Source organism: Melanostigma gelatinosum (genome assembly GCF_949748355.1).
Source record: "Melanostigma gelatinosum genome assembly, chromosome: 3".
In the NCBI taxonomy this organism is placed as follows: domain Eukaryota; kingdom Metazoa; phylum Chordata; class Actinopteri; order Perciformes; family Zoarcidae; genus Melanostigma; species Melanostigma gelatinosum.
This window is the reverse complement of record NC_136636.1, coordinates 7,280,956-7,425,134: the sequence shown is the minus strand read 5'-3', so window position 1 is coordinate 7,425,134 and position 144,179 is coordinate 7,280,956. Positions and strand designations below refer to the sequence as shown.

Here is a 144,179-nt window from a genome sequence, read left to right as displayed (position 1 = left end):
AGGAAATTAAGAAGTGTCATAAGTAGCTGCGCTCAGGATGGAGGCACTAATAATAAATCACATCACCTACAATTAAGAATAAACTGGTTGCTCAAGTTTGGCTGATTATTTGGTAATTAATTGGTCTACTTTGCTGATCATTTTCCGATATAACTGGAATATAATTTGACATGATGCTAATGCTACATGGTGTTAAGACCTTGAAAACAAGCGGTGTCTTTGCCTGCTTGTGATTAAAGTTGAGCCGTGGTCTGATAAGGTGGGACTTCTTTTTAATGAGAGTTCTGAGGAATCCCTTTGCATGGGCATGTGAAAAAGAGAGAGAGAGAGCGAGAGAGAGAGAGAGAGAGAGCGCGAGAGGCCTTATGGCAGGCATGTCCAAAGTCCGGCCCGCGGGCCAATCACGGCCCGAGGTCAGATTTTATACGGCCCGCGCCTTCTGTCTTAAAATGCATTATTTATGGCCCGCCAGCACAGTCAAAACGGAATGAATAAATCATACAAATTCAACATGCAATTCCTATTTTTACCTCATTATATTTATAGCATATTTTTTTAGTTACTTTATTTTTCAAGTTACTTTGTAAAAAAAGTTACTTTTTTAGTTACTTTGTAAAAAAGTTACTTTTTTAGTTACTTTGTAAAAAAAGTTACTTTTTAGTTTCTTTGTAAAAAAGTTACTTTTTTAGTTACTATATTCTCAAAGTTACTTTTTTAGTTACTATATTCTCAAAGTTACTTTTTTAGTTACTTTGTTAAAAAAGTTACTTTTTTAGTTACTTTGTAAAACAAGTTACTTTTTTAGTTACTTTGTAAAACAAGTTACTTTTTTAGTTACTTTGTAAAAAAAGTTACTTTTTTAGTTACATTGTAAAAAAAGTTACTTTTTTAGTTACTTTGGAAAAAAAGTTACTTTTTTAGTTACTTTGGAAAAAAAGTTACTTTTTTAGTTACTTTGGAAAAAAGTTACTTTTTTAGTTACTTTGGAAAAAAAGTTACTTTTTTAGTTACTTTGGAAAAAAAGTTACTTTTTTAGTTACTTTGGAAAAAAAGTTACTTTTTTAGTTACTTTGGAAAAAAAGTTACTTTTTTAGTTACTTTGGAAAAAAAGTTACTTTTTTAGTTACTTTGGAAAAAAGTTACTTTTTTAGTTACTTTGGAAAAAAAGTTACTTTTTTAGTTACTTTTTGAAGATACTCAACTGTATCAACTGTTACAAAAGTACTCCAGGCTATGACACAAATGTGAGACCTCAGAGCCCTGAAGGTATGCTGTAGATGGCGACTCAGCATAACAATGTCTGCTGGGCCTGTATGACCTCGTTCATCAAGCTGACGCTCGGCTCCCTTTCTGCTCCGCTCTGGTTGGATTCACAAGGAGAACGCAAGAAGGGCAAAAGGAGAGAGAGACAGAGACGAGAGGGGCGGGATAAGGAAGAAGAGAGGGAGAGAGGAACAGTGGCATGTGAAGAGAAACAGGACCACGAGTGCTGAAGTGGGGAAGACAAGAAGAAGATGTTAAAAGGGAAGAAAAAACACAAATGACAAGCAGAAAAGTGTGAGTGAGATCACAAACAGAGAACAAGGAGGTGAGATAATGAAAGATAAACTGTGACAAAGTGAAGATAAGAGAGGGGGGCCAGCGCGGCATCGCTACAGTAACAGCCAGTAAACCCCAGCAGCAGCATGGACATCAATTACGTTGAATGCAAGTGTGTTTAAAAATCTGTGACATGATTTAGCTGTAAAGAAGTGCAACTTGTCCCAACACACTGGCATGGCTTCCATCAAGCCTTTACTTGAACTAATACCTGCTGCCTTGTTCCCAGACACACCACACTGTCATCACTGTAAAAACTAAAAGCTGATATACAACAGCAGACCTTCACCGAATCGGTTTACGGGGCACGCAAGTCAATTTACGCATTTACACTCACCCAACATGTGAAATCAGTTGTGTAACGTCCTCGGAGGGTGAGGTGCTTTCTGACTAAAATAACCCTCATGAGACATACAACCTAGAAGCGAAAGTGTGCATTACAAAGTGATGGAGTGGAGTTTAAAAGACGTGGGCATTTACTAGGCAAGGTTGGTCTTACAAAAGACCCCAACAAGTTGCATTGTGGGAAATGTAGTATATTTCTGGTAGTTTTCTTTCCCATAGTAGTGATTCTAGATCATGCTGTTCTTGTAAATAACCTTTTGAGTTGTTAGGATACTAGAAGGCTAAGACGGTAAAAACTTACAGGACTACCTGCTAACATTTCACTTTTGTCACTGAACTTATTGGCATGTAGATACTATCACTTTATTGACGTGTTATACTGTGACTTTTTTTACGACTGACTTTCTAGAATTTATTTTCGACGTACTTAGGCGGCTTAAGTGGAGAGCAGGGTCGTCCTTCAATCAGACTTTTTTAACTTTACATATATAAAGGTTCATATCGTATGAATTTTTATGTTTCTTATGACACACTATTACCTTTTTATGACATAACTTGTTAACTATAAATTTTAAGATCTCCTAAATTATGACTTTATGACAGACCATACAATTATGTTTTGCATGATTTGTTTTTACATACTATACTTTTTATGACACTATCCTACGACTTTTTATGATCTATACATTACATCATCTTAAAGCACAGCAAAGTGGACGGTTATTTTGACATGCCTATTATGTCCCCAAACTCAACGGAATAAAACACAAGAGGACTGGGTATCCGGGATCAAAAGACTGAATCTCATTGACATGACAGGTAAAAGTGCAGAATGTCGAATAAGGTCCGAATGTATTTCAATAAAAAAGCAACACAAAAACACTTAACTCAAGTCTGTAAACTATAAGATTACACCCTGGGTGAGGACGATAAGATAATGACACCTTCATGTTTTTCTCTCCAGGTCAAAGTGATGTTTATAAATGACACAAATTCCAAAGTAGTTGATGTAATCACAAACATGGAGCGACACAGCTGGGAAACGCCGCTGGTTGAGCAGTTTTTTCGAACAGAAAATATAATTTTTAAAACCTGAGTAACAGGGCTTCAGGGCTCCTACACCAAACTCTTAGTGGAACGTACGCAAGTGTGTGTTAGCCGGGGGAACAGCCAGCACCCCTGGCAGGAGGCAGTGTTTTGGCTTGATAAATGTCTGCCCTGCCCCTCCCCCCTCTCTCTGCTCCCCTCCTGTACAGGATCAACACACACTGCCTTGATAACAGGTACATGCACACACACACATAACTGAACCCCATCACCCTACAGGGTTTTCACAGCATCATCACAGCAGCATCTGCCTGTCAGTTTCGTTAAGAGTACAGTGACATTGCAATAACATTACATAGTGTAAACACAGATCACTCAAGGGGTGGCATTGTGAACCGTGGACAGCAGGAAGCTCCCTTTGACTCGCTTCAATTAAACAATCAAAGAAGACGTCAAGAGGCATCTTTAAGTACAAAGTCTTTATTTCGATTTTTTTTTTGGTATGGCTTCTTTGAAGGGACTGTAAAAGACATCTTTAGTGAAAATAATAAAAATGCAACGATGCAACCGGACAAGGACTGTACTGTGGTTGTCGTGCACCAGGGCGAATCCACGGATATGGTGACTGAAAACAAAATGATACGACACCTGTGGCTCTGCAGGTGTGCCTCTGCGGGTTAAATGACATCAGTGCCACAACTATAGTCATCGCAACAAAAACAATATGCCATTTTAACTTAGTACCTCATATAAATACCTACATATAAATATTGTAAATGTACTTGATGACTGAAAACATTTCAAATTGCTGTACATGAATGTCCTTTGAGAGCAACAATCTCAGTGAGAAAGAGGAGGAAAAGAAATACACCGGTGTCTGAGCTCAGTGTCAGCTACCTTGAAACAACGATACACAGCCCTCCTGGTCCCCACCGCCCACATACTGCATGTGATTATTATCTACATCCATTTGAAAATATCAAGACCCAAGTAAGCCAGATTAATGTGACCGACTGCTGAAATGCCAGTTACAAAAGGGCTCTATGTACTTGGTTCTGTGGTGGGGGGGGAATCGCTAGAAAAAAAACAGGAGATTCTAAAAGAAGTTTCTCTTTTATTAAGGCCTCTTTTTAATGAATAAGAATATATCATCAAAAAAAAAAAAAGTGTAGTCCAGACATCACAGTCTCAAAACAATGGAGCCCCCACTGTCCTATATACTTTCCGTTTTGTCCTTGAGGTGAAATTTCTCACCGTCCTCCTGTGATGTGGAGAGTTTGTTCGCGGTGCAGACAGTGCTTTACCTCACTGTGGACGGCACCAGGTTGGGATCACACGGCCGAGAGGCTCGCCGTATATATATGCCTCCCCAAATCACCACCCGATATCTTACTGTTCCCCGAGTGTCCTAAAGCAGCAGCGGTGCCCTTCGTATCCGCCCCAGGTACTCTGGAGACGGGAGGAAAGAGGTGCGACATGTCCCAGGTGTCTCTCCACTCATCCATATGCACCACGGACACGCATCTGATTGAGCCATAAACATTATAACATTGATAATAAAAGGCATACAAACAAATATCGACAATTACATTAATACAATAATAAAGGACGATAAAAATAATAATAATAAAATGAAGTGTCGGCTTCTGGAAGTGACCACATATTTTATGCCGTTTAGCTTCCCAACCTGAACCTCGAGAGTCCTCCAACCCCTCCCAACCCCTTCCAACCCCTTTAACCAATGAGCAAACGGCTCATTCTGATCCTATAGTGCAATAGACCCACCCTTTTTCCTGAAAGCCTCTGCTGACGATAGCTGGGGTCACCCTTTCAGGCGTTTTGCCATCCTCTGTCCAAAAAGGTCTGCGTCCACTACTCCCTCCTCCTCCTCCTCCTCCTCCTCCTCCTCCTCCTCCTCCTCCTCCTCCTCCTCCTTCACCACCTCCACCTATAGGGCTCCTTCTGCTCCGCTTCCTTCACAGGCTCACTGCATACGGTCCGGCTGGATGTGCTGCTGCGGGGCGTAGTGTAGGAAGGCCTGGGCCGGGCTTGCGGCGGAGGAGAGGACGGTGGCCGCGGCTGTTGCTGCGGCGGCCGGACCGGTGGTGGCTGTGGGGCTGGTGGCGTAGCTGTAGCCAAGGAAGCTAGCCGGGGAGCTGGCGTACGGGTACTGCTGCTCGAAGGCCGCCTGGGCGTACTGGGAGTAGGCTGCGCTGTAGTCCATGTAGTGGCTGCTGCTGACGGCGGAGGAAACCTGAGAGGGCAGCACCAGGCTGGGCTGCACATATGCTTGTGGGTAGACGTATGGCTGGGCCAACCTAGACAGACACAAAGACCGGGGGGGGGGGGGGGGGGGGGGGTGTTAGACAGGGGGGTGCTGAAGCGCCAGAGAAAGAGAAATCTCAGGGCCTGGCTTCCATTGTTTACATTACTCCCAGAGGGCAAGCATGTTCGGGAATATAAACTCTCTGTTGGCGTTCTGAACTTAGCGAGTTCTCACACAGATATCCGCCGTTATTAAAGACGAACTAGACGAGAGGCAGACGGGGTTAGGAGGCGAAGGTGACTCAACCCTCCGCCCGTGTCAGTTAGAATAACCTACAAAACCGGTTAGGTTGGGCCTCCTGGGCTAGATGGGAGGGGTGGGGGTGAATGACAGAGTCAGCCGTTACTGGCAGCTTTTCAAGCTCAGGCACCAACAGAGTGTTTTAACAGCTGCTGATCTTCACTCGCCACACACACACACACACACACACACACAAAAGGGAAGTACATGACGGCTGTGCAGAAGTTGCAGACTCCCAGTTCTCACTTGAGGGTACATCTCGTGATCACAGGCGACGATGCTAGCTGAGGGAGGTAGAGGTGGCGAGGGAGCTCATCAGGGGCCAGCTTTCAAATGTAGCTGATTACAGCGGCTGGGTTTGGGGGACTGTGCCATCTCTCCTGCTTTGCCACTTTAACCGTGAAGGAAAGGCAAGGGGAGACTGGTAGAGGAGTCTATTTTTAAGTCAGGACTTGAAGTATCTCTCCTTGCTTTGCCGTCTACAGGGAGGGATGGTTGTGGCAGTGAGAAGCTCACCCTCCATTTAAAGGGTGATGTAACAGACTCTTTTTGGAGAGCCTTTATCTTTGGTAATCTTTGGTCTTTAAGGGAAATACATCCACAGACAAACACCACGAGACAAAGACAAGATGGTCACAACAAATGTCAGACGCCGCCTCTCAGTGCTGATGAAAATCTTCCCTTCATGGACCGTATTTAAATTTCGGTCTTAGCTTTTTCTTTCCCTAAAGATTTAATCCAGGAGAAGTGGATCAGTAATGAGAGGCAGCCGCGAAGTCGACACAGCAAAAGACGGAAGCATGCATGGATAGGGATGTCATCACGCTCTCCTACACCCACACACACACCCTCTCCAACTCCCCCCTCGTCTCTTCCACCCACCCACACCAGTTACAACTGCAAACCCCCAAACCATGCCATAATAGGGAAAGAGTCACACCACAATCAGCAAAAACCTCTTCAATTCATATCACACAGAAGAGAAAAGATAAAGTGACACTCCAATCCATCACAGCACACCGCACTGCACTCTCAAGCCATCACTGGCACCTTGGAGAGGCTGGCTGGCTGAGGGAGGAAGGAAGGGGGGGAAGCGTGGGGGGAGGGGGGCGGGCAGACATGTCCTCAAAACCCCTCCTCGAGACTAGTCCTGCACTGTGGGCATCTTCTGATCATCTGCTGGTGCACTGGTCAGCTGGCAGCAGAGCAGCCATGGCAGAAGGTTGGACAGGAGGATGGCAGTGATTATTGTCAGAAATAACATTAAGATCTATTGCATCATTGAGTCAATATAAAAGATGTATATTCATGAAAAATGAAGGAGAATCCCACCTATGATATGACATTGCAAACACAGAAACAGAGAGATGCTGATGACAGCGTTAGCTAAAAGAAACGTGGAGTTTTTCCACCATGAGGTCATTTCTAAGGGGAAAGAAATGACATAAAACCAGAGAACAGCAGCATGGAACAAATAAGCAAATTAAGTTAACCTCGACCCACGAGCGCAATCTACACTCTGCCCTCACAGTGCTATTGAGCAACGCACAAAGAGGCATTCACTGTCACACACAGAGATGGTCACACATGAATGCTGTGGGGCATGCCTGCTTCCACTCGCATCGTGTAGTAAAATGAGCCCGCCTTCTCCGCGCTGCGTCTCCACAGGCTGTTTTTGCCTTGACCAAGGCTTAAAAACCAAGTGACCGTGTTTAGGTTAAGTGGAATAGTAAACAATGTAACTAATGTACGCCTGAAGAGAGTTAAGGAGAGCCAAAGCCCTCCTGTAGTATATCTGTGGTGTGCCCAGAGAGACGGAGATGTAATTTGTTTTTTTAGCTGCTATCAAAAAGAGAAGAGAGGGACGGGGACCAGGGCCAGTTGGGGACAGCAGTGAGCTCCCGCGGGGCCACTGAGATACCAGATGCCAAGTGGATTGTGGGGAAGTTGCAGGGGGAATGTGGATGACAGCCAGAAGACCAGAGGTCAGCGGGCTTTGTGCCGACTGCCAGTCTGTGTGTGTTTGAGATAGTGTCACTCAGGCGGACGGAAACACTAGAGCGAGAGAGAGACGCTCGAAACGTTACAGATACAGGCCGAAGTGATCATCATCATCATCATCATCATGGAGGCACCATGATGGGCTGATGTGAAAAGCCTGGGTGATATCACACCGAGCAGCTAAATATTTCTACACGATAAGACAAAACGACCTTCAGCGCATGACTCACTGCAACACAAAGTGTGAAAGCAAACAGGACTGGACTGGGTGTGGGGGGGGGGATTAAACAACACCTCACAGGACTTGTAAGGCGACTTGATGTTCCTTCCTCGCCTCTTTTGTTTCAGAGGATTGTGAACGCAACAGGAGGAAATAATGGTGTTTTGTTTGGCACCTGGAGAGGTTAGTTTCCTAGGGAGCACACTGCCTCATTAAACATTACCCCCAGATACCACCCTCCCCTCTTTAAACCCCCTCCTCCTCCACAGTCTCAGAGGTGTCAGTTTTCAGCGTCTGTATCCGACACACTGCTAGTCGCAGCACTTCGATTGGATAAATCAAAGTAAAAAAAACCAGTGTTTTAAAGTAATAAAAATAAAGGGAAACATGATGCGCCGTGGGAAAGCGTAGATAAATGGGACGGCGTGGAGGAGGTGATGCATGAGAGGAGATGAATTTGCGAGCACACTGACAATTCCTCCCCTCCCCATCAAAACTATGTTCCCGACCTCGGTGACCCCCTCTGGCCCGCACAGTCCACGGCATCTGCTGACCGACCGACCGCACACACACACACACACACACACACACACGCAACACTCCGGTACTGTTCAAAATCCTGCTTCAGACCATGTCCTCACACCATATGTTGTCAAGGGGTTTTGGGGGGGGGGTAGAAGAGAGGCAGAAGAGAGGCAGAAAGAAAAGCCACTTGTGCCCTCTTGCATCTTAGGGAGGCCTGCGTCTGTCACCCGCCGCACATAGGAAACTCAGAGGCAGGCGGACAGGTGCTCCGTGCGCCTCTCTAGGGGTGGTGGTCATGGGAGATTAAGGGGGTGTAGCAGGCTGAAACACGAGCCAGCACCTGTCTGGCAAATGCCTCAAAGCAGCACTGTGCTCCACATTTCAAACCCTCAGGGTTTCTGTGCCGTCCGTGCTCACTATGGTAGCTGGAGCACAGACGTTGGAGGGACTTTCCAGTGTCGCCCTATGGTCTTGGAACATGATGGGACATGTCCCTAGTGGACTTTGGGATTAATCATTCAGGTATTACAGAGGCGGATATGGCAAATATTAATTTCTTGTCTTTTTGGGGTTCATCAACCTTAAAAAAAAAACACCAAATGTTTCTTGTTTCGTGGACTTCCGTGGAGCTCTTAAGCACTCTGGAGTCAAAAACTGGATGGGGCTGCACTACCGATTATTTCATTATTCATCAATCTGCCCGTTGTGGTTTTTATTTGTCATGTAATTCATGAAATGTCAGACTCAATTAAAGTGCACTTAACATTTTAAAAAGAGCAAGTTGACATCCACCTTTTTTTGACCGAGCTAGAGTCACAGAATATTTGTCATTTATGCTCAAATAGTCAACCGATTATCAGTTGTTGTTGACCGTTCATTTTCTGCTCAGCTCTTTCCTGAAAACATATTTCATGCTGCAAGTACTTATTGCCTTCATTATAGATCATCTGTTGATAATTTAGTTTCCATTACTGGATTAATAATTTAGAATGTCTTAAAACAGAGGAAAAGGCCCCCGGTCAAACATATTTCTCTTCAATTTATAATGAGCAAATTGAAGGAAGCTAGAACCAACAGATGTTTCCATTTATACGTGATAAATGATCAAATTATCAACCGCTTCTTCTCAGGGCTACTTACATCTCAACGTAGAAATGTTGCCGTTTGTTTGTATGTCTATAAAGCACCACGACTCTAAATATGAACACAAAGCCAAACTTTTGTAAAGTTAACTTCTTGACTCCTCCGAGTATGTTCATCTTCCAGACAGATCTGAGGGGTTTTCGGTGTGTATAGTGTGAACAGTGGTGAGAGACGATATCTGAGGGCTGCGTGGGATGAGGAGACTCATTACATCAGTGAAATGCTCATTAGCTGCGCAGCAGACCGTGGCTCCGAGACGCTACCCAGGCTGTTTCTACAACACGGCCACTTCTAGGAAGACGCCTCAGCGACGGAGCCCACTCAGGCAGCTACACGAGCCAAGAGGACAGGAGGTCCACAAGTGAGTCACACATTCACCTCTGGAATGCTCTTCTATTACCACAGATACGTGAAACATCGCCCGGCCCTACAAAACTCAAATATGCTAATGAGCTACTTCTGGAGTTGCATGTGGACACAGAAACTGACATGTACTTTCCAGGGGCCCCGTTTGTCAAAGAGACAGTAGCCTGGTGGCGTCCCACAGAGTGCAACACAAGCGCCCACTCCCGCTCACTTACCCATACTGCCTCTGGATGAGTGCCGGGTGAATGGGCTGCACTCCGATGGATATGCCTGGAAGATAGGAGGCCGGCTGTCAGACACACACACACACACATTTGCATTTACAGAGGAGGACCAGAGAACAATACACAGAGGGCACGGAGAGACAGAGGCAGTGCCTGTTTCCAACCTACCACAAATGGAACAACAGTTACGAATGCGTAATAAGCACCAGTAAAGCATGTATGCACTGGGGAAACTGAAAAATATTTGGTATTGACAATTTAAAATATGCTGCATATGGACCGTATGGGTTGTGTTACTGGACCAAAACTGCATGAACCCGGGTACACCTGCTTGCAGCTCTCGTTTTTAAAACAATTTTTATTTGAATATAGTTTTGTTTATTTATTGTTTTGGACATTCATACCTTATGTTCTATGTGTTACGCTGCAATCACCATTGGTTGATTAGGACCATTATTTGCTGAACATTAACGCAACATATAGCATCCCACCTGTCTGTATGCTGCGGGGTTTGGCCCCCAGGTAGGCCAGGTTCACGTTGGCCTTCCTGCCGTCGATTATGGGGTTGGGGTCCTTGCAGGCTCTCTCAGCTGCCCCTCGGTCCGTCATTGTCACCTGGTGACGGAGTCAAGAGTCGTCAACAAGGTTTTAAAAAAAATAAAATGAATGTATTCATCATCTCGTGTAAGGAACGGTAGCACGGAGTCTCTAGCACGGCTGCTGATAAGTCAACTATTCAGGTAAAATAAAAACCAAGCACTCGAGATGCATAAAAAATGGACTTTGTCTGTTGGTCTTATCACAACCCCCCCTACAGGCTCTCCACTGTAGAGGAACAACAAACAAAGAACACAATGATAAGCTTTGAAAACTGCCCACAGCAGCAGTAGCCAGCCACTTGACTGCCACTCAGGCCCGGCAGACCTGCTGAAATATGGTTCTGGGAAGAGCAACAAGGAGCTTAACCAATTAGGGACACATTTATTAAGGAGATTGGTATAAGTCCACCCCTCCTCTCTCCCTCCTGGCATTAGACGAGCCCTTCTGTTTTGATTGCCACATTCTGCCAACTCGGGAGAGTTCAGTCACCTCGGTGTGCAGCGAATGTGGGCCACGCCGTGCATTGTTCGAGAGGACGTTTTTTAAAAGCAGTATGCCTCTTCATTGTGGAAGGATCCGGAACAAAGCCCACTCCAGGGCCTGTGTTGTGAACACACAGGAAGGAACAAGGCTGTGTTTACACTGTGAAGAGCCTTGCTGTGGGGAGGGGGGGGGGGGGGGGGGGGGTTCTACAAATCCACCTCTAAAGTGTGTGAAAAAAGGTGCGCCTCCCTCCACTCCTGCTGCCAGCTTCCTCTCCGACTGGAACGCGCAGAAAACGGAATGAGCAGGTTGCCTCACGCCACACAGAAAGTGTGGAGAAAGTGCTGATCAACCACGGGTATGGATGCCGTGTCCCTGGCAGCACCCTCATCTCCCCGAGCCTGTTTAACCTGAAACACTGGCCTCAACGCAAAGCCATTGGACACCGGCTAGACTCACGGGACAGCTTTCCTCTGAGTTAGGGAGCTGATGTGTAAGCACAGAGAGCAATTGTCTTACGATTCTGACTTTGGAAGATAAACATGCACACATGGCAGTTTTCCATTCCTTCTTTGGCCAGACAGTACTTTAGCGCCGATGTGTCTTTTCAAGGCTCTGGTAAATATTTGCATTTCTTGTGCTGCTGCTGTTCTGTGTGTCCAAGAGAGAATAACCATCTCTATGTGTCTGGAACAGGACGAGTAACCTATTATTGTACGTTTAAATGAGCCATCACAAGAGTCCTTGGATATTTCTCATTAATCTGACTTAAAGCAACTGCGGCCAGAGGCTCAAGTTGTGATTAATGTGGCGATAAACAGCACTTTTCCCACCGTACACAACATGAACAGAGATCAGAAGGCAGGCTCGGTTAAAGTACAGCGTAGTTTATATTTTGTTAACTAAAAAGGTATTTTAAATGGCTCGTTCTCCTAACAGACTCAAAAAAAAAAAAAAAAAAAAAAAGATAAGATCAAAGGGAAGCTTAACATACATTTGGAGAACACTAGAGAGCCAATTTGTTGTCGTAGGAATTTCTTTCCAAGCAGCCAAGATGTGATGCAAATCATGTGCTACGGCCGACTGCTCCGTTACTTGACAATGGAGGGTTAGGGTGCACAAGGTCAACCTCCCCACTGCTCCAAAATAACCATATAAAGCGAGCAGGGAGTGCAAACTGTCTCACACACACTCACACACAAAGCCATAAGCTGGGGCTGCTCAAGGGTGAGTAAGGAGGGGGGGGGGGGGGGGGGGGGACATCTGACATATGTTGAAATATAATCTTCTTAGTTGCCCATCAACTTGTGTGATCCCTCATGCCCATTAAGCTAAAATAACAGCAAGCCAGTCGAAAAAAACAAAACAGATGCGAGTATTATAATTATGCGAGTATAAGCTTCAGTGAAGGATTCCCTTTGACATGCATCTAAATGACTACATGCACCTCACAAGGATGCGTATTCATACATAATTCCCCTACGGCGGAAAGACACCAACGCGCACAAAGGCAAGTGTTGTGCAGACACCCTAAAAACACGCATGTTTTATTGACAAAAAAGCAAGTTATAAATGTGGTGCGATAGTATTGGAAGTTGTGACTGAGAGCTACGTGTCTAATGGTGGATGTCGGGTGCCATGGCTGCTGTTGTTGTTACTCACAAAGCCGTATCCTCTGGATTTACCGGTCTGCCTGTCCGTTATCACCACAGCCTCGTCAATGTCCCCGAAGGCCTCGAAGTATTTTCTCAGTGAGGCGTCGGTGGTGTGGTACGGCAGCCCACCGACGAAGATTTTGGTAAAAGTAGTGTCTTTCTGGATCGCTGAGGGATGCATGACTTCCAGAGCGCCGTTCATGAACTGATGCAGAAGCATTGGTCAGTCGTGGGAGAGAGAACACCAGAGGGACGCTGGGAAAAAAAAATGTACTAAGCGCCTAACGACGTCCCAGCATCAGTCCAACGCAACTGAGTATTTCACTGTTATTACGCTGCAGCTTCCCTCTCGTGCTGTGACCTCCGCTCCGAGTTGTAGCAACCTGATGATGACAAGTACGAGCTGCCGAGGACGCGTCGAAACTTCTTTTCTTTGCCGCTGTGAGGAAAAAGTGCCGGGAGCTTTTATATGCCATGACCGAGACCACGCCCACCGAACATCTAGACCAATCAGCGTGACCGGTGAGAGCCCCACTTGGGCAGCGGCTCCTCCCATTGGTCCGCCTTCCCCGGCGCTGAGCTGCACCTGCTTTTGTCCTTTACGACACAAAGAAAAGCCCGAACTGTACGGCAGAAAGCGCGGCTCTGCCACATGGTACACTGTACTACTGTAACGAGGAAGTAATTGCCTCGGCTTCTGACCTATTTTACCTTTTTCGAACTTAAAAAAAGCAGCCATTACAGTATGCTTTGGCTGCGACTTCACGTTATAATTGTGACATGGCGCATACACCATGAACAGGACGCAAAAATACATGAATTATGCGATGCAGTTATGAACAAAAGAACGGTGGATACCACACCACTTCAACTAAAACACCTGTTTATGCTGGGCCTGTAAGCTTCCCTTTAAAAAGTGTCCTATCATGGGAAATCACGGTTTACTTTTACAATATTCTTCGTCTTTTTTTATATCTTCTTTAAATTAGAGTCCGGAATAGTGGTACAGTACAACATGCCACGGAATATTAATTTGATTTTTCCTTAATCCCTTGTGGAGGACTTTTTTTTTTAGCCCTGACATAGCGGTGTGTCCTTTAGTTGAACTGGTTAATGTACAATATGACTACTTCATTGGACCCGTCACAACAGGCCACCTCTTATTACCCTATAATAAAAGCAAATGACGGGCACATTTAGCAAAGAAAGAAAAAAAGCACTGGAAACATGTGCACTGGAACTCAAAGCTCTTATTTTTCCAGTGCCATTGATGCTTTCAACACATCTCTACATGCTGCGTAGAAACACTGATGACCTCTTTGGACAAAAGGGCTGATCCAAAGGGTCCATGGCAACAGGACAATCCAACAGTAAAAGCTTTCTAATTGCCTGACTGTCACGAAGAAAAAAAAAAAAAACTTCTTGTAATATAGGAGCCAGCCTCACATATGCTCATGCGTGGACTCAATCAGGTAAAATAAACCTGGTACAGTGGTGTAGATGTGTGGTACTAGTGTCACCCCTTGAAAAGCTGAGAGGAGCCGGTGAACTGTGGCAGCAGCATATCTTCCCGCCCCTGGTGCCTTGGAGTTCCACTGCTAAGCACCAAGGGTCAAGTTAACAGTTAGGTGACACACTAATGACCTCAATAAAAAGGCATTTGATTCACACCGTCTCCTCTATGAACTGGTTCACTTTTCACACATGGCCTTTGTAGCGGCCAATGCTACCTCATTCATATCCTCTTGGTAAATTACCCCCATTTCCAGCCATGTATCCCCGCCAAAAGGACTTAACCTGGATGGAACCCCACTGAACTGCTTTGATCTCATTTGTCCTGCTTTCCAACCTCAGCTCTTTGACTTTTCTACAGGTGACACTGAGGGGCAAAGTGCTCCACCTGCTGGTCAATTTGGGTTAAAACAAGCAGACAGGAGGGGTCATTGTGATACAGATGTCCAAAGTTTATCATTTTTGATGTTGTAATGATTTCAATGTAAAGACACCAACATGTGTGAGAGACCTACATCATAGAGAGATTTACAGCTGAAACACCAGAGAGTGGTTAATGGGTAGGCATGCACAACACAGTTCTGTGAATCACTAACACACCCGTAAAACACCAAACACAGTAGGTTAATATTTAACCTACTCCCTCAGGGTGGAATAAACACGTTCTAATCTAATAGTATGCACTTGGTTATTTATTTTACATCCCAGTTTTAGTCACGGAGCTAAACCACAGAGTAAGATCAAATCATAAGAGAATGAAAAGTCTTTGGACAGCTGTAAAAAATAATAATGAAAAAAGAAGAGGAGCTGGACACATAATTCAATTCGAAACATCAAAATGAATACCAAACAAAGTCCTCCCTTTCTATGATGACCCCTACAACCAATTGTCACGTAGCTGTCTTCAACACCAGGTTGGGTAGGCCCCTCTGATTGGTCCATGCACAGAACGCAGCACCAAGGCATTGGTCCAGGTGTTTGCCAAAAGGAAGGAGTCGGTCTCGAGCGCACACACGCACACACACACACACACACACACACACACACACACACTTAAGCAGCAGGGCTTCCGCATTTCATCACAAGAGATGCGACTTGGCACGATGAATCTAAAAAGACAGGAGGGAGCAGTCAGTCACAAAGAACATTCTTCTTGATTTTTTGTTTATTCCTAAACACTTGTTCAGTGTGTCCCCTTTTGCACAGATTAAACAGTGTCACACTTCTGCAGACAAAAATCACTAGTGCAGTTGACTTATTGTTAATCATTGCTAGCCTGTGTTCAATGTTTCTTGAATCTTTTCACAGTTATCTCCATAATCATTAAATACCTCTGAGTCATTGAAAACACTGCCATGCCTTAGTGCTAACAAGCTAAATTCTCTAAATATTCCTGACTGTACAAGCGCAGCTTTACAGCACAAACTACAGAAGCCTTCAAAATGACCTCACTCAGGTCAGTACAGTACCATTCCCATACTAAATGGCTATTTGTAGTATTACATGGCAGTACAGACATCGGACTCATTCCCATGTTATCCATGCCAGGGATCACGGAGTGCCTTGAAGGCCCCAGTGCGAGTCAAGTGTGGCAGCCCCAATACAGTGACCGCGGTCTCCAGGTTTACAGACAGTGGCTGCGCTTCTCTCACCATTTCTTGTTCCGAGGCTTCAGCTCCTCTGCAGCGTTCCTCAAGAATATGTAGTTCTTTTTCTGGGGGTTGTAGTACTCGTGTCCCTGACGAATTCAGATACGAGCACAATATTACAAAGAGAGAAGGCCAGCATGAGGTCCATGCCACAGTTTTCTACGATTGTAGTTGAACTACAAACACCTGCTCACCACAATTGTAAATATTTGACACCTACCTTTGACCAGTCGTAACTGGAGGCGTATGCAAAGATGTTGCCGTTGCTGTTGAAGCAGCAAGCTGTAATAGGCTGGTCGAGCTGCTCCGAGGTCTTCAACTTGGTGCGGGCGTCTTTGTCCCAAAAGCTGAAGCGCCCGTCTGAGCCCACAGTAGCCAGCGTGCCATGGACAGGATGGAAGGAGATGGCATTCACCTGATGGGGGGGGGGGAATGGAAATCATGAGGTGAGACATGAGGAAACATTTAAACTAGTTTGGTTATTGTGACTGTGTTATCTGTGAAACGATACACACGGGCTCCAGCAAAATGGGTGTCAACCACATTGCATTAAAAATCAGTGGATATGACAAATGCAGATTTGTGAGGCAATCGTGCGATTATTCAAAGGCTGCAGCAACTACATATTATTGGGTGTATTTAAAAATGCAAATTACATTCATATTGATCTCAGATATTGAACACTGTGCTAAATGAAACACCATTAAACCTGTTTAATGTGACACAAGTCTCATTAATTATATTTGTTTTAAATTTTTAGGTTCGTCCGTTACAAGGTATTTATCACTATTGTCCTTAGTTCAGAATGTCTGTTGTGCAAAAAGATCTATTATAAGAATTTGCATCAAAACTGTTGACAATAAAGTCCACAACCTGGTAGAATGTGTCTATGTTCCAACAGAATGTGTTAATACAATCTCATTTAAGAGCACAAAAGACACAATCCTTTCACAATGTAAACACTGTTTTAGAAACTGTGAACAACTTACAGCGTAGATGTCCTGTGGAGTGGTTGTGTTGGTTCCATTCGACCTGTGACACTTAAAGGTGAAGTTGTCTTTGGCTCTGAATGGGATCAGGGAACACATTCATGTCATATTTTGCTTCAGGCCTTTGACAGTGATATCGGTGTCTTAACTTATTGATTGTTTTAGACACTCACGGGTTCGGAGGGTTGATATAGTGGATGGCCACTCGGCCCTCAATGCTTCCCAGTGCAAAGCCAGTGGGCTTGTTCTGCTTGTCCTTGAATATGGCGACACAGCGGTGCTGTGGGACCAGGGCAGAAATGTGCATTGGATCAAAAGATAGATCCTTTTCATTTATACCTATCTTAAGTTTGACATTATATCTAGCATCAAGTAAAATAAAGATAATCCAGCTGTACATAAAACTACCAGAGAAAGTGGCTCGATGTATACAGAGAGATGTTAGAATTAAGAAAAGACAATGAGAAACTATTTCATGGAGGAGAATAATTCACCTGATGTTTGAGAGGAGAATCTATTCTGCGAAACTCAGAGGGCTGGTTCTCCAGCTGGTACACTATCAGGCCTCTATCCGCTGTGGCAACCACAGCCATGGGATACACCTACATATAACCAGGGAGGTGAAAAAACACCACCAAAAGTCACATATTTAATTATCTACTCACCAAGTATTACAATGTTTGTCATTATCCTCATAAACCACTTACAACATCTGCACAGTAGCATCTCTCTGGCATCTGCAGAGACATCATGGGATTGGGAGAGCGGGTGTCCCAGAACTGAAGAGAAAAACTAAATTTAGATATGCCAACTATCTGATTAGCTCTGATAAGTGATTAGCATGGTTACATTGCTGTTGTACCTTCAGTGTTTTGTCCCAACTGCCGGTCATGATGCAGCTGTAGTTCGGGGCTTTTATCCAGTGGATTGCTTTGATCGGACCGTCATGCTGGGAGGAGAAACGGTGAAGAAGTGTAAGATGATTCTGCGTCATTATTATGACTACATAGTCAATTTGTTTACTCTCATCCAACCTGTGCAATCTGCATAGCTTGATTGCTGTTAAGATCCCACATCTTGGCTGTTTTGTCACAGGACGCAGTGAAGACTTTACTCCCATCCTGGTAAAAAAAAGAAACGCGCATCATAAATGATTCCACGGCCCAGCAGATAGCATCTACTCCGGGGCTTTAGCTACTTCGTATGATGAGACTTACGTCACTCCAGCATACATCCAGCACTGGACCTGTGTGCATCTGTTGGGCTTTGGGGACAGTCTGCCCATTGTCCTGAACCTCCCAGCACCGGACCTAAGGTCAGATGATACCACATATGTAGACTGTGCTTAACCATATGATACTCACTATCTGGTGCAGAAGTAGTCCTTCATGGAAGACAAGCCTGGTGAATAATATCAATTAAACCGACACCATTATTATCATTGAATAAATAACTCACATCGTTGGCCCAGGATCCTCCGATGAGGAAGTTCCCCGGCATGGTGGGGGGGCTGAACGCCAGACAGCTGATGCTGTCATCTGGAGGTGACGTCACTTCAACATCCTATAGGAACATAAACAAATAAAAACAGTTTTCAGAGAACCATCATAAGAGCATATAACATTCTGTTGTCCTGTAATCTGCTGGTTTACCTTCATGGGGTTATGGCTGTCTGTTGTTGCGGTTCCAAAGACTCCTGCCCCTGCTGCTCCAAACCCGGAGGTTGTCCCAAATAAACTCATAGTACATTAAGGTTATTCGTACTGTACGCCTGAGAGAGAAGACAGAGGCACGGTGTAATTTACACATAATAGACTGTCATCAAAATCATCAGGTAACAAGTAGCATTAGCTCACGCACACTGTATGTAGCGTTGAATCTTAAAAAGGGCGTGTAAGCAAGCACATACTGTACATTACTTTAGCTACCGACCTTTATCATAGCACTCAGTTATCAACTTAAAAGAAAAAATATAAAGGTTAGATATAAGGAAACAAACCAAAACAGTTGCCACTTGGCAAGACGATGCTAATGTTGACGCTAACTCAGTTATTGTTGCTAGCTCCAAATGCTAACGCCTACTTGTTAACGGCTAGCTTGTTAACGTGAGAACATATGGGCAGTTTGACCGTGTATGGTGTATAAAATAGCGTCTGTAACTTTAACATTTTCTATTTCAGTCATAAGAGTAATAAAACAACGTGATATTTCAACGCTAGCTACAGTTATCTAAATCAGTTGCTGTGGCAGGGTAGCTAACGTTAATGTAACGTTAGTGGATTAAGACAAACTTCCCAGTGGAACACATTGTACTATCTGCAGATAAGTCTCTCGATCACATGAATATACTCACCCCAAATGTGTTGTAGATAGATAACTGTGCCGTAACGCTGGAAATGCCCAAATAATGTGGCGCATCAAAAAATGTGGCGCTTGTTCCTCGGTATGTCGCAGTTTGATGACGTACCGGACCTGGTAAAAAAACAAACATGCAATGCCACGAGCAAAACGCTTGGGGGCAGTGCATGAAAACAAGTCACGTTGATTGAAAGTAACCAAAGTATCTGTGTGGTATAAACTGCTGATTTTTTGGTATGTATCTCGTCAAAAGCTAGTTTATCTCAGATCAGGTGGAAAAGAAGTGAAGTCCAGGTTACGATCGTTCCTAACCGATAAGCCCGAGCCCCAGTAGTTCAATGTGAACCTCATCTGCCTGCCACAAAAATGCACTCTCATAGTAGTAAAATATGTCTATGTGTACAATACTAGTGGAATGCCAACCACAATCAGAATCACATTTTTCGCCCAACTGTGCATTGTACACAGGAATTTGACTCTAAACTTGAAAGAAAGATTAATACGAGAAATATATCAAAATGTCTGTACATACAACAAATATGATTTGTGACAGTTTTCAGGTGAGTAGAGGAGTGAAATGTACAATATTGGCAACTGAAATATATTGAACTAGAAGTAGCATCAAATGGGTACTATAAAGTACCTCAACATTTTACTTATAATATTTGCACGTTTGTACTGTCCAACACTGTAACCGAGCCTGTTTTCTTTTTATTTTCAAATTTTGCCAGTTGTAATGCGTGGGATCTGGGATGATGACGTGGATATACTGTCAATTAGAGGACCAGTATGCATTAACAGTCCTTAAGCAAAACAGAATTGCACCGTCTTAAATGTTTAGGTCTACAAGTAATGTTTACAGATGTTTGTAGTGGAAAGGGAGGAATCTTGTCGTTAAAAGAGTGTATAGGGATGAGTCATAAAGTGACTTCTGCTGGGAGAAAATAAAACATCTCAAGTAGCTGTTGTATGGTGCAAGTGGAAATTTGGTTGTGTGATTTTAGTTCATATGGCTTCGTAAAAGGTCACTTTACTCTGTGGCTGTATTACACATTAACTTCCAATTGTATGTTCTGATCCAGCCACCGCTGTCTCAGTAACTCGGTAAAGCACACATCTGTATTTAGTGCAGGATTCTTGCTTTGTCATTCATTGTCCACCCCCACCCCCTGTCTATTAAAGGAGTCACAGAGTGCTTTACACATTGTTGTGTAAGTCATTGGGGCTATTGGCATGTCCCTTCATGTGCCTGTACTGCTGATCACTCAAACCCCTCAACAATTAGGGTGGGCCCGAGTTTATTGTTTGAGTTCAAAGGTGTCTGCGTTGAAGGAGGGATTAAAGGATTTTACCTCTTTACCTTTGGACTGATCATTCAGCGTTTTTTTCACGAAGTGTTAAAGTAATTCCACGTTCACAGCGTTGAGGCACTGTGACAATACATGTAAAAATTATGGAGAATGGAATTTGAAAATAATTCGATGTAGATGAACCATGGCTTCATGGCTGCAGGCCAGACGGCAAAAAAATGTCCACTTTCATCAGAGGTCAAACAATCATGTCCAAACAAAGGACGCAATGATTGGACACTTTGTTTGAAAGGTCCACACACTATCTTATTACCAAGATTGAGAAATGCACTTCATGATAGGACACTGAGCTATTGCCCCTCATTGACTCACCCCCACAAACTCTCCCAATCTTTCCAGTATTGGTTTATCCCACTTTAAACCCCTTCTGCCCCTCCCCTGAAACAGCGCCTCGATAAAATCCATTCCCAAATTCCCATCAAGAGGAGCGCACGACCAAGACAGCGTGCAACAACAGATGATGAGGGCATGCTCTTCTGAGTTGATAAAGGATAGTGTGTTTTACTCTTACTTTAGCGCATCCAAAGTATTATCCTGACTTTCGACTATAGCCGCGCGTAAAAATGGGAAAAATTGTGACAAGCGCGCTGGTGACGATAACAATCCTCCAGTCATGGGGTTACTGCGTGTCGGCCACGCAGGTCGCCTTCTCCAACTTCTCCGTGGACAACGAGGTGCGCTCCAGCTTCATCCAGCGGCGGCTGAGGAGCCAAGAGCGCAGGGAGATGCAGCGGGAGATCCTCTCCATCCTGGGGCTGCCGCATCGTCCGCGGCCGCACGTCCACACCAAATACAACGCTGCCCCGATGTTCATGCTGGACCTCTATAACACCATCTCTACAGACGCAGAGCTGCCCGGATACTCCTACTACAAGCCCGTTTTACCGACCCACGTCTCCCCCATGGTGACCCCACAGGACAGCCGCTTCCTATATGACGCAGACACGGTGATGAGTTTTGTCAATCTCGGTAAGTTTACAATCTGACTTTAAATGGACAGTGTCTTGTTTTTAATTCGAACATAACATTCTATATTTGTGTTCATATGTTTTAAAGTCTAGGCTTTACTAAACGTTACTAGAGGGACTTTGTTCACTATGACAATGTTTCATGAACATGTTTCTTATTTTTTTTAATTATAAGCTTATAAGCCGATGGGAGTATTCTTTGAAAAATGTCCAAATCAATGACTACTTATTCTGTTGTCCAGGGGTTCAAGTTTCATCCCTGTTATCTGATTGAATCAAAGATTTAAAATGCTTTCCATTTTGTTGTGAGACATTCAGCCACCAGAGTGCATTGGTTAAGTGTGTGTTTCTGACATTGTGGCTTTTAGGTCACTTTCTTTACTTGAGATCAGGCATTATGCATTCCGAGCTGTAAATGTTATGACAACATGCCTGTATCCGATTTCACCAGAATCCCTTCAAAGCTTTGGGGGGGGGCTTTAGCATAGCTATGTTTCGCTTGACCAGGAATTGGACGGGCATTTCTAAACCTCTAGGGAGTGAGAGTCAAGTCAGATCAAGATACTAACTGCATCACATGTTATTGCTGTAGTAATCCCTGTGCAGGTGCTTGTGTTGTGTGCACTGCATTCCTGTATTCCTGCGTGTTTGTTTGGAGGGCGCAAATCACACGGGTCACAGGCTAACGCAAACATTATTGAATTTATTAAAGGCAAATCCTTCCTTTGTTCCTCTTGGAGAACCTACAGCGGCTCTGATATCACTATGGTGGGGCAGCAGACGGCATGGTGCCTGTGGCTCTTATCCGGATGTGGTTACACCCAAAACCAACCTGTGTCTCCTTTATGCCCCCCTTTGACCTCAGGAGGAGGGTTATAGGTCAACCTGAACAGATGAAGTTTTCTTTTATCTGAGATACAGCCCCAAGAAACCTTCAACCCATTCTGTCTGTTTGTACCATTGAGATTGAACTGAAGCCTTTAGACTGAAGAGCCATTTAGACTTATTTTTCTGCACATAAATGTGTCGTTAATACAAAACACTTGGAGGCTTTAAAAAAAAACCAGAACAATTTGTGTCCTCAGTCATGAACTTTTAACTGACGGTCTTTAGCTAATGAGATCTGGAAACATTGTTTCTGAAAACTCATAGCAGACTTCTGTGGTTCCACATCTGAGGCAGTTGATTATAAAGAGGAAGGAGGAAAGAACGGACACAATGAGTGTGCAGTATTTCTCTCTCCAGCCCACCACGGCCTCCTCCTGTGCTGATGATTGGCAGAGTTTTTAGCTGGGGCTCCCACAAAGTGCTGCAGTGACTCTATCTTGGTGGTCCCTGGATGATCGCTTCAAGACTGAACTGGATTATGGTATTTCCCTTCCAAAGACCACAACTTCCAGTGTGAGGGAGAGCTGCTGTAGAGCTGCCCACTGCCTCTTCTCCCACTGCACCCAGGTCATCCTGCAGGTGGACAATGCATCGAATAATACTTAAGACAATTCTCATCTACTCAGTATGAAATGAATTATGGAAGAAGGAAAGGATTAAGGAAAGTTAAAGGGAAAGGTATAACCCCTCTTTTTTATTTGTTAAACTGTATTTAAGGGCTTGTGTAGTCATATTAAAGAGTCTATGCATGCACACAGTATATCGCATCACTGCACACATGTCGATACACATACGTGGCTGCATGTGTTTACTTCTGTTAGAATGCCAAACCACAGGTCATACTTCAGAAACACCAGCAGGAAGCATTCGTCTCATTGTCATGCAACATTACACAAGGCAGCTGCTATTGCACTGCACATTTGTGGTCCCTCTTTGTACATTTATTTATAAAGAAATAGATCAAATGTAGTGCAGAAGACTGACTTAACACTGAATCTTATCAGTTGTTGCAGTTCTGCTCGCTGCTCTCGTGCTCGTCGTATCGACCGTGTTCAGTATGGGCTTTTCTTGCATTGACCTCAACACAGCTGCAGTGCATGGGAAAAGGCCTGGTGACCAGAAATGTCACTGGCTTTAATGAAAATAGAAAGGGTACAAAATGCTCTACTAACAGCTGGAGGAACGGCCGTGTCGCTGGAGAACAGAAGGTGTATTGTGTTTTTGAGAGCAGGCGAGAATAAAGGTGTTTGTCCTGTTAAGCTGATCTGTAAGAAGCCTAAGGAGATCATACCAAGAGCTTCTTTTACCCCCACCAGAAAATCGCATTAACCGTCTCATTATTTATATATTGTATGTGCAAAATAATTCCTCTCTGACGAGACTCTTCAAGCCCACGTCTGTCTTTTTTAACCGTGTTCAGAGATACTTACAGTAGATTTGGTTTGTCGTCAATCAGCATACACGCTGCTACATTCTGTAGGATAGAAATGTATGCATACGTGACATATTTGTTCAGCAAAGGGCTTTTTGGTGGTTTTAATAATCCGGAAGGAAACAGCTTAAGAAATGTTGTCAAACTTGTCAGCGCATGCAGACATTCATGGATTTGAAAGGGCGAAAAATGTTCACTTGAGTAAAAGGTTTACAACTAACTTCAAGCAGTTTAAAATGAAAGCCTGAGCTTGACTGATGCATAGAACGACTAAATAATGTCTGAAGTGTATTATTATCCACAAAGGTTATATTTTAGTATTTTTGGGAGTTTTATTTGTATGCAGACGTGGTGATACATCTTTAAACCACCCATGCTGATGGGTAAAAAAACAACATTTACTATAAATTTCGCCACAGGTCAATGATAGCTTCGTGGCTGTGTGGCCCCGCAGTGTCAGGAGTAATCTGAAGTGTTGAAATGCCTCCCAGAGGGAAGTTTGCATATCTGAGGCCTGATCTCGGCAGCTAATGGTCCCTAACATAAACACACCATGTCCTTACAAGCAATTATTGCTTTCATAAAAACACCCCTCGTTCCCTTCCAGCATTTAATTGCGGTCAAACAAATGACTAGCAGGGCTCAGAATGCACTGCTCTTAACGATCAACGTGTGTGTTTCTGTGTCGTTGGAATTGTTTTCAGAAGACTGTGAGTCAGTGTGTGTGCTCTTTTGTGAAAAAAAAAGTTTCTGTTTCTCGTGTTGAGGTGCTGTGTGTTTGGTTGTCAGTGCACTGAAACAATGGTGGACCATCAGGCTGATGTCATGATGATGTCATGGCGTACGCCAGTGGGCAGGATGTGTTTAAGGTGACTAATCGCTGCTCCGCTCTGCACACCTTCACCAGAGGCCTCCACTGCTCTTTCCGAGGACAAACACATTGGCTAACGCTGTAAAAACACGATACTGGAAACGCTTGAGGAAGCTTTCGGGGTCTTTCTGACCACCGTTCCTCTGGAAAGTCTGAGAGCTGGAGAGCTTCAGCTGGCTCAGGGCGGGTCGGAAACCCCACAGTGCCATCAGCGACTGCTGCCTTACTTTATCCTCTCCCCTCACATACACAGCGATACATGGCAAAATGATCAGGGAGGTGTGGGTGGTACAGACTCTGGGAGCTAAGTCACACGTGAATTTGTGTGTCTTTCTGTACTTTATGCGAGTGCGTTTGTAAAAGCACACTGGCAGCTGCGGTTTTCCGGGCAGTGCTTTAACGGGCCTTTTCTTGTGGTCAGCACATGTGTGCAATTTAAACAGGGAGCCAAACTGAGCCCTGTGTTATTTCCCCCCCCCCCCCCACACACATATATATATTGGCACGTATGGCAGACTTTAGTGATGTTTAGATCAATCGCTTCACAGCAGGATTTTCCCTATTTCTGACCCAGTGCTTCCGAGATGTGGGCAGAGTGACACACATCAGAGCAACGTTTGATTTTGCAACAGTTTTGACAGATATGTAACCACCGACTGGCTCACCATACTAACAGTGGTTTGCCTTTCCCTCAGATGTACAAACTTTCCCATGCAGAAGTATTATTTCACTGTGTGTGTGTGTGTGTGTCAGCTGATGCGGACGACAATAAATCACTTCTTATAATGGTATCATTATCTGGTGGATTATAAATGGAGCATTTTGATAAAGCACATCAATTCAATGTTGATTAATCACCTCTATTGCTTTCCTTCTTTCTTTCTTTCCGACAGTCGATCAGGATCAGGATCTTCCGCACCAGCAACACAGAAGACAATTTCGGTTCGACCTTTCTCGTATTCCTGAGGGCCAAGTTGTCACAGCAGCAGAGTTCAGGATTGATAAAGATTTCATCCAGGAACGTTATGAGAACGAGACATTCAGAGTCAGTGTGTACCAGGTCCTGCAGGAGCCTCCAAACAGGTACGGACGCTTTCTTTACAACATTTCACAGGAATTACTGCTGCTTACCCTCGATTTGCTTTATCCTTTGTCATATGTATTAGCGTGATCTCCTCAGTAGTGTTTCGCATTGAGGCAGTCATTAAAGTACATCTTTGACTGAAGTATAAGTCGTAAAACCGCAGTGTAGAAATACTCTGTTACAAGTAAAAGTCCTGCATTTAAAACCTTACTCAAGTAGAAGTACACTAGTATTGGCATCAAAGCATACTTAAAGTACCAAAAGGAAAGACCAGGGTAATTTATTTATTGATAATATTTTGTAGTGTTTATCTGAATCAGCAAAATAACTGGAGCTGTCAGATAAATGCAGTGAGTAAAAATTACATTATTTGCCTCTGAGATGTAGTGAAGTAGAAGTAAACAGAAATACGCAAGTAAAGTACAAGTACCCGAAATTTACTTTCCACCACTAGATGTAGGATCGCTTCACTCAAATAACTTATATAGTATTTCCTCACTTACCTCTAGTCGTCCCTGCTTGTCAGGGTATTGAGGTCTGATTTCTGCCACCACAATACAAAAAAGGTGAACGTAATTACATTTGTGGCACTCTCAGTACAGGAAAGTAACATTTAAATAGTTCTACAGCTATAGCATTACTACGAGCTAAATGTCAGCAACATTCTCACAATGTCAAGGCCAACAGACGTTTAGAATGTTTACCATGTTCACCTTCTAAGCTAGGCGTGTTAGCATGCTGACGTTCGCTATTTAGCACTCGTCTTTGCAGGTATTCGGTCATAAACCAAAATATTGGACAGATAACAAAAACTGACGTTATAATTGCTGGTGAGAAAAAGTTGTTGCAATCCATTTAAGGGAGAAATCTATAATATGTTATGGCAATCCAATCCAACCGTTGAGAGATATTTCAGTCTGAACCCAAGTGTCTATTGCTAACCCTAGAGCCACGCCGCTAGCATAGCTAAAAATGTGACTTTTCAAACAGTGTCCCTGTTACCAGATAATGCCCCGAGCCCACTGTCAACAGTTTACATAGTGACTATTTCTACAGTGATGCTAAGACATGCTGCTTGTGAATATTTTAAATGTATTTTGTCAGTACTGTGAGCACCAATGTAATGAAATGATCCTCTGTTGTATTGGAGCAAATGTCTCAAAGACAGACATCTTGAAACCCAGATATAAAGCCAAACCTGCATGTTTTTAAATTTGTATTTGGGTGAATTGACCTTCAAGCATTTTTCAAATGAAGTCATCAAAGCTTGTGTCACTGGTACACATGATTATCCTCTTATGCCAGTGACGTGGTATGAATAGTGTGGTTGAGTTCAAACAAACACCTCGTGCTACTGTGTGTTTTCCTGTTCTGGCTGGTTGTTGGGCTGCTGTATGTGCACTCAGCTGTCAGCTTCGGCCGTGTCTCTCTGCATTTCCCCACAGGTTATATCTGCTGATGTTAGTGTCAGCACCGAAGCTGTTGACACAGACATTAGTGTCAATTACAGAAACACAATTATTCTCTCCAGAGCGAGTTTACTCTCACGCAGTCAGAACGGGACAGTCCTCGGGAGACATGCATTTATAACACGCAGCTCCAACCGCAAATAATACTCTCCACCCTCAAGACATCCACTCTCTTTCTCTTACACAGGTAGTCATTCCTCCATGTTTCTGTCTGTCTGAGGCTCTGTTGTGTCGTTCAGCCTGCCACCCTTTGTACTCTCGCACTGTTTTCAAACCACTTCTGAAATTGGATAACAACACGACAAATGATCCGACTGTAGAATACCTTGACCCCACACATTTCATTCTTTCTCACAAATCAAAGCAATAGGAATCATGTGGTGGCGGCAGTAGAGTCCTTCACCGGTGACAGCGGGGCTGACGGCGGTGTTAAAGGCAACACCATTGTCATTCACAGACACACAAAGGCCAATCCACACAGACGAGCAGCCGGCAGGACTACAGGCAGACGTCTGCCTGAGGGTCTGAAAATCAGTCTGCAAACACAGCCAGTGTCTGTGAAATCTGCCCTTAAGACGGCACGTATCAGTATCGGACATTCCTTCTGGGATGTGAAGAAAGTGCTGCTTTGATAATGGCTGTTGGTTGTGGGTGGATAGATGATTCAGATGAGGCTTTATGAAGGAGACTCACCCTGGATCTTTAGTTCGCTATAGACATCGTTTTGAGGCTGAAATGACAAGACACATCTTCTTTAATCTTGCACTCAAAATATTTTTAATTTGTTGCTGATTCAATTCACGACGAAAAATGTCCAGTCACAAATATAATGGACAAGTTGTCCAAGTATACTTTCTAACAATTACGGGACCACACATGTAGTTTGGCTTTTTCTAGCCGATTAAAAACTAATTTTGATGCAACTTTCATGACAGCCAACCATTTCCCGATGCATACCATGCACTTTGAGACAGCCGTTGCTTTCAATTCATTTCAGGAATGAAAATGAATTTGCAGAAACGTAAAAAGAAGCGATGGGTAACAAATCACAGCAGACATTTAGTCAAACCAAGCAAAATTTAGAATATTTACATCTGCAGCCGAACACACTCGATTACTCCAACACTCCATTGAAAACCTGGGTTTTGGCACTCAATGCTTTCAACCTTGAAATGCCTTGAATTACTCTCCTCAGTGAAGTGCAGCTCTTGCTGCTGGAGCAGCGAGAAGTGTGGGCTGCAGAGGAGGGCTGGCTGGTATTTGACCTGACCGACACCAGTAACCTCTGGCTGGTCAACCCTAAGCAGAACCTCGGCCTGCACCTGGTCCTGGAGGACAGCCACGGTCAGTCACCGCCATACATGAACTCACATGGGGAACAGCAACAATTGCACAATTACAGTCTTTGTCTGGACTGATGATTGAATGCTTTCTAATCCTGTGGGGAAAAGGACCACCACATATTGAGTAATTGTCTGTAGGGGCTTCTTACAGGGTGCAAGTTGGTCGTTTGGTGGTCATAGTAGGATGAACAAATGACTGTTTAGTTGAGACTTAGATGTGTGCGTTGTTGTCATCTTCAGTGGTTGGTTGACTTAATAATAGTTTTGTTCTCCCGGTCTCCCATCATAGGTCGGAGGAGGAACCCCAGACTGGCGGGGCTGGTGTCGGGCAGTGGACCTCAGGACAAGCAGCCCTTCATGGTTGCCTTCTTCAAAGCCAACGAGGTGCGTTTCCGCAGCGTCCGCTCTGCCCACGGCCACAGGGGGCGCCAGTCCAACCGCTCCAAACCCCAGAGGACTGTTCAAGATGCACTAAAGGCAGTGGAGGCTGCAACAGGTGCCCGAACCCTTCAAATCTCACTGTCAACTCTAGTCATGGTTTAAGTGACTCTGACAAACTGGCCGTTAATACTTGTTGTACTTTGATACTTGTGCGTACTCATACCTGCATGTTTTCCATCTCAGATAACCTTGGCATCGCCAAAGAGGGATGTAAAAAGCATGAGCTGTATGTCAGCTTCAGAGACTTGGGATGGCAGGTATAATTACAATTTTAATCGAATTTTGTCCTAAATTGTCCTAAAATGTCCTAAAGTGACAATTAACTGGCATTTACCGGTGGTTTTACTCTGAGCAGGACTGGATCATAGCACCAGAGGGGTATGCAGCGTACTACTGCGAGGGAGAATGCGCCTTCCCTCTCAACTCCTACATGAATGCCACCAATCACGCCATTGTGCAAACTCTGGTAAGTCCCAGTCAGCCCCAATGTGATGACAGGCACTTTCACTACAACCTCCACTTCCTGTGAGGATTCATTTATGCTTCGTCTGACCACAGGTGCACTTCATCAACCCGAACACGGTGCCCAAGCCCTGCTGTGCCCCCACGCAGCTCCACAGCATCTCGGTGCTCTACTTTGACGACAGCTCCAACGTCATTCTCAAGAAGTATCGCAACATGGTGGTCAGAGCGTGTGGCTGCCACTGACCTCTCGAAACCCCCCCCCCCTCCCCGTGAGTTCTGCAATTTTAGAGGGGGACGCTGAAAAAGGCGAAAGTGAAAGAACCAGAGACAAGAGATGATTGACTGGCTGGTCACCAGAGAGCTCCCGCCACAGAACGAGCTTGAAATAATCTGCCGTTCTGTTTTTTTATGAGCAGCAGCTGAGCCTCCGATGCAGTATTAACCACTACCACAAACCAAATACAACTATTGGTACCAGAGAAAGGTTGAACAAAGGCGATTCTTTCGCTTTCTCCCGAGTTCGACGACAGAAAAAGTGCACCGGAAGGACACCAAGCAATGTGGAGTTACTTCAAGGACTCAAACAAAACATTCAGTGCTGGAAACATGAAATTAAAAGGTTACTATTATCCTTAATGTGCAACTCATATCTCTCTGCATTTGAATTCAGGCACTGACCATAAGGCATCAGAATATAAAATACTGCCTGGGTGGAAATGTGCATTGAGTAACGGATTCCACAGCTTATAAAACTTTAAATCACCATCTTCCTGCTGAATTGGAACAGCAGGGTGAACTTGTGTCTGTTGAGGAAAAAATAAAAACTTCAGCTGTTGCCGAAGTGGTTGCTGAGCAGGCCACTAGGACCAGGTCAGGTGTATAACAGCCGGCAGCTCGCGGGTGTACTGCTGATGCAGAGGAGCGCAGTGAAGAACGGCAGGCGAGACTGGACGACCTGCCTGTTGGACCTAGTTTCCTGGTGCAGACAGACATCGCCAGGTCTGTGACATCTGCAAGATGCCAGCGATTCATCTTCACGAGAAGGACATCAGGGTGTGCGCCTTCGCCCCGACTGCAGCTGCTTTCTCATGACAAAAGGGAAGCTCTAATTGTATTTGGTCAGATTCAAGTTAATAAAAGGAAACGATAAAACAAGAAGCAGGTGTGTGTTTCTACCTCATGGCCTCAATGATGTTCCCTGCAGCAGCACTCAACGCACCTCTGGCTTGTAAATTAAGGTTTTGTGAGTGTTCATGGGTTTTTGACATCTGTGTGAAAATGATGCAGAAACTTTACATATATTTATTAAACAGTGAGAAAACTGTTTCACAAGGTACAGACACCATCTGTATGTACAGCACCCTGTCTGTATGTACAGCACCCTGTCTGCCCTAATTGGGACATTGCATTTGAGCCCACATGGTTTGCATTTCAACTTTGCACAATTTAATCGTTTGCCAAAATAAGTGCTCTGTACACTCAGAAGAAAATCACATTGCAGTGCTGACATATGACATTGTACGCCAATCACAGGTTTGTGCTTTTAAAGTACTTTGAATTGCACGAGCATCTCCACCGTTAACAATCGGACAGACATTTTTAAAAAAAGGAGCAAAGCAGCTATATACTGTCACAACCAGGCAAATAAAGGCATTCACACTGACATTCACTGAGAAGCTGAGCGCTTCCAACGCAGCATATTACAACACAGCCCACGCCGTTAAAAACAGATCATACGCATCTGTCACCTTAAATAGAAAATAGAGGTAGAAGCGTAAAACGTAATAGTGATGCAAAGTGATCAAAAGTGGCGTTGATTGTCTATCTATGTGAAAGCTCACTCTCAAACAGGACATTAAGGAAATGCAATAATTCGGAATGAAAGCATCATTAATGATCATAAAGAAGTCTTACGTAATCTTCAGGCAGAAAAGATCAATTTTAGATGATATGTTGAACAGTGAAAGACCTGAGGGAGTATTCGTCTTTGCTTTTCAAGGAACGTGGGCTGATCGAGTCAGAAGTGCTTGAGATGAGACGAACACTTTGAACACGCTGTAGAAGCCGAACAATATTCTTTGAACCTACCAGAGCTTTTTCAAATTCACTGCCACTGAAACAGCTTCCCAAAATAAATAAATCACACAGCGTCACATGAGACGTTGCAGGAATTGGAATGTTTAACTCAACTTATATTGTCAGTGGTTGATCCCTGACTTATCCTGACAAATATAGGTTTACCCTCTGGGGGAATCCTGAGAGTTCATCTTATCTTTCCTCTTTAGCTTTTACTCCTTCGGTACAATTGAAAAAACGACAGTCAAGCACAGAAATATGATTCGGGAGGTAGAAAGATAGCAAATACAGGCCGAGTATAGCGGAGCTTAAAAGAGATCGACATGCTTCGGGGTCCTTGAAGCATCGGCCCTCCTCACTACATGCAGTTAGTCCCTGGACCTCTCAGCTCAGGGGCAGAATAGTGTCTCCTGCGGACCACGTCTGCCTCCGTCTTCTTCTGCCGCCCTGCTGGCCGCACTGGCCCTGGGCGGTCCCGGAGTGCCGATGCCTTTCGGGACTCGCACCCTCCCTCTGACTTAATGGTTGAGGTTTTTGGCTCCAGGGTGGCTGACGGCGGAGGCTGGGAGGCTGAGACAGGGGTGAGAGCCAGGCAGATGTCTCCCACACTGAGCTGGCGGCAATGCAGGCCACAGAGACGGGCAGTCCTCTGAGGGCTGCAGGAGGACCAGCCAGCCCCTCGCACAAAGAACGGGTACTCCACATAGACGTCCACCAGCTCCTGGAGGAGGATGTTACATACGTACAGGAAGATGAGACACAGAAATGCAGCTTACACTTGTTCACCAGGGGGTGCTACTGTTTATTTTTGATGTAGGCTACTTATCTGAAGCAGTCAATGGATCCAATAGAGACCATTGATGAATGCATGTACTGTCAGTTTGGTGATAAGCTATTTTCACAGTTCACACTGATGCCCCTGAGCTATAACTGAGTGGTTCATATAATTTCACCACATGCCAAACACAAAGTTAGGCCAAGGTCCTGCAGTGATGATTAAATGTCAACATCTATTTTGGTAATTATATTTAAAAACTAAAGACAGATGAGTCACATTTCTGTTATTATTTGTGTGATATAATAATAGAACTTGTCAATTGTTATGTCTTATGACAAATGAGAAAAAATGAAGGAATCCCGGTGAAACCGGAGGCGTGGAGGTATGCATTGTCTGTCAGTCTTTTCTTGAACACTAAGACTGGGTGTCACCAATGTCAGAAATCTACACATAGTGGGTTTGAAAGTATAAAGTTGGGCGTATTCTAGATATTGTCAGCAAAACCCTAAACTGACGTGCCAGATGTTTCTTTACGCAATACTTCCGAGAAACCTCTTCCATACGCTGTGTGGGAAAGACATGGTCTCAAACGTATCGTTTGAATTTTTTCCAAAGGCTGCTCTATTTCCTGAAACGTTACAGAAACAGACGTTCGTGGTGCAGTTGGGGACTATTTTTAGCTGCGTATTATTACAAATGGTGTGTGCTGGTATTTGATGCTACCAGGACAGTGTATGCTCATTGTCACTTAGTTTGGCTAATTTATGCATTTTACTATTTTTTGGACGATGGAGCTCTATGGCGCAGAGGACTGAGAGACATCAAGTTTTGGCTCAATAGACAACACTATTTTTATTTGAAAATCTTTCCATTGTATTTACTCAGAATATTGAATACCACCAGCCTTGCCCTTTAACATGTAATAGTATGATCCGAACGCAACATTGGGTAGATCTATTAAAATAATGCATGTTAAGTGCCTGTTGTGATTTCCTTCACCTGGGACTGCTGGTCGTGGAGCAGGATGAGGAGGCGCGAGATGGAGGAGGAGGAGGAGGATGCTGAAGGGGTGATCCTCTGCACCGTGCAGCAGCTCAGGCGCAGGTCTGGACAGGCCAACGATCCCAGCAGGAAGTCCTCCGTCTGCAGGTGCTCCACCCTCCTCAGCCGGCCGTCTCTGAGCTCGATCAGAGAGCCTGCCCCGAAGTGAGGGAGCAGCCAGGGAAAAAGGTTAGGAGAGGAAGAGGAGGAAGAAGCCTGCTCAGAAGATGGGAGAGCAGAAGACCTCGAGGTGTCCTCCTTCATGGAGGTGTATTTCTTGCTTGAGCTATCGTCAGGGGAAACTCGAATGAGGGAATGTCCAGAAGCGGGATGTTTGACAGCCTTTGCTGATTTGTGCAACACATCATATTGCAGTGTGAGGTCCTCCTGTGGAGAGTGAGGTAGGCATGTGCTCAGTGACGGAGGACTTGCTTTTTCAACCCTGGGAAAATGCTCAACCTTTCTGTCTCTTCTCCTCACATATGGTCCTTTGTTCCTTCCATTGCTCTGCCTCTCGGTGTCTAAACTCTTGCCCCTTAATGTCTTGAGCTGCTCCCAGCTGTACCCTCCCCGCACCCTTTGGAAACCCTCAGTGACAAGGGAGACGGGGCTGAATCTGGAGGGGATGTGCGGATAGCCCAGGTGGAGTGCAGGTGTACCAGACAAGTGGCTGTGGTGCTGATAGTGGTGAGGAAAGGCCCATCCAGGGTGCACGGGGTTGAATTGTCTCCACTCTGCCCAGCCACGGTGATCCCTGAATGCAGAGAGGTCGTGAGGTTTGGACCTGGTGGATGGGTGAGTCTGCATCCAGGGCTGGTACAGTGCAGGAACCCGTCTCGGTACGGGCTGGAAAGGGCCAGTGTGCTTTGTCTTAATCTCACTGTGGCTCTTGTAAGGGTAGGGCGCCTTGAATGTCGCAGCATCACACTGCTGCTGCTGCTGCTGCTGCTGCGATGGCGAGCTCGGCCTTTGGTCCCTCTTTTTGAGCGGGAGTTTGTCCCTGTCTGGGACTAGAGCCGGGTTCGGTGTGAAGCTCATTGGCTCACGCTGCCTGTCACTCACACTGGCACTGCATGTCCTCCTGCAAAGGCCCGAGGAGGTGTTGTGATCATGTGACAGAGACTCCAGTCTCTTGGCAGGCGTTGCGGATATATAGGTCCAAGGTTGTCACGATCTGAAGAGTCGAAGAAGCAAATATCAGTGCACTTAATATCAGTGCACTTAATATCCTCGCGAACAAGGTGTCAAGATGTAGAAAAACATCAGGTTCTCGATTCAGACTCTCTGTTTCTGTCACTTTATCTCTCTTTGTAAAAACCTTGATTTTTTTCCCCGTCCTCTGAATGCACCACCTGGTGAACTCATTGACTGTCAATATACCCTAGAGACACAACGACAATACCAACAAAACTATGGTTACAAAGTACTGTACGGCACAGTGTGGTTGTAAAGGAACGAGCGTATGGCGAGCAATGCAAAGTAAAAAGGTTGGCGGAGTAAAGTTCGATTTTATCACACGGTTAATATCATTTAATTAAGTTTTCATGGCGACTTTTTCCCCTGGAAACAATGGAAGTGTTTGTGTTCAGGGAGTAAATAGGTGCAGGATGTTAAACGCCGTATCTTTCTCATTGGGACTGAAGTGATCGCCCACACCTCACGCTACCGAGAGCCCAGCATCCTCCTTACATGGATGCACAATAGTGAGTCAGTTCAGTTTCTCACCTTTTCAAAAACAAGCAAAGAGCAGATAGGACTGTTACAGCCCGTCAATGCAAAGCTCATCTCAATCCCCTGCATTATGTAATCATCATAGCCGAGCACCGCCGCTGAATGGACTTCTTTCACTCTGCCCGACAGGCATGTCTCTGATATGAGCTGTTTCTTTATTACGTGTGTGTGTGTGTGTGTGGGATCAGACAACAACCTCACACTGACATTCCTGTGCGAGTGCTCAGCAGTATACACACACACCTTAGATAAGTATTTGTCAGCTAAATGCATGCAGTGAAAATGTAAATTCATTCAAAGAGCCTCCAGGTGTGGGCTGCTTACCCACAATGACCGACACACACGGGTACGATCAAGATCGAGACCCAAAACGGGCCAACACTGCACCGCTGTGCGTCGTCAATCACCTTATGAGGTGATCAGCTCACCACAGGTCGCTAATCTACGGAAATGAAAGATTTACACAGCGGCGTTCATCTGCCCGAGGACGGGATTATTTGCATACAGTGACTTAGTCAGCTTGATGTTTCTATCTATGGAGCGGTAGCGCAATACAACCAAATATAACCTCCAGAGACCGCAAAGAGTCCCATCAACACGCAGTCAGAGCGAAACCAATCCACGAGTCACGACTGGCTCTCTTGGTGGACTTAAAAGACAAGAACATGCCACATAAACCAAGATAAACTGGTGCTCAGAGAAGCTTCATGTTGGAGACTTACTTACACGTTCCTCCATCCATCCATCCCTTCGTCCATGCGTCTCCCTGTGCCACTCATCTTCACAGTGCGTGTCCATCCATGTTCACAGACTCTCCCCACACACACACACACACACACCTGTCTGGCTCGTGTCCTCCTCCCAGGCTGCAGGTGGAGAGACAAAACAGCAGAATGATCACGCAACCAGACAAGCTCAACAGACTGTCTATCAGACACGCTCTCCTCCCTTTCTCTTGTCCTGCTCTCTCTCTCTCTCTCTCTTTCTTCTCTCTCTCTCTCTCTTCCCCCTCCTACTCGCCTTTACATTTTACACTCCCACTCTACTCAGTCAGTCAGTCTTGTTAACCTTTCTCAGACAGATTTGATGTCTCTCCCTCTCTTACTTCTACTTCTCTCTCTCTCTCTCTCTCATCTGAACTTGCCCACCCCGTGTTTGCCGCTGAGTAGCCCTCTCAGCCTCTCTTCCATTTGTAATCACACTCCTCTTCCTCTCTCCATATTCCACACGCTCTCTCCTTCGCTCCACAGCTCTCTGCTGTTGGGTGTATAATTAGAACATGAGGCTGCTGTGCAACTCCTCATCCGATGGTAGGCGTACGACTGCCTGATTGCTTTGGCGCTTTGCCTGGAAGAGTGAGGGCGGGAAACCTTGCTTTAGACTAAAGAGTGGACACACGCATGAGCAAAAAAAAAAAAAAAAAGAGGGAACAGACATCCTGCTATCACATCTGCAATGTGAAAATAGCCCTCACTTGTTGTGGATTCTTTCTGATGTTCTTTCTCATCTCAGCATGAAGACGAATAATGTTTCATCCTGAATGAGCGCGACACCTAACCCTGTGAATGCTTTGAAAATGGCAAGTAATTGCATTTGAGCAAAGCGTTCAATGGTCGGCATTAAGCATGAAGGTCTTTCATGGTTGTTCAGACAACATGAGCCGCTGCTTTCTATACATTTTTCCTCACTTGCTTTCTTGCTCTCCCCCTTTCATCTCACTCTAAAACACAAGAAAGAGGCCTTGGCTTTTGCTTCATGGCTGCCTGTGCAGCCCAGTTCTCAGCTATTGATTTTGCACGGCCTCAGCAGGTGAACCCCCAGTCATGAGAAAGCCCACGCATAATCTAGTTTGAGGTGGAGAGGATTTCTCACTTTGAGTCACATCATGCTTCCTCTGCCCACTCTCTCTCTCTCTCTGTATCTCTGTCTTTTTCATCCTCGGATGCACACACACACACACACACACACACACACACACACATATTACACGCATATTTAGGCTAAACCATCGTAACCACTGACATTTACAGTTTCGAGTGTGTTTTATGGATAGAAATCGCCAGTCACTCCCACCACTTCCCAACTGCTACATTACAGCCCGTATTTGAAGTTTCACTTGTCAGCGTGGCACCGACGCAGAGTGTGAGTTCCGGTAGTGAAAGTGTCGGTGCTTATGCACGCAAGCATATAAAGGTTCGTTGTTAATTTGTTGCCTTATGTGAAGATCTATGGGCCATGGTTATTGTAAAGTATTCTGTTGATCAAAGTTGTAGAGGATGAGTCACAAGTCATGTCCCTTTGTGCCGATTCGTACACACAGATTCTTACAGCATCTTTTCCGGCCTGTAACTGAGGCTCGGCATCCTGTCAAAGGCTCTCTTGAATGCCGATGCAGTGTTTTGAGGAAAAGGGCAATGATGTAACGATGCTCTGTGAAACCTCTGCATGCAAACATTGTGTAATCAGCAATGCAACGAGGAAGAGTCATCTGTTGTCCACTAGATGGTGTCTAAGACACACAGTCTATCTGTAATCTACCTCTACTCACTGTTTGGAAATGTTGTCTTAAATCTATTTTTAAAGCAGCCAAAACTTGTGTTTAGTATGTTATTGATTTATTAGAGAGTCCGTGACAGTAAATGAGGGGAATGAGCCGGACTCTTGCTGGGGACACACACCTAAAGCCTCTAGGCCACCAGAGCTTTTACTGCCAAATGTAACAGCCATGAGAAATGTGAATTTGGGCTACAACTAACAATTCATCTGCTGGTCATTTGGACTGTTGATTGAGAACAACAAGACATATACAGATACCACCTTTAGGAGTTATTTTCACAGACCAAAGGTATATTATTTATATTAATATAAAACAGAGAAACGCTGCAGGGTCAAGCTGTAACCAGAGAATGTTTGGCATTTTTGGTTAATTGTTTTAAAATTAAAACCAATGACTCGAATGCTTACATGTGAACTAAGCAGGTGCAGATTAATTTACTCAATTTACTAATTAATTAACAATTAATATTTTAGCTCTAATGTGAAATAAATAGATCGTTCTTCAAATGTTTTCTGTAGGATCTTCATCTAAAAAGACACCAAACAATTATACTATTGTGTAGAAATGTTGCTTTTAATGCTTGGATGTACGATCTATTTTGAGATTTCTTTTCAAAAGTATAGTGCGCACATTGTATCCAAACTTAACTGTAATATTAGTCCCTCATTCAGTGTGTATTATTCTGGAAGGATCAAAATGTTCTTCGTGAAGAGGAAACAAAAGCATTTGAGTTGTTCAAGGGGCGTCAGTTCCAATTATTATTAAACCAGTTAGGAAAAGTAGAAATACAATAATGAAAGGCATATTTGTTGTCTGCTCATGTAACATTTGTTGACATCATCACTTGACCCAGAAGTTGACCAAGAAGAGTGAGCTTTTAAATCCGTAACAGAAAAGGGAGAACGGGACAAGAGACAGAAGGAGAGGGAGGGAGGGGGAGGGAGAGGGAGGGAGGGGGTGTAGGAAGACAAAAATAACAAAGGCATGTGCCTGTCTCTCCTCGGTATTTTCCACTCAGTTACATAAAATCCCCTCTTCCCCTTTTATCAATCCTTTCCTCCGACTCCCTCTCGGCTCCTCCCTCCTCCCTGTCATTGGTCAGCTGGTCGGCTCCACAAACTTGTTCTCTCCTCATCCAAGTGGCTCAGAGTCCACTGAGTCAAAGAGGGGAAGCTGGGAGGCAGCACAGCGAGCATCAGTCAACCTTGGAGCAGTCCGAGTGATCGGCAGCCTCTCTCTGCTGAACTCTCACCGATCACCTCCAATTGATTATCTCCCTTCTCTACAACATGAGCTCCTCGTCAGCCAACCCTCACAGCAAACGCCTGCCCCGTGAGTCATCTTCAAAACTTCTAAACATTTAGTCAGAAACTCATCTTTTAGTTCAGGTGGATATTTTGAGATGCAGCCACAAGTTTGCTCCTTTAACACAGTTTTGATGTGCAGATGTAGAGCTACAATGAAAACCTTTCCAACTGTTCCATTTTGTGTATTACTTTTTAACGTGTCAGAAATTCTGTCGATATTACACCAAACGGTGTCAAATTAATGTCGAGAAGAGCTGGAGTTTTCTTTATTTATGATAGACACCAAATGTATTAACTGCTCCATGAGGCATACGCTGTGTGTGTGTGTGTGTGTGTGTGTTTTAGATAGAATGTAGAAGCCGGTGTGACATCTCAGTCAGTGTGCTAAATAGCTGCTGTTGTGTTGATGTTGCCTGAAGTGAATGGTCCAACAGCTGCACCCGCCAAAAATCAGACAGGAATGTTGAATCATCACCCTGAGTAATATACCAGTAATACCAAGTGAATAGGCCACATTCTCTTTGCACAGGCACAGGGATGCATTCACACACACACACACACACACACACACACACTGAGGCAGCTTTGGATTAGGGCCACCGCAGGGCTCCAGACAAAGATCTCTTATTTCTAATGGGATTGTGCCTGCAGATCTCAGCGTACAGCCGACTGACTGCAGCCTGTTCCACAGACACACCAACACAGATGGAGCACACAAGAACTGAAATTGAATTCGTCCCGGTCAGATCAGTTCGTGATTTCACGAGGCTAAAAAGGATCAGGGCTCCAGAGAAAGACGTCTCCCATCTGTTGCTCTGCGCCTCTGCGCCTCTACAGTCCGCTCTGTCGCGTTTTGATGACTGTGGGACTGTGCCAGAGAGCGGCACATCGGTGTGCTGTGGAGTGAAGGACCGGCCAGCTGCTTAGAGCCCGTTACAGACAGCAGGGTGTCGGGTGGAGAAGGATTTGTTCCTGTTCTCCATGTATTCTTAGCGCAGTCCCCTTTGACTTGACCTCAGATAGGAATAAGGAGTAAATTATGTTTATTAAGCAAATTAGTGAGGTAAAAATCCATAACATGTACCGTCAGTATCTTTAATGGATCACTCTCTGAGGGATCAATACAGTATGTTGATCTGCTGTGCTGCTCTACTCGTTGGAGCGTAATGAGCTGGAGGGGACACAAATGAAACCACTTCTTGCTGGACCTCCGTTACCTTACAACCAGCAAATAAAAAGTTGAAGAAAACATTACTTCCCAAACTAAAAGTTACTGCATACAATGCAGACAAGGCTTTGAAACAACATTCAGAGCTTCATGTTGGAAATTTAAAAAAAAATGAAAGACAATAAAGAGTGAAACATATTAATGGCTGATGTCTTTCCTTGTTAAAGCAATTGGCCATGATTACGGTTGCAAATTTCCAGCAATTAGGTCGCAGTTGTTGAAACCGAAGACGCGTAAATACTTAATACTCATGCTTGTCAACGTGTGAAAAGCACACGTGGAAAATACACAGATTATTCTATTATAAACAATGCCGTGTGGCATATCACACGTGGCTAAATATACTCTGTGTGTGTTTGTGTATGATTATATTAAACCGCCGTGGGTAGACGGGCTACTAAGGTTCCCATCAATCTGACGGTCTAAGCTGTGCAGCCCTGGGGACATAGACCAGCTCCTCTCATTAGTTCTCGAACAAATCCATCGACTCACTGCTCAGCTGAATCCTCCGTTTGTCAGTTAATGATTCGGAGTCTGTTCACTGAGACGTTGGCATTGTTGGGAAGAGGAAACATCATTCCTCTGACTATCGAAACAAAACAAAGCGAAAAAGGTGGGAAGTTAAAGCTGCTAAAATCAATACGTTTATGGTATACACCTGTGTGGGTGTGCAAGGAAAATAAAATCCATCAAAAGGTAGAATAAAAATTAAAAGAATGACCAAATAATACAGAAGAAATACAATTATAGTGCAGTGCACAGTGCATTTATAAGTTTCCCAAATGTAATAAAGATGTATTGTTGAAATAAGTCCAATTTAAGACAATATAGTTCAGATGTAATGTGGTTTGAATACTGTACTCTTATAAACTACATACTTTTTTTGTGATTGTGATAACATGAAGGAATAACCAGTCAGCGCTACAATAAAACATGATAAAACAGTGTTCAGTCTTTCGTAACCAGCAGCATCTGCGGACCAACCCGCCTCAACCTCTGCAAACATCTGAGACACGTCTGAGACTCTGTGTTGAGTCGAAGCAAACATTCCTACAGTTCTGCCTGAAGTGAAAATAGCTTTAAACCGACCTCACAAACACAGAGCGAGGCGGCTGATCCAGGGACAGCAATGTGTAGGAGCCCTAACCTCAAGCCTTACAGAGAGGATGTACTCGGATAACCTGCACTAGATCATGCAATGTTTGAGTGTAATTACAGATTCAGTCATCAGCGTCACCAATTAACACTGTTTTCTTTATAATAAGGCTTCTATGATGATTAATCGTCCAGGTAGAGAGTTTTTTTTTTTAATTAAGCTTGTTTAGCATCAATTATCTTGACCATACAGCGCTTTGAACATGATTAACAGGTCGGCTTGATTGCAGGTTGATCTTATTCTACTGTTTATTAATCGTTAGTCCGGATAAGAGGATTTGCTAAAGTGTTTTGTCAGCTGGTGAAGCCTACTGTGTTGATCAGAATTGATGACGGTCTGCTTGTGGACTTATGGAGGACAGTGGGACAGGACACTGACCTACAAACAGTCCTATTGTCAGCGGGGAAGGAAGGAGAGGGTTAACACTGATGCCATTGTTGTCCTGACGGACTGGGCTGATGGGGCTGGACACTGCTTTGACCCAGCGAAAACAGACCGATCGAACACGCAAATGACAACACGTACATGCACGCATTGAGATATATCAGACCAGACAGACACACAAGCACACATCAACTACTCCCATACATAATTTAGGATGTGCTGAGCAGGATGTGGTAATGTTCGTGATACATTAGCACATTGCATTCGTACATCTCTGCTCTTGCTGTTAGAGCCGGATAAATCTTCTACCTGTAGCCAAACAGGCGCTGTACCATTCCTCACTGAGACACCATTAATTACTGTAACAGCTCTAGCAGAGCAGCGACAGATCCACTAATGACCAATGTAGACCGTTGGCAGCCTGCTGTCAGGGTGAATGTTGTGCTGGAAGGTAAACGGAAGAGACTCTCAGTAAAAAACAGCAAGACATCCTCTTTAACTAATGAGCCGGTGCATAATTCATTCTCTCTCCATCTCTACAATCCACACTCTTGACTCACCTCTATCCCGTCATTCCCTGGATGTTTTAAAGACATCCTCTTTGTTTTTAGCCTTTCTGCAAGTGTTCCTGTCCTCCTTGGCCTTTCCTCCCTCACTCATGTTGCTGCCTTTCTGGGTTTACAGCCACTCACTCTCTCTCTTTCGGTCTTGTCGCAGTTGAGAACCCATCTATGTGAAATAAGATTGCTCCTCTGACGAAGAGTGCCTATAGGTGGAAAGGGCAGTCGTGGCCTCAGCCCAAACCAGCGTTACCATACCTGTCCCAGTGTTTAGGAGTCAGCTGGTGGTTATGCCTCAACTAGTCAAGATACAATCACAAAGTGTGTTTGAGAGAGACACACAGGGAGAAGAGCTACACTGTTACTTAATTCAGCATGGAAGACAAAAAATGACTTTTTCATCAATAACTATAAACCAATTTTAAAAATCCAGAAAAAACAGAAAATGCTTCCTCGTGTGTTTGATTTTAACATATTAATTTCAGAATTTATTGATGTATTTATTTATGGATGATGTCATGGATGTCACACATGGAAACACGTGGAAGTATAACACCGCCCCCACCACCACCACCATTTAAACAGGGATGACCTCATCCAGCAAAGAAAACCACTTCTTAGAAAAAACCTTGGGTTGGATGAATAGACTCAGGCTGAGAGTCTGGAAGAACTGCTCCATAATCAAAGCTGAGGAGGCTGAGATGTTTCCCACTGGGGTTTCTGTTCAATAGCCGGAGCCGCTCCTTCAACCAACAAGCGTAAAAACAACTGGATCGTCTGGAGAGGCAGTTTCCTCCGCTCCGTTCTGCCCTGACCTTCTCTTTAACCGTCACAAGGGAGCCAGACAGTGAGCTCACATTTTCTTTCTGCATCGTGCCGGGCTAATGGCAGCCTGTGAGCGACACCGAGCCCTCCTGCCATTCCTTCACTTGGCCTTCAGATCAATGTGTTGCCTCGGCTGTTTGTGCGGCACTTATAAAGCGGCGCTTCAGAAAATGTGACAGTGGAATGAAGCACACGATGCTTGAAAAGTGACCTGATTCTCAGCATTTCTGCGTTTTTGTAGAATATAGATGCAGACAGTCAAGCTGAAGACAGATGAGCATTGGCAATCATGTGGGGATGATGCATTATATCGGCCGCGTCTGCTGAGAAGCGATGACTTTAATGAGTTTTCATGCAAATTTGATGAAAGCAAAAAGGAGGAATTTAACAAACATCTCATTGAAGGATGTAACTCGACTAAACACATTACAGGCTGAGTTTAGGTGAATTCAACCGTGGTTAAATTCAAAGCGATTTCCTGTAAATGGCATCATGACTAAGGAGCGCAGGCCAGTCCCGTTCCCTCACATCGGAGCCTTTGTCCGGCTCTGAATGGTCTCTTTCTCTCTCTGTCTCCTGAGCGGGGGATCTGGGTTTGTCTTTATGTGGGGGGGGGGGGGGGGGGGCAGAGTGGTACACTAACACGTCAGGCCCGCTCTGTCTGGCTCTATCTTTCTGTCTGTTCCAGTCATTCTGCATGTCCAACTGGGTCTGAACCCATGACCTTTTCTTTCTCCAGTCCCTGAAGACTCAGGGGAAGGAGGGGGGCGACAGAGAGGAAGGAGCGGGAGACAGAGACAGACAGACAGACAGACAGACAGAGAGAGACAGAGAGAGAGACAAAAAGACAAAAAGAAATACAGAGACAAAAACATGGAGAGACAGAGGACAGAAAGACAAACAGGAACAAAGAGACAGAAAGATAGGACGAGGAAAGACATAAGAGAGACAGAAAATGACAGAAAGATGGGAAAAGGAAAGACAGAAGACAAAGAGCAAAAGAGAGAGAAAGACCATAACCGGAAGTTGTTCAGCGCCACCATATTGACGGCCGTCCCAAAGCTCTTATTTCTGCTCTGAGGAGCAAGGAGGCATCTCTGAGGAGCCATGAGCGAGGATGCACGAGGGGTACATCCCGAGTCTCTTAATTGCATCCCCTAAACTTCCGGTTCAAGCCAGGAGCGAGGAAATGACAAATGAGAGACTTGGGATGTACCCAAAGACAGACAGAAAGACAGGGAGAATGAAAGATAACAAGAACGACGAACAAACAAAGAGAAATAAAGGCAAAAAGAAGCCATACAGAAAGAAAGGCAAAGAAAGAAAGAACCTCTTGAGCAGCCACAGGCCCCTCAGACATCTTGCAGTATGAGACGAAAGACTTTGGGCTGCAGCGGACTGTACATCTCATCAGCAGTGGATAGTTTTCCCGTGTGAGTGGTTGTACTAATCAGAGGTCACCAGGGTTGTCCGCGGCCAGGGAAGCCGTATCGATCGAGGTGATTAAATGAGAAAAGAACTGGATAGGGAAGCAAAATCAATGCGAGGATATGCATCTGTAGCTAACCTTCAGCTCACCACAGGCCTCAGCCTTTAAGTGGAAACGATCAATGCTGTGATCAATCAGTGTTTAACTGAGCGTGAAGAAAAACTACAGGATAAGCAATTTGTGTAAACCTGTAGCTTTTAATGAAAAGCATCATTTTTCTTGGTTTCAGCACAAACAGTCTATGGAAGTCCTGTGCGCCCTTCTTGTGAAAAGTAAAGAGAGGACAGTCTTCCATCTCGTACAAATCCAGTGCTTTGTCAGACGCGACGTCCTCGGCTGGTCACAGTAAACAAGGAGCTCTTTTCATTCAGAGGCACGCGTCAAACAGGCAGCTCCTGATTGTGAATGACATCTTGCTTTGTCAGCGCTGCTCCCTTCGCTTCCGAAAGACTCCGTAGACAATATAGTGTTTCTGATTGTGCAACAAAAGGGACGCATCACACACACACACACACACACACACACAACCTCCGACATCTATATTAAGACACAGAAATGCTGCAAAAACAAAATGCCCATAATGACGACTGGCACAAGATAAACAACTTGTAATCGTTCACCTGCCATCTCACTGTTCTTGTGGAAGATTGCAGCTTCTAAAGAGCAGTTGTACCATGTGACTGGCGGCACTGACTGACTCCTTCATTGCATAATTGTAATCACTAACGTCGCCTCCTACACAGACTTTCTGTGTCTGCTTGTTAAGGAGCAGTGATGGAAATTACTTAAAAGGGTGACGTGCGCCAATTTTACACTTCAAAGGCTGCGTACAGGTCTCCAGAGGGAGCTGCTCCAAATCTGATAAATTGCCTCAAGAGATGTCACTTGAGTCAGCGTCAGTTGGGGCTGAAGTTTGAAGACAAAAAAAAAAAAATCTGGTGATGTGGAGTTAGAAAGAGGTGAGCTCACCAGACGGCTCCTCATCTCTAGCTACGAGCATAACGTACTTAAATCTCCGACCAAACAATGTTCAAGTTGAATTGTGGGTAATGTAGTCACCAGGTTTTGACTAGGAAGAAGAAAAAGTCCAGTCTATATTTCCGGGTTCTGTCTCACATACTGTAAGCCCATAGGTGCAGTCAGCCGGTGCAACCCTGTGGTTTGAGTTGTCCTCTTCCTGCCCAGTCTGATCCCAGAGCCAAGCAGGTCCCTGCACCCAGGAGGCCGGCTGTCAAACAGGGCAGAGCAGAGCTGCAGTGACAGGCGAGTGTCCTTGTGTCCCCACAGATGCGTGGACACGAATTGTGGGGAGGACTGTGCTGACACAGCGCTCCGAGGATTGCAACCTGTTGCTGCTATTAGGCAACTTTGCAGCTTTATCCTGACTGCAGCAGTTATTGATTCATGGCTGTAGTGCATGTTAACAGGAGTCCCTTAATATTGTCAGAGATAACAGACAATCCCTGGAATTTAGACATGGTTTGAAAGCCTCATCCAATTAGCTCAATCCCTGACTGCATGTTGTAATGGCTCCTCAAAACTCAGACACTGCTCTAAACTGTTTTTTGTTAGTTGTTACCAACAGCCCCTACCAGTACCAGGCAGTTAAGAGTGAGGGGTAAGCAGCAGAATGCGAGATTAGCCGCGGACAGACACAGAGGCGCACACGCACTCAGTCATGGACGCACGGCCGGACACATAACCTCTCTCCAGGATTACGCCTGGTGGAGATAATAAAAGAATGCAAAATGTGTCAGTGCATACTCACAGTATGTGCAAGAGTTACATAAGAAGAATGATATCTCATATGTCTGTCAGGTAAATATGAAGCTACAACCAGGACGTGGTAAGCTTAGCTTAGCACAAAAAAAATGGAAACCGGGTGAAACTGCTAGCTTGGCTCGGTCCACCTACAAAACCCTCTAAAGCGCACGAGTTTACAAGTCACACTTGTTGTAAAAAGCAACCGCTGAGCGATTCGACTTCAGACTTAATTCAAGTGTTTCCTTCTCAGTGGAAGAAAAGAGCACTCATAGCGTCAGACATTTAGTCCAGCATTTCCCCTCTCCTCATTCCTCTTGCAGTCACACTGCTGCAGTTCTCCCATCCACTCGCACACACATTGGACTTGCACTCAGACGTATTAGAATGATGCTGATGAGGGGGGCAAAAAGGGCCGTATGGTATCTCAGACAAGATTAACTGAGTGAAGGACCTGGCAGCTTGATCTGTTGATTTGTTATATTAGCGTCCTGACAAAAGACAGAAAAAGCAGCTCGTCAGTGGAAGTCCAGTAGAAAGCGGAAACAGTTGATCAACAATATCGTTTCATAGTCAAGATACTGTATATGTGACCAACTTTTCATTACCTCTCCATAAATCCATACAAAAAGGGAATCCGCCTCCTGATGTCTCCCACTTACAGCTCAATGGCTCCCCCTTCTGGCTCCCAACATTTGACCTCTGAGTGACTGTAAAATGGATCTCAAACAATATGTCATATTATACAACACCAGGTTATCTCACTGCTTAGCACACCTGCGTCCAGAGAGGAGGAACTGGTTTGAAATTCTCCTTGTATGGCGCTTGATTGTAATGCAGCTTCCTGGTATCAGATGTTAGACTTTCCCTGAGCTGGTTTCTAACTTCATGTCCTTCCTGTTTTGCGATTGCCAGCAGAGGCCGAGCGAGGCCAGAGGCTCCCAGATGTGGACGCAGCACAGCAGCTCAAGCTGAGAGAGAGACAGCGTTTCTTCGAGGAGGTCTTCCAACATGACGTGGACGTCTACCTGTCTTCGGCGCACCTGTGTATCCGAGACTATAAGAGGCGTGAGTCGGACTGGTGGCCTTTTTATAAATACATGCACAAACGCACGCTCATACACAGATGCGCATCATTTCACTGCTTCCCCTCTCTTGCAGCTCCAATTGGCAGCATCTCGTCCATGGAGGTGAACGTGGACTTTCTGGACCAGATGGAGCTGATCGACATCTCTGACCAGGAGGCCTTGGATGTCTTTTTCAGCTCTGGGGGAGAAGAGGGGGTGCTGAACCCCCCGCTGCCAGGTATGGAAACCAGAAACAGAGCAGAGATTACAAGAAGCGCTGCGCAATTACATCCCCAACAAGATTTTGTTTCTGACCCACAGTCCAAGGAAACAACAACGAAGTCATCAGTAATGGACTCTTTCGACACGTCCTCGAAGGTCTTGATGCCAAGTCCCGCGTGTCCTCCACGTCTTCAAACTCCTCCTCTGACAGTCAGACCACCAATGTCAACGGAAGAGACACCCCAGTCCTCAGGTCAGACGATGAGGAAACGCACACCAGCACAGCCAAGCGAAGAGGCGTGCCTCCAGAGTTGGAGAGGGTGAAAAGTCAGACTTCATCTTCGTAGGAAGCACCCTCTGCAAAACAGGTCTCCACCTGCAGCGCGGGAGCCGACACCTCGGCCGAGGGCAAAGAGTTGACTTTGGGATACAAGCGATTGAAAGAGGCCTCTCAGCCGCGACACACTGGCTCCTACAGCTGCCTTCAACCTTTCCTTTGATTGATGAGTTGTGCTCTGTGTGTTTGTTTAGGAGGTGGAGGCCGTGAACTGTAAATATGGAGATTTATTAATTCTCACCCGTTTCTGTTTTGACAGATACGATTTGCTCCCCGGTTTCTGACCTCACGGGACCCGTTGTTGGTAAATGATGCATTTTGTACAGTGAAGCAGTGACTCGAACAATACAATGAGAATTGGGTGACTCCCGGTAAATTTCGCAATAGAAGGCTTCATACTGTTAAAAGTTCTGTATTTCAGACCAACACATTGTCCTGCCGATGCAAAATTCATAGTTTTCGAAGTTCCAATTTTAGATGAATCTCAAACAAGATCTTTGTTTTAACAATAAAGGAAGAGAGGAACATGTATTCATGTGCTTCTGATAATCAACACAACTGTTCCTGGTTATTTCAAGGTGTTTTAGATAGATGCTTAGCTGCTTCCACGGAAGCTTGAGGAGGACAAACAGAACCTGTCGTGCCGAATTAAACAAAAGATGAGACTTCCCTGCAAATGTTGACCAATTCTAAGGAACCCGCATGACAGTTGGAGGCAATACACACACATGCACACACACCTGTGATTATTATTCTTCGTGTGTGGGTGTGTAAAGGAAAAGGGGGCAGGGTCTCGTCTCCCTTTGCTTAAATGTCAGAAAAATATCATCAATTGATAGACCTGCTGATTATAATAAATACAGTTACCAAACATGGTCGATCATGTTATTTCATCATGAAAATGTATAAAAGACATAAAAAGTCTCAGGCTCCCCAAAGCCAACTGTGAAGTGTTTGTTGCTTACAGATACATATTGAGCGGGCAAAGCGAGTATACTTTGATCTCTATGGAGAAGGAGTGGATAAGGAGCCAAAAGGAGTTCTCTCTATTCATAAGGAATCTGGCGTCGTGTCCGTGCACAGGGCTGTGGACTACGAGGAGAATACAATGCTTAAGGTTAGACTCACATATAACATTCCAACATTTAGTAACAACTCGTAATCCACTTTTGTTATCTATACTGCTGTAAAGTTCTACACACTGATTAGGGATGCACAATATGTCATATTGGTATTGTAATGAAAAAACACATTGGAAACTACATTTTTTTATTTATTTCTTTATTTAGTATTATGATGTTAGGTTCAGTCCTTGCAGCTCATACAAGCAGGACTCCTCACAGTGGTGTTGCACACTTAAATCTACTTTTACTCCATATTATTTTACAATATCCATTCATTGAATCACATTTTCTTCTTTGCATCGTGACTGCAATTGAATCACATCTTTCAATCCGTAGCTGAAATTTGAGGCCAGAAAGACCGATTTGTCGATTGACGACACATTAGGAGTTGAAATCTCCATATTGGACATCAACGACAACCCACCACGCTTTCCGACCGATCTGTTTAAAATCAGCGTTGATGAGGAAACCCCACAAGGTAACGCCTGTAGTAAAGACTCTAGAGTACGTGTTTTTTTCTGTCACAGTGTCTAATAAGTGCACTCCTTTCTTGTCATTTCCCATCAGGCTCACCTCTCCTGACTGTGGTAGCCTATGACAGAGACCAGAGAGGGACGCCAAATTCAACATTCCACTATGAAATCAAGTCTGTGGCTCCAAACCCTTCAGACACCAAGTTCACCATTGAGGAGTCTGGATTAATCTCATTTAAAGGGTGTTTGGACCATGAGGCAAGTGTGATCACACGAATATACTTTTTGGGAATGCAAGATACACTGATCATTATAGAAGGAGCACACTGGACTGGATTAGTGACCCAGTTCCGTAGACTACAACTGTAATCAAATTATTTTTCATTTCCTTCCATTAAGGTGGCTGAAGTGTTCACAGTGGTGGTGGAGGCCAAGGACCACGGCGACGTGGTCAGTCTTTCCAGTTCAACCACTGTCATCATCCACGTAGAGGACGGGAACAACCACCTCCCAACCATCAGCGGACAAACGGTAAGCATTTGTCCTGGTTAGCAAGGTCTACACATCACCACAATGATTCACTTCTACATATTTTCCCAAACACACGCAATAATCACACCTCTAATCTACGATTCTGATGTACAGTACATGCTAGACTTGACATGTTGCCATTTGAAAATATGACAGGAAATCGTGTTTAAATTAAAACATTAATCTTAATCTATAATGCTGGGCAAACGGGGCCAAGCTTTTTGTTTAAGCCTATTTTCAATAAATATATTGTTATTATTGTCCATATTAGGGACTTATGAGCAAACAAACAAACCAAAACAGAGAAATGGGTAAGTAGAAATAAATAAAAGCAAAAAAACACAACTGAAAATGTGAAACGATAATAAACGAAAGAGGAACTCGTGCTGCAAGTTGGAGTTGCATAATGCAAAAAAACCGATTTATTTTTCTGTTTTACTTCATCATCTAATATAATTATTTTCAATAGGTGGACGCAATGTTTTCCAAACACTTTTGTCAGTAATTTATTTGTATATATTTAGTTGTTTAACCCCCGATTGTATAACCATAAAAACAGATTTTTCGTTGATCCAGATAATTTTACACTTATATTTTCTCGTCAACTCCCAGTTATTGAAGGTGAAAAATGTAGGCTATACTATACTTGATACTGGTGGTAAGTGGAAAGAAGCAGCATGATTTCTCCCCCCCCCCTGACCTCTCTGCACCTGTGATTCATACCGTAGGGCTCTGGCAAAGTAAAAGAAGATGAGGCCGGGACCTCTCCTCTGCGGCTGCATGTTTCAGACAAAGACACCCCAAACAGCCCGGCATGGAGAGCAAAGTACACCATTCAGGGTGACGAGGGAGAGCACTTTCAAATAAAAACAGACCCAGACACCAATGATGGAATCCTGACAGTCATAAAAGTAAGTGACGCCTAGCTTCATGCTTCACATTACAGCGACACCCACCTCTCGTCGGATATGCAATTACTACATCGCATGCTTGTCACAGTACGTCTGCTTTCACTTGAGGTTTACACGTTTAAGGGCTTGAACAGAATTGATGTTTTATGAATGATACATACAATAAATGAAAAATTTAACAAACCCACAGTACAATTTCAGCCTTTAGACTTCGAGGGGGGAGCACAAGTGGAGCTGACCATTTCAGTGGAAAACGAGGCGCCATATTTCTCCTGTAAAGTGAGGGAGAAGACGCCCTCGGGCCTCTGGAAAGTTGACTCCAGTGAGCGTGATGATGATCCTCAGCCTCGCTCTGTAAAAGTCGTCATCGAAGTTGAGGATGCCAACGACCCCCCGCGTTTCAGTGTGACGGTCAAAGAGGCCATGCTGGAGGAGAACGCACCCATTGGAACCTGGGTGGAGCAGGTGACAGCTGTGGATCCCGACTCCAGTCACACAAGAGATGTTGTGTAAGAGGCTACGTTTACGCTCTGGTTTGTTTGTCAGCAGGATTAAGGAAGAAAAAAAAAACTAGCCTGATTTTTAACAGATCTGCATCACAACACATACTATTTTTTGCTTGCGTAAAAATCCAATGCCCTGGTTATAATATGTGGGAGCTCTAATCTGGGACCTCCTACATACTAAAGCACATTGTATTTGTCCTCAGGTACAAGGTAGGAAATGACCCTGCTGGTTGGGTGACGGTGGATCCACACACAGGAGACATCACAACAACCAAGACGCCAGACAGAGAATCCCCTCATGTCGTTGACGGTGTCTACGCCATCTTAGTGCATGCAGTGGACGCTGGTAAAACTCAAAGTGACACAAACCAATTATTTGATATTTCTACGACTGAGGAAATGTTTCATTCTCATCTCTGCTGCTTTGTCGCACTATTCTAGCCATGCTACAGCAGCATGGCTCTTGGGATGACTTTGATGACCCCCTGACTTTTCCTCTGGTGCCACAAGCAATTCAAAGTTTTCACCTAATTTGTGAAATAACTCCAAATTTGCTGGATGGCTTGGCACAAATTGTGGTACAGACATGTACTCGTCCCAGATGGATAACCCCGGAGGTGGAAAAAGTAGCCTACTAGATCATTGTCTGTTACTCTAAAGACATTTAAAAGAAAAACTAATTTTGTTAAAATGTACGCAAGTAAAAGCAAAATGTATGGCTGGTGGCGTTACATTATAAAAAGGGGGACGCGGGGTAGTAGTGGTGTGTGTGTGTGTGTGTGTAGATATGATATTGTTAAATTAAAGAACATCTTTAGGCTACAAAATAGATTACATCATTTGTTGACTTAACTTAAGTTGAACAACATCAGCAACAAAACCACTCTACAGTCGGTGCATACAACCGATCATCAATTATGAATATACAAGTGATTATTAATTCTAAATATGTGATAATCAATTATAAATACAAATCTGCGCTCCTCAGTGTAGACTCACGAGAAAACCCGAAAAAGAGACTGAACTCAACAGCTAAAACCAGCTCTGGACCCCAACAGCAGATTAAAACATCCCCAAAGCAGCGACGTGGACACGTAAAACAATACAACGCACGAAACTACGTTGCCATCGGTTGTTGACGTTCTCGTGTTGTGGTACTCACCCATCTGAACGGCACCGTGAAGTCCTCCATAATGTGGTCCAGGTTCAACGTCCCCCAGTAACTTACAACCAGTCAACTCGGACCCTCTCTGGTCCCACTGCGCTCCTCACACACCCGAGTATCCACCACCACAGCATGCTATGCTATGCTATGCTATGCTATGCTATGCTAGCCAGACCATCGTGGGTGCGTCGTCAACTATGAGTGCTCGCCAGGGTGGTTTAATAAATCCGTCATTAATCAAGGTGGATATAACATTTTAAAACTATGACAGGGGTTCAATAATGCTAATCATAACCCGAACCCCACATGTGATCCATAACTTGATTGAGCTGGAGGTGCTTGTGGCTCAGGCACCTGAACCCGTGACCCATGAACTCAAACCAGTCAAATCTCTCATCATCTCCGGAGTGTGATTTTTACTCTGTAACGGATGCAACTTTAACAAAGTGCTTGTGATAAATGTTAGCATAAGTATAATTACAGACAACAACAAAAAATCTCCAAAAAGTAAAAGTACACCAACATGACTTTGTTACAATAAGGAGAGTGAATGTGATGAATCACTTCCACCCCTAATGACTTTGGTTATCATCTGACTGTTCTTCTAGCGCCAGCATGAGGTTCACATTTGTGGTTTTAAGTGAAATGTCTCAACAGCTGTTGGCTGGATTGCCATCAAATGTCCAACATATATTCAAGCACCCGTTAAAAAGATAACTTGGAATAACTTTGGTGATCCTTTTCATCTGGCGCCACCATCGGGGTCAACATTTCCATTTCTGACCAAATACCAGCAAAATAGCCTGAACCTCCCACTGCCGAATGTTAACATGCTAATCTCAGGTGGTGAAAACATTATACCTGCTTCACATCAACATGTTAGCATTGTCATTGTGAGCATGTTAGCACACTGACCTTAGTGTAAGTGACTCATATTCTTTGTTTTTTCCCCCCCATCTTGGACAGGCAAGCCACCAATGACAGGCACAGCCACATTGAACATCCATGTGACTGACCAGAACGACAACGTGCCTCACCTGACGGTGGACTATGTTGACGTGTGTGTGTCTGACGGCCCCACCACCGCAAACATCACGGCCTTTGACCTGGATGACAATCCATTCGGAGGGCCTTTCACATTTGAACTGCTGGGGGATGTCAACGGAAAATGGAAACTGGATCCCTCACATGGTAGAGACAGCGATGACATGAAGTGAAATATGAGGGCATACATAAATTTTTTTTTAAAAACATTTCAATTTGGGATTGTCTCTCACAGGATACATAGCTGGACTGGTGACGAAGCCCAATGTGATGGCTGGCCCACATACAATTTATCTGAAGATCTCGGACATGCAGGGGAAGTTTGGCGCTTATAACCTCAGTGTGACCGTGTGCGACTGCTCTGTGAGATCCGACTGCCGAAGCCGCGGTGGCACTGCCACAAAATCTGCCTCCGGTGCCATCGGCGTCGTGTTTGCCTCACTGTTCTTACTCCTGGGTGAGAAATTACATGGTTGCCTTTAGTATCGGAGAATTCTGTGATATTGTCACAATTCTGATAACTCACTGCAAATTGCATTTTGTGGTCTCCTACTCGCTGACAGTTCTGCTACTGATGGCGGTCGTCATCACCTGCAGAAAGGAGTTCACCACTTTAGAGTCCAGTGATTCCTCTGTAGAAACACTCCTTGTATCGAACATTGAGACACCTGGAACTGACTGCCAGGTCACTGCTGAAAAACGTTTGCAAAACAATCCTGTGATACTTTTCCAGATTTGTGTTCATGCAAATAATCAGTCACTGATTTTTTCCCCCCTCAAGATATCTAACAGTGTCCTGGCACTGTCCACTGATGAGAAGCGCTACTTATCATCTCAACGGATAAGTCTGCATGACAGAAAGCGACACAGCATAGGTTCACCAATGGTGGGAAAAGATGGAAATTATGGAGACTAAGTTTTTGATTAATTGCAACAATCTTCAGACTTTTGATGAGACGCACAATGTTGGACTTTCAAAGGTTTTCTCACACATACTTTGATGATAACTCTGCGACAACTCTGTGTTTTGTACAGATTTACAAGAGGTCAATGAATTCCCGCTACAAAAGGAACTCTGCAATGGACGCAGCTCTCCCAGCCCTGCTTCATAAGGTTGGTAGTGCAGCTGTAGTATCATGTATTCTCTGCAAAGTAAGGCACCGTAAAAGCATGCATGCATGCGCCTACAGCAGAAGAATCACTGTAAACACTGCATGCACAATTAGGCAAGTCGTATTTTTGAGGATTCATTTTATTATTGAACTACAGTGCTCTCGTCAATCCAAAATCTTAATTAACCTCAAACCTGAATATTTAAGAAAGTAAGAGTGAGGTTTATCTTTCTTCGGATAAAATCTGTGTGCACAATTATTGGGCAACATATTAGTGCAACTATTTGCTCGTTTTTTTTCAACTCCTCCTGCAGAAGCTCTCTCACTTGGAGACAGAGGAAGATCTGCCGGAGTATCCGCCTCACCTCTACGCAGAAGAGGGGGACTCGGACAACCTCTCGGAGCTGGACAGCATCGACATTCCCGACAAGGATTCATTCGATAACGCGCTGAAAGACTTGGGCCCCGAGTTCAAGAAACTGGCTTCCATTTGCAAGCCGCCACATACACAAAACATCACATAATCAACATATTTGTTCTTGAGCGGTGAAACAGGATATTTTTTAAACCATAAAAGGGCTGCAGTTGAAAAGTCAAAAAATGACCTGTCTGTTATTAACCACTTCTCCTTCACCTCTATGGAAAAAAACATTATAGTCAAGGAAAGATGTGGAGAATTCATGATGTTCGGAAAATCCAACTGTGGTGCTTAGAGAACCCGACTACACTTTCACTGAGCTATGCAATTGTGATGTGACCACAGACGTTACCGACGTGGGGCTGGATGGTGAAGATGAACTACAAAAAGCGCATCAGATACTTCGCCCTGTGTATTCATCATACACTATATATACACACACATAAAATATACCTAAAACGGACAATTCGTTCATGTGCAGTATTAACTGTTAAATATAACTTTTTCCAACGTGCATAATGTGAAAATGGGACTTCATTACAAAGGTTGGAATTAAAATTGCAAAAGGAATGTAGGCTACCAGTCAAAGGATTATATGAGGTATAATTGTATTTGTTCCGGCTCCTTTTCGAACATTTATCAATGTTCGTCAGTTTGTTACATTTACTTTTCATTTTGTATTATTTTTTTACAGGTTAGAAGGGAATAAATTTATATAAAATGAAAGAAAATAGTTGTCAGTCCATTCATCAACATGAATTTCATTAGTTTATGACTGTATGAAAAGTAGTGTCAAAATCAGTGCAAGGGCATTTCATTTGTTTTCAAGGACCACTGAAGGGTGCGTTGTTTTAAGGCGCTGCATCATCTTCCCTTTGGTAAAGATAGGCCCAGTGTTTCCTATGCTAAAGGAGCCAACAAAGGAAGCATTGAAGCAGATGTCATTAGCATTTAGATACTTCGGATCATGCTGTCGCTTCACTCAGTTATGAACCTTCCTAAGCAATAAGGACTTTTCAACCTCAGCCAAGCTGTAGTTGTAAGGTGGATGGATGCCAATACAAACAAGAGATGGAAGTCATTCTGATAATTATGTTATTTAATAACAACTGTTACAAAGTCCTCCACAGTTTTCATTTTACAAGTAGGCCAACAAAAATAAAGTAGAGCTGTCCTCCAAAAGCAATTTGGAGTTACATTCGGACAGTCACGTAGAGAGAAGAATGGAATATATTCAGCAAAATCATAAACTACACTACGGGCCTGCTGGCCTGTTCAAAAGACACATTAGTTTCACCAAGCTAACTGCAAAATAATAAATTTGCTTCGAGCATACAGCTGCTTGATTAAAATAAATTGCTCTCCCATTTCATAAAGCTTCAAAATTCCCTGAATGCGAATTTGGGATAAAGGAAAAAAAAAGAAAAAAAAAGTCTTCGCTTTAAATTGGGGGGGGGGGGAAAGGGAGGTACTTTTTTTTTAAAGAAGTAGAAAACTACAATATTTACAGAAGAGGTCAACAAAAAGAAGCGCATTTACACCCTTCCACTAACAATTTGTGGGAGGGGTCGCTGCTCAGGGGTGCTCTGCCCTCTGCGTCCTCGGCCCCTGAATCCTCTGCCGCGCAGGAAGCGGCCGGGCACTCCAAATGTTTCCATGTTCATTTTTTTCTCCTCTGCCCAGGTGGTTCTCCTTCGGCCGCACAAAAAAACCCCCCCCCAAAAAAACAAGTTATATATATATATATATTGTTGAGCATGACAAACCGCTGAGGTGACAGAAAGACAAATAGTTACATAGTCACCTGGGCTTCAGGTCGGAGGAGATGTTGTCAAAGAAGCATTTGGCTTTGTCATAGTACTTCTCGCCGAGAGCGTCCTCTTGCGTACCCGGGCTGTCCTGGGCCTCCCCAGAATCAGACTTTTCCACTGCAGAAAAATCACACAAAAAGATAGCATATATACACACATATTCCCCAAATTACTTTACTTGATGTTCACTTTTGGCAGATATCCTTTGAAATAAACATACCCACAACCTCCTTAGTGAGATCATCTTTAAACTGAGCATTTGCAGTTTCAAAATCAAAATCTGACTCAAACTGCAAGGTTGTGGCCTTGGAGTTGTTCACAAGAAGTTGGCCTCTGCTTCGATTCCTGGACCTGCGACTGCCTGCACGTGAGCGCCAGAAACATTTTAGACAAATAACAAGCACGAGTGTAAAACCTGTTTTAGTAACTATTTAGAACAGGTTCATCTCGTCTTGGATATTTACATGTCAGACAGCAGAGCTAAACGAGTCTACTTTGAAAAAAATTAATAAAATGAATTCCTGCTGTGTGTCTGCCATCTGATGGAACAAACAGACATGACAAAAATACTGCAACATGTCAGTAGGAAATGGCTTAGAGCGAACATTTCTAATTTTGATACCTTGCTTTTGCCTCTCTTTCTGGTTCTCAGTGCCTTGGCCTTGAACCTTTGCTGCACTTGGCTGAGGTGGTGCCCGACCTAAACATAAATGAATTAAATGTTTAAGTCTTTAGACGGATTAGAAGCAATGCTAAAAACAGAAGCAGAGTGCTTTCTCTGCGTCAGTGTTCTTACTGGCGGGAACGTTCTCCTTGTGAACCTGGCCAGAGCGCTGGATTGGACGAACAGGCTGTTTGACCTGTGGCTGGGTAGAAGTCTTTTCACTCTTCGGTGCGACACTGACCGAGGGCACGGTCTGGACAGCCTGCTCGACCATGGGAGCCCTTCTGGCTGGGATGCCATGAAGTCCTGGTACCGAGGGAGCAGGAACAAACATGGTGGGTAAATAGTCATTGACAATACACTAGCATTTATTGATTGGTTTATTTGATAAGGGACAGTGCACATAATAAAAACATTTCTGTAAATGCACCAGAGTTAGCCAAAAGTCTATTTTTCATCTGTAGTCCCAAGAGGCAGATGTTACAAAATAAACCTAAAAACAGAATATTAAGTAAGTAAGTAAGATTCAATTTAAAAGGTTAGACAATATTGACGCTTTACAATGCGTGCACAAACAATGAAAAAAAGTGACAATATTAATACGTAGCATCACTCAGGAGACTCCTATACATTGTCGAGTACTAACAAGACATGCAAAACAGAGGCTCTCAAAGTCAACACACACAAAGCAAATAAAATAAGGGATAGTTAAGTTAAAATAGAAACATGCACTAAAGAAAACATTATGATGCAATTGTTAGAAACTAAAAAGCAGCCATGTCAGAGGCACAAAACATGAAAGCATGCAGAGTATGTGAAACACAGAAATCAGTCAGACACAGCTAAACAACAATAAAATACGACATTAAATGTACCTAGGCCCAGTGCTGCGTTGTACTGCTGGTTGAGTAGAGAAGTAGCAGCCAGCTGGTTGTAGGTGGGCATCATGTCTCTGTATGAACTCCAGCGGGGGTGAAATGCAGCAGAGGAGTTGCCAAGGGATGACTGAAATCAAAAAAAAAGTGTAAGACAAAAAGAAACCACGTTTTATCAATAGAGTATTATGACCTTTTGATGAACGTCATATGTAAATAATATTGAGAACTCTGCCAAATCTAAGAGCACACACACACACCTGTACAATAGCAGGGTCACGAGGCAGTCCATAGTGGGGTTTCGGTGGCTCAGACACAGTGATATCTTTGATGTCACTTCCTCTGAAGATTATGTATTCATAGATTTCATCTTTGGGTGGCGCGGGTCTGTCTGTGTGCCGGTCCTCTGTCCCATAGGATTTAACTGTTGGGAAATAAAGACGTTTTCTTGAAGTACAGCATACAGTTTACATTAAGGAACAAATGGTAAGGTCACTACCTTCATGTATTGGAGTACCAAGTATCAAAGAGAAAAACACGTGTCGCATACAGGCCTACCAACCAACCTTTGGCTAACGCAACGGTAGACCTCTCCGTGTCGACAGACGACAAAATCCCCTCATACCGCATCTGCGCCTTGGATATCAAACTAATCTTACTGCCGATGTACGGGGTGCCTCCTCCAGCACTCATGTTTGCAGCGAAAAAAAAATATCTTTCTCAAATTCAAAAGCAGCGGCTAAATCTCAGCGCATTGAACCACGGCACACATCCGCCACGGAATCAATCAGATCAAGCTGTGCGCACAATCAGCGCGCACCTGTGCGCTTTATAAGGTTGTCAGTGACGCGCCTCTTCGCCGATGGCGCTCACCTGCGTGTGAAATAGGGTTAGTTTCTTTTGATGGCCGGCGTACACCGCAAGACACCAAGCGCAGGACTGTTACGGCCTTGGTAACACTGGACATCCTGTTGATAAGACAAAGCACACGACCGGAAAGGCTAGCGGTGACTATGGAGGAGTTTGAGGGAGAGGTGGAAAGTGGTTTTAAAAAATGACTTTTACTTTACTCCCTTCACGACACAATTATGAGCACTTGATTCATCTGCACCACCTAATCTGCACGTGCCAATATGTAGGCTATGGGGGGAATTGTATCTCCCCAGAAAGGTGGGAAGATGGAAAATCAACTATTTATGTATTATCATAGTATAGGCTATATCATGTTATACTACTCAAGATAATCAAGTCACATTTGGATGTGAAACAGAAAAGTACATTGGAATAGATATTGTGAAATGGCAGTTTAGTTACAGGGGTTTAACACATTTTTTATATATATCATATATCAAATTTCCTTCTTCAGTTTCCATTTTCTTTTTAACATATATACGACATGATTACCCTAAGTGGTACAATATAATACTACTTATATGCCATTCTCATTCTACTTCAATTGTGCGTGAAATTCCATAAAAAATGACAAAGGCAAAATTCCTTGCAGCTGTATTTGATAATGATAAAAAAAGGCGAGGATGCGATAATTGCTCTTATCTATGAAACGTGTATAAGCCTACCAGAAAGTGATTTAATAGCAGCGAGGGGTCTTACAGCCTAACACCTCTTAAATTGGACTGAACATTTCTAACTTTTCAATGCATGACTAGCCTTATCTTATATTTACATGATTATACTTGTTTAAAGTGCTGTTATGTTTGTTTGTGCACTATATTTTATTGTTTATATTTTTTTGCACTGTGATGATTGTTTAATGTTATGCACCATGTCAAATTCCTTGTATGTGCAACATACTTTGGCTTTAAACGGTTCTGATATTTCAAAAATTAAAGTAAAACGTAAACACACTTAGTTTGCATCGTGCATTTATCAAAAAAAATCAGCGCACGTGGGACCTTAACCACAGTGTTAGTCCCATGACTGCTGACAGCACTGTAGGCTACACTATTAGCTCTCTAACAGGAGGGTGGGGCGCCCTCAAACGCCTCTTTACAACAGCTACTTCACTTGTTGGCCAAAAAACTGCAGCCATCTTGCCCCGCGCGTCAAGAGTGAGTAAACTCTGAAATTAGGTTCGTTGGCTTGCTGTAAACCACGTTATTATTCTACCAATAGTCACGCGGTGCAATTCCGAAACCAAATCGCCATTGGGTTTGTGTAAACACCTCGGCGCCGATGTAATATTTGATGAAGACAATTCGTCTCCGATACGATGTTGTTCCGTCTTACTCATCCCCCGGAATGACAGCTGAAGCCATTGGTACCGCCTTTTAGAATGCGGAGCAGCCAATCACAGCTCGCCGAAATCCCCCGCACGGAGACGTTTCCCTGTTATGCGCATGCGCATGTCAGCTGGTAAGTCCCTCCGCTCTCTCACAACCTCGCGGGAGTGTGAAGATGGCGGTTGAGTCCGGTCCGCTGGCTGAGCCTTTTTTACACACAGAGGCGAATAAAGCGGTAGTTTGTCATCCCGTTCAGTCTGTAGAGTCACATCTGTCGTTATTGTGTCACAACAACCACTGGTGTAGGCACGAGGCAGCCGGTAATTACACGACTATAGTTCACGGACAAAAGGGTAGCGCGAGCTAATGTCCAGCTGGGACTTGGTCAAGACGATTGCCAAAAGCAGGTACGCTGTAACTACTACTGTTGTTTACCTATTTGTCTCTGCGAGTATACACGAAAAGCAACAGCTGACTGAGAAAAACAGTGTCAGAGTCTTGCACCCATCACAAATTCAAGATTGTTCTGTGCTTCTTTTAAACAAGTTGGAAGTGCAGTGTGTGGGGGGGGGGTTCTCATCATAACGAGGTCCCTCCCCATGGTTCAACCATGGATGCGTCGACGGACTCTACCACGGGACACGACCCGGACAAAACACTTGTCAGTGGCGCTGTAACTTCTCTCCCTACTCACCAGGGAATAGTAGACTCACACTCAGCGCATACTTTCAATGGGAGCAGAGTTATGAACTCTCACAATTCAGGAAGTGCCGACTCTCTCGCGGGGGCGACGGTGACAAGTGGTACCGTGATATCTGTCAACAACAGTGGACCAGTGGTGTCCAAAGGGCTGGCCAGTGCAGCAATGCATCCCTCGTCAAACAGTGTAATTCAGACGCATCTCGTGAACTCCCCGAGTTTCGTCTCTGCGGCTGCAGGACCCACGGTGACGCTCGTCAGGCCGCCCGTGCACACCGCGGGGTCGGGTGCAACTTTGAATGGGAACAATACTCATGCGAGCCTCAACACAGCAGGTCACACAGGTTTAGGCATACCAACCCCGCCGTCCAACTCGCTGTCTGTGAGCGCAGGTTCGAACATAATCAAAGCAGAGCCACCCACAACAATAATACAGTCGGCACCGCTGCAGGCGGCTGTCAGTCCTGGTGCCGTCGGCGCTGCCCGGATTCCTCCGATGGTAGCCAGTGGTCCCTGCGGGATCCGAGCCCTGACGCCTCAGATGTTGGCCCCAAGGCTGCCCCAGACCTCACCGGGACAGCCCAGTATTGGCCTGCATAACATCCAGCTCCCCCCAGGTGAGTGAAGACATTCTTTTACACATTTGAATACAAATAAACATTGAATGATTATTTTCTTATTTAATGTCAGTCATCCAATAGAAAGTATGTGTCCTCTCAAACTCCACATCAGTAGTGCGCCAGAATTCCCCAAATAACACAGAACTGTTGTGATTTATGGTTCAGGGATGGTGCTTGTGCGCAGTGAGAGTGGACAGCTGCTGATGATTCCTCAGCAGGCTCTGGCCCAGATGCAGGCCCAGGCACAGGCAGGCATGGCCCCTCGGACCGCTGCACCGACAAGCGTGCCTCCTGGCCAGGTAAGATCCCCTCGTCTGCCGCGGAAGAGCTTTGTGCCGTCAACCATTGTGTCACTTCAGTGTTATAGTCCATGTACAGGCACTTGACTGAAATGGTGACATGGAAGTGACACATTTTCAAGTAAAGGCGTATCTTAAAGACAATATGGATTTGATGTTGTCACTGTACATCGATGATATTAAATCTATATATCGATCCAGATCAATGTGTCATTATATATCCCTATTTATTACAAGTCATTCATGCTAAATTCGAACTAGCGTTTTATTTATGTATAATTTACAATGTAAACAGTAGATGTCTTCTGGTTTGATGAAACTGTGTGATGTCCATCACGTCCTGTTTTGTGTCTCGGCTCAGGCTCCTGGAAACATCAGCAGACTAGTGGCCCCCAGCACAATCCGTCAGGGCTGTCCCGCCCCGACGCTACTCGCTGCGACCACCACTCTTCACAGACCCCCCATCCTTCAGGTAACCCCGACTGACCCCATAACTTGCTCATGCTACAGACTGACGGATGATACAAAGTGACCCATTCACTGTTTGACGCATAAGCTGGTAATATCATACTGTACTATAATACATCATTAAAGTGACACTAGAAGGATCTCATGAGTGCATTTTGCCTCAATGGAAAGGATACAAACTCTCATTCTCTAGAAGATGTGTTGTTTGGTGCATAGTGTGAATAAATGTTTTTCGTATTGCCCGGGTTTGTTTGTAATCCTGAAACTTTTTTCCTGGATTTATTTATAAAGAGTTGAAACTGAAACATGTCAGCAGATTTGCCAGTTACAAATCTAGGATGCTGACGTCTTTACTGATGTCGTAAAAGTTCTTTCTTTGAGGAAGCAAACCGAACTGAAATTCAGTGCAGGAGAAGAGCACCCGTTTCCTCTTATGAACCTGAAATTTGATGCAAGTCTAAAACCCACACATGACTTTAAACGTTTGAACAACCTAAATAACATGTTTATGATGGTGATGTCTGTCTTCCCAGACCTCAGTTGGGGCTGCAGCACCAGGAATTACCTCCAGGACCGTCAGCCAAACAGCTGGGACCACCGTTGCCTCAGTCATGATGAGCAGAGTGAGTTGTGCTCTGCCCCCGATGGATAAGACCGTCGTTTAATAGATGTATCATAAAAGAAGGAAAACGATGCGGCCATGTATAGCCTGGTTATTCAAAAAACGAGACGGGAATCTGTTCATACTCTGAACGCTCTGTGTTTTTGGCAGGAGACAATAGAGAACGTGAAGAAATGTAAGAACTTCCTGTCGACGTTGATCAAGCTGGCATCCACTGGGAAGCAATCTACAGAGACTGCAGCCAGTGTGAGAGAGCTGGTCAAGGAGCTGCTGGTGAGTGAGCCCTGCATACAGGAGACACACATGCTTTCTCATTTGACAAGGATATTGTCAAATGACAAATAAATACAATTGTTGACTTAAAAGTAAAAAAAAAAAAAAAAAAAAAATCCCAGCTGTCCTTTAAAAGTGGAAGCCTCATCTGTACCTGCAAATGATGGCTCTCTCTCAGCTCTTTATGCCTGAATGTTTTACTAGGAGGCCAAACTGGAAGCGGAGGAATTCACCAGCAGATTGTACAAAGAGCTCAACTCCTCCCCCCAACCGTACCTTGTGCCTTTCCTCAAGGTAAGATAGCTTGTATTCTATTGTCATTTTTCCGAGTGTCATCTTTAAGTGCGTTTCTGTAAATTGTAACCCGTTCACCTTCTGTAGAGAAGCCTCCCAGCCCTGAGGCAGCTCACCCCAGACTTGGCAGCCTTCATCCAGCAGAGTCAGCTTCCCCAGCAGGCCTCAGGTCCGGTCCCCTCCACCTCACCCACCACGGTGGTCCTGGGCAGCCCAGCGCCCCGCCTCACTGCTGCAGTCAGCAGGCCTCAGCTCCAGCCCGGCATAAGCAAACCAGGACTGACCCCCTCACTGGTAAACCGACCGTCGACCGAACTCAAATCTATAACTTTGAATGCCATTTTATATTTCCACTCCCTGACATTGCACAATAAAACATACATTTTACATATCACCCTGCTAATAATTACACAATCTGCATTTGGAACTTTATCCATGCAGGTTATCCAGCCCCAACAGCAGAGAGCAATGTTGAAACCTCAGGTAGTCGTACCCACAGCCCCCATGGTGACTCTCAGGAATCAGGCCCCTGGCCGCATCATGCTCGGACAACAACAGCCGGGTGAGGAAGTCAATTTGATCACATCCCCGTCCGTCTTTCTTTGGGTGACCTGTAATATTCATTGAGATTTTTGTGTCTCTGCCAGTTCCTGTGTCACCTTTTTTTAAACAAGTCTCTGCTGCGTCCATGAGCCTGGCTCAAAGGAACAAGCTGAAAGAGGCGGGTGGCACATTCAAGTAAGAACAAAGATTCCAGAATTCAAATCAGTTTTCACCATGAATATCCCTTAATCACAAAGGTTATAGTGAAAACATCACTTTTAGGTGAGAAAAAAAAAAAAAAATCTGCCATTTGTTTTGCCACACCTTCGTTTATGTTTACAGAGACGAGGACGACATCAACGATGTGGCCTCCATGGCTGGAGTGAACCTATCTGAGGAAAGTGCTAATATCCTCGCAACCAATTCTGGACTCGTGGGAGCGGTGACGCATTCCTGTAAGGACGAGGCCTTCCTCTCCTTTGCCTTTCTACAGAGGAGAATGCAGGAGATCGGTGAGACACGTACACCATTTTTGACAATACAGCATCTATCTATCTATTTATCCTGAAGCCCCAAGATGTCTCCGTTTCTTTTCCAGGTCGGCGGTATGGTGTGACAGACCTGGGTGCGGAGGTGGTGAACTTTGTCTCCCACGCTACTCAGCAGCGGCTCCAGAACCTGATGGGAAAAGTTACTCTAGTGGCTCAGCAGAAAAACGTCAACTTCAAGGTTTGTTTGCGGCATCATTAGAGAGACTCGTACGAGGATACATGGCTCCTCCCCACAGTTTAGATTGAGTCTTTACCAGATGCTGCTCGCATCCAATCAATGTTGACGCTAAGACACTAAAGGGTCCGCTGTATTTACGATGCAAGTGACAGCTACAGGGTTTTGAGTTCACATATGTGCAGTGATCTCTTTTGTAAGCTTTTTGTCTGGGATAACATTGTGACACTCTGCTGTCTGTCGGCAGGAGGATGACACGCATGAGCAGAGCAGCGATGTTCGTGCTCAGCTCAAGTTCTTTGAGCATCTGGACCAGCTGGAGAAACAACAGAAGGAGGAACAGGAGAGAGAGATCCTCCTAAAGGCAGCGAAGGTGCAGCTTCACTCACAGATACTAATAATAATCATCATACAAATATGTCCAAAGGCTATTGGTGAAATTCACTTTACACAAAATTGTATTAAAGGTAATGGGGGTAGCTGTAGTGAAGAGTTACAATCAATTCCTCTCTTTGATAAATACTTTGATCAAATATTCTGCGTTAGAATGAAACATCTTATGAACTCATCAAAACACGCACTTTGTTACCGTGACTTATGCAGCAGGCACGGCATTGAAGATCTTCTGGGATTGAATAGACTTTCATCCATTTTTAAAATTTTTATTTCAAGGGCGTACTGTGTTGCATTTTTAATGTCTGGATGAGATCAACCAGTTATTTATAACAGCAGGTGTCACAAATGCTGATTTGTTTGGCCTACATTTAGTGTTTTGGTATCCCGCAGCTATTCTCTTCTCCAGAAACACATTCATACTCTGTAATGTTTGACTAAAGGTCGCTTGCAATTGATTCTGACTCACCCTCAGGATGTTAGGATGCAACTCTGAACAATTTCTAACAAATGTACTGTGTGATATATCAAACAGCAATTTACATATATATATAAAACATGTTTTCTGTTGAAGAATTGTGCAGTAAAAAAAATATAAATATTGATGTTTATGAGACTATTTAGAGGACGTGAACTCACAAGTAATTTATGTAGAATCTGCTTCTGCCAACATCGGTTGTTAACGTGTCTTGTTCTCGGCCTTGCAGTCTCGAGCTCGGCAGGAGGACCCAGAGCAGCTGCGTCTGAAACAGAAGGCAAAAGAGGTAGGATGAGAGGGGCCGGACAGTCAACTGGTGTTTAAGCAATGCATGCTGGGATTTTTCATGTAGCGCCGTGTGCGTTATCCAGATGCAGCAGCAGGAGCTGGCTCAGATGAGACAGAGGGAGGCCAACCTAACAGCCTTGGCAGCCATCGGTCCCAGGAAGAAGAGGAAGATTCTGGGCTCGCCATCCTCCTCTGCTGCAGCCGAGGTAACGCTAATTGTACAGTACATTCCCCAAATAGTGTTATTTGTTCTGGGCCAGCGGGATAAAGAAGCGGTGGCGTAGCTTGTTTATCTTTGGCACCACTTTCCTTCACAACCTCAGCCGTCTTCACCCTGCAGCGAACATCTCTTTACGTTCCTTAATTAGCATAAGCTGGACAGAGACTGAATGGAGAGTCACATATGACTCACCTGTGCTCTTCGCATACTGCTCGTTAGTTCTGTCAGTACACACTACTCATGCACAACGTCAGCGGTCACATTCATTAAATACAATGAGACGGTCTTCATGAAGTGAGAAACCTTTAGTCTCGGTGCTTCATCTTCTAGTTGTTCTTTAATACGCATCACCGTTATTGGTTTAATCAATTGATTTTTCCATTGACCACAAATCTCTCTGTTCTACATTTTTGATTGCTATATATGTGTATGTACATACACTCCATGTGTTGGGGGTTCGGCTCTGTTTAGTGTTTGGGGGTTTCTTTCTCTCCACAATCTTCCACTGTTTGGATTCACTCGGGAGCCTCTACGATAGCAGAGGGCTGTTCTCAGAAATGAGCGTCAAATATAATAATAATTCCCTCAGTAAACAACGTGCGAAATCCCTTCTTCTGGTTACTTACTTTGACAAAGGCTGCAGTCATTTAAAAGGTGTTTATTTGTACACCTTCCCTGCACCCCCCAACAACACTGTGTGCTGGTCTTCTTCTGTAGACTTCATTATAATGTTTGTTGAAAAATACAGATATCTCCGAGTTGCATTGTATTCTGTTGGGTACGATGCAAATTGCTGTAGCAGTTTCATCATATTCCTCTAGCTTTAGCCAAACCGCTCTGCTGGCTGCTGACTCCCCTGGTAACTGCAGAAGTAGGGCTGCGCTCTGGGGTACTAGCTCTCCTGGATGGAGTTCATTGACCGCGTGCTTTTGGAGTGTTGAATTGAATCCGGAGCAACCCATGCAGGAGAACATGCAAACTGTGCACAGGGAAGGCTCCAGCCAGATGTCTCTCTCTCTAGCTCTATCTCTATCTATAAAAGTTCCTGTGCTGAGAGAGACAACATGTAGAAGTAACATGTCTTTCTCCCGCCCATCTTGTCAGGGATCAGAACCGGGTCCCTCTCCGTCGGGCTCCAGACCCACGCGGCAGCGCATCACGCGCGTCAACCTCAGGGACCTGCTCTTCTGTTTGGAGAACGAGAGATCCACCAGCCACTCCCAGTTCCTCTACAAGGGCTTTCTCAAATAGGCTCGATGTCAGAGGGGAGAGGAGGGGGCATGTGTGTGGAGAGACCAACCGCTCCCACCACAGAGACGGCATATCTTCTAACCGAAGAGGAGGAGGAGAGCGCCGTCTCGGCACATTTGGAAGCTTTTCGGGTATACCTGATAACCTGAAGTACAGTCATAACCATATTGGATGGCCTCTCTACCCCCCCCCCCCCTTAAATAATGCCGATTTAGCTTCAGAGCACTCATGGACTAATGCTATTTACCCTGTACAACTGCAGTAATGGATTGTGTGTTATGAGGAAGTGTTTATGTATGAACACATGCATTATTGTACATTATTTTCAGATTATTTGTATGCGCATTAGACTTAGCAGCAATGAAAATCATTTTGTTTTCAAATCAAGTTTTAATCCACCACCGACTCATTTTATTGAATAATGATTTTATTTTGATGATTTATTATTAGCTTGACTCCAAACTGTGTAACCGACTGAGTTGCCTTCCTAACTATCAATCAGCCATAAAGCCACCCTGAGGCGAGTAACCGTGCTGTAACTCATGAAGCAGTAGCTCTGTATCCGTCATCTCCATCACTGTGCTTTGTGTGTTCAGCATATTTATTTACTAAAACTCGAGCTTAAATGAACGTCGAGTTCTATTTATTTAATTCCACGTGGCGTGTCAGTTGTTTCATGTAGCTTCAATTTAAAACGAAATGCATTGACCTGCATAGGACATGTTTAAGATTAGTTTTGATATGTTGTTGGGTGTTTTAGATTTCAGTGAGTGAAGAGGGGTTTGTTCTTTTTTAATCTTTTAAGTTGTTCTTTATGCCATTAGTTTGACATGTATTGATTTCTATAACTTAGTAGGCTTCAGAAAGCTTTTAACCCGTGTTGCTATACCAAACATACATCTACCTGAAAGTGATTTCTATTTTTGTAGCTGCCCACCAACACACATTTTTACTTTTTCAACGGTGACTGACACTGTCCTCCGACTCAAGAAGCACTCAGGAGTATCTTCTTGTGCATTTGTAAATGTTACACCTAAAGTTTACACATGGCTTTGTATAGAATTGACCCACCCAGCATAAAGAAAACCACATTTTATCTATTAAATAGTTTGAATAAATAATGATTTTACAGTAACTGGTGTGGTTTGGTGTTTAAAGAGAGAGCTTTTGTGTTGCATTGTATCACACTAGGGGGCAGCATTGCATTATTAGAACATCTGGATGGGAGCTCCGTGTGGCACTGAGGATACTGAGGCTTTGTACATGAATGAGCTGAATGCCTTTAATTCCTTCTTACGCTACCTGTTCACAGATAATTCCACTTAATCCTCTAACATCTGCAAAGCCACATGTAGTACACAATGCGTGTCCCCTGGGTCTACACAGCCATCTATTGAGCACAACTCCCATGAGCAGAACACACAGCTCTCAACCTAGAATGAAAAATAAAAAAATCACACTCGCACAGTCTGCTACCAGTCTGTGCAGGTCTATGTTGGGAAGTCTCGTTTGAGTCCGTCTCCATTATGGGCCCAACACACGGTGCACTGCCAACAGCTGCGAACATTCTCCACAAGCATGGGCTGCAAATGATGAGGCCACTCTGCCACTGGGACAGTTGCCTGATGCTGCAATGATTGGGAGCAGCTTTCATATCTGCGTTGACCAAAGAGGAACAATAAGTGTACATTTGGAGGCATCAGTGGTGATGAGCCACACTTTCATTTTCTATAATGAAAGTACATCTGGGAGCCACTAGGTGGCAATTTTACCCCATTACAGGATTCTCCTGTAGCGAACGTGGACTGAAACGGCAGGTTCTTCTATCGATATAGTTAATATTATCTCGGTACATTTTGGTTGACGTTAGTGTTGACATGTTCACGCTTTGCTCTGCTGGACCACTAAGCCAATCTGTGAGGCAAAAAGAAAAGGAAGAGAAACACCCTAGATTGCCAATTATATCACAGCACTGTGATGCTGTGAGAGAGCAGAGCTGGATAAAAAAAAACCAAGCGTTCCATCATGAGTACAGCGCCGGCGTGGCCTCGCAGTCCTTCGTGCCGTCCGCCTTGGTGCTGGTGACTCAGGTTAGGCCTCGACCCTTGTGCCTCAGCCCAATCCAATATTTTTCCTGGTAATCCTCCTTCCACTCCTCAACACTGCTGCTCTTTCAGAGTTAAGTCCACATAAGCTCCCACTTGAGTGCCAGAGGCAGAGCAACAACGGGGATGGTGCGGTTGCCTAGCGACGTCTCAGTCACTGCACCTGAGGGTGTTGGGTAAACACCCCGAGCATGCCGGAGGGAAGAGGAGAGGAGTAACATCGCCGTTTCCTTCCATGACATTTGTTAAAAGGGGGGCTTTTATTCATTTCGTCCATTCATTGTTGTCATTCATGACCCCCGGGCGAGATTATATAATAAACCACACATAAAAGTAAGTTCATTCATGTGTGTGTGTGTGAGCAGGCACGCGCATGGCTGTGACTGTTGCTTTTGTCTGAATCCAAGATGCGATTTGACTGCAGCGATAGTGCGTCTCAGCAGGGTGCTCCTCTTGCACTGTTGTGATAAATCTCCAGTCTGAAATGATTTTGCTTGTTCAGGCTCACAGAGGGGCTCAGTCTTAATGATGGTTAGAGGCCCCCCCGCCCCCATCACTCACATGAATCAGATGGTGATGAAAATCTTGATTAAAGGTAAGACCCCTATAGCAAGATGAATAAGGGGGTTGTGGTGTTCTTTCATTGACACTACTTTGCCAACTAATAAATTCAAAATTCCATTTGTAATCCCACCATAGTCACACTGTGAGGCTAATACAATACTAAGAGTCAGTTAATTAATTTGATCCCTTTTAACGCCTCCTTGCATATTGTTGATTAAGCTTGGAGCTTATGAATAAAACGTGAGAATGGGATTTGGATGAAGTGATGTGGCACTTTATCGGCCATTAAGATGCACAAATCCAGTAGCCTACAACCACTCTCATCCTGGTGTGAAAGTCAATGATTTTCAGCCTGTCCTGAACAATCAAACCTTGCAATTTAACATTCAACAACAACTCATTAGTTTACACCTCCTCGCAAGTCCATTTCCTGTGTGCCCTTGTTCCAGCCGGGTTAATGCTGACTTTCGGACTCTTTTGTTATGGGGTCGACGGGGCCAGTCTGCTTTGGCCCGGAGATACTATAATAAGGCCAATGTTTATGACTGCTGCTGAAATGGGTTTGTAAGTGTGGCTAAACCTGTGCGGTATTGACGCGGGGGTTAATAGCCTGTTGGCCTCTTTAATGGAGTTGAATCAGGTCAAGCAGCAGGCGCCGTCGGCCCACAGGAGAGGAACATCTCCGTTTATAAAGTCATCTCCGATATGAGGCGGGACACGCACCTAAATGTGTTGAGCGTACACACCTGTGGTTCACACAAGGAGATGTAACAAACCAGCTGAGGTTTTATGACAAAACAACACTGCAGAGTCTACAGCTAGTGGCTTTGTGAGGCTGTACTTAGGCACAACGGTGCTTTGAGCTAAATACTTGCATGGCAACTATAGGGTGACCGGATGAGAATGAAGCGAAATTGGATACAGGGGAGTTGGGGGGGGGGGGGGGGGGGGGGCAAAAATGCCTTGTTTGGATCTCGTAAAGGCAGCAATGATCCATGGGTATTTCCCTCACCACTCCTCCCGGTAGTTGCAGTGATGTTTTTAGTTTTTGGCTGAATGTTCACAAGGTTCTGGGACACTGGGCTCCATCTCAGCGATGGTAAATGGTAGAATTCAACATCACAGCTGTGCGATGTTGTGCAGCTTTCAATTTGTACAATCTGTACATGGCTAAAATAAATACACCACAACAGCCATACTTCGACAGACCAACATTGTCATCCACATAGTCACGCAAATACGCACATTCAGCCCAATAATGAACGACTACAAATGAAACATCTGCAAATTTTGGATCAGAAAAAAGAAAACGGAATGTTAATGACCCTTTCAAAGATTCAGAAAGACAAAAATGATTGTGTGCCTCATTCATAATCACAATAAAACATCTTGAAATAATGCTCTTAAGATGAGAGGATAGGAACAGAGGCATCAAGCTGCAACTAATCAGCTTACAAAAGGAAACAAGGCCAGACACTACGGTTGTTGTTCTGTCCCTTCATGTTATTGTAATATCATCATCATACATTTACACGATTAATTCTGTTTCACGTGTGGTGGTCAATTATTTATTCATACTAATGAGTGCGCTGCACATCCATTATTCATGGGAAGCTTTTGGTCTGTCTTCGTGGAGTGATGCTGACGGAGGGAAATGGTTGGGCAGATGGGAATGGAAGCTTGATTGTACCCTGAAGGACACCAGAGACTAACTTGGCCGTGAAGGAATCATCTCAAACCATTTAGACATGTAGCCAGTGTCCCAGGAAAGGCACTTAACCTGTGGCTATAAGGTGAAGAATTTCACCCAGTTGATTGGAGCAGCTGCTCGGCTCGAGGATGCAGATTGAATTTCCAACTGCACTCCAGCATGTAATCACCAAGAGAAGTCGGCCTCCAAAGGGCTCTTCGGCATTTGCAGCACCACCCACAGGTTCCATGTACTTGTGTTGAGGACGTCAACACATATTACAGGGACAATCCCACAATGCATCATTCATCTCATGCTAGATGTTCCTGAATAGTTCCATATCCATATGCGTTTGGGCAGTTGTGTGACCATACATAGTGTAAGTGTTCAAACTAACGTATGTACTCATGTAAAATGTAAAGCATTGCAGCCCCCTTCTTCCCCCCCTCGACCCTATTTCTCACCCCTTTATACTAACGCTTTCCCATCACAAACTAAGTTTGAATTCAGCTCAGTGTAAACATATAGTTTTAAGAATAAAACGTTCCTCTATAAAATGTTTAAAACGGTGCCTAAAAGAAAATCGAATTGATGTTTTGCAATTGCTTTTTGTATTCTTGTTCATGTCTTTCTTGTTTTCGCTGTTATGTTTAGTTGTTTCACTCATAGGGACTTGGAGAATTACTATTGCTTCGGAGTTAATGCAAGTGTATAAACCAATATAACACAAGCCCATGCTTACTCTCTCACACACACACACACACACACACACACACACACACACACACACACACACACACACACACACACACACACACACACACACACACACACACAATCGACATAATTACATTTTCCTTTGCTTGTAATGTATTGATATTATCATATTTCATATCTTGTAAAAACATCTTGTCAATAATATTTTACGTGGTCATATCTTATGCATATTCATTTTACGTTCTCTGTAATATTGTCAAATTGTGATATTATATTGGTGGAGGCTTCAAATGAGCCCAGTTGGCTTTTTGCCTCTTTCCTGCACTGTGATATTCATTTATCTCTGTTATGTTTGTTTATTTTTATTTTATTGTTTAAATTGTGCAAAAATAAATGAACTAAATAAGTCACTGATGTAAAACGCAACAATAGAAATGAAAAAGTTGCAGGCTTCAATTTGAAAAGTTCAACTCACAGTTCGTTGTCAGTCCTGGAGGAGCAGTTCGTTGTGAAACCCTCACCGCGAGACGCCGCGGTGGCGGGGGTAAAATCCTCATCGCATCTGAATGGGCCAGCAGTGGTCTTCATCAGTGGTCTTCATCAGGGGTCTTCATCAGGGGTCTTCATCAGGGGACCCACACAGCGATCCCAGTCACCGTGGGGTCTGCAAGGAGCAAGTAGCTCCGGTTGCCTGCCCGCTGTTTCTGTTTTGAATCCCGCCCTCTTCCGGACCTGCGACCAATTACTACAGCTGGTAGTGACTCAAACCTACAGTGACCAATCAAACAAATATACCTGAAACTAAAGGCACAATCAGTGTGCATTTATATTTAGTTTACCCGCTGTTTTCTGCAATATTGTTGAGAACTATTCATTTTCATTGTTCAACTATGTGCATCCTACTGTATGGTTGGTCTTAAGCCCTCATTATTTTAGTTTAATTGCCTTACATAATTAATTCATCCAACTAATATTAGAAACTTGTCTTAAGCCCTTATTTTTAACATCATTTATATAACATAGCTCTTAGGAATATATTTTGACATATGACCCTTCTAAAAGACACAAGTTCATGTCACCCTGAGTGTGTAAACATGGACATGAGTCCCTGTTATCATACCAGTTTTGATCATAAACGGTATTACACTCATATCCATGGAAACACACTGACTTTTATAGCTTACTGGAACACCTCATTAATTCAGTAATTCCTGTGGTTTTTAGTACTGACAAGTCAAAGCGTTATTAATGCATGTGCAACTAACTGACTTAGTGAGCCTGGCTTTTTGGGGCCCCAGGGCTGTTGCCTGCTTTGCTCAGTTGTTAATCCAGTTTTTTTTTTATAGGCAATAGAGCGTTGCAGGGATGATGTTTTTTGAAGGCCAATCCAAGGAGGGTTAAAAGAGGAGATGTTACATGTCATATCATTGGGGTACAACGCGGCTGCATGAGCAGAATGTACACAACGAGGCTGTGACAGCGTACTCGTGGGCCAGAGCACTCTGTCTCATTTAGCCACTTGTTAGTAACCTTTTTTAAGACACTTAACAGCTTCAAAATCCACAAGCGGTGTATTTACTGACGCACTTCGTAACGTAGGGGAAAACATTAAAATCCCTTAAGCTTGTGTTAACTACAGACCTTATTTCAGGCAGCTAACACATTAACACATAAAAAACAAAACATTGACTTTGAGACGAGGGAACCGGGTTTTAGGACTCATTCCTGTGGCGCTTTATACTAAACTACTGTTCTACTGTTACTTCACGGGCTGCATTTACTTCACCAACAGTAACTAAAGCTGTTGAATAAATGTCGGGGAGTAAAAAGGCCCTTTATTGATATGATACTCCGCTTCTAAAAGCAATCACGATTTGCAGGAAATGCTCTTTTCAAATGCTGTTTGATAATGCACAGACCGCTTCAGCCCCGACTGGTTTGAACATCCTGTCTTGGTAATAGCAGAGTGTCTCCCGTGGACCAGCCATCCATAAATGGCTGGTCGTTAAACAGCAGATATCCACCCCCCCCCCCCCCCCCCACCCCCACCGTCCCCACACTTCCAGCAGGAACATCAAATTTATTCTGCTGCTTTGATCTCGTTCTAAAGTCCTGAAATAGCAGCAGGCTCAGAGTGGTGTCAGCAGAAAAGCAGGCAGCAGAGCCAGCCCGCACCGGGCGGTACCTTTGCTGAATAGCAACATCAACACTAAAGTAGGAACAGTTGATCACACAGCCAGGCATCGGAAGCAACATCCGGTGGTGTTTTTCAAATTGGACTTTTTCCCAGCACCAGCCCAAGAGACTCACTAGCTATATAGCGAGGAAATGAAAAAAAGCCAGGCTTGGACATGTTTGAAGAGGAGAAGTTTATTTATAACACACAAGGCACTGGCTGCCAGCCAGCAGCAAAGCTCTGTCTATATACGCCATTCATCAAGGGGGCAACTCGAGTGTGCTTTCTTCTTTCCTTCTGCCTATCTGCCACGCGGAAACCAAGTGAACTTCGGCTAAGCCCATCAAAGAAACTTTCTCTGAAATGAATCTGCTTATCTGCTGACTGGCTACGACCAAGATGACCTTTTACCAACTTGATTATTAGTTCAGAGCAGTGGAGCCCACCTCTGATGGCTCTCTTATTACAGAGACATAGGTCCAGTATTTTTGGCCTGGTCCACAGCAGACTTCCCTATTCACTGCAGCAAAGGTTACTTTAGGTTTATTACCGGATGTTCTCATTACTGGGACACTCCAGTAGATGAGGAATCTTTCCCTCTCCATTGCCCACTCCTCCAATCTCGAGCCATAGTGGACAACACTAGATTAAGTATCGCTCTATTTCTCTTCCTCATATTCAACCATTTTTTCCCAAACTATTTCTAAATGTTATGCATTGTCCCTGCCGTGCTTAGTTCACCCACCCCCCCCCCCCCCCCCTCCTCTCTGCTGACCCTCTCTTCCATCCTACTAATCACCTCTACACACGGCCTACCTGCATCTCGCCACCGCCTCATTTTTCTCCCTCTCTTTACGGCCTGCCTCTCTGCTTTCTCTCTGGGTGTCTCATTATAGGCGCTCTATCTAATGAGATTACGCCGTGGGGATTAATGGTGTGGCTAATTGATAGACACGCAGCCGGAGAGGATTAAATCCCTTTAAATTCCCAGTGGGGTTTTTTGGGTGCTTCAATTGACTAATTGAAATCACAGGAACGGACACAAATACACTTCCTGACCTCTCCTACTCCCTCTTCTGGAATGCAATAAAAGGACGGCTAACGGGTGTTTTATTAGGAAATGAAGCCTTCTCCAAACAATAGGGTCAAAGATTATCTGCGTAATTCCAAAGGGTGTCTGTTTTGCTTATCACTTAAAAATGAAAAACTCCTGCACTTAAAAATACATTATTTAACTGTAAAGAAAATAAAGATGGTCATTCAGTGTGCAAATACAAACCAATCAGTTCATGAACAAAGGTGAAAATGCAGTCATTTAAAGCTAATTTCTATGTGTATGGAGGGTTCGAGGCATACAATGCTGTCTAAGACAGTTTCTTTTTTTAATATTACCGCTGGGGGGGGGCGACGACACATCAGAAATTCCAACACATAGGGTGTTTTAGTCAAGGAGCTGCAATTATTAATGATCCTCAAAACAAGATGAGCCCATTATAATCTAAAGCTCGGAGTCCAATTATAGTTGCCATGTCACACAGTTCAGCATACACCTGAGGATGATTAATGCAGGGAAGGAAAAAAAAAGAAAAAAAAGATGGCGCATTTTCAAAACACGTCTTGTTTATTTTCTGAAGCACACATCCAGTATCTAGATGATTGAATAAAAGAATTCCAGGACACTGAATAATAGAACAACTATCAGCAGGCATGGCTAATGAACCTTCCTCTGTCCCGAGGTCAGAGGCCAACAGAAGGAACACATCTGTCAGAGACAATAGAGAGTGAAAGGGGAAGGCTGTGTTTTCACATATAAAAGGAGTATAACAAAGCATTTTTTAGAAAACAATCTCATGAGAACAAAAGCAGAGCAAAACTGAAACAAAACATGTTTTAAGCAGGCATCTTTAAAAAAAAAAAATGAAGACAAGAAACAAAAATAGAAGACAGAAGACAAAGAAACAAAAATAACCACATATTAAAAATGAACGAGCCAAAAATCCCCTCAGCCCAATGAAGAGCTGGAGAAAGAGCAGCAACTTTTATGTCATCAATACTTCAAAAATAGGTATCTTACAGTCTTTTTATTTTCTCAGTGTCTTTATACAGAGTATACTCATATAGTTTCCGCTGACTATTTTCACATTCTCACCACATAGTAACAAGTGCTTTGAGTAAAACATCTTGAAGAAAAAAAAAATAAAAAATCATGCACCTTTTAATATTTTTGTTGGCCTATAAAAAACAGGAATGTTCAAGGCGACAAAAAAAAAAAAAAAATCTTTTTCAGATTGTTCCAAGTCATTTCAAGTTCCACTTTCTTACACCGTCTGACTACTCAGATCATGCCTACATTAGCTTTACACTGTGGAGAGAGCAACACAAAACCATACAAGGCAGGCAAGCATCTCAACATAAAGGCTCCTAAACGTGTGAGTCCACAGAGGAAAGGCAGGCATTCTCCACGAAATTAGAAAACCCCCACATGTATAAAAATGGTCTCACACAATGTCAGCGTGTCGACAGGTGATGCTTGTGAAAGTCAAACTGAGCAGGTCCTCGGGGGAAGAGTGTCGTCTTCCCCCACAGCAACTGTTACTGGCTCGTCTATTCGGCCATAATTCATTGGGTTATGATATCCGATAGTCTGCCCTGGTTGTGTCCTTCCCTCCTGGGATTGGCTGCTGGGGTTGTTCATCTGCACCACTGTGAAGGGGAGGGGAGAGTGACAGGAAGGGCTGGTTTGAGGAGCGTGAGGGGTGGGGGTGGGGCGAGAACGCGCCTCCACTGCACTGCACAAATGGCAACCGATCCTGAGATAGCAGGAGTCTGATACAAAAACACACCACAAAAGGCACTTTATAAAATGACAGTGCTTCTGTTCTAAGGAAATTCAAGTTGACAGAGTGAGAGAGAGCGAGTCAGAGAGCGTCGCCCCAAAAACATTCTCTTCAGTGTGAGACTAAAGCAAGGGATGTTTTTTTAAATTAAAAAAAATCAAATCGGCACAAATTCACGACTCGTGTCTCTCACGACCGCCTTGATTCATCCCCAGAACGCTCCGGGGTCCAGCACGGTGGGAGAACAACCAAGAGAAAAAAACAAAAACGTCACACTAGAAACTCGCCACTACGAAATATAAAGCCAGAATACAGTTGCGCTGCAGCGGGAATTCATGTTTGCGGGCATCGGTCGCTGTGAGCAGCGAGGTCTGTTTCTCACAACGTCTACCACGGAGACTGCGTCGTGTTCTTGGCCCCTGCCCGCTTTCTGGGAACATCCATCCAACCGACCCCGCCTCTCCAAGACTCCTGCCGCAGCCCCACCCGGCACCCCGCTCTCAGTCATCGTCCCCTCCCCCGTAGAGATCGGCCAGCTTCTTGAAGCGAGGGCCCCAGTCGTTGAGGTAGTCGTAGTCCTGGTCCCCTGAGCTCGTGGAGTTCAGTGAGCTGACGGATCCAGCGGTTGAACCGCTGCCCTCGTAGTCGAACACCAGCAGGGAGTCGTAGGGAGGAGCTGTGGGGTCGTTGTCTGCTGCCCTCAGGCCCTGGCGACGTAAAGACAGATAAAGAATGAACGATATACAACCTCCTCTCTACAGTAACGACACTTCCTGTTTGGTGTGTTTAGACCTACATACTCTCAGGATGGTTTTTTACGACACTGGATTTAGGCCAGTCTTTGCTCATCAACAATAAAACCCGAGATGATGATTTTTCACAGGCTCAGGTGGCCAGACAGTAAAAGCAGCAATAAACCGCATCTCTTCTTGCTCACCCAGCCATTAGGGTTTTACTGTTCCATCATGGTCTGAATGCTGCTTCAGAGCCTGACACTGAGCTCTGTACGGGGGACAAATATTTATCACAGTATCCCTGCTGATGGAAGCACATTTCTGGAAGATATACCTTTGTATGAGTCACATCAATGAGGTCTGTGGACACTGCTATACTGCCCAGCTTACACACAGAAACAGTTAAGGGAACTATGCGACATTTTCCTTCCATTCTTGAACTTACATCATTGATGAAGTCTCCTATATCTCCAGGGTGGGGCAGACTGGGTCTGACGGGGTACTGTGACTCAGCAATCACAGGTCTCTCGTCCACCCTGCGCACCCCCGCCGGCTTACTGATGATGTGGTCTAAAGACTCGGGCTGCTGCAGCTGGCTCAGGTCATAGTCCTGGATGAAGGCCATAGAGGGAATGGTGAATGAAAATCAAGATTTGAACCGTATGAACATAATGATCTACTTTTTTTTCCTACGTTTGCCAAATCTACAATCATTTTCTTTTTATTTACCGACTGCTCTTTTGTCAAAATTTTTGTCAAATCTTTGTCAAAATATTTGTCAAATTTTTTTTAAACATTCAGTTGGGTCACTTAGCAATTCAACCCCAAATCATGAACCCTTTTCTGCATATACAGTGCTGGACATGCATTGTGTTTTGAATCGAGCTCAGTTTCCAAGTTGGTGCGGCTCCCACTGTCCGTCCTCACAGCCTCGCAGCAGCCTTTGCTGATCATTCCTCTTCAGTCTGCGAGGGCTCAGGGCTGACCTGCAGATACATCTGTGCTGCAGGGCTTTCTGACACACTTTCAGCCCTTTTTTTTTGTAAATCTGCAGTGCTGCATTCTTTGCTTGAGGGAATTACCCACAATTCCTAGTGTTTTACCGTTAGAAACAAGGACGTTCAGGGAAGTCTAAAATGATAAAAAATAAAAAAAAATACTGGAAGCGACAGCATCTGTGGTTTGAGGTAGGGCTAGAACTTATTTAGCTATATCTACACAGAAAAGGGACTCCTCACATGGAAGGAGTTGCACTTCCAACTGTACTTGGCATTCAAGCCAAGCAGCACATTCAGCCTCAGCACTTGCTTGTAGGGCACAGGGCAGAATGCACACTGAAAACTTTTTCCAAAGTCAAACAAAAAGTACATTATTATTCTCTACAAACGCTATTGGCGAGCCAGCTGATCCAGACTTTCTCAACCCTCATTGTCAATTAATTAATTTTAAATAATTTTCTATGTCTATCTTTGAATATCATTTTAATGAGGAGTTGAGCGTTTCATCTCATATTCATTAACTGTTTCATTGGTCCTGTTTCAGATGTGGCAGCCTATTTTTAATAATTGTGGAGCTGCAACGGCTATTTTGATAATTAATGAACTGACAAGTTTTACTTGTTTTTCAAGCAACGATGCCAAACATTCTCCTGTTCCAGCTTCTGAGGCGTGAGGATCTGATGCAGTTCTTTGTCACATATGATCGTCAACTGAATATTTGTGGGTTGGATCGTGAAATAAAACAAGCAATCTGAATACATCACCATGATCTGTGGGAATTACCGACGAGCGTCACTATTTTCTGACATTCACAAAACTATTAATCAAGAAAATATCAGCAGACTATATTTAAAATAATCATGAGTTGATTCATTTTATTGATCTTTAATCCAGTGACCAGACAGATTCCTGAACCATGCTAATGTCCTCTTGGAATATACAGTGCGCTAGTTTGACTTGTGTCTCTTGTTTCTTGTTGACCAAACTAGTTTCCATTGAAGGCATGAATAAAGTTGTCGGATGTAATATATCAATACATTCCCGACCTTTCATAATAGTCCGTCAATACCATCTATAAACAAAAGATGTTCTTTTTCCTGCTGCTGCTGGCGTACAGCCTTTCATGTCTTTAGTTCATTATGTATATATTTATGACGGTCAAACGATACCTGATCCTCCTCTCCTCCTCCCTCCTCATCGTATTTGAGGATATTGTCTCTGACGTCGTCCTCAGGGTCGATGAGCAGGGGCTTCGCCTGCCGCTCCTTCTCTCTGCGCTTCATCCACACCACGAACAGCAGAACCATGCCTGTGAAGCACAGAAACGGCAGCAGGTGTAGTCTCACAAACTGCATTTTCTCATTTTCACGACATGATGCAAACCGATACACCGATCCAAATCGTGCAACGGTTTGCTTCTTCCACACTCACTGAGCAGTGTGATGATGCAGATGAGTATCGCGATGATGGCCCCGGTGCCGAGGCCGGCGGCCGCCACAGCCCCTGTGGCGCTGCAGTCCCCGTTATCGTCACAGGGACAAACTTTGACTCGTATCACAGAGCGGTTGGACAGAGGAGGGTTCCCCGAATCGGACACGATGATGGGGATATCGTACACGCTCGCCTCCAGGTAAGAGATCCTCAGCCTCAGCTGAGCGTAGTCACCTGGAGAGTGGGGAGCGAGATCGTGTTGGTGACGGAGAGAAAACAGTGGAAAGTGGGGACAACGTTAGGAGATGGAGGGAAGTGAGTGGGAGGAGGAGGAGGAGGAGGAGGAGGAGGAGAAAAAGAAGAAGGGGAAATAAGATTAGCCAGTGTACTGCGGAGGAATTACATTTTGTTTACTGCAGGATATCATGTCATCATGTGCGTAGGTACGAGGGAATGACATACCAAAATAAAAGCTGCAGCCAAACAAACTGCGCAGCAATCATTCTGACATGTATGCATGCGAGGAGGCATTCGAGATATAACAAGAAAACAGAACGTATGACCTTCAGCATCTATCACTCAGTCAAGCTAAGACAAGAGCCTCGGTGGGAGGAGAATCCAGGTATGTGATCAGATTTGTCCTCAAGACAACTGCTGTGATGCATCCATCTGGGTGGATTAGGTGACAGATCGGCTGCTCGGGGGACAGAGAGATGAATGGATCTCATTTGTCACAAACGATGGATCGCACGTCAACACTGGATGGCACCCGCGTCTCTCACTGTGAGCTTTGTGAGACATTTTGTTAAACTTGGACTTCTCTCGCAGCTTACAGCCATCCCTGGTCCCCTGATTGATGTCGGCAGTTATTCTGTAGAGGGCTTTTGCAGCCCATCTGTTACGTTTATGGTTTATTTCAGCTGGGGATGCTAAATATATTATTCCCACATAACTCCTAAATTATACATCACACGGGTGGGGGAAATATTTGCAATATGAACCGGAGCCGCAGTACAGCATTTACGTACCGTTGAGTCGGGAGATGGTCCAGTTGCGGCGAACGCTGGCGGGGAAAGAAGGCAGCTCGAAGACAAAGGGCCCCACGTTGGGGTCGGCGTCGGCGTCTGCGGCTGTGATGTTGACCCTGGAGTTGGGCCGCGCGTGCTCGCACACCTGGGACTCCCTGGGTATCAGCACCGGCGCGTTGTCGTTCACGTCGATCAGGTAAATCTGGAGGGTTCCTGTCCCGCTGGCTTGAGGCGAGCCTGAGGGAAGGAGACGAGGTAAAGAGATCAAAGGAGGAAGATGGTGAGATAATAACGTGGCGATCGAGAGAGAGGAGTGAACGGCTGTGAGGCAGAGGAGTACAAATGAGATGATTTTGAAGATGGAGCAAAAAAACAAAACAAAAGGGGAGTTGAGAGACAGTGTGATGAAAAAGCAACAGAAGTAAGCAAAACAATCCTTCAATTTCAATGACATGTTTCTAGCTGATTCGAGTGCGGAAGTGAGAAAATGAGGCGCGCAGGCAAACAAACAATTGGGAAGAAGAGAGCTTTTGTTTCCTGAGGGGCTGAAAGTGGAGGGACAATACTGAGTACATGTGTACAGAGCAACCAAACAAAACAGCCAGAAGAAATGAAAGGACGCATACTTTTATTTTTCACTTCAGTTTAGACGTGGCTGCTTCCCGAAAAGGCCGAAGCGAGACTCGTTCCGGATGGGATGACGCTCACGTAAAGATTGCTGTTATCTGCACTCGGCGAGGCCCACTGGGTAATGACGCTAACCCTTCGCTGCATCCAGCAACACAAGCTCATCATAACTTATTCAGGGTTTCTCACAGCTGCCAGGCCGGAACAGAAGCATCAGGATGCGAGACACATTTTTTGATGTTTTTGATGATGTGCTTAAATTACAGCGCATAACTGACTGAGAAATGTTGTTTTTCTGCCGCGCTGTTTCTGTTGCTCTCAGTGGTGTACGACACGGTGCTGGGAATAAACGCCTCATTGTTCTTTTTTAGTGCACCGCTTGCCTTCAGAAAAGTGACGTGAACTGGAAGTTGTCTCGCTGGGCTGTCTGATATTGTAATGAGGCTGCGCTCTAGTGTGAGGTTAAACATGCGAGTCTGACTCAACGCCTCGAACTGATTTTGTTGAATAGAATATTTGAAGGCCCGGGAAATGTATTTTCTCCATCAGCTTGTTACTTTGAGCGGTGGTGTCCTGACTTAATATTCAATGTGATAGGGAATTACTTTAAGATGTGAAGTTTTCGGGGGCTTAGCTATCCAAGCACTGGCAGAAGTGTGGGCACGCTGCAAAACAAAGACTCATAATTGATAATCTCTCTCATTTTAGTGTTTGCTTCCACTGGCATGTGGTTCAAATACTGATACAAACATACGGGCAGAATTAAAATGATCAACAGACTCCAGTGTGCTGTAAAACAAACAGCAGACGATTAAGGTTGTTTTTTCTTGAGTTATGGAGAAATCTGTAAAATGACTCAATAAAAATCAGCGGATGTGATCATATAATCATCCCTATCTCCAGGGGTGAATTAACTGAGGTGCAGTCGTTTAATAAAAAGAAAGGTAGGTTCTTCTATACTCTACTACATTATAGAGGGATATATTGTTTTACTCCACAACATTTATGTGAACACTTTAGCTGCTTTAAAGATGAAGATTTTACTTGCAAAACATATCTGCCTCTGATATGATGTGATGATGCGTTAGATTAAAGGAGGCAACGCAGAAATAACCGAGCATCAGTAGGGTTCATTCACATGGTTTATATTCATAAGAGCGTTTGTCTTCCAGTCACAATATATGTCACAATATAGCAGATTAATGCAAAAATCACATGTGAAATAATCTGACAAACGCATGTAAATCAAGAGCGTCAGTAACTAATGTGTGTAGCGTGTGAGTCATTAACTCTTGTAATACGATGACAACATGTTTGTCTTCATCACAAATAATAGTAACCAGTAATAATTTGCCAATAATATAATATACAGTTCATATAAACCACTTTTAAAATGTGTCATTCTGCAAAACGAACACTTTCACTTTTGCTTACGACAATTTGCTGATTCTGCTATTTCACGTTGACTTCAGTGAATGCAGGACGTTTGCGTGACCGTCACCACCTACGGATGAAGAAAGTGTGTGTGCCGCACCGTTGAACAAACACACTGCAGTGATCTGTTGTAGCCTTGATATTCAGTTGACAGCCCACTGCCCACAGACTGTCAGCAAGCCCAACACAATTCCTGATGCAATGCAGCATAGTTTACCCCAGTAGCTCATCAGTTTTATATTTCAACTTGTTTCTCCTCTATCAGACAGTAACTTGCTGCATCAACTATGTAAAGGTCTGTTGCCCCTGGCAGGCCCCAAGGCCCATCGACCGCCTTGTCGGTTATGATTGGCCGGGTGCTTTGTTGCTTCTTCCGCTTCGCTTGAGTAGAATAAGTAAAGAGAATTTCAATCAAAGTGGAATATATCCCCTTGTTGACACTGGGCTCCAGAATCAATAGAGAGTCAACACTTTGAGCTTAAGTTGGTGTGCTTTCGGGGCAACCAATCCCTCATTTCTCACTGGAGTAAAAACACCTGGGTCCCTCCTACCTACACAGAGAGCAAGCGCCTCTATTTGTAGTGCTTTAGTTAAGCTTCATACATTGTCAGATCCTCTTTTCATTTTTCATCCATCAGCAGCAGGGCAATGAAGGTCTTTATAGGTTTACTTTATACAGTACAGTATATGAACAGAACGTCCCACACATTCACAGTTCACACACACTGCAGAGTATCTGGCAGGAAAGTGACATATTTAACAAATACAAGCTCCATTTATGGAGTTCCATGTCACAAATCCACCACTGTTTGCTCGGTGTTTGTGGACCTCTGGTCCATGACGTTATTTTAATGTGAAGTCAAACGGGAAGCCGTGCTCAGTTTGGTCCTAATGAGTTTAGAGGCGCTAACCTACGCAATAAATTAGACCTGTCTTAGTGACAAGAGTTATGTTAATCCAAGCAAGTGACCGTACACTATTATGTCAAGCGACAGCACAACACCTTGCCTGAATTTATGGAGCCTATTTATAATATAATACACCATGATTCATAATGTGGGAGAGTAGTGAGAAATATGCCAGGAATATGTGTTACTGAACTACGTTGTAGCCCATAATGACATCCGCTACATTCATCCCGCCTGTGCTACAGTACTTTCATTCTAATGATGATGAAAATGATATTAAGCAGCCTCCTTTTCAGTCAGATGATGATTGATGTAAATGCTGCTTTGAGCTAAATGCTAACATCAGCACACTAAAATGCTCAATGACAACATGCTGATGTTTAGCAAAGTAGCACTGTGGCTGATGGGCATATACAGGTATTTGGTCATAAATGTATTGGACAAAGAACAATTGTGACCTGATGATTGTTCAGTCAAAACCACAAATGCCAACCTCATGGTGGTGCTAGAGAAAAGTCAGGGGATCACCAGAGTCATACGGATTCATCATCTGGGGACCATGAACGTCTGCGCCAAATGTCCTGGCCGTCCATCTAATAGTTGCAGAGATCTTTTTGGTCTCCACCAAAGTGGTGGATGGAAAATCGTGTCCTACTGTTTTAATATTTATTTAGAGTCACAACACACACAGTCATCGTGACTTACCGGACTTACCATTGTCGAACGCCAGGAATGTGGCCTCGTACACGTTGTTTTTCACGTACATGGACTCTCGGTCCAGCAGGGCCATGGTGGTGATCTGACCATTGGTCCTGTTGATCTTCAGCCAGTTAGCTGGATCTGACAGCTTGGAGTACCTGTGCACGCACAAATCCACAGAGACAGCGAGAAAGCCAGATACTTCATGAATCCAAACACAAATAATATGGAAACTTATGCCAGATGTTGACCTTTGCAGCCAACTGTTACTTGAATTCCAGCAGCTCTGCATCTTTTATTCCAAAGTACCCATCACCAGGTTGAATGTTCATTACCATAATAAGCAATATCAGGCGAGCACCTTTGATATATTACAGTGACATGGAAAGCGGAACATATGTTCACCGAGCTTATCATAGCAGCAGCTCATTAGCACGAAGACCGATGAAAACCTGAACCCAGTTGCAGAACAGCCAAGCAGCGGTCTTAACAACTTCACCGCTCTTTGTACCCACACAGCCGCCACAGCAACTCTCACCGCTGTCACCGGTCGATACGTCAGCGGAGTGGAACGTGACAGCTGCAATTAAAGTCTACGAATCCCATTAAGAACTATGACGAGTCCGGAAAAAACTTGCCGAGCGGAGGAAGCGCTGCTCTCTCTCAGGTCTAATGAGAAATGTTTAATTGCGTACAAGCCAGAAGTCTCACTCGAAGGTTAGACCGTCAGCGTGTCACCACAACGACAGGAGGTGGAGGTGAAAGATCACAGCAGACAGAGAGGAAAAGTGGGAGAGATCAGAGGCGTGTGTCTGAATGTAAGCATGGCCGGTAGGAAACGTGATCGGGGGGAAAGGGGGCTGATTTAAAGTGCGTTGGAGGCCGACACTGGTTAGTTTGAGCCTCACAGGCATGGAGAAAATGAATTCCACCTCCAGCTTCACACACACACCTCTACGCTGGTGCACACAAAGGGACATAATGACACATACCAGCTGTCACATTTGTCTTCTTTAGAGGCTTGAATAAATACATGAAAATAAATCGAATTTCTAGTGAAAGACATTGTCATACAGTGTTCGTCAGGATCTGTTGTTACCCTGCAGGCTAGACCGTCGCTTGCGTGTCATGCCTGGCACTCTCATCTCCTTCCTGTGCCAACAAGATGTCACCTCCTGAGTCCTGCTGTCTTCATGTGCAGATGGCAGAACCCTTAACCCTTAATGTTCTGTTTGGGGCCCTGGAGACTCCTGGCCCACATTAGCGGCTCTAAAACATACCCTACATTACAGTGAAATCAGCTGTGATAATTCAGGACTTTTCCTAATTTTAGGGGAATTACGAATAAAATAGATTTTTATTTCTTTCCTCTGAAAAAATATTCGGCCATTTTAGCGCATGTGTCTCTGTTGTGCCCCACTGGCGAGCTCGTGGCCGCCGCTTCGCGCTGCACTCATACGGTAGTGACGGCTAACAACGCCGTTCTGACCCACGCCGATGCCACAAAAGCGTAGCGCCCACCCTCCGGTTCCCCCCCCCCCCCGCCCAGGTAAACACAGTAGCTCTGTCAGCACTGATGTTGAGAGCCGTGTAGAGGCAATCCCTCAATCATAGATTTGCTCTGACTCTCGTAGAGAGAACCTTTAAACTCACCACTAATTCCACCCTTAAAGGGCACTCCACTGATGACAGGTTGGGGTGATGGGTTTGAAAGAATTGGTAATTCTGAAAGACACTGTTGAGTTGCATTGTTGGAATTGTAGAATCCATCTTTATTGAAGCTGGACCCGCACTTGAGACTAAATGTTTGAGAAGGCTCTGAGCGCTGCCAAAAGGCAGGTGACGTACAGTAGGCCTACACTCAATACTGTGCGTGAACGCATCACTTGAAGACGCAGCCTGAGGACTGGAGCTGGTGCTGCTGCTGCTCTCTGCTAATCTGCTGCTTCTGCTCTGCGGGCTGTGTAGACATTGTGTAAATGTCAGGATGTCTCGACCCATGCTGATTTGATTTCGACCTTTCCTTTTCTAATTTGTCTCTCTTGAGTCTTCATGGAAGTGCGTTACTGAATTCTCACAGTACCCCTTTAATCCGAAATCCAGGCTTTAAACTAAGACCCTTTAGAAGTGAGGACTAACCAACATGTCCTCACTCAGCAGGGCTAATATTCTCATACGAACAAAAAATAAAGAAAAACACACACACACACACACATTAGCTCACGCTGCCACTTACAGTAAAATCAGTTGGCAAAAAGGCTCGCCCTCACATCGTCTCTCTTTTCCACCAGAGAGAGAATAAAGCAAGAAAATTCAGAAACACGAGCTGGCTCCTCTCCCAGCCACTGCTCACGCACAGGCCTTTCACTCATCCTCTGTGGGAGCTCGTGTGCATTTCTCTGTCTTTTTTTGTTTTGTTGTGAACTTCAGTGGGGGTTCAAGCGAGGTCACCTGAAGGGAATACAGCAGCAGCAGCAGAGTTGAGGCTGTCTGAGCATGAGCCGAGCGTCTGCTGGCAAGACAGCAGCTCTGAGCTCCCATCAACAACAGACACACAGACTGACAGAGAAGAAAGTGACAGGGTCAGCGGGAGGGAGGGAGAGGGAGGGGTGAGGCGGAAAAAAGAGAGTAAAAGAGGAGTTGCTTCTCTCAAAGAGCAGAGGAGCTCAGCCCACTTAGTTTGCGTGACATGTCTTTTTCGGAGACCTGAAACGTGGATATTGCTCACTCCTCTGTGCAGTGTGTATATATATGAGTATATCTCCCACTCCCTCCCTCGATATCAATTCAGTAACATTTCCACTGGGTTCCTCAGTGGAAGAGGCCGTCTCACTGACATTAAGAAAAATCAATCCCTCCCGTCGGAGCTGGCTATGGAGTGGAACGGTGCCGCTGGACCTTAGTGGGCATGTGGGAGATTCTGTGACACAGGGTCGATGCCTGGATGGCACCATGCCTGCGGTGTGTCACCCCAGTATGGATGAAGGATGGGTTCAATGAGGAGGATGAGAAGATAGGGATCTAAGGAGGGCAGACAGACAGTGTCCAGCTCATTACAGGATGACCTCTTTACACCAGTCGCCTGGCAACGGGGAGGTAACCGGAGCCCGGTCTGTGGGCGGAGGGTCAGTTGAGAATGTCACCGAAGAGGGATAAACGGTGGCGAAACTGCTCACAGCTGATAAAACACTGGTGACACACTGATTGAAAAGGAGATACATATTGTACACAGGGTGGGCGAAATGTTGGAAATGCCTCGCGATACAGACTATCAAGAGGAGCTCAGAGGAGCTTTAGTCCTCGCAGTAATGTGAGTCCTGAACTGTGAATGTGTCCAAGAGCCTCCATGTTCATTTAAAGAAATGACAGATGGTTGTTTGAGCTAAACAGGTTGAGGATGCAGCAGGTAGCATGAGCAGTGATTGCTGACATGACAAAGTGTCACCCACAGAAACTAAAACTTTAAAAAAAGTACACATGAATATAAAGGATCTATTGGGACTTAATGACATTTAGCAAATATTGTATTAATGCTGCAAAAACGCACACAGTGTTTAAGGAGGTGGATTCCTATGATGACTCTGTTCTTGCATTTTCCATAAACTTTGTCTCCTCATTTCCATAACAAATGAAAGTCTTGTTAATTTGTGTGTAGTGTTGTTTATGGTTTGCTTATTATTTATGACACTTGCTCTAATTAGTGAACCTTCAATGTTGTGTTGTAAGATATTATTTATATAAAGACCAAAAAAATCAATTAATGTATTAAAATCAATTCATGCATTAATGTTAAGGAGGTCCTGTCAAAACAAGTGAATCAGGATGTCCAAAGTATACTGATGTTGTGTCAGGTTGTGTTACATGCAGCAATTAAGTGAACCTTCCAGAATGCGGCGTTCCGGGGCGTGAAGACAAACAGTGCAAGGGGGCCGTGAAGTGTGGGGGGGGCGGGGGATTGAGAGTGGGGATCTGGAGAGTGATTCAGATTGCCACTCGGGAATTACACGCGTTCAAAAATGAACCAAGTTCGTTCACCAAGTTTGGTACTTTTGTCATATACAGATATTTAATGATGATTGCTGGGTAACGTTTGTTGGTGTATGTTGATATTATCCGACGCCAAATCTCTTGATCATGTGACGAGCCGATATAATGGTGCGTGAGTGTGTGCTTCATAACTTCATAATTACACTAGGGCCGTCATAATAGTGTACACTGGGTGTATATTGATAAGCGTAGATCGCTGTATGGTAAGAGGTTTAAAGTACCTGACAATCTGGTGGATGAAGTGGTCCGGGTCCTGAGCAGCGAACACGGTAAGAGTGGTCCCTGCGGGCACACCCTCCTCAAAGCGGATCATCTTGGGGTTGACAGGGAAGACAGGCGGCTCGTTCACGTCCTGAACGGAAATGGTTACTCCCGCTGTGGACTGAAGCGAGGACTGGATGCCACTGGCCAGGTGGGCCTGGTTGGAAACCACCACGGTCAGCATGAAGGCACGATTCATCTCGAAATCCACCGGCTAGAGAAGAACAGAGGAGGTGGGAGAGAGAGATGCAGAAAACAAAATGGGAGGGAAATGAGTGTGGCTGATTGCGAGATTAGTTCCAATTGTGTTCCAATTTGAGAAATGACATATGCCGCTAATTCAGTGAAAACAATGTGAGACCAAAGTACTCAACATCTGGCACTTCAGAGCAGGTGGAAACGCAAGATGTCATGTGGAATAACAATGGAGAACGAAGGTAAATAGCAGACATGGGGATGTGTGTGGAGAAGCCGAATGCGCGGCCTCACTTTTACCTTGACCACCGTCAGCATGCCCTCGTTGGTGACGGGGTTGGTGCGGATGGTGAAGTGTCCAGTGGGGTCTCCGCTGACGATGCGGTAGACGGCGTTCCAGTTGGGGCTGTGGGGCTGATCCCTGTCCACCACCGTCAGGTTGGTCACCACCACATTCACCTTGTTCTCTGGCACCTCCCCTGAAAACTACAGAGCAGGAGGGAGGGAGGGAGGGGGGGAGGGGGGGAGGGAGGGGGGGGGCAGGGAAGGGAGGTGACAGCAGGCAGCATGGGAGAGATAACATTATGCTGATGTTGCTCCAGCACTCGGCTAATGCATGCTAATGAGTTGATTTATTGAGGTTCTTAACATTCGCTTGTGTCATCATCAATTTTTTAGCATTTTCCGTAACTGTTATTATGAAAACAAACTGCTTTTAGGGTCATGCCAATAATGCTACATTGAGAGTGTAGAGCAAAACAAAAGGGGCAGAAATGAGAAAGATAGGAGAGGAAGACAGCAGGCAGAAGGAGTCGTATTTGTTTAAATTGTGGATAATAGAAAATCATATCTCCCATTATCTTAATGCTGTCCCCTATTCCACGCCACGTCTGCTCATATGAAACTCTTATTTAAACGAATGGATTTGTTCAATTAGTTGTTTACCGATTTCATTTAGATTCTGTGCTTTCACCAAATCTAGGTCTTAATAAGCAATTAGATGAGTGCTATAATGAAGGCAGTGGTAGAAATAATCTTTGGCTAATGATCTTCATTATATTGCAATCTGAAACAACTCCCCTCTGATCTAACTCTGAAAGGAAACTTGGCTACAGCTGCAGAGCCTGAAGAAGAATTCACTGCGCAAAAGGATGCATGTCCTTCTCTATAGGGATTTACCAAGCTGCAGAGGGATGGGCACTCCAAGGCACACACACACACACACACACACACACACACACACTAAAAGCTCACATTGTCAGGCAATAATCCACGTTTCCTCTTGTGAAGCGTTAACTTGTTTATGGGGTGTGTCTGCCAGATGCTGTTCACTTTAATGGCTTCATCATCGTGGGATTGAAGCAGCGTCCAAACCGCCCCATTCCTCTCTTTCTCTTCTTCCCTTCCTCCCTCCCTCCCTCCCTCCCTCCATGTCTCTTCTTCTCCTATCCCCTGCAGTACGACCACGCTGATAAGCACAGAACAAATTAAATATGCACTCTCAGGCTCTTGTGTGTGTGGGCTCCTCCATTTCATCTCTACCCCGGGCTCTTTAGCAACAAACAGCACCAGGAACCTTCCGAGCTTGTTGGGCGGCGCTGTCAGACGGCCAAATGGAGCATGCCCTCTCAGAGGCATACGCAATGGTGCTGACTGGAGGGGAGGACGCTTCCAAAATGGCCACTCTCACTAAAATGCAACGTAGACTCATTGATAAGCCACCAGAGACACAGACTTCCACTTTCTGAAGGATTTTGTAATTAAAAAGAAGGGGGGGGGGGGGGGGGAGCAGGGCGAATAAGAGTCACTCGTAGGTAATCGTTGAACTTGAATTTGAGTTGCTATGTCACAAAAGGTGGAGTCAGTACCACAGGTTCTAGCTCTATAAGGCGTTTGTATACATACTTTATGTGCTTCGCTTATTCAAACAGTCAACGAGGAGAACTTTATCGGAGCAAAGTCTGAGGAACAGTGTGAGCTTGTACAGCAGCATCAGGTGAAGACGCTGTGGCAGTCAATTCAAACAGAGCAAATTCAAAGTCAGATGTTCAGTTCAATGATTAGAGAACAATCACATGAGGATTGTGTGTGGTTTTCATGTTCTTTTGAAAAGCTTATGACCAGGAAGTAAGGTATTGTGTATCACGGCTGAGCTCAACTGTACTGTCAGTCACCAATCAGCTACTCATTTGGTCAGTAAAGTCACTTTCAAGACTCAGTGTGTTCACTGAAGCCCTCTGGAAACACAGAGTGAGTCACACAAGTTACTGGTCATACCAGACCACGTGAGACTGTGGCTCCAAAAACCCTGAGTGGATTGCATTGAACAAAGGTGCGTTTTTATTGCTGATGAATCCAATTTTTTCATCTGTAAAAGGAAAAATTCATGTTTTCTACTTTCGAAAGTTGCATAGTTTTGCTTTAAAGAACTTTTAAAGTTCTTTTATAGTTTTATAGTTGATGAAAATGACTTTTATAACTTCACCATTCAAAGAATCCGCATTGACAGATTGTGCCAGGGTTTTAATTTATGAGCCTTCGACATGCCAATAGATCACAAATGTATGAAGGTCAGCACGACACAGAACCCTTCAAAAACAGGGCCACTTATGCCGGATCATTTCTAATGATCGCTGTTCATGTTTGAAACTGTCTATTAACGCGACTAGCCTTCAGACGCTTGAGTATTACAGGAGTAGAGCCAGGGGAAATCAGTGTGCCTACAGCGCTGTACAGAAAGCAAACCAGTTTAGAAATATAAATCTGCATCAAGGTGCACTGCCCAGCAGGGGAAATCTACGACCGTTTTACTGAAAATGTCCCCTTTCAGACAGCAGAGCTACAGCTCAAAAAGACTAAAAGAGCTCTTCTTTTCCTTCATGGGGCATTGAGAACAACACCAAAGGGCAATGACAGCATTATGTACCAATAAATGTCCCAAAAAAGACTCCTACCAATATCAGACTGCCATCAGTCCACTTAAGACGCTGTTATGTCTCCACCATAGTGTAATAAAGATACAGCATACTGGCAACCGGCGTCTACCAGCAGTCTCATTTTTCATGTTATACAGACATATCAAGCCGCTTTTCCTAGTAGTCTGCTTTTTTCTTCTTCTTTTTCTTAAACACAAATCAAAGTCAAGGAGTGGGAAGCAAGGGACAGTGGAGAATAATCTCTGGCATTCCAACTCTTTCAGCTATTTAGAAGCTGCAGCTCTCCAGGTGAAACACCAAAAGCACTCTCTTCAGATCCGTAAGCCTGTGTGTCTTGGAGTTCAAGCTTTCAACCCCACAAGTCTTCCAAACAACTCTCCCACTGGGTACACTTTCACAGGGGTGTGATACACTTGATTAGACACTTTGATTCGATAGATTGTCCCAAGTACCAAGCTTTTTTTTTTGTTTATCACACACACATAGCACTAACATTGCACATCCAGGCCCATGTGGTGAAATTAATAAAAGATTTAGATTGTTTTTTTTTTGTTTATTTTTTTCAAATTAGATGCTGTATATCAGCTCGGGTTACGCCCCCGCAAGCAATTTCACTTAATTAGCGTGCTTTTGTTTTCTCCATGCCTCCCTTAGAGAGCGATGAATTATTCTCGCGTCTGTCGTGCACAAATAATTACTGAACTGCTCCGAGTCGAGTTGTTTGTGTGGGAAGCAAAACAAAAAGTAGAGATTGACAAAGCAGCGGAAATGGCATCTGGTTTTATACTTTATATAAATAAAAATGTCTTTGCCGTGGATGTTCAAGTCAGCGCGTGGGGCCGTTTGCGTCATAAGTGAAGGACATACAACGAGAACACATTTTTATTCATTTCTAATTATTACCTTTGAGTCACACACCGGATAAGCTCAGGCTAATCTACAGTCATTTGCTAAGCAGGGTTTCGGGGAAAGTAATGACGCCCTGACGAGTGGACAAACATCTTTCACAGCGTGTCAGAGCACACATCCCTGTATACTGTATATGTCAAGGACAATGTACAATTTTTGTGTCTATTGAAGTGCAGCATGACCATTTTCTGGCTAGCTGGCACCCCCCTGGTGACGGAGGCAGCACCGCAGACGGGGACGTAGCAGCTATGAGCGGCAGCCTTGTTCGGTGAGCTCTAGCCCTGACAGCTGGGGAGCTCTTATCAGAGCATGCGGCTGGAACTGTACCGGCACGCACGCACGCCGCCGACAGCCCCGCCGAGGAGACAGGGATCACAGTCTGTGACGCTGACACACTGCTCGCTCTGCCTCTGAGCCCGGCTGCAGACAGCATCTGTTTCTCTCTGGAATATAAGAAATCCAAGCGCTCACACAAGGAGCAGCTACTATCCTGTAGGTCTGTCAGGTTGCGGTCAGCAGAATAGAGAATACGAGCTATAAATGAGGGCGGAGGGCTTCTGCTTACTCGTCAATAACCTCACATATAGTAACCCTCGCTCTCAAAAACGGACAACTCCCTACCTCACCACACACACACTGCCGTGCAAAAGTGGGCCAGCGTGGCTTCCTGTCAGACCAATGCGGAGGTATCAGGGACCGGCGCCAGATGCCTGCAGACACCAGAGGCCCCGCTGGCTGGAAAAACACGGAGAGGAAAGGAGCGAGGAGTGCAACTCCCATCACCAAAACTCTTGATTTCTCACTTTCATTCACAGTGGCTTTTTCTGTCCCTCCATATGTTGTTCTTGCACAGCCTTTCTTTATCTGTCACTGTTATTTCACATTCTTACTGTAGCTGTCTTTATCCTATATATTTGTCTTCGAATGCTGTATTTGCATTCTCTTCATCTCAACGCTCTATGAAAACACATTGCAGTTGAGCTAATGTTGCATGGTTGTAGTTGATAACACATTTTCTTATAATATCTGTGAGCATGGATGCCTGTGTACACTGTTCTGCCCAAGAATAATAAACCCTCATATGCTAATGTGTATGCAGCATCATGGCTCTATGGCACAATGGGGTAGCGTTAAATGAGCAATTGTTAAAATGACTGATGCAGGGCCAAGCCCTGAGGTGAAAGTGTTTGGTGGAGTCTGACCTCATATAGACATTACATTCCTTATTGATCCTATTCTTTGCCTGAACGAGGGCATTTCTGCATCACGTCATTGTATAATCTTACTTTTTTTTAAGTTTTAGAGCACAAGTGCCATTCATTTTGCAATATTAAGCTTTAAAAAAAGCTGAAAATATCCATCTAGATTCCAAATATGTGATTATTTTCATCCTAATAATGCCTATTTTTTAGAAATTTACGCCAACGTTTTGAGAGCTGTGAAGAGCTGCTGGCTGCGAGAGACCGGCGGTCAGTGTAGAAAAAGCACATGTTGACGATATGTGTGTAATTACTCTTAGCTTTAGAAAGGGTGGCCACAGGTCCGCACTGCATGTTTAACCATGGGGTATAAAAAATGACAATATATTAACATAAAAATCACCAATTTGACGACAGCTAAATAGCTATCAGATTAGGTTTAATTCTTTCTCTAGATGAACTAATATGTCGACATGTGCGTTACTATGCCGGCCTCGACCGGCATGCACTGATTAGCCTCGGTACTTTTGTAGTTCCTCGTAGCGGCGAGACTACAAAGTAGTTCAAATGTCCTCATGTGTGATTTCAGTCCATTTTCATATGTCGTCCTCCCAGTCACTGATGGCTGATGGATGTGGGGGACTGCCAAACCACTCAAAAGGTGGAGGCTTGCTGTTGTTTACAACGCTACTAGCACAGAACCGAAAGAAGATTGGGGTGGGGAGGGTGGCTGAATCTAATATTTCATTCTAACCCCTTGACCCCCTTTAATATCCTCCCCAAATATCTTTAAACAATATATTTATAGCAAACAACAAGATGATGAAAATACAGCCACTCTCTAATGTTGAATAAGGAGCTGTTACAAAAATGGTTACGACACCAAATGAGGGAACCAGGAAGAAACTGCTGATTTTGATGAGGAAAGAAAATCCAGGGACTCACCGTTCTGACTGTCAGTTCTGGGGGATTGTCGTTGATGTCGGTGATGCTGATGAGGGCCGTGGCTGTGTTGGACAAGCCAAAGTTCAAGTTGCCCTCCATGTCAGTGGCCTGGACAATGATGGTGTACTGGGACACTTTCTGTAAAAAGAAGCAGAAAACACACCCAAGGTTTGATGTATCAAATGCTGCGGCAAATAAATATTTTTGCCATGTGACAATGACATATGAATTAATGAATACATGAATAAAAAGCAGCGATGCATACACATCGTCCCTTCATCACTGGAACAGCAGAAAAACTGGAGTCTGTTAGGAACCTTCTTTTCCTCAATAACAGATAGACATCACACACACACACACACACACACACACACACAAAGTAGCAGGGAGGGAGCACCGTGTTGGTAAAAGGCCCATCCATTATTGCCTAAAAGTCTTGGCTTTCCGCTGTGGGAACAGACCAGGATCATCACTCATTTTAATGGAGGCGCTGCCACTTTAAGATGCACCACAGTGCTGCAGATGCTACCAGAAGGTGAATGGGCCTTATTTAGTCCAGTTACAGTGAGGGGGAGTCGCTTCCAGAGTGTACTGCAGCACACGCTGTTATATTACTGTGCCGTTACAAGAAACAACCATCAAACATTCGGCTTAGTTTCGACACAGCCACAAAACAAAGAGGCAGAGAGACAGTGCATCCCCATCCCAACATCGTGGCACTGTCCATGGTGCTGAAAGTTCAGTCTGTCCCCAGACTCACCACTGGAAAGAAGACCCTGTGTGTGTGAGTGTTTCCACCCCGACAGTATAAGCCTCTGTGCTTTGTGGTCTCTTCTCTTCCCATTAATCCATCCACAACCTCCATTGTGTCAGAGCAAAGAGAGGGAGCGGAAGCAGACGTCAAAGACAGGCCAGTGTTCGGCGCACAGGGCCTGCTGCATTGTTGAGCATCCACAATGCGTCGGATCGATGGTCTAATGTTTGTTCGTTGTTAGGCTAGTTTCGAGATATTCACCCGGTGGGTCGCACTTGCTAACGACTTGACAGCCAGTGGCACTGATGTCAGGGACTGCCTGGAGGAACCAGAACCAACCAAGACAGAGGTCTTGTATAAATAGATTGGGGAGTTATTGCTTTGCTTTTTTATTTCTTTGAGTTGTGGCTTTTCCCCCCATCCTCTGGTTTATTCTGTTCCCTTTGTTAACTCACATTCTGCGCCTCTTTTGATCTCTTGCTATCTTTTTGATTTCATCTTGGTTGCTCAGTGTTCTCCGCCTGTCTGTTCTCCATCTGTCTCTCTGCCAGTCTCTGCGTATCTCCAGATCTCCTTTCTCACTCTCACCGTTTTCTCGGCCGTGACGGATGCAGTTGATTGTTAGAACCGGAGTCATTTAGCATCTCTCAAAGTCATCATGAGCAGCGCAGACATGTTCATTTGCACCAAACCAGCCCGGTTAATAAAAACTCAATACTGGCTGCCCTTTATTAGACTCGTAATGAAATATCAATATCATCTCCCCTCATAGAGCGCATCGGTAAATAGAGCCTCCGATGAATGCGACTCTCGGCAGATTCGTTTAGATCCCGTCACATACATCAATCTGGAGAAAGCAGCAGATGGCTGAAGAAGGCTAATAAGCTCCAGCTCTGATGAACGCCTTTTTCTTTGGTCAGGTGAGGAAAAGTGACTGGAGCTGAGCCAGCAGGTGGAGCTCTCGCACAGTATGAGATGTGGCTGATGCGTGCTCTCCTGCAGGGATATATCACTCATCTGAGAGCAGTTGTGAGTTTATGGCCCTTCTAGTGCACACATACACATCTGCTGACGCTCCAGTGAGTGGGAACAGGTGGGACACTCTTACACCGCGTAACCACGTGCACGAGGACACCGAGCGCACACACACACAGAGCCAAGCACACTCTGCTGTCCAAAAGTATCTGCCCGAACAAGCCAATAAAGGTCTCTCTAATGAGTCCTACAGAAGTGCTGAACAGAAAAGCTCTCCGTTAGATCGGAGTCCAGCGCTGGCAGGAAATAAAGCCCCTTGTATCACGACCAACAGCAACAGCCCAGACTCCCCCAAAGGCCTTGAGCCTCACGGACTTAATCTGTGGAAGATGAAAGCCGTGAGAGACCAGAGAAACACCTGTACACAGAGCTTCACCAACTATAAAAACCCAATCCGGGAACAAATGAGGTTGTTCACCAACCAGGAGACTGAAGAAAGAAATAGGAAAATGGCTTCAGGCTAACATTGTTAGCTCCCCTCCGACAAGTCAAGCCAAGCAGCACACGGGACCGGTGGAAAAACCTGGCTGCTCATGGTTGGGAAGCAAATGGACTTGTTCTTTAGTGAGAAGAACAAAGAAGAAGGTAAAGGACATAATGGTCTGAACATGTAAGGTGTCGAACAAGAAAATGGAGAGGAGTGGCTTTCTGCCGAAGCACATATAGTGGTGAATTGATTATACCTGAGCTGAGTGTGCGTTTCCACTTGGCGTGCCGTAAAGGACCACTCAGAGAGCAAGAGACTTGCTTTTACTTGTGTCGTTAGAGGGTTGAGTTCAGGCGAGTGGCCACAGTCATTAGCTTGTCACTTACAATCTGTCTCAAATGGGCCAGTGTGGGTGGCGAAAACTGTGGCGACCAGCTCCCTTCCTTCTTCTGACTACACTCGCTCTCTACCTCAGTGACCCACAGTGCCAGCGACCCCCGCTAGTTTCACTTCAGTTCGCTTATATTACATTTACTGAATTTGATGGTATTCAACCCCACTTCATCCGATTTTAATTCAGTTCAGTTACAAGTTGCCATTGAACAACTGTAAAGTTCAGTTCACGTCGACACAAATATATTCTAATTTTACTTCTTTTCCCAGTTAGTCCCAAAACAATGCAGAGAAGTCTGTTTTGTCACCATCTTCATCATCCACCCCTCTCTTCATCCCTCTCAGGGATGTCTCTCAGGTTGAGTTGAGGACAAAAACAGCTTCAAGCTGGTTTGAAGAGAACAAGAACCAGGGTACTGTTCTCTAAAAGCTTTTCTCTGAATCCCATTGAAGAGACACTCACTCATACGTAGGTTCTATTAATCTGAGATACAAACTCAGAATCCACTTGATTAGATACGCCTCCACATTTACGCAAACAGCTCAGAGTCAAACAAAGGCTGTGAGTCATATGTGAATAAAGCTGCAAGAATAAACCACGCAGACAGGGCAAGGCATTCAGTTATTGGTCCTACTGACCATTACAATACAACAGACAGGACACGATTCAGCAAATATTGGCATTATCAACATGCTTTTGTCAGACTTGTTGGCACAAACTGAAAAAAAGGGAAATGTCAGGCATCTAAGAGAGAAGACAGGGGAGCAGCAATCACCTGTAAATCGATGACATAAAAAAAGAGGCTGCAGCCACGCTATTATCCAGGCTATTATCTGCGGTCATCACTAATGTAATTAGGAACATGTCTGGGGTCCATTCATGTTTATAGCACATGTTGTGCCAATTCTTTGAACAGAGAGATATTTCACAGCATAAGTCCTAAATCTGAACTGCTAGAGGGAATGTCAGTGTATCACCAAAGTCATTAGCGTTCAGCTTGCGGGGACCATATCCGTACAACATTTGATGACAGTACATCCAGTATAGTTGAGATAGTCTCGGCAAGATATTTCAGTCTGAAAGCTATGCTGTCTACATGCAGAAGAAGGAGACGGAATGTGAGAGAACGTGAATAAACCTGTAAACAGGTTTTGCACAACTGCCTCTCTGGTCATATCTGAAACAGTGTTTACTGCAGGATGGACAAAGCCAAAATATGTGTATACGTTTTGTAGGGAAATGCTGACATTTGAGATAACCTGGTATTAGTCTTATAGGTAGACTGCAGGATTTTAGGCATGTCTTGTGTTGATACAATGGAAAATATTTCGTATTTCTTCTGCCAGATCATCCTCCCAAAGGGTCCTCATGGGGTCCAACATTTGTGGACGTATTGGGGAATTCTATTGTAAACAAATGACACAAAGCCCTTTAAAGAATAGGCTGGTGTCGAGAAGTCATCGAGGGATTATTCATGGCAAAAGAACAGACAAAAGATTGGATTTGCAAATATCTGTTAAGATGTTGCTTTGGTCGTGAATATTTATCCGAGAGCATTGACCTAAACCCAGACCAAAATAGAATACAAGAGAGGGAAGAGAAACATGGTTTGAAACTAGAAGGGCATAAGTGCAACGATTCATGTTTTCTGAAGACAAAACAAGGTCCAAGTCAATACTTCTTCGGTGCACATAATGAGGTGGATATTGAGTGGATGTTTTCTTGATTGAACGTGGGCAACAAGCAGTCAACATCCAGCTGCATGCATCAATATTCTCCATTCAGTAACCCGCTCGCAATCTTCCGATGGCTTTGCTGTCTGGCTCCTGGAGCTTTGGTGCAAGGCGAGGCGTTAACATAACTCAAGGTCTCTGAGACAATAAAATCCCAGACCCATTTAGGATGCCTGACGTCCGCCTGTATCCAGTGGGGCTCTGCATATCGTAATAGAGCCAGGCTGTGGGCACTCATGTCCTTGAGGCAGTCCAGACGATTTCCTAATCATCAGCCAGACAGTCCAACCTAGAGCTGGCATCGGTCCGGTGGACGGTCTGGCGCCGGGCCCCACCACGCCATGCCAGACCGTTCCAATCCAGGGCTCATGGGAGACTGAGACAGCCTGGGGTAATGAAAGACAACAGCTCTGCCTGCCAGTAGCATCGCAGCCATGGAGAGAGGGCACAAAGGGAGAACATCCACGCCAGCTGTGGCACCCTGACATCTCCCGCTCTGCTACCTGCTGCATCAGACTCGAACTTCATTAAAAATCTATTCTCACGGTAGACGGATCGACGACTCTATTTTTGGTGCAGCATATATACTGTACAACAAACTGTAGGGGCGGAAGGAAAAAAACCGATTCACTTTGCAAAATATTTTTTAATGCCTCTATCGGTGTAATTCAAATTAAATTGAATTGTCCGTGTTAAATTAAAATAAATAATTACTAAATAAAAAAGTTATAAATCTTGTAATTTGTCACGGAAATGTCTTTTTTTCTTAGATTTACTTCCTTACAATTACTGATACATTTGAATTCATGGGAACTTTTTCCCATGGTCTAGTGTTATGAAAAGTTTTGAAAAAAGCGCAATGAACTGCAATATCGAATCGCAATACCTGTAGAATTGCGATACATACAAATCCTGATACATATTGAATCAACACTGGAGTATTGTGACAGCATTGAATTGTGAGATAAGCATATTGTCCCGGCCCTATAAACTGTATAAACTCGAACATAAACCTTCACCGATTGCGATTTCAATTTTAACCCAAACCTTTTAAATGCAGCACCATCACAAAACCAAACCGTAAACCCACATACGAATAGCCATGTTCTATTGTAGGAAGTATAGAGTCAAACACACACGTATCCGCCCGGCTCGTTAGCTTGTGTGCAGGAACACAGTGGAAGCACGTGAGGCCGGGAGAGGAGCGGGGTTTGCAGGCGGCGAGTGATGGAGAATAATTGGTATTCAGCGGTGTCAGAGGTAAGTGATACCAGGCTAACCTCCATGTACCCCCTGGTCTCCTCAACACGAGAGAACCTGCCTCACCCCTTAATTAGCACATGAATATTGTAATTAGACACCAGCATGGTGGACGAGGATGTGCTAAAGTGTGATGGAAAGAGATGGGAGAGAAGATGTGGAAGTAAAGGTGTTCATAGAGGTGTCCATACAGCGAGTATGCACATTCATGTCGTTGTGTAGCAGCGTGTGTATACACTACACTGGTTGCATGGATCCAGCTCGACACCTTGAATCTAATTCATCATATCTGCTGCTACCCCTCAGTCTGTTTGAGACTCACCGCATCTAAACAACAAACAGAGCTGCAGTGGAGCATCGTGCATGCCAGCACGTGCCCATGTGTCTGAGCACGTTTGTGTGTTTGCGATGATGACCTTGACAGCAGGTGGGTGAACTCCCAGGTGTGTCCCAGTTTTAGTGGGAGGATCAGAGGCAGGTGGGACTGAGCCTGGCTCGATGTGTCCAGATTAATGAGCTTTCTCTCGCTCACATCAGCTGCTACTGCTGCTGCCAGGGCCAAGCTGGAAACAGGGACACAGAACTGGCTCGCACTCACTTGACTCATTTATGTTGCCCCACAAATATACGACGCTATCATGCCATGCCAGCTCCGTGAAACTTTTGAATAAAGAACGAGCATTGATATACGGTATTGTACTCTTCTGTTATCGAAACTTACTTTTGTTTTTGAGATTTTAACCGTAATTATTCTCCAAACACGCTCCATCTTCCTGTTGGTAAAATCCAATTTTAATTTCAAAAGTCTTGCCTGGCCGGGTTGAGTGTCGAGAGGGACCAGCGGGACTTCTCAGAATATAAACATTATGAGACACACTCAACGCTGCTTTAATGACGGTAGTAAAATCAGCCAACTAAATTACGAGGATGAGATTATCCTCATAATGGCGGCATATGAATTTGAACGCTTTCCTGTGTTTGTCAATTGTATTCTTTTTTTTAATCTCGTACCACAGAGACAGATAAGAGAAGGTTTTGCGTGTTGATGTGTGAGAGAAAGGCTGCGGGACGAACAATCTGCCGTGAAACAACATACGGCCAACAGTCACCTGATGCATCTTGGGATAAACAAAAATCGACCCAGCGTGACCTTCCTCATTAGCGGATTAAGATGGAAGATGGAGCAGATACAATGTGTGTTGTGGTGGTGTGTGGGTTGGTGAACAACCTGCAGGAAGCAACACACACACACACATCATCAGTGGACGAGACAAAAGACAGTGAAGAGAAAGCTCCCGCAACCTCGTCAGCAGAGCGGTGCTGGATTTGCGTTGCCATTATATCCGCCCTGCTCTACACACTGAGCAAGAAACATGAGATATTAACCTCCCGTTCACATTTCTACACAAATGACATGAACGAATGAATTCATTTGGTGCTTGGTTTGTTTTATTTGCTGCTGAAAGTAATCCTGACTTCTTTTCTCAGGTTTAGTGACATCCAGGGATGAAATTGGGATTTGTGAGGCAGGAAGCACTGGATTTACAGGTTGCTATTTAATAGCATTGTGCATCCAGAAAAAAGCAAGCTGGTGGTAAACGGATGTTGAAAAAGAAGACCTTTATGTATCGGATTTTCAGTTCATTATTTGACAAATATTTAGGGAAATTAGGTTGACTTGACGTTTTCACGGAGACACAAGCAGCTGTGAAGCACAACCCAGCTGTGTTTTGTGTGCGTGTGTGAGCAAATGATGTGGGATATAGTTCCTGCAAAACTGCTGTGTGAAATAATCCGGTTCTTTCTTCAGCATGGGGCACATCGGGGAGAAGCTCGGTAGCTGGCTACCAACGTAAATCAAGTAAGTCCAAAATAGAGTGACGGTGGGCATCTTGGAGGCTGGGTGGGCAAAGAAAGAGTTCGACTCGGAAAACATGCTTATTCCCTTTCTTACCAAGACTCAGATAGGAGATTGATACAAATCTGAAGCGTGAGCCAGGATACATTTTTGACTTTCGTGTAAAGACAGCTTGCCTCTCTCTGTTCAAAGGTAAAAAAAAAATCTGCTCTGGTCTGTCCGGCTCACTACATTAAGCCCTGAATGTATCATACAAACCGTTGAAGGCCAAGAGAATAATAATACGACATCAAGTCACTGACTTGTATCACATGGCTAGGTGGACACAAATGAGACACAAATGAGACGCAAATGAGACGCAAATGAGACACAAATGAGACACAAATGAGACACAAATGAGACGCAAAATGATGGAACGGTGAGAGTAACGGGGACACAACGCTGCCACTGACCTCTCTGTCCAGACCGGCTGCCACCGTCACTATGTCTCCGGTCTCGCTGTTGATGGTGAACATGTTGGGGATGGGACTGTGGGGCGACTGTGACAGGATGCGGTAGCGCACCATGCCGTTCGCTGTGGTGGCGTCGTCCGAGTCGGTGGCTGTCACCTGCATCACAGATGAGCCTGTGGAGAGAATAGTTCGTCAGCTGGGGAGACTCCGATCGAACAATCTGAAAAGTAGATGACGGCACTCGAGAGGGTCAAGTTGGGTCAAAGCAAGACGGATGTTGCGGCATTCATTAAAATACAAAGACCTTGAAATGTGCTTTTCAAGGTCCCTTTGCTCACACGCGTTTTTTAAAATATGTATGGCACAATGAAGGTCTCCCGCTACCGTTAATACATTGAAAGAATATCAAAGAGAAGGAAGAGGGCTCAGTGAAAACTCAAGTCAATTAGACGTTGCTAATTGCTGTGACATTCTCTGTTCTTTGAGCATCTTTTAGAGTGAGAGCCATTCCAGAGCAAAGCACGAAAACACAAACAAAAGCTGTTAAACAAGCCCCATTTTCCAGGCTGCACTGTTCCGTTATCTGTATATAGAAAGCTGGTGCAGCAAAGTTTCCACCTCTGCAGAGTCCATTTAGTAATGAGCAGCGCTGGGTCTTCTGCAATTTCCACCATCCATTATTTCAGCCTTCAGCGGCACCGTGGCTGCCCTTAATGCTCCGATGCTCTCCCCCCATTTGTCTTAGAATCACGGATAAACACTGCCATTGAGAGCAGACAGCACAGCAGTGGCGAGGCGGAGTGCGTGTGTGTGTGTGTGTGAGAGTGTAAAGAGTGTATGTTTGTCTGCGTTTACTTCCGGGTATATGTGTGCATCTGTATGCATATGCACGTGTGTGTGTGTGTCTTCACAGCACGTATCCGTACCGTGGCCCCGCGTCTTCCCCGAGCAGAATTATTGATTTGCATGAGTTTGTCAGCGGGGCTCACGAATGCGACCAGGCAATTAGGAGCACTTTGTGCTGGAAAGAGGAGAGATCACCTCGCCCCTCTCAAAGGGTTCTGTGAAAATGTCACTTTCCATCAGGCAGCTATTTGCAGGCTGCTGCTGCTGCTGCAGCCAAAAAAAAAATACTGTCAGCTCGCAGGAGGGGCACAGCAGAGAGAAGAGATGGCTGGAGCACTAACATGCTGAAATGAGAAGACTGTGCAAGGAGAGAAAAACGGGGAGACGAGGACATAGGAGCTGCTGTAGTATAAAAAGCCGACGGGGAAACAGAGAAAAGGAGAAAGTGGTAATTAGAACGCCTACGTGTTGTAACTTTGATAGAGACGTTAAAAACATACCACTGTGTTCATGTAAGTGAGCACGAACAAGCATCTCAGCAGCTAATGCATGAGCACTCTGGTTACCTCAGTGGGCACAACGGTGGGTGGTGGGTGCCATGTTGACCCTGCACTAAACCAACAATGTTCAATTATCACATCAAAAGCAATTCAAATAAGTCATAAAAAAAAACCCCAAAGCGTGTATGTTTCAGTGTGCAGCAGAAGTAAGCTGCCGGACTGGCAGCAGGTTGGCTTGTCCCTTCTGGGTCTGAGCAGTTACAGGTGTCTCCATTCTCATAATTGGGTCTAGATGGCACCATCATTCCTGCGACAGCCTGTACGGACAGGATAATTGTAGCCTCGAATTCTATTTCAAACGTCATTAAGTTTCTAAGAAGGATTTGTCACTTTTTTTCCAGCAATGAAAAGAAAAGAGTCCAAGGAAGAAGAAGAAAAACAATTACGGCGATTCCACCGAGGACAGCGTCAATATATATATAATCAGCCTTTCCAGTCCCGTAGGGAGGGAGAGGACGTGATGTTGAATCGCATGTCAGTGCTGCTACCTCTCACTTCAACGAGAAGGATTCAGTGATATGATGATGGTGCGCTTTTACATCCACGGAGGGGCGGCCATGCCTAAAAGGGTTAATCTCTGAGCCTGTTTAATTCCTCTTTAATTTGAACACTAATTCCAAATCCTAATTGCTTTTCCGGCAAAATCGCTGGAGCTGAAAATTGAACTGGTGGCAGGCGCGCATTTTGTCGGCCATTTTGCTCACGTGACCTGAGATCACCGGTGAGGTCTATCTGCTGCGGAAACATTAGTCAGCCAGAGTCAACATCTGCCTCCCAATTACAGGGAAGATAGGAGAAAAAAAAGAAGGACGATGGATCGAGATAGACAGCAGTAACAGGGCGATACACACACAGATGCAAAGATAGGAAGCAGGGGAGGAAATTGGAGAGCAGAAAAAGAAAGTGAAGGCGAGAGTAGAGGTGAGGGTTTATAAAGACCACTAAAAGCAAAAGTACAAGAGGAAGTAAGGGGCAGAGAGGGCAGGGGATGGACGGTGTAAGAGGATCATAACTCTCATCAGTGGAGGGAAGATAGAGGTTGAAGAAGAGGCCACCGTACAGTGGAGAGAGAGCAAGAAGGTTGAGAGCGAAGGGAGGTAAGAGAAAAGGTTGAAACCCGGTGAATCTTGGGGGAAGTGGTGACACAGTGTTCACACAATGGCCTCTAATTGAGCCCACTACTCTCCGACAACATGAAGACAGAGTAAAACCATTCAAACCGCTTCAAATAAACGAGGTCAGCAAAAGGCAGCATTTGTAAATCGATGCAAAGGCCAGATCAAATGCTCACTATTCACTATTACTGCATGATAGCCGTCCCTGAGCAGCACTGCTACCTGCTTACCCTCACGCAGGCCGACGGCCGAGCCGGTGTGGAGGGCAAACAGCCGAACCTGCAGAGGACTCCAGTCCGTCACACAGAAAGGCAACAGAGCAACTACACGGGAGGAGTTATTCCGGATGTCGAGGGTTTTCCGGTTGCAGTTACTGTTCATTTTACTGCATTTTACTTGTGAAGCTGTTAAACTACCTATTTATTATTTATAACACTTATACAGGTGCAATTAATAGTCTGCTCCGCATTGCTTGCGTGTGAAGAAACTTGTCAAAAAAAAAGAAGAAGGAAACTGACACAGAGACAGTTTTTTTTACACCAAAGTGACAGCGCTAACCGTTGACGCTCTGCGTCGTTAAAAAATTGTCTGGATCGGCACTATGGACGAACAATCGGGAGCACAGTGGGACACATCTGCTCACAAAGTCCAGGCTCAATACTGATTGAAATATCGTTGTGCTTTTTCACCTCCGCTCGCCTCCATCACTGCATTTTTCCCTCCTGTGCCGATCCCTAATTACCCCCCCCAGGCAAGACGGAGAGGGAAAGTCTCTTAAATCTCTCTGCAACTGTTAGCAGACTCTTCAGGACAGAGCGGGGGGGAGAGAGAGAGAGATAGAGAGAGAGAGAGAGAGAGAGAGAGAGAGAGAGAGACGCAGCGCACCTGTCCCCCCATTTGGAGAGCAAATCGACTGTGAGAGAAGGCACTCAGCGGCTGGTTTTGATCTTGCGCTCTCGTTTAGGGAGGCCTTTTTTTGAGGAAGACGCTCCATAAAAGGGAACAACTTGCTGTCAGAGTCGGGGGGAGAAGGGGGCGGGAAGGAGAAGGACAGAGCGTCACAGGGCAGATGTTCTGAGTACACTGCAGCATCACAACGTGAGGGCTTTCTGAGGAAGTCACGCCATGTCAGCATATATTTACGCAGAGGCCCTCTCGTGCATCAGTCCAGAGGATGTTGCAGAAATTCAGATCATTTTGGTGACATTGAAGAGGCGAATGTGTTTCATGTATTTTCGTTTTCAACGTGCGCGTGTGTACCGTGTAGCTCTTGAGCTACAGATGTTTTGTTTTCATGATACTCAACCTATTTGCACACATTTAAAAGGTTTATCAGGTTTCTCAGGATAACCCTAGTTTCATATTCAATCCCATTTATTCCTCATTAACAAGAGGTGAATGTGCTGCGATTGCTCATTCGATCATGCACTGTTTTGTTCCATTTGATTACCTGCACAAATTAAATTCTACCAGTCACAGGTTCACGCGCTGCTGAGCAGGGGCCCGGAGGAAGGAAGCGACAAATGAAGCCGTTTCAGACTGATCCCGGCTGACGGCTTGATCGGATCTCTCGCTCCGTAACATCTGGTGACGGCGATAAGGGCGGTTCCCTGCAGGTCTCCCTTCTCTGATGGTTTTTACATGGCGCTAGATGTGAAGATGTGTTGTCATGCTTTGGAGAACCTTTGATATCGGGGTCTGTAGATACAGAATGTGATACCGCTGCAGCTTTACACGTACCCCCCCCCCCCTCTGCTTGGCATTTAGGAAAAAAAAATAGGGGCCCAAGGCTTTGTATTAAACAACTGTCCATAATAAAGGGTTGTTGCTGTTCCACACATTTTCAAAACATGAAACATTTGACATGTACATCTTTCCGCTGAGACAGGGCCGATGAATACGTCTTCAACTGAGCTCTTATTCAGATAATAAAGAATAAGCATCGGCTGCACGCCATCAGGACATTTTCTTAAGTGTAAAGCATTTACACTTAGCAGTGTCTTATCATGCAGATAACGTCTTTCCTTCTGTTGAGAAGTTTGTCTTCACAGAATCAAGAGGTAAGTGAGAAAATGCGTTTTTAATTGCAGGTCGGTTTTTGGATCCGGGTAAAATAAATACATTTCATGGCACAAGTTTTATGACAACCACAACTCACTCAACTGTTGGATCTGATGTGAGCATGATTTTTTTTTTTAAGTATTAAGTTCTCCGTGTCCTGATGGGCACAAGCAGTGCATGGCTACCATAGGTGTTTGTGACTGTAACTGTATTTTGTTGTGAATCATTAATAGGAATATTCTTTGATGTTTCACCGCTGTTTGAACCCGCTGTGGCCAGTGGGAGACAGAGAATTGAGATATTCCAGCAGCATCCGAGCAGAACCCCGAGCAGAACCTGTCAGCTGCAACGCTGTGATAGGTTTCAAACCACCACCTGTAGGCAGGAGGGAACGAGAGAGTGTCACCTGGAGTAGCACCTCGGGAATTTCCATGGGTGTCTTTTGAGTCCACAGACTGATTGATGCACACTGGGGGATCTGTGAAGCACAGGTGCTGGAGAGGGGTCAAAATAGTGAATAAGTGTAAAAAAATAAATAAATACATCGAACAGTAGCTAACATGCTCTTCAGGACTTTGAAAGGTAAAGACTGAAAGAGAGAAAATGGGATAAATCCATAGAATGGGAGGAATTCCCAAGCCAGAAATAAGTACTATTTGTGCGTGGGAGTGCCTCACATGCCTCTCCATTCAAGTTCAGATTTGATATCAATTGATGCTCGTTATCTAAACTGCATTTGGGGGACTTTTAAGGCGAAGAACTTATCGGAAAATGTGTTAATCACTGAATTAATTAAGCTTTGTTGGCAACTATTTTTCAATAAAACCTGTCTCCTGATCCAGCCGGGAGGAAGAGTAATGCTGTTCACATTACAAGCAACAAAAGCAACAAAGCGGTCCAGCGTGGCCAGCTGCATTGTAAATGAGTCACCGTTGAAATGTTGCACCCGCGCTCGTGGATGTAGTTATGCTGTTAAATGGGAACTGGGTAACAGCAACAAAAACACATCGACAAGTGTCGGCCGTCAGTTTGTAGCTTCGTGCCACCGACTTCCATTGAAATGACGAGCAGCCGAAAAAACAACGGGGGTGCTTTTATTGTCGAGACTTTAGAGGAAATTAAATGTGTTTGTCCACCGTTTTCCAGCCGCTCCTTTGATCACAAAATATATTGGATCATTATCTGAAGTGTGGACGCACATACGTGGACACAACTGCGTTCTAATCTGGTGCATCTGATCACAAAAGTCATTTAAAAAAAGACGTGTAACCCGCTCTCTATCTGCGGTACTGCTGTTTGCAAAAAACAACTTGGGCAAAGCTGTGCGGAACTTCATTTTTCGTGAGTAAACAATGTAACTGGCGGAGGATATATTAAAGGCTTAAATCGGCCAGAAAAGTATAGAACTTCTCCTTAAACCGCCACTGAAGATGAATCGCAGTCCTTCCTGTTGTCTCCGGCTAAACGGGCAATTAGGCCAACACGGCGTTGCGGCCTATTTTTCTCATTAAAATTCATCAATTCAGAGACCAAATAGCAAAAGGAAGCTCCGCACACATTAAGCTTCTCTGACGCACCTCTCAACACCGTCATCCACCAACAAATGTTTCTTGGCAGTGATTGCTTAATGACGAGCAGCGTAATTATACTGTACACAGTGTAACATCTTTTTTTGTTAATTGGTACCACAGATTACCTTCTGTTCAAAACTAAATCGAACTCAAAGACTTTTGTCATCACAGGCTCTCATCTGAAACTAAACAGAGATTATCAGAGTGAAAAAACGAAGAAAGTAGCTTTTGGAATGTCTGGTTGCCCTCGCTAATGAGGAGCTCTGTACATAGACTCACGCTCCACTGAGGAGTAACCAGAGTTTACACACACACACACACACACACACACACACACACACACACACACACACACACACACACACACACACACACACACACACACACACACACACACACACACACACACACACACACACACACACTGTCAATCCCATACTTGCTCACACACACACACACACACACACACACACACACACACACACACAGTCAATCCCATACTTGCTCTCACACACACACACACACACACACACACACACACACACACACTGTCAATCCCATACTTGCTCACACACACACACACACACACACACACACACACACACTGTCAATCCCATACTTGCTCACACACACACACACACACACACACACACACACACACACACACACACACTGTCAATCCCATACTTGCTCTCACACACACACACACACACACACACACACACACACACACACACACACACTGTCAATCCCATACTTGCTCACACACACACACACACACACACACACACACACACACACACACACACACACACACACACTGTCAATCCCATACTTGCTCACACACACCCACACCCACACCCACACCCACACACACACTGTCAATCCCATACTTGCTCACACACACACACACTGTCAATCCCATACTTGCTCACACACACACACACACACACACAAACTGTCAATCCCATACTTGCTCTCTCTCACACACACACACACACACACACACTGTCAATCCCATACTTGCTCACACACACACACACACACACACACACACATACTTACACGCACAACATGCTTTCCTATATTATTTACAAATTGCCCTGAGATTAAACTTTGCAACAGAACAATATCTGAACGCTGTGAAGACAAACATTGGTCCTCGGGGTCTGATTGTTAGAACAAGAGTTCTTCCAGTCGAGACATGAAAGCTACTTGCGCATTCTGCTCTCGTCTCTGGCTTCGCACTGACCGCAGCTCTGTTCCCGGATTCCGAGCGAGGGTCTACGTCTCTCCATGCTCTGCAGAATCTGATAATGATGCATCCGGCCAAGACACTGTGACACAAATATCTCATGAACTCGCTCCTCGTCTGAACCGACACGAGTCACGGCGAATTCACACGTCAGAATGTCGGTTGGGCATGCAAGTCCAAGGTTAGTCGAGGACACCGGGAGTAAGACTGAAGCATTAAGGTTTTCTGAAGGGCCCTCTGAAGATTGGGGGGAAAAAAAAGAGCATCTGATTGGTCAACTGGATTATTGCAACTTCTGTGTTCACCTCAGTTGTTACATTATACATTTTGAAGTGTAACAATTGGAGATGATTGCAGGCTTGTATTTATAGGTCTGTTATGGCTTCCATTATGACTCCATTCTCCAGTCAGAGCTGAACAAAAAGTGCAGTTTGAGCGCATATTGTCCTCCTAAAATAAAATGAAGCGACACTTCCTGTTCTCTTCTTTAGTCACAATGTGAGCTTTGTTGTTGAGTTGGTATGTTCGGTAATCCTGAATCTGAGAGACGCAAACATGATACTCTTGCATACACACAACAAAGTCTCTGTACAAAGTGTCTGCTACAAGTACTATGCAGCATCGTTGGTTGCTGTTTGTAAACACACCATTCAAAGATGCTCTCTCCTCCCTGACTCAGCCAGTGAGAGGGAGAGAGAGAGAGAGAGAGAGAGAGAGAGAGAGAGAGAGAGAGGGAGGGAGGGAGGGAGAGCGAGAGAGAGACATAGAGGGAGGGAAGAAGAAGAGGGAGTTGGAGAGAAAGAGAGAGGGAGGGAGGGAGAGAAAGAGAGAAAGACAGCGAGAGAGAGAGAGAGAGAGAGAGAGAGAGAGAGAGAGAGAGAGAGAGAGAGAGAGAGAGGGCGGGAGAGAGAGGGCGGGAGAGAGGGGGAGAAAGAGAGAAAGGAGAGAGAAAGAGAGAGAGAGAGAGAGAGAGAGGGAGAGAGAGGGAGAGGGAGGGAGAGAGGGGGAGAAAGAGAGGGAGAAAGAGAGGGAGAAAGACAGCAAGAGAGAGCGAGAGAGAGGGAGGGAGAGAAATAGAGAGGGAGGGAGAAAGACAGCAAGAGAGAGATAGAGGGAGAGAGAGAGGGAGGGAGGAAGAAAGAGATAGTGGTGGAGAGAGAGAGCGAAATAGAGAGAGTGAGAAGAAAGAAAAGAGAGAGAAAAAAGAGACAGGCAGAGAGAGCGACTGATAGAGAGAGAGAGAGAGAGAGAGAGAGAGAGAGAGAGAGAGAGAGAGAGGAGAAAGAGATAGTGAGGGAGAGGGATGGAGAGGGAGAGGAAGGGAGGAAGAAATTGAGACACAGAAGAGAGAGAGATACAGAGAGGAAGGGGATCGAGAATAGATGATGAGAGGAAGCTGCATTAGTGAGAACAAAGCAGTGAATCCATAAAACAAAACTTCATTTTTCAGATTGTTGTATTTCAAAGCAGGAATAAACACGCCCGGCCGCTCTCACCTGGTTTGGAGCCTTCAGCCACGGAGCCGTTGTACACCTGGTTCTGAAACTCAGGTCTGTTGTCGTTCATGTCGATCACATAGATGTACAGATCGATTGGATTCTCCACTTGGTTGCCATTCATGTCCACCGCATGGGCTCGCAGCTGCCAACAGAGGGAAACAGCAACGCACACACAGAAAGATGGCGCTATTAGCATTCGATGCTGAACATGAGCGTGAATAAATATTCCAAATGTAGCTCAACTGACAACAGGCCGCTGGCTTGATTGATATGAGCGTGTGCAGAATGTCTGGACTGGAACCAACTCGGCGCACACACACACACACACACACACACACACACACACACACACACACACACACTTTGACTTTATTAATTGGCAAACGTTCCGTTTCTTGTTTGCCAACGGGGCACGAGCATCCTGTTGGTATCTTGGCACGGACCACAACAACACGGAAAGGGAGAAAGTCGTGAAATGTTCCAGACACACAAACAACACCTATTTTGTTGTTAGCGCAGCCAGAGGCCTCCGAAAATATCAGAGATGCGTTTCTGCTCAAGCTGTGGCTTCTTTTTGTCTCGCACAAAGCCAGCCTTTTGGATGGATGTCTCCCGACTGATGAGCTGTTCCTCGACAACTCGCGGTGTGTGAGAGGAGTGAGAGCAAACAGGAAGCGTGCGAAGGAGAGGAGCGTCGAAGGGAAAGAAAAAAAGGAGAGTGACTGAGCCTTGTGCAAGTAAATGAGAGATGAAAGCTCAAAGAGGCAGTCGGGGGGGGGGGCTTGAACAGGGAGGACTGACAAAAGCAATCATCATCGACACTGGGATGTCTTAATCTCCACCGCTGCTGTTACACACCCTCCACTCCCCACCAATCCCCGCTAATGATATCTAACATAACGCGGGGCTTTGTAATAGCCCTGGAACCAAACCGGCACTGTTCACTGTGACTTACATTGCCCTCATCCAATTGCCGAGGAATACATATCCTCTGCCGAAATGCTATTCAATCACAGCTTGGCTTGGTGAGGGGCTCTCATTCTGGCGAAAGCTGACACACTGGCAGCAAAATATTTTGTCAACAACAGTTGAGGAGGATCTGCCTGCCAGCCAGCCTATTTACAGGAAGTGATGCATTGTGGGGCGACATGAAAGATGGAGTGACGGCACCTGCGTTTCGCCGCAACGCGGCGATTCATGTCGGCTTTGTGGCTGCCTGTCAGAGATGTTTGGAAACATCACCGAACACGCGGCCGCTTGAGCATTCACGCGTGCCTTCAAACACCGATTCAGACACGGACGTTGACAAAAGCAAACGGATACACGCTAGGGAGGGGAGGGGGGGGGACACAAACACAAAGCCAATCAAAAGAGCCCCCGCTTTAGCCACTTAATGGTCCGCAAGATGCTTGTTTTCCATTGGCCGGAGCACAGCAAACAAAGATGGAGAGGAGACCCAACAAACAAACAAGCACAATCTGTTTTCTCAGCTGTGGACACTGCACGCTGAGGGATGTGTGACTGCTCCATGTGCTCCAGTGCGTGTGGGTGTGAATGTGTGACAATGACTGTGCATTTGTGTCTGTGGCAAAAACGTGTTTTTTTGTGTGCGTGTATATTTAGGCCTTTCTGCCTGTGGATGTGTGTGTGTGCATCCCTGCCTCCGTGTGTCTCTAAATCTCTATAATCGCGTCTGTGTGTGCGTGCGTGAGCGCCACAGTCTGTTTATATGTTCCTGTGTTTGTGTGCTCGATAGAGGAATTGGAAATGTGATCTCGGGGGCCTGGAGGAGTGTGTGCGCGTCTCGCAGACTGCAAGTGTATGTGTGTAGTGTGCATCAGTATTCTGCAGGGTGAGCTTTAGTATGACTGGACCAACCACAGAGGGGAAGTACAGTTCGTATCTGGCCCGGCGGTCCCCTTACCCTGGAGCTGCGTTGCAAATCGTTTTTATCAATTAATTCAAATTGGTTTAGGACGATGTTTAAAATTGGAAATCAATTTTCCGTTTAACCTGGGTAATTAAACGCGCAAGTTCTCCTCAGACACAGGTACAATATCAACATGGCTTCATGCGCTAACAAAAGGGAGGGGCTTTACAACCTGTACAGCATAAGACACTCATTGTAATGGGTTTAAAACGCACATACTCACTGTACACTGAAGTACACACATTCACGCAAACAAGCCCGAAACAAAACCCCAAACATTCTCATATTTGCTCAACTGTGACTCACAGTAGGTCCGGTATGAGGCTGAGGCTAACCTCCGCTCTGCCCACCTCGCAGATCACTTCCCCTCTGCTGCCGGTCTGTCAAAAACAGCAGCCTCGTCGCTCTTTTCACTTGAACCCAAAACTAACAAGCAAAGTTTGGCCAGTGAGCGTGCGGCAGTGCTGGGGACTTCCTGTCTAGTTCAAAGGAAGTAAGCGATGGACTAAAATTTCCCCTGGGTCGAACTCTGGCTACATTCTCCGACACCAAATCATACATCGGATCACCGGCAGCATTGGTCCACGGGAGTCTAAACAGGAGCCGCATTCAAATTGAAGTGCCCTGAACCTAACATGCTGTTTTCACTACAGGCAGTGTCAAATAAGAACTGTTTACTGAGCGGCTGTTCTTTCCCAGGGACCAATAAACTGGCTGCTTTATTGATCCCAATTTGCTGGTTGAGTGTAAGAGCAGGTATGGAGAGACAACAAACACACGCGCAGCGGTGTCCAGAGCCCTAAACGCAGCAAGTAAGATAACAAGAGGCTCATCGAAAACTAAATGGAGCACACACACACACTCACAAAAGTATGTGACAAACCAATCAAGGAGGCAATCATCTAGAGCTCAGTGTTTGTTTAGGCGCGTGTGCATTGGTGTTTATAATGTGTGCGCTGACAGAGATCCACTCTCCTTTATTCTATTCTTCCTCTGGGATGGCAGCGTGCTTTTGAATTAGCTCTATCAGCAGCGCAGCCATCTATCATGCTGTCAGGCACGCGGGTGGCGGGAGTCTGACACCAGCGCTCACCTCGAGCGGGGGATTCTGTTTGACACAATTAAGAGAATTGTTTCACCGTCTGTCTCCACTTTACCATGCTATTCTGTTGACGATTGCAACAAATTCCTGATCTATTTTATTGATAAGGTAACAGGTATTAGGTCTGGCATTCAGCCTGGGATCTGTTCATCTACTTGTAGCTCCTCGCAATCCCCTGCTGTTCTGGACTCTTTCCAGCCTATCAGCCTTCAAGACCTGATGGACTTAATTAACAAAACAAAGCCATCATCTTGCCCTCTGGATATAATTCCATCCTCTCTATTTCAGAATGTTCTGCTAACTATTGGCCCTGCAGTAACATCTATTGTCAATTCCTCATTGTCTACAGGAATTGTCCCTTCTTATTTCAAACATGCCACTATCCAGCCCATATTAAAGAAACCTAACTTAGATCCAGCTTTGCCCATGAACTACAGGCCCATATCAAAACTGCCTTTCTTGTGTGTGTGGCGAGAAATGTGTGTGTGTGGCGAGAAATCCTATGGGCCATATGCAGCGCTAACTGTACAGCTGTTAGCCTGCACCTTTGAACGGCACAGCTGTAAAGTGCACAAGGTGAGCGTGGTACAACATGTGTGGGGAAGGGGGGTACAGCAGTACGGTACAAGACGGGAAGGCCGGGCACACACACACACACACACACACACACACACACACACACACACACACACACACACACACACACACACACACACACACACACACACACACACACACACACACACACACACACACACACACACACACACACACACAGACAGAAAGTCAGAAGAACTGGGGAAGCGAGAGACCCGACCCTGTTTATCAATCAGCATTCCAGACATGTTGGTACACACTAGACGCTGCACCTGCTCATTAGCTCTGATGGTGAGAACAAAGACAAAAGTTTTTCTGCACTCGACCTTGGTTCTGTCTCTCTTCCCTCTGTTCTATCCACGCCGCGCCACTCTGTGCGGTTAAACCTCGATACAAATGCCGGTTAAAGTGGCTAAAGAGTGTTTTGTCGAGCCATTCGTCCTTTCATCGCTGGCTTTCGGCATCGCTCAGAACCTTGAGACGCTGGTGTGGAGGTACTGTACACTTTTTTTTCTGAACGCGCTCCAACTTGTGCTTTTGTTTCGGCAGGCAACATTAGGGTTAGAATGAAAGGTAGATGGGGGAAGAGGACAGGCGAGGCTCATTTCCACGGGGATGATCAGGAGATAATGAGACGGACGGAAATGGAGCTAAAGGGGGGGGGGGGGGACAGAAACAGACAAGACGGACTGGCTTCATCCTTACATGGAAGGATGCTCTCTCCTCTCGGTCCAGGGGCTGGGTGACAAACATGTTGCCGCTGATGGGGTCTATGTTGTAGATCCCACTCGGGGGCTGATCGGCGCCGGCTCCCGTGATGCTGTAGCGGATCCCAGACGCCTTGTCCTGATCTGAGCGGATCTGAGAAGAGAAGCAGAGAAACAAGTTTAACGCACAACACGATCAGAGCATCGAGAAAAAAAGGCATTGTGAAATACAGTTTTAGAGAAGCGTGAAAGGACACGGGGTGTTTGATAGAAATACAGATGAAAACATTTCCACTGCCAGCTTTCTTTTTGAGCTCACGCTTTGAACATACAGCCTGAAGCTAAAAACTGAAAATTGAACAACGTGCAGTGAGGGAATGAGAGCCACGCTCAGAGGATTTTGTCTGACCTGTTGAGTTTTTGGTTTTCTTTTCCTTCGTAGCGGCGTCTCGGCAGACCTTGAGCAAGTGTAAAAGGACCTTACTACCAGCTATGCTGGTATTTGTGTTATTCTCAACCACGTCCGACTGGCGCTCAATGTGCCTGTTTCACCTTCAACACCTCCGTTGTTATTTCTCACACAAATCAAAATGTGACATTTAAAGAGTGATATATTTGACTTTGAACAAGTTTCAGTTTGTACGCCTCCACTGCCACGGCAATAGAAATATCAATACTTTTGCTCAGCACAGTCCCGACTCAAAAGAAGACAAAGGGAGATTGGATTGAAGCATTTCTGTGACATTGATTTCCAATGAGCTCCAAGGATTCAACTATCTCACAGCACAATGCAGCAACGTCAATGTGACATCTAACTATAAAGCAAAGAATCTCTGAACGTCTGTCTGTGTCGGTATGTGTGTGTGTGTGTGTGTGTATGTTCTTCGCATATCTCAAGAACCGATCTACTTCACCGGGTGGGTGTATTGGGGACCTAAGAACATTGAACTGGGAGTAATTTGGCCAGATAACGTTAGAACCTCAAAAACAAAAATCCCTTTTCCTATCCATGTACAAGAAAGATATATACACTGTCACCAAATTGGTGCAGCACATCTGTGGACTATTAAAGTTCCATACAGTTTGCTAAAATGCCTTCTGTGGGCAAGGCTTATATTACCAAAAAATGTTATGTGTAGATATGATGTCTGTGAGGGACCATGGGAAATTTGGTGCCAATAGACGGCGCTGTAGCAGCACATTTGGCGTGTGTATTGCTGGGGCCCAAGGAAGTGCAGTGTTGAAGTTGGTGCAATTTGGACCTGCGACATATTCAATGTCTTCAATATGCTCGGGGCGGCGCGTCAGGGCTTTTGCAAGCACTGTCCGTGCTGTTAGCACCGTTAGCTGCAAGCCGCTTGCCCAGCCGCCATTTGTGGTTGGGAATCATCATCTAAAACAAACGACGGTACGACTCAGTATACAAAGCTGTAATGTGATTACTGTGTTCACGTTTAGTATACTGATTCACAGGAATCATTTCATCAAATTACAGTGGCCAACGACTCCATAAATCCAGTAATATGGATTGATTTTATGGATTCATGGGTCCTGGACAGTTTAATCTTGGTGCTTTATCTTCATATCCTCTTCCCTCCGAACTGGGAATGAACCATCACTACGGCTACAAATTACAAATCAGAGGTAATAATCCCAGAGTCAAATGGTGAGAAAAGGAAGGCGTGGCTCTTTTTCTCGCTCAATCTTTCTCTTCTCCTCCTCTGCAATTTCCCCGGTCTGTGGGGCTGCAGATCATGCATGAAAATCAAATGACTTCATCCGTTCAGCAGTGACGGCGGCTTCTGCATAAAACATCTCTCTGTTTGAACATGAAACCCCGTCTCTTAATTTACAACGTGGTCCTCCCACACCCACGGTGTAGCACTCTGGTGCGAGCTTTCACGCCCGCAATTTTCATCTCCCGGGCTCGCTTCAGACAGGATCCGTGCGTGGACCTTGCAGCTTCAGGTGTAATGTACAGCGTAGCATTACGCCCATCAATCTGTGCACTCAGGCTCTTCTACTCGGCGTTCATGTAATCACTGTAGCATGACAATGATACTGTAAGACTGATTACATGTATTATTCACGACGCCCACCCTCTGCCAATCAAAGCGGGATGAAACGACGCATCAATAATAACTTAATTTGATCATTCGCCCTCATCAGTGTCACAACGCGGTGCAGAACAGACGGATTATGCATTGCGGTAACGAGAACATGCCTGAGACATTCTCTGTGTTATCCGGGAAGCAGACAAACTTGTTAAGGCCTCTGGTCGAGTTGTGGGAACATGCAACAAAACAAAATACTGCAATGAAAAAACAACAAAAAGAAAACACTACCCTGCATCTATTTCTGAATGTCAGTATTTCTCGGGTGCATAAGAGGCAGCTTGTAGCCATGTCTGTGTGTGATGTGAGGTGTTTGACAGGTAAGAGATTCTCTGTGAGCACACCAAAGCGAGGATCAAAAGGACCAGCTCGGTTCAATCATTAACAAGGCCGTCATGTGGGAAACGAACATGTGAAGTTTTCACCTGCCACGGCTCTGCGCCTCGGCATCCGGACGTGTGCGTGCGAGCGAGCGGTTGCGTGTCTGGTGGTGTGAGTGTCTGAGTGATCTGTCTCTTCGCTGGAGCTTCAAAGCGGACCGCGTGTAGCTGCCACACTGCTGGAATAGTCCCAAGAGGAGACAAAAGGAGCGCTTACACGTCATGCGGCCTCCGCCTTTCCACACCTGCTTTCAAAAATTCCACATCAAGGCCACCTGAGAGCAGATGTCACATTTGCCGGTGTTTCTTAATGAAGAGTCTTCAGATCAATAAATTGAATAAATGTAGAAACACGGCTTCTTGGAGTCCTGGGAATCCCATGAGTGACAACTGCTCAATTGAGCCAATTGAATGGAATGCTAATGATGAAAGCTGGGATTTCTATCCTCCTCTCCATCGCCCTCTATCTATCTATCGCTGTCCTTCATTCTTTCACTTCAGTACCTCTTGGCAGATAGAATGGCTACTAATCATGCAAAAGCAGATGCAAGGAACTAACTGGCTGTCTGTCTCCGTCAGATCAGACCAGACATCAGATAAATGACCTATTTGTAACTCTTTGAGAGTGATTTCCTTGATTACTGACAACTACTGGGATCCCTGTGGGACAAGCTATCAGCGCGAGAAGGACGACGGAGAGGGATGGAGGCAGAGAGACACGGGGAGCGAAAGCAACGAGGACTTGGGGGGGAATTAGTGTTCTGTTAAACTCCTCAGGGTGATGCGAGGCACGCAAACAGACAGAGGGAAAGGAACGTAAAGGAATATTTTTCCATCTATTCAGCATAGCGGCTGCCTAATTAGCGCAGTATGAAGTTTCAGTCGGTCCATATCTCTTTTAATTGATCCAACCCTGCGTGATCACCCTACCTGCGTAAATAGTTTGATGCCTACATAAACAGGGACTAATTAGCTGTTTGTTTGATGGTACTCTGCCCTTCATCCCTTCAATCTGTGTCGGACTTATTTCTCGCGAAACCGCACAAACCGGCGTTCTGCTATGCAAAGGACCAGCGAGCGTGGAGCTGCGGTGCTCTTTTTTTCCCTGGCAGTATTTGGCTTCCAGGAAGCAACATTCATTCAACCAGCAAGTCATTAAAGGACAGTGTGCTGCGGGCGCCCATGGGATCATTAAGGGTTACTGTGTGCTATGGACTAATGTCACACAATAATGGGAATCTGTAGTTTACACCCTTTGATGGCCTCTTTTATGTCTCGTCTGCGCTTAATGGTTCAGGTCTGTGTTGTAGTCCTTCGGGTTCACACACATCTCTCTCTCTCTCTCTCTCTCTTTATTTTTAACAGCTCTTTATGGGCTCGGCCTCCTCCCTCTGCCTTTAGGGCACATCAAACACCCCCCACAGGTTACACAGGCTCACAAGAGCCACACCAGGGTACCACGGGATCGTTCAATACCACACATCTATTCAACACAGTATGAATTTACAGTCAGCTATACTCGATCATCAAGAGGACAATGCTGTACGTTGTTGCCTCTTCTTTCAATTGATCAAATGCTCCGCTGTCGGTTAAAGACGTGTAAATGTCACAAATGCACGTAAAATAGAAGCAGCTGAATTCGTTTTAGGACGGCAAAGAAGCAACGGCCAGTTCAACCCGTTCCTGTTCTTTGAACGGTTGCTTTGTCTGTAGCTTGTGTAGCAGCTTCGTGCTACAGATGGAAAAGGTTTTAGCGGCAATGTAAAGTGGAAGTTTCAAGCTTCAGGAAGCTTGCACCGCTTGCCCCATGTCGATGTATCAGGAGGCCGTCCTTCGGTGGGTGAATGAGAGGTCAATTGTAAAGCGCTTTGTCTGGTGAGGTAGAAGGCCGCGATAATAATGCAGTCCATTTAGCATGTTTTAAAAAAAGAAAATCTTCCTAATGGAGGCGGCGAGTGCAACTTTAGCACGACCCTCAGAAAGAATAGAAACAATTCAGACAAAAAGAAAGAAAAGAAGGTCGAAAACGTTTTTTCCGACTCAAAGCAAGGGTGAAAAAGGACAGAGGCTGTTGTATGCTGTGCCGATTGTAGAGATATTGGGCTCTATGAATAAAATTGGCGAAAATATGTTGGGATGATTTGTTTCATTAACCTTTGATCATTTTTCTTTTCTTTATTTCTTTCTATCTCGGAGTTACAAATGTATCGTTTTATGAAATAATTCTTTTTTATAACGGGTTGTGCTTTAATAATTGTGTTCTCAATCCTAAGCCAGTATAGATACGTTTGATACATGCAATAATCCTTTATGTGTATAAAGTAAATAGAGTGAGGCAAGTGGCATAAAGTCAGCTATTTATATTACTGGGTGGCGCCGCTAAACAAACGCCTCCTACACAGCAGTTTGTTATGTAAGTATGTAAGTTTGAGGGATGGTTAATATGCAGTAAAGCTAAATGAATGGCATTTCCATGCTGAGGTGCATTGTGGGAGGAAGTGATGCCAAACACTCAGGGCACAGACTATGACTGAGCCTTTCTGGAGGCCTCTCCGTCACGCTTTAGCCGTCATAGCTGTCAACCATAATTAAGACAGCGGCTGCCAAATATCTGGATGCCTTCAATAGAGACGACTTATTGACTGGATGCCGAATTTACTCACAAGCCTGCTCTGCTTTTAGACTCTGTCTCCCACTCTGAACCTCCTGTTTACGTTGGCACGAGAGCACGTTAGACGAAACAAAATGGTTGTAAAACAGGGACGAAGACTACTTTCTATTGTCCAAAAATATAAATCACGAGACAAAATTCAGGATTAGATTGAGGTATTCTGTCCACGATGGCTGGTCCATCATGTGGACCTCGTGTAAGCAGAATACAATCAGAAGATTTCAGACATTTTTAAAGATAATCGGCTCTCTCATGCTTCTACTCTTCTCCCTTCAAATGACTCAACTATTTGCTTTAAAGCTCCTTTATACACTGCTGCCTGTCGACCTGGAGAATCATTTTTTTTTTTTTTGTATGTTTTCATAGCAGATTTACAGCAGGTCTGACACCTTTAGTGAGCGGTTTAAAAGGGAAGAAATGACACTATCATGCCGGAGGAGACGACTGATATTCATGTCTTGAGCAGTCTGCCTTCAGTGTCACCACTGGGTTGAGAATATTCAGAGCTGACTATAAACCTTTACACTCGTGGCAGCGGTGAAATGGCTGCTGACATGAGTCACCGCAAATGGATGAACTGCCATGTCGAACGGCATTATCAAAAGCATCAGCGCATCAGAAAGCTACACCGGCATCCTTGAAAATCACTGTTTGATAATGTCTCATCTCTCCCTGCTGTTGTACAGTATCCGCTTTCTCTTTGTTGAACATGAGGGAAATGGCAAAACGACATGCTTTTTAACTTCCTCTTAAATTTCAGTTTTGCATTGCTTTGATCCCTCCTGCTGTGTGCTTGTCACTCTTCAAAGCTGATAGGGCGCAGGAATTCAAATACTCTGATAGGCCATCCACACAAACATCCCACGAGGAGGAGGAGGAAATATGAAGCACAAGATGAAAGAAAGAGAGGCTGACAAAATGGAAACAAAATAAGGGACCTTGAGTTCTTTTTCTTTTTTCTTTTGCCAGCCTTCAAACTTTCCCTCGTACAAAATACAATAAACACGAGAGAGTGTGGCGGTGAAGAGGGCTAAAACCTGTCATTTAGTGTCGTCGTGAGAAGGGAATGGTGCGGATGGTTTTCAAAATAGTCACATTGGAGGTCTGTGTGTGAGAGAGGAGCTGCAGAGAGCTCAGGTTTAATATATCTCAAGCGAGAGCCACCGACAGCCACCGTCGCACACAGTTATCCCCGATACGCATAACGAACGGCCGCGTCTGGGCCTCGGCACACAGGCATGCTAGTGCATTGTGGATCAGAAACTGAATGGGAAATTAACCAAGCTGCATGCAGTTCTGCAATATGTTAATTTTGTATCGCCATTCTTTCTGTGTTTGGGCCGCCGTATCTCTTTCCGTCTCTCACTGCTGCCAGTGGGAGGGAAGCAGTGAGAGTCCCATCAATACAAAACGAGCAAAAGTCGCCACGTGAGGACGGTTTGTCTGCTCTGGTATACGGACGCTGTTATTCCGCCATTCTTCTCCACTTTCTAACGCGGTCAATTGAATTGAATCCTTTGAGTTGCGAAGGTTTCCTGAGGCAATTCGTCTGTGAAGTGGGTTTGGATTTAAAGACAATAGGGTAAGACTTTCTCTTTCTCAAGACAATTTAAGGAAACAAAGCCGAGACCTTTTTGGAGAGGATGTTTTCCTCCCTACAGAGGAGGTGTTTTAATGCGATGCATGAGAGAAAAAGACAATCCAGTTATGTGAGTGTGGAAAGAGAGAGGAAGCTTAGAAGGCAACATCTGAGGACGCAGAGGCATCGTCACGAAATATCTCCTTTAATGAACACCAGAGAGCATTCTGAATGCCGGCAGCATATCCAATAAATAACCTTCAAATGAAAGAGTTTGGCTCTCCATTTAAAACAAAACCAGATATGAAGTCATGAGATGAAAGATATTTTTCGATCCAATCTCATATGGATCAAAGATATCTGGAGTTTGCCCCTAAAAAGTTTGACCGCGAAGCTTTTGTGTGGTCTCTCTCTTGAACTTGAATGCCCTCCTGGTCCCTCCTGTATGTCGTCCGTCGTTACCCAGGAGAGAGAAAGAAGTCCCGGCGCTTTCACATTTCTGTATCTGCTCAAAAATTGATTCGATGCTTTCTCAAGTCACTGCCTCCACCTCAGCCCATTAACCAGACGGGGGAATGAAATGTAGGACCGGAGAAAGGGGCAATTAGAAGGAGAACAAATATTAATGGAAGTTAAGAAGTGCCTCACAAACCCAATTACAGCATTAGCCAGGCAATTTAGATGAGCTCTGCGAAAGGAGAGAATCCTGTTGAAATGTACCAGCGGTCTCTCTGCATTAACAATGGCATTAATTCCCCCGATTCCCACCGAGGGGAGAAGAATAGAGCAAATAGAGCCATTCTGTCTCCTTTATAAAGACAACCACATTCCATAATTCTGCGACGGGAATAGAAGAAGGCCGCCGTTCCTGTCTTACCCGCCCCAAACAGACCGCGGACCCCCTGGAGAGTTGCAACTCGTTAAATAGCACAATTCTCCTGCTCTACACAAGGCTTTCCAATACTAGAACGATAGGTAAAGCACAGGTCTTCCGTGCACAGAGAATATCCCACAAGAGAATTACAGTGAAGACATGGTTGGCTGCTGGAAGGCTGACTAAAGGGAAAGACAGCAGCATGAAGCGGTAGATAGATAGATAGAGGTATGGACGGAGGGAGGGGGATGCGAGGAGCTTTCTGCTGCTCTTGCACTTTTCCTCTCCACCTACCGCCATTGTCAAATTGCATCCATCCGAATTGCATCCATCAGGGACATGCGGCCCCGACAGCCTGGCCAATCAGCAGCACCCTGAGGCCAGTTGAAAGCCCTTCTGGCGTGCCTAAGGCTAGCGGGGTCCAACCAATCAGTTGGAGGCCAGGCTTGAAAGGAGGGCCATGCTTGGCTCAGGGAGCTGCTAAGGCTGCCAATGGGAGTCCAGAGGGGGAGTTCGAGTGGCTCAGAGGGAGGCTGCCAGAGGGGTCAGAGGAGGCGAGGGCAGACTGACAGTTATTTAGTGAGAGGCTGAGCTCTGTGTCACTCACAACAGCACTCTGCCTTTGTACTACTGGTGCCGGCCCTAATGGGACTGTCACCTTCTAATTGTCTGACTGGGGAGGCAGAGAATGACAAAAGCACACATGCGCTCAAATACAAAGACAATGCACGGAGACACACACAGACACTCTGAGACGCTGGCACAAACCAGCAAACAGAAGGCAATGTGCACAACTGTTTACACATTGTGCTCTTTTTAAGCTGAAAGAGATTTGTGTTCATGGGTAAATTCTCACATTATGTTAGACTGCACTGACCTGCACATCCATCAACAGCAAAGGCAAGGGACTGTTTTATAGAATACTTACATGCTGTGTGTACCGGTATGTTATGTAACTTGCTCTCACAGTTTTTTGGTGCTGGGCAGGTAAAGTGTTTTTTTTTGCTGAAGGCTGGCGGCTTGAAATGAAGTTAATGAGAACAGAAACAAAGAGCTAAAAGACACAACAATGTTCTGCAGAGCTGAGCGTAACTGCAGTTTGATTAGAATTCCCTGTGGGTTTGTCACTAAATCAAGTCAAGACAAGAAACCTGAGACCGTTTACATTTTTGATGGATTCATAAATGTAAAGTAACACATTTTTCTGTTGAATGTGAATAAATAGGATTCATTTAAAAATGTACTTCAGAGGGGGCAATTCAAATGATGTGATTTCCTTTGTTAAATCACTGAGAAGAAGTCCACACACAGTGCACTAAACAGTATGTGATGACTGAGGTCTCTAGACCACTGCATCAATTTTGCCTCTAAAGGGACATTTTCACCAACTGACCTTCTTAAAAGAGCAAAAAAAAATAAAGATTGATGTGAAGTCGAGGCAAAAATCAACAATGGAACAGTCACAACAGCACAGAAATGACATGAATAGTCTTGAGTCATCATCATCTGCTGGACATGGACTCTAGGCGGAGGTGGAGTGGGGGAACATTCAGCTGAGTTGAAATGTAATGATTGCATGAACTAATTCTTACTTGCTCCTTTGGTGTTAACGGCTATGCAACAGGGAATTACCGACTGAACTATTGGAGTCCCTTTGAGGTATTGAAATGGTTATGTTAATTAAAATGATAATCTTTACCTGCTGTCAATAGAGAGTGGAAATAATTGAGTTCACACCGTATCAGCTCAGTCATGAAGATTGGTGTAGTTTAGCACTTTACACATGTAATGTTGTGTTTGCTGTTCAGTTTTTATAAATTGTACATTACTAGTGCCGTGCACGTTCACAACAAGCCTGTTCAGAATGGACCGGATACTTGTCCTGTGGTGTTGTTGGTGGCAGTTTTCTCGAAAAGCCGCTCATATAAACAATTGTGCACTCAACACTGCACTTTGGGTCCTGAGCAATCACAGCTGCCATGACATAGACCCGAGTCACGGCTGCTCCCATAAAACACCGGTGAAATAGGCACACAGTTATCCATGAAACAACTCAAATCGAAATTGGAAGTTCCACTTTGACCATATCTTACTGTATGTAAAACCTGCCTTTTACGCTCCACTTGAAGAAAGAAACTTCTTCGACCAACATACCCAGTTACAGTACGGGCCAAACGTGAAGCAAGACCGAAATCCCTAAATGCACTCCTGAAAAAACACACCAGCGACGCTGTGAAGCAGGTATTTTGCTGGCGGTATGACATTACTGGTGAAATATGGTCCTACTCATGGGGGAGAAGAACACAGCCAAGTTGCGAAACACTGTTGAAATACACTCTGGTTTGATTGTGCTTCCAGCTGGCTATCCGCACGTGTTGACTCCAGGGAAGTGAAGAAGAGTTATAGGTTGCTGCTGTTTATTTAGAGTGTATTCACATTGAACGTGTCATGTAGCGAAATTGCACCAAATTCTACAAAAGCACTTCCGCGGGTCCCCAGCAATACAAGCATCAAGTTTGAAGTCTTTCCCAATATAATAAAAATCAGTTTTTTAGCAGATAAATTAACTTAACTTATAATGTTTTGTAAATAAATCAGTTAACATTGTACAACAGTATGCCGATTGATTCTTACAGTAGCGTATTTGGTCGTCACATGTTATATATGTTGGTAGGATGAGGGGTAATGTCAAAAAGTTGCCATGTTCCAGACTTTCCCCTTGAAGATAAAGTACTGTGTAGCCTGGGGTGAGCTGACTACTCTTGCAGTACTTTCCTTTCAGAGAGTGCTACCAGTCACATCGTGCTACGCTTGAATGTATTATTTCAGTTAGAAAACATTTAATTGAAGCCTTTGGGCTCCCCAACAACTGCAACTCAGAGCAGCCGATGAATGAGTTACGACTGCCTGCCGATCAATCAGGTGGTATAAGACACGAGACGATTTGTTGTGCAATACTTTGCTGAAACTACATGTGCTTGGTATGCTGAATGAGTGGAGGTTCACGTTGCTGTTGTTTGTCCTTCACTGTCCCTCGCTGCCTCGTTCAGAAGTGAAGGAATGTGCTCTCCATTGGAAAACTGTGCTGGTGGATTTAGTAAAGTAAACATTTCTTTTTCCAGGTGAAGAATTCCATTCAGTGTTAAATGTAGATACATTTGGTCCTGAATGATGTAATCTAATGGTGTACATCATACCACCTAATTTACCTATATGTTGGTGGAAACACGCACGTGTACACGCTCACCCACGTACACGAGCGAGACACAGTGGAAACAATATCTGCCACTGCAACACGAGATGCAATAAAACTGCAGACGAAACAAGCGTATCCAAAAAGCATATTACGAGCTCATTACGAGCTGTAATGAAATACACAATGTGAGGTTGTAAATAACCCACCGTGTTTTCATTTTGGGTCCTGAGCAAACAGCAGTACTGACATTTCAATATCACTGAGCTTACTTGCTCCTACACACACATATCGAAGAGACAATGAAATAAAAATAACAGTCGAAAAGGCACACGTTCCCTCCTGTGTCTAAAGTTTTCTCCTGCAAAAGTGTGGAAAGTTAACTTGAGTGGTGAGTGAACATTTGTTGTTGTTTGTGCGCTTCTGTTTGCTTTTGATGAAATCCCTCTAAATGAGGAGCCCCCAGTCATTCTGGCTGTGACACATTCGACACTACACTGTGCCGTATTATATTACCCATGAGCACTACCGTAATGGGCTATTTAAAATAATGAGGTGAACCGAATCATGCTGAGATGCATTTTAATAGGCCGGTTGACCTATTCACCTTAAGACCTGCATTCTTCTACAAGAATGTGAATGCACGATAAGGACTGTAGATTACAGATGTAATTATAGGTTCATGTAGCTCCGTGGAAAGGACATGGAGTCATGCAGAGAGGAATAGAAACGGCAAACACAGACTTTTGTCTGCTCTTTCCCTTGGCTGTGGAATAACATAATTATTAAATGACTGTCCGAAATGTGCTCAATTTATTTCCAGCTCGTGGTGTTTGTTTCCTTGTCCAAACCGCGGGTCAGAGAGGAAGCCAGTGTTCGAGGCCTGGTTCAATGAAAGGAGGGTCTTCTCTCTCCCATATTCAGACTGCTTTCCATCAGTTTTGCCTCATTGGCCCCAGTGTAGGTGCTGCAGGAGACGGTTGAGATGAGAATGCCACAAATGGCCTGAAACTAATGTTGGCCTTCCTCACCCTGCAGATTTACAGCACTCCCCAAAAGACTTTCTATCTTTTCTTTTCCCCAATAGCAGCCTGTCCCCCCCCCCCCTTTTCCCCTCATCTCCCACCCTTACTGCTTTTCAAAAGGAGTTCTCGCCATCCACCTCAGTATCGATTTAAATCGGGCTGTTTTTCAATCTCTCCATTTCCGCTGCACTTACATCTGTCATGTCAAATAATTTGACAGCAAAAGCTCGGAAGCATATTCCATTTGAGCACAATGGTAAATCAATGGCATCAAAGCTGCACCACTTGTGGTTCGTCATGACCGAATTGCACGTCAAAGGGAAAATGGCCAGCAGTGGAATGGCGCTCTTTTACACTGTTGGTGTGTGTGTGTGTGTGTGTGCGTGAGAGAGAGAGAGAGGCTGTTTTTTCTTTGTTTCGTGGAAGTGAATGTAGCTTTCAGAAGCATCAACAGAATATTGCCATCTGAGCAATAAGAGCTGTGATGATGATGATGGTGGTAACGTCAGCAGGCAGTGCAATATAACCCCAATAGCACCATACATATTACATCATGACAATGAAGGAATAGATGACAGCTTTATGATGGTATGAATTATTTTTTTATAATTAAATCAGCAAGTACTTTCTTTTGTACATGGAATTGGATTTGGAATTGGATACAGCAGCAGAGCTACATTAGCCTCTCATTGTGCTCCCACTGAATCAAAGGGAATAACCACCACCGCTCCACCACACACCTCTTTGGGCGCGTCATTTGCATCATCGATGCTTGCAAAGCCGTAATTACACTCCGAGGGTTAATTGGTCTTTTCAAACCTCGTGAACCGGGCTGTGTGACGGCTCGAGTGTAGAGACACAGGTGAAGAAAACCTCAAAGACTTTCCGAGTGTGTGTAGGCTTTAAAGGTTGTTCTCGGCCACTTCTGAGACCAGCAAGATAAAGCACGGAATCCCCAGAGCTGCTCTCCTCGGCCGCCTGTCAGAACGGAGAGTTGTGTTGAGGAGAGAGCAGGGGGCAGCATGAGTCACGCACCCCATGGTGCACTACTTTCAGCTGCGGCTGAGGGCTGAGACACACCTATATTGTGTTCACACACTGTGTATAGCTGGACGCAAGCTGGGAGACTGTCCCTCGCACAAACACACACACACACACACACACACACACACCAAGTCAACCTCAACACTCACATGGCCACACGCACAAAGGAAGCCCGTGAGGTTTAATCCAACCATCTGACACCCGACATGTGAAAAGGGGATAAAAGAGGGTCCGTTTCTCCAGCAGGGCAGCACAATTAGGTGACTCCCCTGACACTGCGCGGCCCTGCTGTGTGTGTGTGAGTGTGTGTGTCTTGTGTGAGGGTGAGTGTGTCCATGCCTTGGTGGAAAATCTGCCCTCTTGCCGACACACTGGTGAAAGGCGATTTCCGTAATCCGGGAGTGTAAGCCTCGCTGTACAAATGGGCGTCAGGGACTTTGTGTGTATTTGTGTATATATATTTATATGTGTGTGTGTGTGTATGTGTGTTTGTTAAAACTGCTAGCAAAAGGCTGCATGTCTGTCTGGGTGTCTGATAAGAGGCATCGAGAGAGGGGGAGTTGAGAGTAGCAGCACATAGCTGAGAGCATGATGCCTCCATGGGAAGCTTGCTTTAGATTGTCCTTATTTCTAGTGTTGGTTGTGATCCACTGGTTGTAGTTAACAGCTGTTTACACACATGCTCTGTTCAACTTTTTGGAAATGGAAAAAAATAAGACGAGAGACAGAATCCAATATATAGCAATGTTGTTTTAGGCTGTCAGTGAGTTTGCAGTCTACACTTGCAAATTGAATTGATTTAATCATTGTCAAGTGTTTATTATACATGTTCCACTTAATGACTCTTGCATGCTCAATTGTATTACTCTTTCATTTTTTCTGCTTTGGTACTTTCCCTTGTTTTATAATTCATTGCATATCTCACGTCTGTTTAAACGCTATAAACTGAATCCATAGAGACGACCTGAGTAAAATTCATAAAAGAGAGCTGAATGCATCTGGCTCCTGGTGGACGAGTGGTTGACGCATATCAATGCAACAGTAACATATCCTCATCTCTTAAAACCTTAAAATGGAATACATTAGAATTTAGATTTGAAGAAGTTGAGTTTTGCTCAGAGAGAAAACCCCGTGCAAACATTGTATGCAATTTGATTGCAGTAAAGCAATGCGTGCCTCTGGAAAATTGAATTGAGCACAATCATCAGCATCCATACATAAAAGAAATCTGTTCAACGGCTTTTTCCGTTGCAGAATAAACGCTAAAATGCTAAAAGCAATCCTTCAACAAACGTGGATCTGCAAGTGTTCCCCAACCTCGGTACAATATGGATGTCACGATCAACCAACTATTTAGATGTGCAGTAATCTACAAAACAGATGCACTGTGATGTGAAAAATAGCTCAACTGCTTTATTAAGCAGTTCACGCAAAGAGAATACTCCTGAGTAATCCTCACATCTATTCTTCTGAAGCCAAGCATGGAGTGCATATTTGTGTGCTTTTCAAGCAACGATTATTATTTTCCTTGTGCCTTCTGTGGCGCCCAGAGGCGCAGCCGACAAATCACCTGGCATCATGACTTAAATCGGAGACAACAGCAGCGCTTTTAGCCTGCTGGGAGTGCTTGATAGAAAATACCAGAATGTTGTGTGTCTCTTGGCCTCGTGGTGATTGTAAGAGATATTACTCCATATTCACCACTCTTCTCTCTGGCCTGACCTGAGTAAGTGCTTAGAAAAAAAAAAATACATGGCTCGTCTACCTTACATTGCTTTTCTCTGCAACGGAAAGTGATGTAAAAAGTTCTGCGGTGCACCAAAAACATTCCACATCAAGTGTGGTGTTTGCTGAAATGATATAAACACGTCACTCACTCTGACAAGCATGTGAGGGAAGGGTCCTCGGGAGTTTTCAGGCACGTTGATAGGCGGGATGACCCAGTCTCTCTTCTGTCGCCTCAGCCCATTGGCAGAGGAGACCCTCTGATGTTTTCGAGGAAACTTGATAACCCTGGGTTGGGAGTCCCAGGCTCTTGACAGCATTTCTTCAATGCCACCCTGAAAAGAAAAAAACCCAAACATGTCACACTGTGCCACATCTTGCATTGGATAACATGCGCGTCGTTATCGTTTGAAGAAGGCTATTTTGCCACGACAGGTTGGAAGATGAATCTATAACGTGCTGCTAAAATCTTTTTTTTTTTTCCCTGAATGCTGCTGCATCACATCTCATGAGGCCTTTGGGAAGACACACTTAGCCTGCCCAAGCCCTGGACTACCCCCAGGCTACACGCTTGGCGTTTGTCCACCGAGGTGCTGTGCCTTTGTCTGCATTCCTGCACAGATATTTAAAAGCAGACGCCATTATTCCTGCCCGTCTCTGTCCTCTCTGTCCGTGCTGAAGACAGAGACTAATGTGACACTCTGCCTTGGCAGAAGCCTATCGTCAGATAAAACAGGTGTTGATGAAATACCAGAGTAATAACAAGGGGAGAGAAACAGGACACCGCCCAGCAGTTTTGTTTGGATGCGAGAACTATATTCTTATTTTTGATGGCGAGGTACCTTTGACATCATACAGGACAGCGGTATTGTGGGTAACTCCTTTGAAGGAATGTATGGGTGTATGTACATCCCTCCAGCTACAGCTGCAGAGAGGAGATTGTGTTCTTGCTCATCTTGCCTCGTGAAATGAGGGTTAGAAGGGTGTCTAAAAGACGGAGTGTTTTTTACCCAATCCTCTGGTGTCCTCCTGTGTAAAATGGTTGTATTGCTGTAATCCACCTAATCCTATTGTTGTCTCTGGGCTGAGGTGTACACACACACACACACACACACACACACACACACACACACACACACACACTGCCATTGTGTCACTGTCACATGAAGCACAGTGGAAATCCTCCTGCTTATCCCACCTGGAATACACACAACGCAGGCAACACACAGGCAACGCAGTGCACACGAGCAACCGCAGCCTCGTCGCCACGCCAAACACAGGCCATCATATCATCATATCAACATGCACCCGCTTTGCCTGTGACTGTAAGCTGCACCTGAGCAAACGCAGTGTATATTTTTTATCTTCTGTTTGAACTCTTCAACACATTTGGCAGCTCATAGGATTGGAGCTCGGGCCTCCGTACAGCCGGTGCTGGGTGTTCAGCTGGGCGGGAGCACGGACGTGGAGGGAGCGGGGGGGGGGGGGGGGGGGGGCGACCAAGCGGCTGGTTAGAGGACAGAAAGAGGAACGAGGAGGGACCAGATGTGTTTCCCAGATAAGATAACTCTCGTTCCGGCTCCACTCATCCAAATCACTCGCAGGTACCAACTGGCACGGGGGAGGCAGGGATGCTGCCAACCCTCCACGGACGGCAGGTGGAATTAGTCTGTGTCTGTGAATGCGCGTGTGTGTGTGTGTTTCTGTGGCACTGTGTATATTTGCAGATGCTCATTTGAAACAAACAAGGAAAAACAAAGATCACGTTGAAAAAAAAAACGAATCATGCAAAGCAACGCAGATAATGGTGACTCATCAGGACTGTCTCCATGTCAGCGCATAGGCACAGCGATGACACATCTGAGACCACGTCACTGCTCCTCCTCATCTGTGCTCTGTCAGCGTGCTGCTATCATGACAGAGTCCTTATCCGCAGAGAAACACAATGAACGAATAGCTGCTCTATACGCCAATCGGCCCACTGACGTATAGGCGGCCCATCAGGCCTGACGATAACGGGGTTGGAGCATTCGATTGGTCGGGGTCCCAGCATTCCTTTGGAAAGGATGCCAACACAGAAGTCAGGAGGGGGGACGGACACAGAGGAAGACAATGAAAGGGAGACGTCCCTTTATTGTAAGTCTGCTTGTGGATGATATCAGCACAGTGGTTGCATGTGACTGTCACTTTCAAACAGCATGGCAGATGACAGCCTGTTGGCATTGTGACAATACCAGGATTACAAAGGAAAGAAAGAAACTCTTTGTGCGCTGCCAGGAAGCTAGGTGCTTATTAGGTTTTGTGGATTTTTTTTTTGTCTGCATATCTGTGTATGCATTTAGTGTGTGCATTGTGTTCAGTCACGCCCGTGTGCACATATGGGAAATCACGAGTGCAGGCCTTGATGCAGGCATGACCGCACATGTACAAATGCGTGGAAATAACGCACGGACATATGCACGGGTGTATCAGTCTGTGCGTGACCCAGAGAGTGCACGTGCATGAGCACATGACCAGGAGTCTGTGAGTGTGTCCCTGAAGCGCCCGGGGCTCCTGCAACCCAGAGGCAGGCAGAGCCAGCTGGCAGCTCCCAACTCCCAGGCAGGCCGCACATTGCTGGGGCATTCTTTAGGCCGGCAGCCCTCGAGCGCCGGAGCTGACATCTGGAGGTTATCAGCCTGACAAACAGGCAGAACAATACAATAAGAGTATGTGCTCATTTCCCCATTCTCTGTTCGGTGTGGCTCTGAAAACATTTGATTCATTGCTTTCAGGTGTTTTTTTTCTTATGTCTTTAGTGCTGCAGTTCCCTTTGCTAGTTCGCTGTGATAAAAAGAAAAGAGATCACAGTGCTCGTCTTCAGTCAGGAGAATGTTGTCCCGTGAGATCTTTTCTCAGGAACTAAAGTGAAGAAAAATAACATTTCAACCTAACTTTGTGTAAAAGAATAAGTACTGAAATTCTCATAGCTGCTATTTGCCTGTTGAGACTTTCCAGTGTGGATTGGCAACATAATCAGGCTGTAATCACAAAGTTAAAAGCACACAGCGAAAGCGCAACCATCCGGATCTTGCTTTTCATCGACCAGTGGACCCCAGGGTCCTACGTTCCACCCCGCTGCCGGCCAGCGCTGTAATCTACCTCGAACAGGTGAGGCTGTCTCGGGAGAGTGCGGTAAAAAATGCAAATCAAATAAGCACTAAAACCCGCTCCGGCAAACCGGTCGAGTCCACATCCAGCGGTGCATAACTGATGGGCTCTAAGCTGGTAGAGAAGTCAAACCAACGTGCCATGAAATCAGTACGAGCTGGAGAGCACTCAACAAGAGGCCCTACCTGTGTGAGCTGCGACAGCCTGAGCACATAGACACAGTGGAAAGGGCTCTCGGGTCAAAGATGCACTGCACTTCAATTGCTGCGGTATTGTGCACAAAATGATACTAAAAATCAGAGTGTTGATCACCGAGCACCTTCCTGCTGCCAAAGCAGCAGAGAAAGAAACTAAGCCAGTTATTAAAAACAAATCAGTGCACTCTCACTGGTGCTATTCAACAAAGCGAGCGTAGCAAGAGGAAGAAGTCACGCAACATGTTGTGCGTTTGAGCCAATTCAACTGACGAACAACTGTCTCTGCACAACATGAGCTGGTATTTGAGCCGTCTGTCTGTGAAGCAGCATTGAGAGGAAGAGGATATCCATGTTGATGAGGCAGAGATACTGGAGGTTGCCGTTACTGTACAGTAGGTGACGGGATTATTTGTCAAATAAACAGAAGAAAGAGAGATGGGCTCAGATAACAACTACTTACCTCCGTGTGTGTTTGTGTTTGCCGACCTAGCAAAGGAAAATTGGCCACGCTTCAGTTCCCAACTAACTTTGGTATTTTCGACCCTATTTTCCTTTCCTTTGTGTCCAAGTGACTAATGGGGACCACAATTTTGGAAATTGGACCAGTATTGAGGGAGAATGCTGCAACCAGCAGACACAAAATGAGCTGCGAGGGCAAGTGAGCCACGTCAATGCAACTTTCTTTTGTTCTTCAGACTGGAAAGAGTAAAGCACCTTTCGGCTCTGGAGAGGACAATGCTGACCCGCCGTGGGCTCCATCACTTTGGTCCAGATTGAAATGTATCTCTAGCGCCACCATCAGGTTCACATTGGTGGTTTTAAGTGAAAGTTTGGAGATTATTGGAAGGCTTGCAATTACATTTTTGTACAGACATTCATTTGCCCCTCAGAATGAACTGTAATCAGTTTCGTGATGCCCTGACTATTTCTCTATTTGTCCAATACTTTGATTCAAGACAAACTACCTGCAAATGGAAGTACGTTCCAATTCCTTTCAAACGTACTTTATATAAACATAATAAATATTAAACTTCTGTACACTACTGTGCCATACATTCGTTTTTAGTGGTTCACTGTAATAATGTTGTACTTATGTCTTCCTGTTTCACTATTAGTGGAGAAATGCCGACTTCCTGCTTTGACTCTGTCAAATGGAGGAATGGTTGCTATAAGTCATAAATCGTAGATGTCAGTGAGGACAAACTGTTTAAAAGGGAGATTTTTCAGCCTCGTGGAGGTTGTCACTCAATGTTCCACTCAATTCCTGGAACGTTATGCAGTTTTAATCATGCGGGTCCATGAGAAATGGTGGTATTGGACTCGTTCTACGCCATGTTACAAGCAGCAGGGAAATGAAATTATCCACCAACCAAAGTGTATTTTTGGTATCTTAATAGGCATTCCTTCACCCATGTTCCTGTCTCACATTATCCTGTAGCACATACTGTATTTGAATCATTTCTTTTTTAATGACTAGGCTCCTAATGAAACAGGTATTCAGTTTTTATTCCTCCTCGGGGCGTACCGGGAGATAGGAACTAAATTCTACTGTAGCAGTAGCACCCATTTATTGCATGTGAGGAAAACAGTGACACGAACACATGTAAACATTGTTCTCGCAGGAATGCAAGCTGCACTGTACGCATGAAAGCTGGTTTTCAAATTTCCATGTGATTAGAGAAAAAACTCATTTATTTCTTGTTCAATTATTGAATCTTTCTCCAGCTCCATGATGTGGGGAACATTATTATACGCCGAAAACTACATCACCTGGTCCTCGCAGACTCCGCTAGAGTGGAACATTAGCTCAATCAATGTCAATTATTTCCCGGTCTCCATTATTGCACTGGCAGGAGTGGGCAGAATTTTAATCCCCACTCTGCAATTGCTTTAGCTACACGAGTCTCTGGCTTTTTGTCATGATTAGAAACATGACGGAACATTAAGCCCAATGGCGTCCAACAAGTCGTGCAGGAAAAATGATAATGGGTATGTCGCTCAACAAAGTGCAGCCCGGTGGTGGAAGTCGGTAACAGTGGCGATACATTTGGCCCCGTGTAGTTTTACAGTCTCTGCTCGTCAATAGAGCCTTGGCAGCAAAGAGGGCCATGTCTCCACTTGTCACATACAAAGAGGCACTGCATCCTAACTGCTGTTATAAAATCTTGCCTTAGAGGTATAGCTGGAAACACAACGACTACATGCAGGGTCAGAGAGACAGTAGTGTTCCTACTGTAAATATAAAAGGACTTAGGCTGCATTAAAAGTTCTGATCAGGTCCTTCATTAGGAAGCTGCTTTACACTTTCTCCAAATAATGAAGCGTATCTAATCAGACAAGCAACCTAGGGTTGGGGTTTAATCGCATTTCATTGACTCTAAACCCAGTTTCAAATCCTCTTATCAAATCTAAATCCTTTAAGAATATTTTTTTATCAAATATAATTAGGTTTCGCTTTCGACACTTGCAAGTAACTCAAGTTATTAATGTCTGTCACAAAGATGTGTAACCACCATTTGTTGACTGATTAGGCAGACACCGCTTCCATACTGTATTAAATACGAATTAAAAGCATCCGGCACATTGTAATAGCTTCTTACTTCGACGCCCTCTTTTTTCACAAGCGACTTGAATACTAGAGGTCCCAACACAGAACGATTAGGTTTATAAGGTTAAAGTAGGGATGTGATATGTCCAACATTTACCGTGATACGGTCACGGAGAGAAGAGTAGTTAATCTGTCTCCCTGAGCCATTTAATCACACATCCTCGGTCATTTAGTGGTGTTACACAGCGATGTTTACCTTACAGCCTATCTTTGATTGTGTGTGCAGAGAGCACATTAACCAGATAACAGGAAAGGTTTTATTTTGTACGATTAACTTGTTGATTTTTTTTGCTCATGAAAGAGATTGATTTGTGGGAGTGTTATCAACAAGCATCGTTGTCCATGAATCAGGAGGTCAGCGGTTCGATAGCTGGCCCCAGCGGTCTACATGTTAAAGTGTCCTTGGGCAAGATACTGAACCACAAACCGAGTGTGCTTGTGACTGTTTATCGCTCCTAATGAGCAGTTTTCACCAACAGGACATGAATGGGTGACTGCTGGCTTGTGTTGTAAAGCGCTTTGAGAAAACAACGCACTCCATTCACCATTTATCAGCATAGCATGATACCATCACAGCACCAGAACCCTCAACCTCAACACTTTCAACCTCTGGAAAGTGGGAAAGATGGGGAAAACAGCTTTACAGCAAGAGTCAAGAGGGCAAGTGGCCTTTTAACACCCTGTGAGAGGTGAAAACGTATTAAATTGGCATTGTAATCACAATTGTAGCAGTCCCATCCGTGTGCCCTTGCGTCTATCTATTCCCGAACGTGTTCTCCCTCGTTACCTTCGTCAGGGCTAAAGGATGAGGATGTCCAGCCAGGGCTAGCTTCACGGTGGTCTCCCAGATGTGTGCGTCATGGAACCCCCGGGCCGTCACCATGAACTGGACGGGCTCCGACAGGTTGGCCAGCTCCTGCTTGGCATACACCGACCCGTCGGGCCTCACGCTGAAGTTGGGGTCGCTGCTGACAAAACCCACCTCTCTGCTGCGCTGGCAATCCTCGAACTTCACTGCAGAGACGGACAGAAACGGGGGAACAGAATTAGAGGGAAGCACAGTGGGATTTACTTTCCGCGGGGTGTTTCGCAGATCGTCGACACATCTGGCACCTTTAAGATGAACCTGCATCCATCAAGACGTATCTTGAAACATCCCCTCCGCTGTCACTTTTGATTCCCCACTTTCACGTCTTTGGCAAAAACAAACGGCTTGTTTCTGAAGCGGGATTCTTTTTAAAATATCATTCTTTTCCCAAAGTAGACGGATAGCTATGTTAAAACAGCCTTTCCCTCGGCCAGAGCCGGAAGAGAATTAGGCTGACTGGGGCCGACTGCGCTCCACGCTTTGCTGCCTGGCGCGTGGAGCGCAGTCTTGAATGACATTTGGAGGGTTCAGCTTGACTTCGACGAAAGAAAAAGGAGCAGCGAGGACGCCCATGTTTGCACACACAAGCTTCTAATCCTGTTTCCAGAGTAATGTACTATATTGGTCCGTATGAGCGGTATGGAAGGACGGTTTGCAGCGTTTCCACTCCCCACATGAGCAAAGGGTCACAGAGAAACAAGCAGAGAGATGGTGTTCGGCTGCTGAGTGCATCGGTGCAGATTCTCCGGTGACAGCTGACATGAATATGCCATTACACCACACAAAACACAGGCCAAACCAACAGCCTCAGACACGACGATTTGGAAAATCCTTTCATTTCATTGCCAAATTGAATCAACACTGAATGCATCATCATCCCATGATTCATAGCGTGACGCAACGACACGAATGACTGATTTGTTGTTTTCAACGTGTCAATTATGTGTCCGCACCCCACCCGCCCCCCGTCTCCCTCGCCCCGCAAGTTGAAAAGCACGTGCTCCGAATGATGCCATCTCACAAAGTCTGGCTGTTGATAACAAGACAAATTGATTTCATAAATCACCCAGGGAACAGATCGTCTGTTATGAGCTGTGGCAGCGTGATTTTTCAAAGATCCAGCGTGAAGAATTCTGCACAGCAAGCTTTTTATCAAGCCATCTATTTCATTTATTGCCCAGCGTCCTGTCAAAAGCAGCTCCCAAAACAACAGGCTAATAAAGCACGAGATCTCGTCGTCTGTTTGTTTTCAACCTCTGAGTAATTGCATGCATAAAGGCACGGACGGTAAACACAGTTTTGACATTGTGTGCATCTGTCTATGTTGGCACATGCAATCCTTACTTTCATCAGAAGAACAACATAGCAGAGAACAGTCCCTGTGTGAATGGTATGCTTTGTGTTAACTGACTTTGGGGATCTAACATCAGGTTGTGACAATATGACACAGACCTGCTTGAATTGTCCACAGATGAATTGTATTGGCAGCCATGTATTATGCAAATTACTTCAATTAGCTTGAACTCAGCAGGCTAATTGTTGTCACTTAGACAGGTCTCTTGTGGTGCAGCTGGGAGAAGCAGGGTTTAAAGACACGAGCACGCACTGCAAAGGGCTGCCTATGAATGCATGAGGGTGTGGTTTTCCTGCCTGTGTGTGTGTGTGTGTGTGTGTGTGCATACACGTGGCAGTGAATTCAAACTGCAGCTAGCTAGTGCATATATCAATTTGGATGTTAATTCTACATTAAAACCATCAAGGTCTCCGAGGGTCTGCCCGTTGCCCCCTGTGCTGTGGTTGGTGCCAGTTGGCATGGGAACACACATGTGGTCTGTGAGGGATCGCCATAGTGCAGCATTGTTAGAGGAATGACTTTGATTTTCTGCTGGGGCACCGGGCCACCCTCTCAGCTTACTATTCACCGCCTACTGATTCGTAGCCGCGAGGGGGCCGGGACCACGACCCTGATTCCTAACACATCTACTTAGTGTGAAAATATTCATAAATGTGTTGATATTCATTAAAAAAAATCCCGTTCACAAAGCGCATTCAAATCAGGTGGTGGGATCTGATCTGCCACGCTGTTAAATGGAGATGAAAGCAGCAGAGGGAAACAACGCTGAGACTAGATACTGATAGAGGAACCATGCATGTGTGTGTGTGTGTGTGTGTGCGCGCACCTGCGTGTGTGTGTGAGAGAGAGAGAGATGGCAGGATAAAAGGAGAAGGCGGGAGATGCAGATACTGTAGCACACAGAAGAAGATTAAAAAAAGAGGTGAAATAGAAAATGTATAAAATAAAACAGTAATTGGAACAATTTTCTCTGCCACCAAATCCTCAGCTTTAAGACAAGGGAAGCTAATGTGCAAATGTAGAAATGCAGATTATTCATCGCTGTCACATCAGAATGGAAATAGAAGCAGTGAATGAAGACCAACACTGGTGATAACTAATCAGTGCGTATTTGATGTAATTGTTCTCTGGTGCATGTCATTTGTTTTGTCATGTTGCGCTTGGCGAACCACAGCACGCTTACGTGCCAGAAATTGAAGTTGAAATGAATAAAGTAAGGCGATGCTTCAGGCTGACGGCCCTGAAGGTCAGTAAACCCGCAGTCAGTCCTTCATCAATTATTAATCACGTCCATATTTGACTGCAGGTTCAATCAATACTGCCACTAGACTGCCACTGGTCAGCTCGTCAGGAGCCCCAGGACTGAAGGGAAGAGACTCCGGCTCGAGTGCATCACTGCAATGTTTCTCTACATGTTATTGTTGTTTCACACTTTGTATGACTTCTGCGTATGCGTGATATTTAATAATTTCGCTCACTCTTCTCAAGATGCCCAGTTGCTAAAATCCAGCAAACTAAAACAAGGACATCAGACTTTGTTGGCAGATATCTCCAGGCAGCTCCGTTCACCAGCCGCTCCTCCAGTAACGTCTGAGGGTGATGTGTGTGGTTGTCAGTCAGCTTTATGCCCGATTCATTTCAACAAATCTAAGAGAATAGATGCAATCAACTTGTCGTAGCCACATAAAAATCAATACTGAAAATAATCGTTGGTTGCGGCCCTACTTGACACCAACTTGGATTTATCCATCCAGCATGTATCTCGGTGTCACGGGTCTACTCACTGCGTTCAACTTTGAAGACCTCTCTGCAGACTGAAGCTTGGACGCGTTTCTGACCAGTCCATGCAAACAGCAGCATGGACTAACATGCAAGCAGCACTGCTCTGCTTGGCTAAATAACAAAGCTAACAAGTAGCAACTAACTTAATCAGACACGGCCTGTTGTAAGGCAAGGCAAGGCAAGTTTATTTGTATAGCACATTTCAACAACAAGGTAATTCAAAGTGCTTCACATGAAACCATTAAAAGCATAAAGGCAAAAGTAAAGGAGATTTAAAACATACATTGAAACAATAATCGATGTCTCCCTGAGACATTACGCTGCACGCAATCAACCATACACTGCCGCAATTCTGCAATTACTCGCACACAAACCACGTCTGGAAAAGATCTCTGCCGATCTGCGTTTTACAGTGTACGCCGTGCACGAACTGTATTGTGATTCATTCCCATCATGCCGACCAAAGTAATCGCAGTGAACAGCAGAAGGTCTCTCTCTCGCGCAGTTCTAATTGCATTGACTTGCATCATGATGCGCTCAAGCTCCAAACTGTAAAAATCAATATTGGGCAAAGGTAAATTAAAACATTACCATTATGTGTTGAAATGTAATCTTGTAAAAAATAGTTTTTGGCGAGAAACTTGAATAAATACAGTTGTTTGAAGGACCTGTTGTTATAGCAATATAAAAATATATAAGAGACGCAATTATGACACGTTTAACTTCAGAACACTTGGTCTAAGCAGCTTTTGATACATAATTAAAAACACTAATGGCCCCAAAATATGTTTAATCAAATCACCGATTGAATTGTGTGCTTTCATGCAAATAACCAATTTATATGACAATACAAAGCAAAAGGATAACACAGTTTCTTTGTCCAAATTCGTTTTCAATAGGTTTAATAGGTTCGTTTTAATTTATTTTCTGTTTCGCACATGAACGTCTCAGCTACTTGCCCCGAAGGTGTGTCAAGAAGTGTCAAGCCCTGAAAACATACACACGGGTGGTGATAAAGTGAGTGGGTGTGGCGAATGCGCTCCGTGGGAAGGCCGACACTGTTGCTTCGAAACTGCCATCAGCTAGCAGTGTCAACTGTATGAAAGTAGGGTCGATTGTGTGCCTTGCTGGTTATGGCAACAACCTTCTGACTCAGAAATCGATTATGTCAATTGCCTTCTTCGTCTCTGACTTTATCGGTGTCCCTGTGTTTTGCCTTAGTTCCGGAGAAAAACATCAGTTTAAGTGTGTGTGCGTGTGTGTGAGAGTGTGTGTTTGCATTCTGTTTTTCTATTTTGTATAGCCTAAAAGTGCAAAGTGTGTGTGTGCCGTACAGTGTTGCTCTGTGCATGTATTGGGTGTGTGCATCCTCCTGAGTGTGTGTGTGTTTATGGTTTGTGTCTCTGTGTGTGTGTGTGTTTGTCCCTGTGCCAAAGTGTGTTCTGTATATTTGAGTGTGTCCTGCCATCCACAGCGGTGTTTGGCAGGCTACTGAGGCTGGTGTCATTCTGCTTGGCTGCTGTTCTTTGGACGCGTACGGCAGAGAACATGCTGTCCAACAGAGCGGCTAGCGCGGCACAGGCGCGGCTAAAACAGAGCGGGCAAGCAGCCGTGACTGCCGACCGCCGAGTCCTCTGCACAAACAGAGAGAGACACGCTTATGCTCTTTGTCTCTTTCAGCTTGTAGAGCCACGACAATACCCGAGGGGAGGCCAAAGCCGCTCTTGTATGGAAACATTACATGTGCACAGTGGCGGCTGGTGGAAAATGTTCGAGGTCGGGCCATCCTATCAATTTCAGCAAACATCCCAGTATGATTCAATGCAAAAAAAAAGTCAG

General features: G+C 44.8%; 8 protein-coding genes across 11 annotated transcripts; 4 read left to right on the top strand and 4 right to left on the bottom strand.

Annotated features, from left to right (window-relative positions):
- Positions 1-4,938: 4,938 nt before the first annotated feature.
- On the bottom strand, positions 4,939-13,198 carry LOC306775115 (RNA-binding protein 38-like). Of its 2 annotated transcripts, none has more exons than XM_079265360.1 (4): positions 12,782-13,198; positions 10,528-10,651; positions 10,028-10,082; positions 4,939-5,309 (listed from the first exon to the last, which is right to left on the bottom strand). In XM_079265360.1, the coding sequence occupies exons 1-4, from the start codon at positions 12,992-12,994 to the stop codon at positions 4,976-4,978; spliced, it is 726 nt and encodes a 241-aa protein (XP_079121486.1). In that variant the 5' UTR covers positions 12,995-13,198; the 3' UTR covers positions 4,939-4,975. The 2 variants fall into 2 exon arrangements, with proteins under 2 accessions (XP_079121486.1, XP_079121487.1); XM_079265361.1 differs by having other exon boundaries at positions 4,998-5,309; positions 10,028-10,101.
- Positions 13,199-14,609: 1,411 nt separating this feature from the next.
- Positions 14,610-19,374, bottom strand: rae1 (ribonucleic acid export 1; the record flags this gene model as incomplete). 2 transcript variants are annotated; one of them, XM_079297221.1, is made up of 13 exons in its annotated part: positions 19,278-19,374; positions 18,577-18,695; positions 18,383-18,487; positions 18,142-18,234; positions 17,959-18,045; positions 17,787-17,873; positions 17,632-17,703; positions 17,419-17,526; positions 17,098-17,204; positions 16,925-17,000; positions 16,156-16,350; positions 15,939-16,024; positions 14,610-15,395 (listed from the first exon to the last, which is right to left on the bottom strand). In XM_079297221.1, coding segments are annotated over exons 2-13 (1,107 nt in total). In that variant the 5' UTR covers positions 18,667-18,695; positions 19,278-19,374. The 2 variants fall into 2 exon arrangements, with proteins under 2 accessions (XP_079153347.1, XP_079153346.1); XM_079297220.1 differs by lacking the exon at positions 14,610-15,395 and having other exon boundaries at positions 15,935-16,024.
- A 1,841-nt stretch (positions 19,375-21,215) lies between these two features.
- On the top strand, positions 21,216-30,717 carry LOC306797838 (bone morphogenetic protein 7-like; the record flags this gene model as incomplete). Its single annotated transcript, XM_079297280.1, has 7 exons — positions 21,216-21,621; positions 25,705-25,894; positions 28,560-28,708; positions 28,997-29,203; positions 29,332-29,405; positions 29,504-29,614; positions 29,707-30,717. 7 exons carry the CDS (start codon positions 21,216-21,218, stop codon positions 29,854-29,856), a joined length of 1,287 nt encoding a protein of 428 aa, XP_079153406.1. The 3' UTR covers positions 29,857-30,717.
- Positions 30,718-38,969: 8,252 nt separating this feature from the next.
- LOC306775468 (dysbindin-like) lies at positions 38,970-48,749 on the top strand. 2 transcript variants are annotated; one of them, XM_079265908.1, is made up of 4 exons: positions 38,970-39,128; positions 47,425-47,574; positions 47,668-47,811; positions 47,895-48,749. In XM_079265908.1, exons 1-4 carry the CDS (start codon positions 39,086-39,088, stop codon positions 48,140-48,142), a joined length of 585 nt encoding a protein of 194 aa, XP_079122034.1. In that variant the 5' UTR covers positions 38,970-39,085; the 3' UTR covers positions 48,143-48,749. The 2 variants fall into 2 exon arrangements, with proteins under 2 accessions (XP_079122034.1, XP_079122033.1); XM_079265907.1 differs by having other exon boundaries at positions 47,422-47,574.
- Positions 48,301-55,988, top strand: cdh27 (cadherin 27). The gene is made up of 14 exons (XM_079265904.1): positions 48,301-48,436; positions 49,100-49,249; positions 49,593-49,734; positions 49,824-49,987; positions 50,129-50,260; positions 50,989-51,171; positions 51,373-51,680; positions 51,881-52,023; positions 53,809-54,033; positions 54,122-54,343; positions 54,450-54,571; positions 54,668-54,772; positions 54,922-54,999; positions 55,313-55,988. The coding sequence occupies exons 2-14, from the start codon at positions 49,241-49,243 to the stop codon at positions 55,520-55,522; spliced, it is 2,043 nt and encodes a 680-aa protein (XP_079122030.1). The 5' UTR covers positions 48,301-48,436; positions 49,100-49,240; the 3' UTR covers positions 55,523-55,988.
- A 963-nt stretch (positions 55,989-56,951) lies between these two features.
- On the bottom strand, positions 56,952-59,459 carry LOC306775479 (protein LSM14 homolog B-like; the record flags this gene model as incomplete). The annotated part of the gene is made up of 8 exons (XM_079265919.1): positions 56,952-57,108; positions 57,221-57,344; positions 57,448-57,588; positions 57,850-57,927; positions 58,024-58,197; positions 58,767-58,896; positions 59,027-59,190; positions 59,333-59,459. The coding sequence occupies 8 exons, from the start codon at positions 59,457-59,459 to the stop codon at positions 56,952-56,954; spliced, it is 1,095 nt and encodes a 364-aa protein (XP_079122045.1).
- A 1,727-nt stretch (positions 59,460-61,186) lies between these two features.
- On the top strand, positions 61,187-69,285 carry LOC306797696 (transcription initiation factor TFIID subunit 4-like). Its single transcript, XM_079297086.1, has 15 exons — positions 61,187-62,322; positions 62,491-62,624; positions 62,986-63,096; positions 63,626-63,715; positions 63,865-63,987; positions 64,192-64,281; positions 64,369-64,575; positions 64,723-64,843; positions 64,929-65,019; positions 65,167-65,336; positions 65,423-65,553; positions 65,798-65,923; positions 66,651-66,707; positions 66,793-66,915; positions 68,034-69,285. The coding sequence occupies exons 1-15, from the start codon at positions 61,617-61,619 to the stop codon at positions 68,178-68,180; spliced, it is 2,427 nt and encodes an 808-aa protein (XP_079153212.1). The 5' UTR covers positions 61,187-61,616; the 3' UTR covers positions 68,181-69,285.
- A 9,484-nt stretch (positions 69,286-78,769) lies between these two features.
- cdh4 (cadherin 4, type 1, R-cadherin (retinal)) lies at positions 78,770-139,277 on the bottom strand (the record flags this gene model as incomplete). The annotated part of the gene is made up of 14 exons (XM_079266222.1): positions 139,124-139,277; positions 132,534-132,716; positions 117,775-117,930; positions 113,438-113,582; positions 104,534-104,706; positions 96,621-96,758; positions 90,932-91,117; positions 90,397-90,650; positions 86,144-86,286; positions 82,461-82,697; positions 81,433-81,666; positions 81,171-81,310; positions 79,449-79,613; positions 78,770-78,976 (listed from the first exon to the last, which is right to left on the bottom strand). Exons 1-14 carry the CDS (start codon positions 139,217-139,219, stop codon positions 78,770-78,772), a joined length of 2,457 nt encoding a protein of 818 aa, XP_079122348.1. The 5' UTR covers positions 139,220-139,277.
- Between the last annotated feature and the right edge of the window lie 4,902 nt (positions 139,278-144,179).

Bases quoted from the DNA above. Each gene is read 5' to 3' on its own strand.
- LOC306775468 (XM_079265907.1), top strand. From the start codon at position 39,086: ATGAGCTCCTCGTCAGCCAACCCTCACAGCAAACGCCTGCCCC. The intron at 39,129-47,421 runs GTGAGTCATCTT...TGCGATTGCCAG, and splicing joins TCACAGCAAACGCCTGCCCC to CAGAGGCCGAGCGAGGCCAG. The intron at 47,812-47,894 runs GTATGGAAACCA...TCTGACCCACAG, and splicing joins GCTGAACCCCCCGCTGCCAG to TCCAAGGAAACAACAACGAA.
- LOC306797696 (XM_079297086.1), top strand. From the start codon at position 61,617: ATGGATGCGTCGACGGACTCTACCACGGGACACGACCCGGACAAAACA. The intron at 63,988-64,191 runs GTGAGTGAGCCC...ATGTTTTACTAG, and splicing joins AGCTGGTCAAGGAGCTGCTG to GAGGCCAAACTGGAAGCGGA. The intron at 64,844-64,928 runs GTGAGGAAGTCA...TGTCTCTGCCAG, and splicing joins GCTCGGACAACAACAGCCGG to TTCCTGTGTCACCTTTTTTT.
- cdh27 (XM_079265904.1), top strand. The intron at 49,988-50,128 runs GCAAGTGTGATC...CCTTCCATTAAG, and splicing joins AAGGGTGTTTGGACCATGAG to GTGGCTGAAGTGTTCACAGT. The intron at 55,000-55,312 runs GTTGGTAGTGCA...CTCCTCCTGCAG, and splicing joins TCCCAGCCCTGCTTCATAAG to AAGCTCTCTCACTTGGAGAC.
- LOC306775115 (XM_079265360.1), bottom strand. From the start codon at position 12,994: ATGCTTCTGCATCAGTTCATGAACGGCGCTCTGGAAGTCATGCATCCC. The intron at 10,083-10,527 runs GTGGGATGCTAT...CCTATCTTCCAG, and splicing joins ACCCCGCAGCATACAGACAG to GCATATCCATCGGAGTGCAG. The intron at 5,310-10,027 runs GTAAGTGAGCGG...GTGTCTGTCTAG, and splicing joins CTCATCCAGAGGCAGTATGG to GTTGGCCCAGCCATACGTCT.